Consider the following 129,434-nt stretch of genomic DNA (forward strand, 5'->3'; position numbering starts at 1 on the left):
CCAGCCTATGGCGCCGCGACGGCTGCCTGACTGACGCGTCTGCCCTCGCGCCGGCGTGTTGTGCCTGGAGGGGTGGGAGTCTGGAGGGGAGGATGTGGGAGGCGGGCCGGGCTCGTTGTTGTCCAATCGGCGGCTGCTGCCCGCCGTGCGGCCAATGGATTCTGGGCGCAGCGGCGCGGAGCGGCCAATGGGCGGGCGCGGCCGGGGCGCGCGGGCGGGGCGGGGCCGGGCCGGGGGCGCAGACGAGGCCGCCGCCGCTGCCGCCGCTGCCGCCGCCGCCGCCATCTTGGAGCCGGCCAGGGCCGCTTCCGCCGAGCAGCGAGCGAGCGGAGCCACCGCACCTGGCCTCAGAGCCCCGGGAGCCCTCCCCGGCCCCCCGGGAGCCCTTCCCGGCTCGCGCCGGTGTCACGAGAGCTCCTGGGCCTGTCGCGATAGGCGCCCACCCAGGCGCCGCCCCCTCTGCCCGCCCGCCCGCCACTGGGAGCCTGAGGCCGGGCCCCGGCCCAGGCCCGGCCTCCGGAGGCCGCGGAGGAGCCGCCGAGGAGCCAGGAGCCGCCGGGCCTGTGTGGTGAGAGCGCCGCCCTGCCCGGGCCGTGGGGTCTTGCCGTCCGGGGGGGCTGTGCCCCTGCCGCGGAGCCGGCCCCCCAGGGGGTCGTGGCCCCCAAGAGCATCATACCCCTGCTGCAGAGCCGGCCCCCAGGGGTCGTGCCCCTCCTCCCAACAGCATCATGCCCCTGCTGCAGAACCTCCTCTCTCCGGGTCGTGACCCCCCAAGAGCACCATGTCCGTGTCGTGGAGTTGACCCCCCCAAAGGGGTCGTGCCCCCAAGAGCCGGTCCCCCCTCCCCGGGTCGTGCCCCCCCCTTAAGAGCACCATGTTCCCCAAGAGCACCGTGCTCCTGCCGTAGAGTGGGTCTGCACTATGCTGCTGCTCCAGAGCCTCACCCCGGGGTCGTGCCCCCTCCCAAGAGCCCTTGGCCTGGAGGTGGCCTGATCCCTCCCCATCCCCGCTGGCCAGGCCTCACCGTAGAGCTGGTCTCCGGGGCTGCGGGTTTCCCCCACTCCGTGGGACCCAAGCTTCTGCGGCAGGACCCCTCTCCCCGCCAGGGTCATGCCCCTGCAGTAGAGCCCAGACTTCCATGGCCCACCCTGGCTCCCTGGTGTTTAGAGCCTTGCCTTTGTCCTGCAGTGCCCCAGAGGAAGGGTCTCCCCAGGTTCTTCTCCTAGAGCTCCCGCCTTCAGGGTGGGTGTGGTAGTCTGACCCCGACTTCATCTCTTGGCTTGATTCTTTATCCTCCCTGGGGTGGGGGGGCCCTGCAAGCTGGGGGGCAGGAGCAGGCTCCCTGTTCTTGGGAAGGGGCTGGCAGAGGGACGCTTTCCCCCATTAAAGGTGGCACATCCAGGCACCTTATGTCGGCCCCCCTTGGGGTCCGCTGTGGGCTCCCTGGGTAGGAGAGCCAGCCTTCTGTTCCAGAAGTGGCCAGGCTTCTGTCTGCCTGGTGTGCGAATGACAGAGACCTTGGAGCTGTCAGTAGTCACCCCACCAAGGAAGGCAGCTTGGAGCCACTCCCCTGTGGTAGATCTCAGCCTAGCTTCTCTCCCTTTGTGGCGTTCTTGGCCGATCCCCACGGGGCTGCTGCCCTTGAGCTACAGGGGGAGAGCCGCCTTCCTGCCATACTAGGGATGCCAGGAGAAGTTGGGGTGCAGGCAGGAGTCTCCTCATAACTGGTTCTTGAGCTGCAACCCTGATGGGAGGGGCCCAGGCTCCAAACCCTCACCTCTGTCCCTTCCGTTCCCTCTGCAGTATCTGACTCTGGGAGCATGAAGAGCAGGTGTCTCTAGGGCAGGAAAGATGGCAGATAAGCGAAAACTCCAAGGTATGGGGTCCCCCTCCTGTCCTCTTCTCCTTCCCACCCCCAAGCCCGACTCCACTGGCCCCATGACTCTCTCATCATCACCCCAGGTGAGATTGATCGCTGCCTCAAGAAGGTGTCCGAAGGAGTTGAGCAGTTTGAGGACATTTGGCAGAAGGTGACGAGGCTGGGTGGAAGGAGGCTGAGATCCCTGGGTCCCTGAGAGGGCAGAGGCCGGGAGGTTGGAAGGCTAGACTCCCGGGTCCCTGAGGGGAAACTGGCTCGCGTCGAGTTGAAGGGGTGTGGGTCCCCAGACAATTGAGGAGCAAGAACACTTTCCTCTTGAGTCTATGCTTTTCTTTCCATCTGGTTGCACTTTACCTGGCATGACCTTGAGGGATGGGGTAAAGAATTGGGGCTCCCACCGAGCCTTGATCTTTTTCCTTTATCAGCTTCACAATGCAGCGAATGCCAACCAGAAGGAGAAGTATGAGGCTGACCTGAAGAAGGAGATTAAGAAGCTACAGGTGTGTGTGTTTGTGGGGGAGGGAAGATGGCACATAGGCCTGCAGCCTATCTGGTTGCCTGCTAGGAGAGAGGGCAGCTCATTTAACAGAATTTGTTGGCTTGTCTGCTGTGTGTAGACAGCAAAGGTTGTAGTGGGTTTCCCATCCCTGCAGCTCTCCCAGCCAAGACTGCGTGCCCATTTGTGAGGGTGGGCTGTAGAGGGCTTAGTCTTGGGTAAAAATAGCCCCCAGATGCCTTCCTGCTTGGCCCTCTTTCTGAGGAGCCCGTGGTCCAGTACTGCACGTGCACGCTGTGAGGGGTGGCTAGTACATCGAGTGAGCTTCAACAGGGCAGGGTTTCTGGCAGGAGACGGGAGGACCCAGGGCTCTGGCTGTGGATGTGCTCACTCTGGTTTCTCTCGTTTCCAGAGGCTGAGGGACCAGATCAAGACATGGGTGGCTTCCAACGAAATCAAGGACAAACGGCAGCTCATCGACAACCGCAAGCTAATCGAGACGGTAGGAGGAGGAGGGTAATCTTAGGAGACTGGCCGGAGTCGGGTGCGGGAGGGCCAGCAACCCCCATAGCCTTCCTCTCTCTCGAACTGCAGCAAATGGAACGATTCAAGGTTGTGGAACGGGAAACAAAGACCAAAGCTTACAGCAAAGAGGGGCTTGGCCTGGCCCAGAAGGTGGACCCGGCCCAGAAGGAGAAGGAGGAGGTCGGCCAGTGGCTCACTGTGAGTGCGTGGGTCCTGGGCGAGGACAGGGAGCTTGGCTGGACAGTGGCCCTGAGCTCATCGATGCCTCGCTTCCCTCCTCCTCTGCTCAGAACACCATAGACACCCTCAACATGCAGGTGGACCAGTTTGAGAGTGAAGTGGAGTCGCTGTCTGTGCAGACGCGGAAGAAGAAGGGGGATAAGGATGTGAGTTGTGGGGAGCTTAGGACTAGAGCCAGGAGGCCGCTGGTGGGGGGGGCCCCAAAGTGGGCAGAGGGTGCTGTCTCTGTGGGCATTTGGGTCCTTAGGGGTATGGGCCTGAATGCATGCAATCCCAGGGATGCTGGCCCAGCATGAGTTTGTAGTCTGGGAGGCTGGATTGAAGGTGGCAGAATCTGAGGGGCTTGGCAGCTTGAGTCACCTACAGGAGAACAGAGGGCCTGCTCTCCATGGTGTTTGAGGGTCTTTGTGGAGCCTGTTGGTCTGCCTGCCAAGCTTTGTGTCCTGGTGGGGTTGCAGGAACTTGGAGCCTGGGCGCAGGGGTCTGTAGTGAAAAGCGTCCTGAATCCTAGGGTTTGTAGGCCAGGCAGAAGCCAGGGGCCTTCATGTCAGGAGGGATCTGGTGGCCCAGATTGGGGGGATGTTCTTTTCATAGGTGGCTGCACCCCGGGGGCTGTGGCAGCTAGCAGCCTCAATATGGGGTCTTTGCTTGTTAGACAGCTGGCAGCTGGGGGTCATCAGCTAGGTGCCATACTCTGTAGAGACTGGAAGGCTGAAAGCTGAGGGGTGGGGCTGGGGATCCAGATGCTGGTGTCTACAAGGACTGAGAGCCTTAGGGCTTAGATGCTAGAGTTTGGGAATATTGGTATCCTGAAAACTGGGTTCTGTAGATGCTAGGAGTCTGCTATGTGATGTCCAAGGATTGGGGACCCCTATGCTTTGGTCTGTAGAACTTCAAAGGCGAAGTCAAGTCTGGGGGCTAGAAGCCAAGATCCTAGGAACTTTGGATGCAGTGTCTGTTTCCTAGAACAGTACTAGAACAGTATATTGTAACCTATACCAGAACAAGAATCCCCACTCTGACGTTTCCAACAAATGATCATTTAATCATTGTCTCGAGACCTTAAATAAGGGGGAACTTTTATGCTTGGATATGTGAAGGCTGAGGGTCTGGATCTAGGAATGAGGATGCTAAGGTCTGGGTGGACCCTGAGGGCTTGGTTGGTGGGGACTTTGGACTCCCAGAGCCTGGCACAGTGTCTGGTATAGAGTGGGCACATAACGTGCCGGTTGACTAATCGGCTGATTTCTTCTGGGGCTGGAGGCTTGGTTGTAAGGCTCTTTGGGAGGTGGGAGCATGGATGCAAAGGTTTAAAAGGAGGGCAGCAAATTAGAGACTTGGAACAATCGTGTTAGCAATTGGAGACCACGCTTTTAGGGTGTGTTGGGTGAGGGCAGGGGGCTTGGAAGCTGATAACTATGGGTCTGAGTTGGGCTAGAAGCTAGGGTTATTAGTGCTAATGTCTCTGAGCAGCAGAGTCCCTGGTCTCTGGGTACTGGGACTTGGGGGCTGGTGGTTTGGATGATGGAGACTTAGGAGTTTGGAGGCCAGCTTGACCTGTGTCTCTGGATGGGCCACTGTAAGCCTGGGAGCTCTGGGCTTGTAAGAGCTGGGGGCCTAGATTCTAAAAGTGAGGAAGTTTGAGGAATTAGAGGCTAGGAGCTTGGATTCTGGGGTCCCCAAGGGCAAAGAGTCTGTATGTTTTGAAGTGTAAGAGAGTGTGTGTGTGCGCGTGCGCACTCAAATACATACAGTTCTTTGCCTGCCCCCTTTCCTGTGCTGCTGTCTCCTCTCTTGCTCTCGGAATAGTTCTGGCTCTAGCCTGGGGAGGTCTGTGGGTGCTGGACGCCAGGATACCAATGTCTGTCTGTCATTTAGCAACTGGGATCAGGTGCTAGGCTTTGTAGGTCCTGGCTCCTGTGGTCTCTTGGTACACCCTGGGCCCCTGGGGGTCTGCAGGGCCTGGGTCTTGGGGTTTGTAGGTCCTGGCTCCTGTGATCTCTTGGTACAGATTGGGCCCCTGGCGTTTGCAGGGCCTGGCTCCTGGGGTCTCTTGGTACAGATTGGGGTCCTGGGGTTTGTAGGGCCTGGCTCCTGGGGTTTCTTGGTACAGATTGGGCCCCTGGGGTCTGCAGGGCCTGGCTCCTGTGGTCTCTTGGTACAGATTGGGCGCCTGGGGTCTGCAGGGCCTGGGTCTTGGAGTTTGTAGGGCCTGGCTTCTGTGGTCTCTTGGTACAGATTGGGCTCCTAGGGTCTGCAGGGCCTGGGTCTTGGGGTTTGTAGGGCTTGGCTTCTGTGGTCTCTTGGTACAGATTGGGCTCCTGGGGTCTCCTGGTACAGATTGGGTCTTGGGGTGTATGAGGTGTGGATCCCGGCATCTATAGGGCCTGGGGGGTGCTGGGGGCTTGGGGTCCTGAACTGGCTCTCCCATGGCTGCCCACAGAAGCAGGATCGGATCGAGGGCTTGAAGCGCCACATTGAGAAGCACCGCTACCACGTGCGCATGCTGGAGACCATCCTGCGCATGCTGGACAACGACTCCATCCTGGTGGACTCGATTCGGAAGATCAAGGATGACGTGGAATATTATGTGGACTCCTCACAGGACCCCGACTTTGAGGAGAATGAGTTCCTTTATGATGACCTTGATCTCGAGGACATTCGTAAGGAGCCGCGGGGAGTGCAGGGAGGGCTCTGGGGGCCTGGCTCTGAGGCAGGGGCTCGGGAGCCTGGCCACATTCTCTTCCACCACAGCGCAGGCGCTGGTCGCCACTTCACCCCCAACCCACAGCCACATGGAGGATGAGATCTTTAATCAGTCCAGCAGCACACCCACCTCCACCACCTCCAGCTCTCCCATCCCGCCCAGCCCAGCCAACTGCACTACGGTGAGTTGAAGCCCAGCTCCTCAGAGGGCGGGGCCAGGGGCCAGGGCTGAACCTCTGGACTGCAAGGTCCCTAAGGGATGATGACGAGACCACACGGATGGCTTCCTGAGAGGATGGGGCCGAGATTGGGGCTGCAGTCGGGACCTGAGTTTCTTCAGACCCCCTAATTCTGTCTTCTGAATCCTAGGAAAACTCTGAAGATGACAAAAAGAGAGGACGGTCAACAGACAGTGAAGTGAGCCAGGTGGGGCCCCTCTTTCCCCTTTGTCTGAAGTTGGCTGGGCCCCAGGGTGCTGAAGGGAACACCGTTTCCTCCTCTGGGTCCTGATCGTTTCTCTTCTCTCGCCCTCAGTCTCCAGCCAAAAATGGCTCCAAGCCTGTCCACAGCAACCACCATCCACAGTCTCCTGCTGTGCCATCCAGCTACCCGGCTGGCCCTGCCCCTGCGCCCCCTGCACTGGGCAACGGGCCTGGCAGCAATGGGGCTCCTGTGGCACCTCCCAAAGCCAACCCTGCCCCAGGCCACAATGCCAGCACCCCTACCCCGTATGCCCAGGCTGTGGCCCCTCCTGCCCCGAGCACCGGCTCTGCTCAGCCCAGGCCACCCAGCGTCCAACCTGGCGGGAGCAGCAGCAAGCAGAACGGGGCTACCAGTGAGTGGAGGGCTGGAGCGGGGAAGAGGGGCATGTCGAGAAAGCGGCAGCCAAGAGAGCTTTTCCATCCAATGCTCTGTCCCTTGCCCCTTAGGCTATAGCTCCGTGGTGGCTGATAATTCATCAGAGCTGAGCCTGAGCAGCAGTGGGAGCAGCAGTAGCAGCAGCCAAGCCCTGGGTCCCCCTCCTGGTCCCCACAACCCACCACCCACCACCACGTGAGTCAGAGCCCCGGGCCAGGGGAGGCCAAGACAGGGACCTGTTTTGGTTTGGTTCTGAGAGGGCTTCTGGACACCCCGCTCCCTTTGGTCCCCACAGGCTTCCGCTAGGGTGCTTTATGGGTCCTAGCTGGCCCCATCTCCCGTGGGAGATGCCCCAGGGGGCCCCTGGCTTCCTGAGGAGGGGGACGCTTCCTCCTTTCTTGGGAGCACCCCAAAGGGTCCAGGCACCATCTTGCAGCCCATCCTAGCAACAGCCCTCATTTACTCATTAGCACTAGAACTGCTTCTTCTTATTCTGTGTCCTCATTTCTCATATTTGTGTGAGCCTTGACTTCCTTGTCTTGCCCTTTCTTCCACACCCAGGAAGGAGGCGGCTGGGGCGGCCCCAGCGGGGGCAGGGGGCGTGGGCGGGGGCTCAGGGAGTGGTGCTGGAGGACCCAGCCTCCTGGTGCCCCTGCCTGTGAACCCTCCCAGCTCCCCGACACCCAGCTTCAGTGAGCCCAAGGCAGCTGGGGCCCTGCTCAACGGCCCCCCCCAGTTCAGCACAGCCCCGGAAATCAAGGTGAGAGCCTCCCGTTGCATCTCTTGGCCTTTGGACCACTCCAAAGAGACTCTCCCATGGCACCTTCCCATCTTAGGCCGATCCCATCCCTTCCCGCAGCCTTAACTTCTTCATCTGCGAGCTGGGTGACCTCTTGCTGAGGTCCATGGGGAACTTCCCTAGTGCTCCCCAGCACCTGGGAGAGGAGTCAGAGGTTGTCTCTGTCCTGGCCTCCCCTTCCCTACCACCGGCAGAGGCAGTGCATGAAAGAACACCAGATGTGTGATAGAGTGATTTGGTTTCAAATCCTTCTCGTCTGCTTTCTGTCTATACGGTCTGGTCCGCTGTGCCTCACTCTGCCTCCAGGCTCCTGAGCCGCTGAGTTCCCTGAAGTCCATGGCAGAGCGGGCAGCCATCAGCTCCGGCATTGAGGATCCCGTACCTGCCCTGCACCTAGCCGAGCGCGGTGAGTGGGAGCCCTGGGGAAGCCGGGCCATGAGGGGAGCCCAGGTGGAGCGTCTCCTCCAGACATTCCCTGTCCTTCTCACCCAGACATGCTCCTGGGCAGCAGTTCAGCCCCTCCAGCCTCAGCCCAGCCACCCCTGCAACTGTCTGAGGTCAACATCCCCCTGTCGCTGGGCGTCTGCCCCCTGGGGCCTGTGGCCCTCACCAAGGAGCAGCTCTACCAGCAGGCCATGGAGGAGGCTGCCTGGCACCACATGCCCCACCCTTCGGATTCAGAACGCATCAGGTGAGTGAGTGCCCAGGGCCTGTGGCAGAAGCGACAAGGCAAGGTAGCCTATTCTAGTATCTGGGGTCTTTGGAAGAGTGCTACAGAGGAGATCCTGTACTTGTGGAGAAGGGGGTCACTGGGGACTGAGATTGTAGCTTGGGGGTCCTGATGGACTGGAGGGAGCTGGGCCTGGACCACCTTAGGAGGTAGGGCTCGAGTCCTTGGGACAGAACCTGGAAGCTAGGCTTCCGCTGGCTGCCTGAGGGGTGTGATGTATGGAGGAGGATGGGGGTCCTTGTGGGCAGAGTGGGAGGGGGTGAGAATCTTGGCAAGAGGGCGCAAGGGCAGTGCTGCCATGCGAGGACTTTGGAGATAGGCTGGATGCTGGGGGAGCCTGGACATGCCGGGTCACTGGAGCCCGAGGAGCCCCAAGGCCCAGGAACGGAGCTCGTCTTGACTGTCCTGCTTCCCTTGGCCTCAATAGGCAGTACCTGCCTCGGAACCCATGCCCAACCCCACTGTACCACCATCAGATGCCACCTCCTCACTCAGACACGGTGGAGTTCTACCAGCGCCTCTCAACGGAGACTCTGTTCTTCATCTTCTACTATCTGGAGGTAGGGCGGCAGAGGGAAGGGCTGGCCCCTCCCTAACCCCATGGCCCCACCTGGCCGTTCCCCTCTTCAGCCCTGTCCCAGGCATCCCTGGCAAAGGCCATCCTTGGGGAACCTTGACCCCCTGCCCTTTGACCCCTGCCAGGGCACGAAGGCTCAGTACCTCGCTGCCAAGGCCCTGAAAAAGCAGTCGTGGCGATTTCACACCAAATACATGATGTGGTTTCAGCGGCACGAGGAGCCCAAGACCATCACAGATGAGTTTGAGCAGGTAAGGGATCTCCAGCTCCGCCCCAAAGCCTTGGCTTCCTTGAATAGGCTCCTCCCACACCCAGGAAGGGGGCTGCGGAGGAGTGCCCCCAGCCCTGTGCCTTATGGTGCATTCTCAGGCTGCCTCCAAGTATTCTCAGCCTGGGGTCTGCCAACTTGGCTTAATTTCAGTATCATCGCCTTCCCTTGTTACCCCATGTATTTCATTATGCATTTAAAAACGTGATTCTGAGAAAGGGTCCGGGACACAAAAAAGGTGAAGCATTGGAGTGGGGGCGCCTTTAGCTTGGCATTGGTAAAACAGACAGAAGGTGGGGAGCGGAAATTCGTTGACTTCTGGTCACTGGCTTTATAACAAAGCTGCCAGATTCCAAGATCTTAAATCCTTTTATAAACTCGGATACCATGATACTCCAAAATGGTTTCTCACACTCTACTTCCTGGCACTCCTTCCTTTCACCACTGCCCTGGTGCTGGGGGGCATTATTCCCTGCCTCAAATTTTTCTTTAAAAAAATTCACATTCTATGGCGGGGTGGGGAACAAACCGCTGTGAGGCTAGGCATTGTCCAGCAGACCAGATTTCTGAATCAGCCATGTCTAAAGCCTACACATCTCAGTGTGCGCCCTGGGTGGTTTCTACCCTATATCCTGGGCCAAAAGAGAGTATCTCCTGCAGTTGTGAATGAAGGCCTCCACAGGGCTCCAACCCTGGCAGGCACCCCCCCGCTTCTGCCTCCAAAGTGGATGGAGGGGTCCCTAGAGATCACATGTTCAGCCCCTTCTTTGTTGAGATGAGGAAAACTGAGGCCCCGCCTGGAGGCTTTGGGCTGTGTGGTCTGACCCCCGCCTTTCTGTCTCCCCAGGGCACCTACATCTACTTTGACTACGAGAAGTGGGGCCAGCGAAAGAAAGAGGGCTTCACCTTTGAGTACCGCTACCTGGAGGACCGGGACCTGCAGTGACCCCTGCCCGCTGCCCCTCTCCCCCTCCTCCCCTGGCCCGCCTGACAGCCCCCCCCTTCCTGCCTGCCCCCAGCACTTGGGGCAAGGGACGGAGCTCAGGGCCAGGGACTCTCCTTCCCCCGCCCTCCCCAGCTGGGGAAGGACTTGTTTTTCGTAAACCTATTTTCATTTTTGAAGATATTTATGAATAAATAGTTTTATATGATGTCTGTGGTCCTAGCGCCGAGGGGGCCGGGCGAGCTGGGGGTGGAACTGAGAATTGTACTGCCTCTTGCGTTCGTCAGCCTCTTCCTCCTCTCCGGGCTGCTCTCCTCGAATGGTGGCCATCAAGGCCTCGGCCCGGGCCCGCTCGGCTGCTTCTCTCCTCAGACGCTCTGCCCGCAGCTGCTCCATCGAGGTTCTCCCAGGGCTGTGTGGGGACAAGGAAATGAGGGAGGGGCCCCAGACGCACCGGCTTCATTGGGGCTGTGAGTCATTTTGACTTAACCATCTGTGCCATGGGAGGGGGCATCCAAGCAGGTCCCTGCTCCTCAGGTTTCAGTTTCCCATGTGGAAAGTGGGGGAGGGGAAACTGGATGTGCTGATGGATTTCTTCCTAGACCCCATTTCTCCATCTGTTAAATGTGTGGACGGCTCACTGGCCCGAGCTCCTTACCTCTTGAGGCGCTGCTTCTCCAACTCCTTGTGACGGCAGCCCCCCTCGCTCCCCCTCTTCTTGCCCAACTGCCTCTTCAGCTCCCGCAGCGGGTCCAGGTGGCTCTTGGCTTTTTCATCGGGCACGGGGCCGCACTGCGTGCCCCTGGGCTCCGGAGGGAGCTGGTACCATGGAGGCTGAGTCTGTGCCTCGGCCGCACTCTGGCCCAGGTAGGTGAGGACACCCAGGGCCTTCTCCTGCTGTTCCTTTGGGATAGGGAGGAGGGAAGAGGAGGGGTCAGGGGAGGGGCTGGACCCTGCTCCCCCTGCCCCCAGGGGCCAGTCATTCTGGGTCAAGGGCTCTTGGGTAGGGTCGGGGAGGGCAGACCCCGCCCCCTCTTACCTGGGCCTGCCTCTTTTCTTCCTCGTACTCCCTGTTGCCCAGGGTCGCCCCCTTCCCCTCTTCCACCAGCTCCCGAAACAGGTCCACGGGGCGAGGGCCCTCCTGGGGCGCCTCCGTCCCCGCCGCAGGAAGGGGCGTCCGGTGGCGGGCTCTTTTCCGGAGGAGGTCGGTGCGGGCCTGGGAGATGATAACAAGAGTGTGTGCCCCGGGCCGCCCCGCACTCTGACCAGGGACACGGACGGGGCTGAGCGCCGAGTCTGCCGGTGGCACAAAGCGGGGAGGAGTGTGGTCACCAAGCCCTGTGGGGTGAAGGCGCAGCGGCTCCCCAGCGGAAGGCGGCCGCTGGTGGGTCTGGTCAAGTCTTGCTGGGGAAAAAGAGCAGGAGGCTTGGTGGACCCAGAGCAGCTGCTCAAGGATGAAATGGCAAAGGAGTGAGTGCAAACCAAGGCTGTGATGGAAGAAAGGGGCTCAGAGGCCGCGAGGTGCCTGCGTCCGTGAGAGCGCTGGGTTCCACCCATCCACGGACACTTATTCAATGCTCAGGCCGGGCCCTGAGCCGCTACGTGGGAGCCACGGCACTCAAGCCCACCCGGGATGCCCACTTGTGGGGGGCGCTGGTGCGGCAGGCCTCACAGGCTAGGGGGAGGCTCTGCTTTCCCTTCTCCCCAGCACCGCAGGGCGCCTGGGCCATCATTCTTGCTGCATCACCCTAGGTACGCGCTGAAGCTGCAACCCCAGTCTCCTCCACCCCCTAAAGAGGCAGAGAATGGACCCCACCTCCTCCGCGCACGCGCAATGGCTCCCGCCCCGCCTCGATCGCGCCTGCGCCCATGCCGCCGGGCCTCGTACCTCCTGTTGGGCCAGCAGCGCCCGCCGTTCCCGCTCCCGCTGCTCGTCCCGGGCCTGGGCTTCGTCCCGCCGTACACGGGCTACGTTGTCCTTATTTCGAACATGCCAACTCTTCTTCGGGAGGATATTCATGGTCCCGCGGGCGGCTTCTTCCTTCCGAGTTTTATTACCCCCGCCCTCGGCCCGCCCTCTTAACCGCGCTTCCTAGAGACTGCCGTGAGAACTCGCCCCGCCTCCCCACCCCAAGCGCTGATTGGTCGAAGAGACCCAGCCTCCCAGGAAGATGATGCGCAGTCGTGGCTCTTCCTGGGGGCCCCCGCCTCTGTCTGGGACTCGGGCAATTGATTGGCTAGTCTCTCTCCCGCCCCGCCCCGCCGCCTTTCCCCGATCGAGCCAAGCTCTGGGGGCGGAGCCGAGAGAAAGAGAAGAGCCGAGGGGATGAGGCTACGTTTATTGATAGGGCTTCGCTTGGGACGTGGACATCCAGGCGGCCCTTGCACCCCACGCCTCGTTGCCCCAGTCGGGCCGTCTAGCCAGGAGGCACTCTTTCCCAGAAGCCCCCGGGGCACCTCTGCCCCAAGGCCTTATGGGACTCGTGGTCTTCGTGCGTCCCAGTCCTGGCGGTGAGAGTTGGACGGAGCCTTCTTCCCCCTCCTCTCCTCTCTCATCCCGCGGCGGCGGCGGCGGCGGCTCCCGGCTGCGGATCAGAGGTCCCGCTCCTCCCTGCTGAGCTCCACAATCCTCTGGGCCAGCAGCACTTTACTTTCGCTCTCCTGAGGACAAGGGAGTCGAAGCGAATGAAAGGGCAAACGATGATGCCCGGCCAGCCCCATCCCGTCCCTTGGCGTCCTCTCACCATCTGTAAATGCCCTTTCAGCTTGGAGACCAGGCGGCCGTAGGAACTGGCCAGCGTCAGGGTGTAGACCATCAGAACGCTGGGGGGAGAGGAGGCATGAAGAGGGGCCCAAAGCTCTCCTCCCCTTTGGTGGCCCTCGCCCCGGGCGTCCCTGCCTCACCTGGACACCAGCATGAGGGGCACAGCGAAGCTTAGGGTCCCCAGGAAGAAAAGAAAGTCCCGAGCACCCTGGGACAGACCCTGGATGGCGTTAGGTATGGCAGCCCAAATGTTCGATTGGCCCCGGAAGGGGCCACATAGCTTGGACGGCGGGATCCTAGAAAGAGGAATCACTGGAGACAGGGGCCGAATCCAGCCTGGGGCCAGGGATGGGTCAGGGAGCACCGGATTCAGAGTGGCCGTCCTTGGCGGTGAAGCCTAGCGCTGTCCCGGCCCCATCGGTAGGAGGGGCAGGACCTCCGGCAGCCCCGTGCCGCCCCGTCCCCGCCCCGTCGGTAGGACGGGCAGGACCTCAGGCAGCCCCGTGCCGCCGCATCCCCGCCCCGTCGGTAAGAGGGGCAGGACCTCAGGCAGCCCCGTGACGCCTAGTCCCTCCGGCAGCCCGGTGCCGTCCCGTGCCCTCCCTGTCGGTAGGATGGGCAGGACCTCCTGCAGCCCCGTGCCGCTCCATCCCCGCCCCGTCGGTAGGACGGGCAGGACCACCGGCAGGCCGGTGCTATCTTTGTTCTGGTTCAGCCTCTGATTTGGTGCGTGGTTTGGGGAACTCTTCCTTTTCCCCTTTGTAAAATAAGAGCAGACACAAAAGATGCCGTGCCTGTTGGGCGCTCCCTAGGAGCCTGACTCCCACCTAGCAGGGCTCGGGGCGCACCTTTCTGAGGACTCTGCCCTTACAAAGCATCCACCTGACAACGACAAGCTTTCGTGGGAGGGGTCTGGGGGAGGGAGGACGCCCTCAGCACTCACACGAAAATGCCGTAGAGCACGGGGACAGCCGAGATGGCCAAGCCCAGGAGCAGGACCAGGGGGAAGAAGAAGTTGGCTGTGGAGGCCCGGAAGGTGCGAGAGGCCGGAGAGAAGAAGGTGAAGAGCGTAAGCTGTAGGGGAGGGGGGTGGTCAGGGGACCAGACGCGGCCACACTGCAGTCCCATCCCTCTCCTCCCTAAATTCGCGCCGGCTGCCACGCGCCCCCTCCCTCCACTCCATCCGAGTCCCGGGCGTCAAGGCACACCCCTCACCCTCTTTAGGTAGAAGGTAAGCAGTAGTTTGGCTGTGTTGAGCAGCGCCAGGAGGGGGCAGTAGAAGCCCCCTACCCACACCAGCGTCTGCCCGTATACCAGCCCCAGCACCTCCTCTGGGACCTGGAACTCCATGGTCCCCACCAGACGGCCCAGACGGCCTCCGCACATATCTCCCAGGAGTCTGGAAAAGAAACGAGAGGAGAATCCGGCTCAATTCATCCTTTGCTGTACTCCAGCGCCGGCTTTTCCGTTCAACTCCCCGGCTTGCCACGTCCCTGGTCTGGACACCCAGTGGGCATCCTCTAACTCCTCCGACTCTACGCACTAAAAGCACGACCCAAACGCCGGGGGAGAGGAGGCGGGGTCTAATGAAGGGGCGGATCCCATAGAACTGATGGAAACAACGGATTTCTGGAGAAGAGGACGGGGCTGGCCAGGAGAGGAAAAAAAATCTCCGTGAAGGGAAGGATGGAGAGGGCAGGGCCGCTTGGAAGGGCCGCGGAGAGGTGCGGGTGGCAGTGGGACTGGAGCGTACTTGCGCGGGAACTGGACCAGCAGAGGGATGGCCAGGCAGGTCAGCAGGTCAAACAGCAGCAGCTTGTACATCTCCTGTCCCACCCGAGTCTCCCAACACTGGGGATGGGGTTGGGGGTCGGTCAGGTAAAACCCAGGGTCTCCCCTTCTCCTTGCCCCCGCCCCCTCGGGGACCGTGCATCCCTGGCCCTTGTCCCCTAGAGGTTCCCGGTGTCCTATGCCCCTTGGGGCCACAGGGTTCCCCCCCAGGGTCAGCCCTTTCCCCCCTCCCCCGGAGGTCCAGGTATCCCCAGCCCTGTCCCCTTCTCTGTGATCCTGGCATCACCGGTAAGTTGCTGTAGTCATAGCCGCACGTGGCACAGGCCTCTGCCTCAGGGTTGCCTCCACAGGTGATCTGATTCCAGAGGGATATGAGCAGGACCACGAGTGAGGCCAGGCGGAGAAACACGGTCCTAGGTGGGGGGAAGGGAAGGTGGTATGTGAAGTGATAGTGGAGTCCAAACTGGGTGTGCAAGGTGCTAGGTCTGACCGCAGAGCCATTCCCTCTGACTGGGCCACCTGAAAAGGATGAATTGGACCTGGCGGCTCCGCGTGTAGCCCTCCAGACTGGTGATAAGGGTGAAGATGGGTGGCAGGATGAGGTTAGCCACGGATATGAAGATGGACGGTAGAAAGGCGACCAGCAGATTCAGTATCGGGGTCTCCTGGACCACAGGATCTTCCTGAGATGGGAGAAAGGGGCTGGGGAGCAGACCTGGCAGGATGCTCTATCCCTTGCCCTCAAGGGTCTCAGCTCCCCCCAGAATCCCGGCCCCTTTTCCCTGGCCACAGGGTCTCCTGCACCTTGTCCACTGGACCCATCCCTTCGGCATCTGGGCCACACCTGCAGATTATTGTAGGGATCCGTGGCCCAGTAGACCCCATAGAAGGCCGCCCCCAGCAGAGCCAGCACCAGCAGGTTGAGCACTATCCTAGACACCCACAGACTAGCCCATTGCGCCCGGGTCCGGGTCTCTGCGCGCTTCCTCACAGAGGCTTCCTCCAGCTCCACCTGTGGCAGAGACAGGGAGAACAGACCTCAGGCACTGGGCCTGGGGAAGGCTGGCAGCTGGCCCTTCCCTTGCACCTTCCCTCTCCATTCTAGGTTCCCCCTGAGTCATGATCTTGCTCAAGACTCCCAGTGCTCTCAGTTTGCCCCCTCTGCTGGGGCCCTCTCTGGCTTCCCAAGACCATGTCCCACCTCTTGAAGTTCTAAGCCCCGCTCCCTAGCCCAAGCCTAGGCTTCCAGGCCCTGTCTATGGTCCTTCTCTCTCAGCCACCCTGGAAGCACCTGCAGCTCATAGCGTATGGCTCGCCTTCGGAGCTCCACAGGGCCAGCGCCCTGCAGTCCGAAGTCCCAAGCGGAGAAGACACGGTGGCTGTAGCTGGTCAGAGCCCCAGACTCACTCAACAGGGTCTGCTTCAGTCCTGACACCGACCTGGGGGGAAGGCGGGGGGAGAGGAGAGTGGGGCTGAGGGTGCTGGAGATTTATGGGGAGGCGGGGAAGGAAGGCCTGGGCCCAGGGCCCTTGGAAAACCTACCTTCGGAGAATCAGGAGGAGGCAGAGGAAGCCAGAGACAAGTATGGACAGCAGGTAGGCAACTGGCAGCTGGAAGGTGCCACCTGCCAGTTCAACTGGGTAGAAACCATAGAAGAGGGGGGACCACTCCAGATGACCCTGTGAGTAAAACAAGAGGCAGACAATGACAAAAGTGGCTGGCGATGGGGCTGTACAGAAAGGGGAGAACTTAGGATGGGGAATCGGGACCAGAGCCCACTCTGCCTAATCGGTGACCACTGGGCATCCTTGTCCGCAGACAGCCTCAGTTTCTTCCTCTAAAATGGGACTGGATTCAGGCTGTTGTTCTGCTCTGAAGTTCTGTGGTCTAATTCTAGAGGACAGGTGCTGGGGCGGGGTGGGGCAGATATTCAGGGTGAGGGGATCCTTACCTCTCCAGAGAGCAGGTTGGTGAGGTGTGTGGCGTAGTCCACAAGGCCCTGGGGCACAGGGTCATAGGGTCCACAAGACTTATGGTCCCCAGGTGAGGGTGGCTCTGGGATGGGACCCAACAGGAGGAGAGGCAGCAAGATCAGAAGTCCTTGGAACAAGGCCCCCAGAATGTTCAAACCAAGCAGGAAGCGAAGGAGTCCAAAGTAGGACTCAGTACCTGCCCCATACTGGCCTGGAGGGAGAAGGGAGATGTCAAGGATCTCACAGTCCAGCCCCCACTGGGGGACCTGGGTGGCCCATCAGCCCCACTCACCCCCAATCTTCGTCAGTATGGTCCTCCAGGGTACCAGCATCTTTGGGGCTCCAGCCAAGCGAGCCCAAGCTCGGCCCAGGAGCAGGGCCCCCTTGGATCCCCGAATGCCTGACACTGCCTTTGTTTCCTGGCATGCGTGAAGCTTCCTGGGGAAAGGTGAGCAGAGACACAAGGACTTGAAAAACAATAGATGGAAGAGGAAAGAGGAAGAAAACATTGCCAGCTGGGGGGGGTGGAGGCGTGGAAAAGCCACCCCTCAGGATCAGAGCCAGAGCCAGAGGGAGAGGAAAGGGCAAGGCAGAAGCTAGGTTAGGGTCAGGCTCTCACCACAGAAGCCGTTTGGCCTCCATGGGCCAGGGCAGGTCTCGAAAGGCCTGGGATTCTGGGGGCTCCTCTGGGGATGTCCCGGGGGCAGTTTTCCTTTGTGACCAGCTCTCCTGATCGCTGTGCTCCAGAGGTGACTCTGGGTCTCCCCAGGGGCGAACACCCGGCCCTCTGTATCTCACTGTGGCCGAGCTAGGGAGCTCGCTCAGTAGGGTTGCCAGCGATGGGCCTGAGGTGTGTGGGAAAGAGAAAGGACAGGGAGGCTCTAGGGGGCCCCACCCTCCCCATCTTGAAGTATGCCCTTCCAGTGGAGGGAAGGGGGCATATGTACCCACTCTCCTAGCTCACGTCTCCATGGTCTGAGGCAAACCTTCCCCCAGGTGACCACGGGATCCTGTTATCCAGCCCCCTCCGGATCCCCGTGTCCCTTTGCCAGTCCTTTCCTTTGAGGATCTAAGCCTTCCCTCCCTGCTCCCCCTTCCCTTCATTCTGATACTTGTTTTTCCCACTGGGAGAGCCAGGCATCCCCTCCCCCAGTCCTCTCAGGATCCAAGCATCCCCAGGGGAACCAAGCCTTCCTCACTTTTTATAGTCTGTAACAATTCCTCTCCCAGCTTGTCAGGGAGTCCAGCATCCCCTCCCCCAGTCTAATCCCCTAAACCACCCAGAAGTTGTTTCCCTAGACCCCACCCTCTCTGGGGTCCATAGCATCCCCTCCCTCCCCCACTGGGACTTTGCCCTGGGGCTCTAGGGCACTTCCTTCTTCCTTTCAGAGGGCTTAGGGATAGAGTCTGAGGTTATGGCTCCCCTACTATCCTTTCGGGAGCTCCTCTTTCTCTCCCCCACCCCCACCAACCTGGGCCAGGCCCCCCAGGGATCCAATCCTCTCCAGGTCCTCCTCGGGCCTCCATTCTCGGTCTCTGTCCCTGGGGCTATTGCAGGGCTTGAAATCTGAGTGCCCAGGTAAGGCCAGGGCGGGGCTAGCCCCTCCCACTCCTGGAAATATGTTCTCCCAGCAGTGCTCTGGGCACTAGCCCTGTGGCCCTAGGGCGCCTGACGCGATGCCTGCCGGGGGCTGTAGTCCAGAGCCCACCTGCCTGGCAGAAGTAAGCCCTGCCCTTCCTTACTCTCAAAAAAAAAAAAGGAAACCTCAGGGCTGGGTAGGCCAGGGGCTCCCAGGATCTCAGAAACCACCAGCTTCCTTCTCAGACAAGTACCAAAACAACTTTTGTCCAAGGCTCTTTATTGAGAAAATTAAAATTCCACCCCCAAGAAGCCGGCCTGGGGGGAGGCTGGCATCAGGGTTCCCAGACGTATCAGCCCCCAGGAATAAGACTCATCAGGCCCAACTCTCTCAGGGACCCAGGGGGCCTGATCCTCCTGTCTCTTGTGGGATCCTGGCTTCCAGGTCTCCGGCCCCCTTAGCCTGCAGGTCCCCCAGGGATTCTGGTGTCCCTTTAAAGTTTGGGGGAGCTCAGTGCCTGGACCTGTCCTGCTCAGCCCCAGGGGTCACTCCTCCCGCAACTTGTCTGGGGGTGTGGGAGGCTTGTTTGGGGGAGTCTTGGCTTCAGCCCTGGCGCCCCCTCCCCTGCGGCCAGGGCCCCCTCCCCCCAGGGCCAGCCCCAGCCCCAGGCCTGCCAGGGCAAGAAGGTGGATGCAGAAATAGACAGAAGCCCAGTAGCGGAGAGTGTCCTGCAGCGAGAGCAGGACAAAGCCCATGCACATGTAGTCATAGGCCCGCATCTTCAGGAACCAGTGAGCCCAGTCCCAAGCCTGCTGGGCCCTGGGGCCGAGGTGACGTCGAAGGCCTGACTCCAGGCAGCCCTCAGCGGCCAGGCACAGGGGGATGGTCAGGAAACTCAGATAGTAGCCTGGGTGGATGCCATGCCAGTAGGCACTCAGCAGCATGGTCCAGGCGCTCCTGCAGGGGTGGGGGCAGGGCATCAGAGGTGCCTTCTCCTGCCATACCTTGCCCCCATGACCAGCACCAGGTGGCTCACCTCAGCACGTAGGAGCGCGCTGGAGCACTCTTGTAGATGTACTGAGCAAGCCACCACTGCACTGTCATGTTCCAGTACCGCATCCCATCTCGGACGCGCACACAAAAGTCGGTCCCATAGCAGTCGATGTTGCGAATGGTCTCGTAGTCATATTTGGTGGCTGCCCCAACTTCCAGGCTACAGGAAGAGCCCTGGGGTCAGGAGAGGCTCCTGACTCCCCTTCTGTGCCTTCTAAAGGGGCCTGGCTGGGGCCCTCTCACCACTAGTTTCTGTGTGGGTGTCATTGCCTGGCTATGGGAAGGTTTAGTTATCACGGGAGAATGGGCCCCTGACAATGCCACCCCCCAGTACCACCACAGCTGCCAAGAGTGACAGATTGCCCAAGGAATCCTGGAGCCCAAGCCTGTGCTAGGTCACTGAGGCAAAGGGTAGACCTGTCCCTTGGCAACAGGGCCTAGGAAGCCGACAGCCTTCACAGCTGCCAGAAGCAAGGCCATCCTGCAGGATGGGGCCCAGCTTACCTTGGGAGGGCTATGGGCAAGCTCCTCTGGACCTCCAGGCACCAGAGCTGAGGGGCTGCATTTTGCCTTATGATCACCAGGGAGAGCCCGGGGGCAAGGGTGTTGAAGACCACCTTCCCTTGGCCACAGGATGGCCCAAGATTTCCCATTGACCATGGTCACTAGGGAGGACAGTCCGCCAACAGGGTGGGAGGAGCTAGTCTGAGCCACCGTACTCCAAGGGGCCAGGGGTAGTAGGGAAGAGGCTGCCCTGATTACATCCTGGGGTTGGGTTCAGCCACAGAGGCCATGCCTGCAGGGAGAAGGGGTATCCCTTGGACCCAATGATCCTTTGTGGAATGCTGACCTGTCTGGGGCAGGGTAGGGCTGGGTGGGGCCACCCCCGGCCCTCGACTTGGCCCCCACGGGGTAGGCCCCGAATCCGGCGGCTATGCAGTCACACTCAGCTGCGATCCAGGCCACGTAGAAACGCATTCGGAAGGCAAAGAAGATGGGTACCATGTAGAAGAGGCGGAACGCCAAGGATCGGCTGTAGAAGGCATCCTCTCGTACAGCTTCCAGGGGGAAGAGCCAGGAGGACAGAAGGAAGAGCAGCCCAAAGAGAGGAGCAGGCCGGGCCCGCAGCAATAGTGGCTCCAGGCTGGGTACTGCCTCTGCCGCTGGTCCTTGGTGCAGCCAGTCATGGTAGGTGCGGTAGCGGTAGAAGGGGCCTGCCAGGGGAGAGGGGAGGTCAAGGCCAGCATGGACACCAGAGAGATGCAGACCCTCAACAGAGACACATGAGACAGGCAGAAGATGACAGAGAACACGCCGATGGCCCAAGGGGGTTCTCCCAAGAGAGCCTCACGAGGTCCCTCGAGGGAGAAATTACCAGCACTATTCCCATTCCCAAGAGAAGGAAACGGGGGTTATGGTCACACAGCCAAGACGCCCCAGAGGCAGGCACCCTAGCCACTGGGCCACACTGCCCTACCCAGAGCCCTGCGGGGTCCTTTGAGGCCAGCTGAGGCAAACAGAGGCGGAAAGCAGCAGATCTGGAGGCCCCTCGGGGAGAGGTGCCAGGGAGAAGCCAGGCCCAGGGATATTAAGTGACTTGCCTAGGACCCCTGGGCTGGTAAGTGTCACAGGTAGGATTTGAACCCGGCTCTTCCTGATTCCCCATCCAGCAGTCTAGTCACTAGAAGATGACAGGGAGGTCTGATGAGACAGTAGGTATTCTTAGTGGCCCACATGATCAACCTGGATCAGCAATGGGGTGTAGCAGCTAAAAGCTAATTCGACCTTGGGTGGTGTCGGGTTCAGTACTGGGGAGGGCACTGAGAAGCTGGAGAGGCCCAGAGGAGGGCCTGGAGAAGAGAAGGCCCAGAGAGGACATGGGAGCTCTCCTCCGGCATCTGAGGAAGTCACTGGGTCCTTGGCCTCCCTAAGAAGGAGGCCAGGCTGGTGCCTCCAGACATGCCACGTGTCCCCTAACTGGAGGTCTTTGGCTGGATGGCCATTTCTGGGGGGTGCCCTCCAGGTGACAGCCAGAGAGAAGAGAGCCAAGGACAAAGGGGGTAGACGTGAGATCACAGAGACAACATGCATGTCGCGGAGATGAACAGGCGGTCGGCTGCCAGGCAGGGGCTGCTCACCGGTCAGGAGGCCCACGTAGCAGTAGCTGTAGCTGAGCATCTGGGGCAGCGAGGGCACGGCAAGAAGCTGCCCCACAGGCGGGGGCTTTGGGGGGTCTTCCTTCTGCGCCCGCAGCTCCTGCACCTCGCTGGCAAGGCTCACCAGCTGGGAACGAGCACAGGATCAGGGCTGGGCCCAGCACTGGAGAACATTCTGGGACCCCAGCCCACCGGGCCCCACGTCCCTCAGAGAGCTGCAGGAAAGAGCCCTGACTTCAGGGTCGGAGGACCTAGGTTCCGATCCTTACTGCCTGGGTGGCCTTGGCCCAATCTCTTCACCTCATGAGGTCTCGGTTTCCTCACTTGTAATGAGGAGCTGAGCTGCAAGGGACCTTCCAGCTCTATTCTGGATCCACGAGTCCAGTGGATGAGACAACCCCAGCTCCCAGCGGCCCCCAGAAAATTCCTCTGGGAACTAAGAACTGTATAGCCTGTCACCTGGAGGAGGCTGCCGGCACTTTAATTCTGGACCCTGCTGGTCCTGGCTGTCGACAGGAGTCTGCGAGGGGGTCCCAAGGGTGCTGCGTGTAAAAGCCCTCACCTTGAGCGTGAGCAGCAGCTGCACGGCGTTGGTGAAGGCTGTGGGGGCCGGGAGCCCTAATACAGCGACCATTCGGAAGAACAGGAGGTAGAGGAAGGTCCAGGCCAGTGCCAGGGCGTGACAAGATCTGCCCAGAGAAAGGGGGGAGAGAGAAACAGAGGCAGCCAGAAATACACCAGCACGGCTGGCAAGCCTGGCTCTTCCCAAAGGGGAACAGAGAGACAAACTGGGGGGGATCCCCCAGGAATGGGCCGGCCCGCCAGTTACCTGGGCCAGGTCTCCATGATGATCCAGGTGCCAAGAATGGTGACCAGCGAGTGCACAACGTGGGGCCCACAGGTGAGCAGGGTCAGGGCCACACCCACCCCTGCCGATCCCCATTGCTTCAGCCCCGGACCTGGAGGGGAGCAGCGAGGGCAGTCAGCGGGGTGAGCCTTCCTCTGCCCCTCCTCGGGGAGCCCCCTCCCCTTGCCCCACCCCTTCCCCGGGAAGGGGAAGCGCCTCACCCGCTCTCTTAAAGAGGAAGCCGATGGGGATGGAGATAAGGAGGATCGCAAGGTACTTCCACTCCTCGGGCGTCATGTTTCTGGGGCAGGGGAGCGGGGCCTGAGTGACCCAGGCATCCCTCCTCCCCAGCACCTTAAGGGTCAAAGCCTAGCTCTCTCCGCAGCCCGAGAAGAATGCCTCCCGCCTCCCCCCTCCCCAGCCCCCGGTATGTCCCTCCCCCATTCCAGGGGCATGTTCCCCCCAGGTCCGGGCATGCCCCTTCCCCCTCCAGGAGGTCCAGGGCATCCCTCCCCCCCTCCCCAACAGGACCCGGGTATGACCCCTCCCCCCCGGCCTCCGGGCTCACCCCAGGCACGCCCCTCCCCCGCCCCAGGAGGTCCTGGGCCCCATGTCGGCCGCCCCGCGGTCTCCGGCCCCGCATCCCGGTACTCCACCCCACCTGCAGCCTAGCGGCCCGGCCCGGACCCAGGTCCGAGCAGCCGAAGCAGCCTCCCGGTCCTGCCCGTCCCACCCCTTCGGCTCCGGCCCGGCCCGCCCCCGTCGGCTGCCAGCCCTTCCGGATCCGGGGCGGAGCCCCAGGCGCCCAACTGAGGGCCCCGGCTCAGGAAGCCTGCGGCCTGGGCCTGGCAGGGCGGGGCTGGACGGCAGAGAGCAAGGAGGGGCGGGGCTTTGCGCCCAGCACTAGAAGGGAGCGGGGCCGAGTCTGAGGACCGGGCATTGGAAAGGGGCGGAGCTGAAGCCTGAGCTTTGGGAAGGGGGCGGGGCTGAGGGATGAGCTACTGACGGGGGCAGAGTCTGAGACAAGACATTCGGGAGTGGGCGGGGCGTTGGGAAAGGGGGCGGGCCTGCTGTGAGGGTTCTGATGGGGCGCTGCTGAGGCCCGAGCGCTCGAAAAGGAGCGGGGCTGGGAAGTGAGTTACTGAAAGGGGCGGAGTCTGAGGACGGGGCACTGGGAAGCGGGCGGACCTGAAGTCCGAGCGTTAAGGAGGGGGTCACGCTGAGTGCTGGGCTGCTGAAAGGGGCAGGGGACAAAGGCGGGTCGTTTGGGAAAGGGGCGGGGCTGGGGCCGGGCCGGCGGCTGCACCACAGTCGCTGGGCACAGCCACTGGGCACGTGGGCGCCCGCAGGCCCCGAGGAGCCCGGGTGTGCGCTATGCTGGTGGTGGAGGTGGAGGCCGGGCAGGCCCTGGTGTGGGGCGCCGAGGCGGCGCGGACGCTGCGAGAGCGGCTAGGCGTGGGCGGCCGGCCCGTGGGCAGCCTGGCTCGGGGACCCCGGCAGAACGCGCGCCTCGGCCTCCCGCTGCTGTTACTGCCAGAGGAGGCCCGGCTGCTGGCGGAGATCGGCGCCGCCACACTCGTCACTGCCCCGCGCCCGAACGCAGGCCAGCAGGCCCAGGTACCCGTGGGGAGCGCGGGGCCGGAGAGGCCGGGGGTGGAGGCGGGGGGCGGGGGGCGGCGCGGGGCCGGAGAGACCAAGACCCGGGGGAGGGGGCGGGGCCTGGGAAGTCCGGGATCCGGGGGGATGGGTGGTGGAGTCCCGGGCACCTGGATCCCTAGCCGCTGCAAGCTTCTCCTTTCTCCCCTTTCCCCAGGCTGTGGCTGCTTATCGTCAGGCGCAGGAATCGGGATTCCGGGAGCAGCGAGCCCTGGCGTCTGAGGCCCGGCGGAGGCGTCTAGAGGACCTGGCCCAGCACATTGCCGAGGGCCGGGCCAAGAAACAGCGGGCGCGACGGGAGGTGGAGCCAGGAGAGGAGGGAGGTGAGGCGAGGGCCCTTGGGGGGGGGGGGGCCGGAGGTCTCTGCCAACGCCCTAACTCTCCCTCTTTGGTCTTCCCCCCCAACCAGGGCCGCAGCCCTGTTTCCCAGAGACTGCAGTGTTAGTCCAGCTACCCACAGCCCGCCCCAGGGCGGCCTGGGCCAGGCCCCTGGACTGGCACCATCCATCCCCAGATTGGCCCCACCCCGGGAACCCAGCCCATGAGCTGAGGTACCGAGTCTACAAGGATCTGTGGGAAAGGGGCTACTTCCTCACCTCCGGGGGCAAGTTCGGGGGTGACTTTCTGGTCTATCCAGGTGAGCTGGTTCTCCCTCAGCCCTTTTTGCCTCGGTCCTTTCAGGTGTAGCCCATCTGTCTTGTATCTGGTTCTCACCTCTGTAATACGTATGGGAGGGAGACACACAAGTCCCTGTGGTCAGCCGGCCTGCCTTCTTCCTTTGCTTCTCTTTCTTCGAGTAGGTGTGCCAATTTTGTCCCAAGCAAGGCCCTGAACTACTCTGGGTTTCAGTTTTCCCCACTGTGAAATGTGTGTGGGGGGTGGTGGGGTTTGGGGGAGGAGTTGCAGAAAAGCAGACTTGGGATTGAGGTCACAAGAGTTTCTGCCAAGTGGAATGGGCCTCCTTTCATTGGGGGGTTCCAGGCAGGAGCTGGATGACTGCTGTCCAGGACAGTGGATTCTGGTCTCTGAGCTCATCCAGGTCACCCACTGCCTTACTGCCAGCTCTTACTCTGTCCCCTTGGACTTGTGGTGCTTGGTCTCTTGTTCCTCATGCCTCAGTTTGCTCAGCTGTCTGGAATGAAGCCAGGACTTCCAGCTCTGTGTAGTCAGTTGGGGTGGGTGGAAGGAGGGTTGAGAAAACAGATGGTGTTGGGGTGTGTCCTTCACTCACCTCATTCCTCTCTTCTCCCCAACCCCAGGTGACCCTCTTCGCTTCCACGCCCACTTTGTGGCCCAGTGCTGGGCCCCTGGGGACCCCCTCCCGCTTCCAGACCTTGTCTCTGCTGGCCGTCTTGGGACCAATGTGCGAAAGACCTTGCTCCTCTGCTCCCCTCAGCCCGATGGCTCTGTGGCCTACACCTCCCTGCAGTGGGCCGGCCTGCCGTGACCAGAGAAAGAAGGGGGAAAGAACCTTGGGCTGAGCCACTGGACCTGGGCTCCTGATTTCTTGTGTGTCCCTCGCCCTCATTAGTGTCCCAGATATTTTGGACTCAGGGGTATCCCCGTGCGTTTCACCTGGAGAACCCAAGCTCCTTGGGCTGGGGAAGGAGAGTGGAGGACCACCATTTACTGTTTTCAGTGGAATTAAAATCTTGGGATGAGCCAGAGGCTTTGTGGTGTGGCAATCCTCAGGGCCAGACCGTCCCAGGACTCTGAGTTAGCTCATTCGGGAGATGTCTCAGTCTTCCCTCTGGCCTCAACTTTAAATGGGAGCAGCAGTGAGGGGGTGATGGGAAACCCTCATTTTACCTAATTTCTCCTCCAGGTAACAAGTTGACTCGGTTCCTCCCAAGTCTCCTCTTCCCTGGTTCCTTTATGGTGGGAGAGACCTTGATCCTAGAGGCAGCTCAATGTTGCAGTGCCAAGAGGGGAGTGAGAGGGCCTGAGTTCTAACCCGTCCCCAGATACTCCCTAGCTGTGTGACCCTGGGCAAGTCACTTCACCGTGTTCCAACTCAGTTTATCTGTTAAACAGGGGTAATCCTAGCCCTACTTCCCAGGGTGGTTGTGAGGATCAGCTGAGATACTGTAAAGTGATGAGCACAGTGTGATCAAGATTCAGGGCCCTTCACCGTCCTGTTTGCCCTGCTGTGAATGCTGGGAGCACTCCAGCACACCAAGCCCTCTCTGAGCAGAGATGGCCTGATGAACGGGACCGCGTGCTTCTCTTGTTCAGGTCTGTCCGATCCTCCGTGACCCCACTTGGGAACATTTTGCCATTCCCTTCCCCAGTTCATTTTACAGGTGAGGAAGCTGAGGCAAACATTTAGGACCTGAAATGCCCAGGGTCCCACAGCTAGGGAGCGTCTGAAACTGGATTTGAACACTGCCCCAGAGCTGGTCATTTACCCCTCACTCTCGCTTCCTGCTCCAGTTGTAGATGCCAGGCCTCTTGAAGCTTCTCCCATCCTCCGTGATCTACTCTCTGGGTCCTCTCAGCTGCCAAGGTGGTCTTTCTAAAGCTTGGGCCCGTCCATGTCACACTTTTGTTCAGTCCCCCTTTTTGTTTCTAGGTTCCAAGATAAACTTCTTTGTCATCTGAAGCCCTTCCCTACCAGGCTCTAACCCCCAGGGGCCAGACTTACCACTTTTCACCCCCTTCTTTTGGTGCTACCTTAAAGCCTCCCACCCCTTCCCTCTGGTGCTGCCCTAAAACCTCCCGCCCCCTCCCTTTGGCATTGCCCTAAAACCTCCTGCTGCCTGGCATGGCATCCTCTTCACCCCTGCCTTTTGGAATGCATATTTTTTCCACACTCGGCTCAGGGGCTTTTCTCTATGTCAGCCCTTTCTCAGTCTTTTCAATGGCTAGTGCCCTCCCCTCCTACATCACTTTGTACTTACTTTTTATATAGACTATGTAGACATATGTATATTTATATGCAACTATGATACAGGTACATATGTGTCTCTATGTATATATATGTATATAAAATACGTATACATGAGATATGTGCATCTTTCCAGTAGAATGGAAGCTTTTTGAGAGCAGGGCCTATTTGGTTTTTATAGTTATATCCTTGATGCCTATAACTCACACCTGGAGACAACCACTGCTGCATCAACCCTTACAATATTATCCTTTCATGTTCCTATTGATGGGGATGCTTGGGTGCCTGTGCCTGGACGCAAGTTCCAAAATCACATCTCTCCCTAGCTTCAAAACACCGGCCCTAGCAGTTTCTCTCTAGCAAAGCAGGACAGCGTGCCCTTATCTCTCCTGATACCGCAGGCAGCTGTACCTACAGAATTTATTAGTTTGGATTCCCTGTGTACGTGCTAAACTGGCCACGTCCTGGGTCATAGTTACTACTCGTTGGCTTATGTGCATGCTAGACCCAGACATACATACATACATACATACATACATACATACATATATATATATATATATGCTCCCTTACATTCATCTTGTCTAACAAGACCTTGATGGAAGCAGAGCAGCCTGGGTATTCCCAGTCAGCCCGGACAGTGAAGTTTCAGGCCTAAAACTACACCTTGTGGTTTTGCCTTGGACTATTTCCCAGTGAACTCTGGGTAAGCTGCTTGGGCAGTAGATACAAAAAGTGCGTGTTCCTTCAAGAACCGACCACCCCTTAATCACTTGCTAATCCCACCCCAAAACAACTAATTAACATTTGGCAGGTTTCATCCCAAAATATCATATGTAAACATCACCTGCACCCCTCTAAGGTTGCAGGTTCCCTAAGAACGCTTGCCCGCCGAAAAGCATAATAAATCTTTGCCACCTTGACTTAAAGAATGCTTGGGTCCATGAATTCATTCCAGACGGCTCTGACCCTCTCTAGTACTCAGGTCCTTGAGGGGCACTTCCCCTCAACTACCCTGTCTGGGAACTCCAGTCTTGGGCTTCCTGGACTTCATCTCCCCAACCCTCAACGCTTGAGCCCTGACTTCAAGGCTGAACTCCAAAGGGGAAGCTAAAGAAGGGATTCCAAAGGATGGAATCGCTGATGAGTTCCATTTCTATTAGAGAATTTCCTTAGTGAATAGTATAAAAATACAGTTTTGAGAACTGTGTAACATGATACATAAACCTGAAGATTTTTTCAAATAATTCCAAGAAGGGACTGAAAGAAAAAATGAAACGAAAAGTATGACCAGGGCCAGGTACCCGGTAGGAACTTAATAAATGTTGATTAATTGCTGTGGGAGTCAAATGAGTTCATGGAGGGGAGGAAGTGGAAACTGCTGGATTTGGAGAGAACCTGAATTCAAATCTGTCTCTGCTACTTCCTACCCCAGTGACCCTGGGCAAAACCCTTTCCTTCTCTGGGCCTCAGTTTCCCCATCTGTGAGGGGCTTGGACTCCATGACCTCCAAGGTTCCCTCCAGTGCTAAATCCTTGGTAAAGCACAATGTGAATATTAGCTGTTAGATATTAATATCTTGGCCGAGATTTTTTTTTTAATCTTTCCTTCATAAATTAAAAAAAAACAAACCCCAAAACCCCTTTGCCCAGATATTGGTAATTTTTTTTTAATCTTTCCTTCATGACAGTTGGGCAGCTAAGTAGAGCAGTGGATAGAGCACTGGGCTTAGAGTCAGGAAGACTAGTCTTCCCAAGTTCGAATTTGGCCTCAGACACGATAGCTGTGTTACCCTGGGCCAGTCACTTGACCCTGTTTGCCTCAGTTTTCTCATCCATAAAATGAGCTGGAGAAGGAAATGACAAACCGCTCCATTATCCTTGCCAACAAAACTGCGAATGGGGTCACAGAAAGACCTGACCAAACAATTCACTAATAATGTATGAAAAGACTCATCACTGAAGGTGACCAAAAATCTTAGTTGAAAGCATTCCCTTTATTTTTGAGCAAATTATTTAGCAGATAAATTTGTTAATTTACTAATTTCTCTTGCTCTCTCCCTCCCTCTCTCTTCCTCCCTTCCTCTCTCCTCTCTCTCTCCCCTCTTTCTCTCTCTCTCACCCCCCAGTGATTGTATGCTCACACACACTTTACTGAGAAGTCCGAGGAATCATGATGTGATCTTTCCCAAGGGCAAGGTCCAGTGTTTTGGTTTTATTGTCCCAACATCATTATGTGCTCTGGTCAAGGAATTCCACCATGGAGCATATCCCTCCAGTCTAGTGAGAATAGTCCAGTTAAGCCAAGGCCCAATGGCCTGCGATCCCACAGGCAGCATGCTACCAATATCCACAAACGGCAGCTTTTCAGAGGAGTTGGGGAGGGGATGTGGAGACCAGCTCTAGGGAGACGGTTGAAGGTGCTAGGGGGAGATTTAACCTGGAGTAGTGAGACCTGATAGCTGTCTTCAGCTTGTGCTTTCTTGGAAAGGACCTTGACTTCAAAGGGAGGTGGTACCATGATATACAAATGAATTGGATTTGCCTGAGGGCGGCTGTGCAAAGTCACTAGCTCCTGAGCCACCTGGGTCCAGGTGGGACCCTGGCTCATTGGGACAACTGGAGTTGGCCCAGGATGTAGTGGGGGACCTTGAAGCTAAGTAAGGTCTTTTAACCTGTCCCAGTTTGACTGAGGCAGCGCCATTCAGCAATTAAGGCTTAAAAAGAAATGAGGCAGAGAATGACCTCTTTATCAAGTCAAAAAAAAAATCCACGTGAGAGGAGAAGACCCTCTGGGTTTCTGTACAAAACAGAAACAATTGCTATTTACGTTCATTCTGAGCCAATCAGGGCCCAAGCAAAGACCAAGTGGGGTGACCTAGGGGTGCTCTGCCCAAAGGAAATGTAGATTTTAATCTCTGAAACCTTCCCCCCCCTTTCTTAAGAATGAACCTTAGCCCTAAAGCACTCAGGCTGTCCTTGGTTAGCCAACAATAGGCCCCAGGCCAAGTCCTATTTGGTACTTGAAGGAGTAGGGGAGGAAGGAAAGGGGCTGACTGTGCAAAGCACAGGGGCACAGAAAGAGGCAGTGGCACCTGTCTTCAGGGAGCTCACCCTTGGGGTGGGGGCGATGGTTTCAGTGGCAGGTCAGATGGAGAGGGCCCCTGGTCCTTGGGGGACAGTGGCCAAGCAGGTGGTCGGCCGCCTGGTCCCTGTGGCGGACAGCCTCCCAGCGTAGGGCAAGCTCCCAGAGTTGGTGGCTGTGGCGCCTCGGGGAGCAGGGGCCTGGCAGAATCCCCAGGAGGAGCATCGAGAGATCACTTGGCCTGCCCTCTGGGGCCGGGATCACCAGGTGCAGGTGTTCCATGGAGTTCCTGCTCAGGGGCTCTGAGGGGAGGTGCCTTGGTCCTGGTTGGGGCTGTCCAAAATGCAGCCCGCTGGCTGCATTGCGATTTTATGTGGACTGCCTGTGGGTTTTAATTTTCACGAGGGAAAAAAAAAATTATTTGCATGGAATGCGAATTAGGTTTTTTAAATTCCATCACTAATAGATGACCTCGATGTTCATTTCCTTTGGTGTTTTTAAGCAGTACTAAGGACAGTACATATCACATGGAATTTTCAATCGATCTGGGGGATGCGTTTGGACCCTATGATGCAGACTAGTCAGTATGCACCTACCTTTATACTGCTGTGTTGTCGCTTTGTTGTTTTGTGTTTGCTTTCAGGCTTCCCGGCTTAGCCCGTGGTATTGATGAATCCTGTTCCCCTACTTTCTATCAGTGTACCTTATTTTTTATTCTGGGTGCAGCCCTCGAATAATTATTTTATTTTAATGAGGTCCCAAGATAACCTAATGTTGGACAGCGCTGGACCAGGTCACACACCTGGGAGGAGGGGCCAGGAGGGCCCCGCTTCAGCTTGGCTCTCCGGGACTCCGCTGTCGGCGGACCCCGCCAGAAGCTGGAGCAGTGGTCAGGGTGGTGCGGCTTCTCGGGGAGCTTGACCCTCATTGCAGGCCCCTCCCTGGCGGGTGGCAAGGGCCATTCCGAAAGCTCGCGGTGTCCGGGTCCTGATCTGTCTCCTCTGGGTCAGCAGTCTAGGACTCGGGGGCCCCTTTCATAGTGAGGGGGCGGGGCCATTCCGAAGGCTCACAGTTTCGGGGTTCTGGCTTGTGCCCCCTGGGTGGGGGGGTCGGGGGTGGCCGTCCGGTCCCATCGCTCCCGGATGACGGATGTGGGCCGGACTTGTACCCTTCGGCCTTGGGATTGCCGCACCGAGGTGGTGGGGGAGAGGTGCCAAGAGGCCAGCTGGGGTTGCAGGTGCGTAAGAAATTCCTAACCACAAACTTCCTGTCTCAGAGTGAAAGACAGTGAGCTGCCCATCCCAGACGGCCTTCCCGGTTAGGGGACTGCGGTGTAGACCGCTCCGACATTCAAACCCAGGCTTCAGGTCCGGCAAGCAGAGGGGGCTCAAACTCACGCCTTGGGGGCGGAGCGAAACTCGAACCCGCGGCCGGGACTGGACCCGGCTCGGAGCCCGGCCCCGCCTCGCCAGGCCGCTCGCCTCCGATTGGCCAGCGTCACGCTCGCGCGCTGACGTAACGAGCCCCGCCCCATCACTTTAAGGCCCGCACGCCTGCGCGTTCGGCCTTTTCTCAGCCGGTTGTGAAGCGTGGTGGAGGTGAGTGCGCGGCTCCCGGGCTCGGGGGAGGGAGGGCGGGAGAGGGTCGGGGCTCGGAGCTCCCCCGGTGGCGGCCCCCGGGTTCTATGCTCCCCGCGGAGCGCGCCTTCGGCCCTTCTTATCCGCTTGCGCTCGGCCTGATCTCCGGGCCGTTCCCCTGTCCCGGGCCGCGCGCAAGCGCCGCAGGGCCTTTGCCTAACCCGCGTGTCTCTCGTCCCCACGCGCAGGCGCGGCTCAGACCGTCCTGCTAGGCCAAGATGCCGGTCGCCCGGAGCTGGGTTTGTCGGAAGACGTACGTGACGCCGCGGCGGCCCTTCGAGAAGTCGCGCCTGGACCAGGAGTTGAAGTTGATCGGTGAGCGCCGGGCCGCGGAGGGGCGGGGGGCTACGGCAGCTGGGAGGGCGCGCCTTCACCCACGTGCTCCGCTCCCCTCCCCCCAGGCGAGTACGGGCTCCGCAACAAGCGCGAGGTGTGGCGGGTCAAGTTCACGCTGGCCAAGATCCGCAAGGCGGCGCGGGAGCTGCTCACGCTGGACGAGAAGGACCCGCGGCGGCTGTTCGAAGGTGGCCGGCGGGGCCCCGGGAGGGTGGCGGCGGGGAGGGCGAGGGCCCGCCCCTGCCCCCTAACGCCGCCCCTCCTCCAGGTAACGCTCTGCTGCGGCGGCTGGTGCGCATCGGCGTCCTGGACGAGGGCAAGATGAAGCTGGATTACATCCTGGGCCTGAAGATCGAGGACTTCCTGGAGCGGCGCCTGCAGACTCAGGTCTTCAAGCTGGGCCTGGCCAAGTCCATCCACCACGCGCGCGTGCTCATCCGCCAGAGGCACATCAGGTGCGGCCGAGCCCCGCCTCGCCCCTTCCCCCGCGGCCCCGCAGGTGCCGCCCCCGGCTGAGCCGGGCCCAAGCTGCCCCCGCAGGTGATGCCTCCGGCTGAGCTCTGCCAGGCCAGCCTGCCGCCGCCGAGTTAGTTTGGGGCGGGGCCGGCACCCCCTCCCCAAGCCCTGCGCAAGGTTCACTGCGGCTCTGCCGTACACCTTGTGAAGGTTGCGCTCAGGTTCGGGGCAGCCCAGGTGAGGGGACCTTCCCTGGAGGGAGGGGGGAGGGGAGGGCAGGGCAGGGCAGTCCACCCCGCCCAGGGAATGTGCACGAGCTCCTGCTGGGACTTCCCTCACTCTCTAGGTCTCCTTCCTTGCAGAGTCAGAAAGCAGGTGGTGAACATCCCCTCCTTCATCGTGCGCCTCGACTCCCAGAAGCACATCGATTTCTCCCTGCGCTCACCCTACGGTGGTGGCCGGGCTGGCAGGGTCAAGAGGAAGAATGCCAAGAAGGGCCAGGGAGGGGCAGGCACTGGTGATGACGAGGAGGAAGATTAAATGCACTATTCCCCCCCCCAAGTTTACCGCCTTGGGTGGAATAAAGCTCTTCAATAATTTGTGAAGTGTCTGTTGTCTAAGGCACGGGGCTGCAAGTCAAACCACAATCACAGGGTTCCATCTACCCCGAGAGCCCCAGGAAGTGTCCCCCGAGCTGTGGGCTCCGGTCCCTGCTGCCATCCTAGGGGGAGGAATCTGGAGAAAAGTACCAGGTGGGCAACAGCTACCCTGGGAGTGGCCTAAGCAGGTGATATGCCATTCCTGAGGCCATCCTGAGCAGAGAGGTTGGATAAACCATCTCTGCCACACGGACCCTCTACCCCAGATGCTGTGCTAAGGGTATTTCTTCCTGCTTCTGATAGCTGCCAGCAACGTGCAAACACCAAATAAAGAAAAAAGTCCCCCTAATGAAGAGGGGTGGGGATAGGCCCGAGAAGACCCAGAGCCTGAGTGTCTTCCTCAAGCAAGTTCCCAGGATTGCAGAGGGCTGGAAGGTGTGAGAAGACTGGGAAGATAGGATGGGGGCAGGACTAGGAAGGGCCTGGAATGCCAAGCACTATTTGATATTGGATTCCCTGAGGCACTGGGGAGCTATAGCAGGTTGTTGGGTACCAGCATGACATCTGATCTGCTTTGCCAAAGTCACTGGGGGATGGACTTTGAGGCAGTGAAACCCATCCAATGCCCTTAGCCGTCATTCCTACAAAACAATGCCCAAGACCCCAAAATTATTTTGCATCTACATGGCACCCACTATGGGATGTCTCTATTCGACAAGTGGGGAAACAGTGAGGGGTTAAGTGACTTGTCCAGGGTCACGTAGCCTGGTGTCTGAGCAAGACAGTTCCTGCCCCTCAAGTCCTTGGCACAGTAAGTGGTTCAACATCATAAATGACGTTTGAGGTGACTCAGCTGAAACCCTCCCTGCACGCTGTCTCTCCCCGCTAGGAATGGGAGATCTCACTTTTCTCTGCGTCTCCACTGCTTGGCAGACAGGAAGCGCTGAATTGATGCTTTTTTTAATTAAGCGCCTACATTGTGCTGACCCCTTGGTGTCTGCAGCCCGAGGTTGCCCAGGTGGGGTCATCTAAACTGTGTTTCAGGTGTCCAGGAAGAGGCTTGTCCACACCTGGCAGCTTCTCAGCCAGAGCCAAGGAAGGGCCTCTTCCTCCTGGGGTCTCCTGGGCTCAGGCCGAGCTCACTGCAGGGGAGCATAGAGGCTGGACTCCTCTGGCCCAGAGCGGGGAGGATCCTTGGCCCCAGCCTGGAGTCTGTAGAGGTTCAACTGGGCATAGGTCACTTCCTGAGGGTCTTCCCTTTTGGGAGCCTGGCAGGAGGAGATGGAGGGTTGGAGTGGGACATGGGGCAGGAGGGCTGAGGAGGGGAAGGACCCTGAACCCTCCCACCTGTGTGTCTCTGGGGAAGCCTCTCCCTCCCTGCTCCCTCCAGGAGAGGTCTGTGAGTGACTCACAGCAGTGTCCTCTGTCTGTCTGCCATCATTCACAGCAGCATCTGGAGATAAGAGGAGAAGGCATGATGGGCCAGGACCCTGGCTCTGCTCGGGATCAGGCTCTTGTCTCTGACACCCCAGGCGCCCCTGCCCCGGCCCCTCTCACTCACATGGTGTCTCCTCCAGGGGGGTCCCCTCTGGGTCAGAGCTGGGGAGCAAGAAGGCATAGAAAGTTGAGGGGGAAGGTCTGGGAAGGTGGGCAGGTGAGGTGGGGGAGAGTCTAGGGGGAATCAGGGCATGTCTGGAGCCCTACCTCCTGGTGGTCGTCTTGACCTCGGCTTCTCTGCCCCCATTCCCTGTAAGGAGAGACAGAGTCAGGCTTTAGTGGGGCTCAGCTCAGCCTCCATTGGGCCCTCAGCCTACATGACCCCAGCCCCAAGAACTCACTGAGTCTGGCCTGATGCTGACAGCGTCGCTGGCAGAGGAGGAGGAAGAGGAAGAGGAAGAAGAGGATGAGGAAGACTGAGATGCCCGTCAGGATGCCTGCTGTGAGACCTGGGGAAGCTAAGGATGAGACCAAGGGGAGAGTGGTCAGAGTTAACACTGTCCTGGTCCTTGGGGAGGCTGAAGGAGCATCTGGTGATTTAGTCCTACACACTTTGATTAAGCCCCCAGTTAAGGGCCTGGCCTTGTGCTGGGGTGGGCCCTGGGGATTCAGAGACAAAGCAAGAAGAAGCTCCTGCCCTCAGGGGGCTTGCTTATGTTCTCCTGGATGTAATCTTGTGATCAGGGACAAATGAATCAATGATTTCAGACAAATGACACAAGGCAGGATCATCAATGGGACAGGGAAGACAAGAAACAAGCATTTTTGAAGTGCTGGGGTAGAGGCAGGGGGTGGGGGTGGGGGGAGAGGTGGGACACGGTTTTCAAGTTAAGCCAGGAAAAAGGCCTTAGGGAAAGAAGGCCAGCCCCAGCCAGGGGCTCCACCAAATGGAGGAGGGCCCAGGAGGAGTCTGTTGGTTGGAGGCAGGAAGATCTGAGTTCCAATCTAGCCTCAGACCCTTTCTAGCTGTGTGACTCTGGGCAAGTCACTTAACCTCAGCCCCAACTTCCTCATCTGTAAAACTGGGATAACAGCAGCACCTATGTTACATGTCGAGGGGATAAAGACTGTGTAGCAGGTGAGCCCCGGGAGGACATTCCAGGGGTGGGACCCAGCTGGTGCAAAGGTCCAGAGGTGAGAGAAGAATAAAGATGAAGTCAGAGAAGAGGGAGACCTGGTCCCTGACTGGAAGTTCACTTCCTTGCTTTGGTCCATCTTGCAAGGATCCCTCAGTTACTCACTGAAGATCACATGCCCCGGGGAAACTTTGGGGAGGGTCTGGAAATCTGGGTGTGAGCCCCTGCCCTCTCGGGGCCTTTGCAGCCCACCTGAAAAATGGGAGCCTGAACAAGAGGTGGGAGGGGTGAGACGCCTCCTGCCTCCCTCCACGAGCTGAGTCTCTGGTTAAAGGGCCCGGGACTATGGTAAAGCCTGGGGCTTCCCAGTAAGGGGGAGAGAGAATGCCAGCAGCTGCTACCTGGGCTGCCCCCTGCCCTCCTCCAGGGCCTCCCCACCTCCCCCACCGTGCCCTGCAGACAGACACATCATTTGCACCAATGGGAGGGGAGCAGGGTGCGATTGATCAGAGAGCAGAATGGATCTAGAGGGGCCAGAGAGGAGAGTCCTCACTGTCTGCACTCTCTGAGCAGGACCCATTGCCCAGACTCTCCATCCCTTCCCTCTGAGCCTCCTGGCCCCTGCGGTCCCCTAGGCCAAGGGCCCTGAGCAGGTAGGGTGGTTCCCCAGGGCCAGTGATGGAGCTTAGGAGGGATGGGAGGAGTGGGGGGGCTGGGGCTCCCTCACCTGTGACCCTGAGCACCAGGGGGTCACTGGGGGCTGACCACTCATAAGGGTATGCACGGTGAAAGCTGTAGCATCGGTAAGTCCCTTCATGAGCAGTGGTCACAGCCTGCATGGAGAAGTTGGCCCGAGTCCCTGTTCCATGGGTCTGGGCCATGCCTTGGGTGATCCGTTCTTCATCCTTGTACAGGGCATACATGTCATGCCCTTGCTGTGACTGACACTGGAGGGTCACATTGTGTCCTGAGGCCACCTGGGAGCTGGGCAAGGCTGAGAGGGAGGGTGGGTCATAGTACCCTGGGGGAGGAGGAGGAGGAGAGCCTGGAGTTAGAACAGGGACATTTCTCCCCTCCTTGTGCCCAGGCTGGAGCTGGGGGAGGGACAGAGCAGCTGTCCCTCCATCCTCCTCTCCCTCTCCTGGCTTCAGGGGAGCCAGAGGCAGCAGGGCTTTGGGAATGCAGGGAAGCCAGAGCCAGCCCTGGCTGATGCCAGAGTCCAAGGCTGGGGCTGAGGGGTGGGGGTGGGGGGGTGTCCTCTTACCTATCACTGTCACCTCCAGGGGGTCACTGTCCTCTGACCAAGATGATTGGCTACTGTAGAGACATTGGTAACTCCCAGCTGTGTTTGCTGTCATGTGAGAGATGAGGAACTGGGCTGCCCTCCCAGCTGCAGACTTTTCCATGTACTGATAGCCTTCTTTCTTCAGATAGTACGTAACAGCCCCAGGGGGCCCTTCACACCAGAGGGACACAGGCTCCCCCTGGGGGATCATCAAGCCTGGCTCTGCCCTGAGGGAGGGTCTGGGCAATGTGCCTGGAAGAGAATCAGAGCTCAGAGGGTCCCCCTCAGCCCCTGCCCCGCCCAGGTTTCACCCTTAGACCCCCTCCCAGAATCAGCCCATATGCCCAGAGCCCCATATTCCCTTCCCCCTGCCTACTCCTGGCTGGGGATAGCTCTCAGTTCTGAGCAGGCAGCAGGGGCAGGAGGTATTTGGGGAAAGGACTTACCCTCTTGTGCCCAGATCCCCCAGCACAGACATAGCCCTGTAGGAGAGGTTCTGGGTTAGACTCGGCTCCCAGCCCCAGAACCCACCTCCTTGTCACCAACCCAGAGCCGCAGGCTGGTGGTTGGATGCAGAGGGGGCAGCCAGACAGCAGGAGACCTGGGCTACTGTTCTGGGTGTGCCCCTTCTCACCGGACCTTCCTTTCCTGCTCTGTAAAATGGGGGAGTAGGGGTTGATGAAGTGATTTTTCAGGTTCCTCCCAGCTTTGAGTCTCCCTCCTTAAGGCAGAGCCTCTGCCACTTCCTAGGACTTACCTAAGCAGAGCAGGGCAGAGAGTGTGGGGGCCATTGTGGCCCCAAGGGCTGGTGACAGGGTGGACAGATGGCCTGATTAGCAGAGAGTCATCAGCACAGGGTGTGGTCAGGGCTGGTCTGGCCTCAAGTTACCCAATCTCCTTCCCCTACTGGGGATAGGAGAAAACTCCTTCCTCTTTGTGGCTTACACTGCATCCATGGGAGTGGGTTGGGTTTCTGGGCAGGGGAGGCTGGCTGGCCCAGTTTGAGGTCTGGTCCACTCCCTGCCCTTCTGTGGGCAATGATTTCTCCCTCTGTACAATGGACAGGAAGTCAAAGCACCTTCCCTCTTCTAAGACTCTGATTTCCCCCCAAATCAACCAGCCAACACATATGTGTTGAGGTGTCCTGTGTTCCAAGCTCTAGGGATTGAAAGAAAGGCAAAAAAGAGAGTCCTTGCCCATGAGGAGGTGACTGTGTAATAGGGGGATGCTATACAAACCAGATGCATGAACAAGATTTAGACCAAATCAAATGGGGAGAATTTCAGAGGGGAGTCATTAACGTTAAAGGGAAGAGGAAAAGGCTTCCTGCAGGAGGGGAGATTGTGTTTCACTTCATTTTCAAATTTTATTAATTTTATTTTTAAATTTGTAAAGATTCAATTTTACTTTTGTTTTCAGTTTCAAATTCTCTCCAAGTGTATCATCATATTATCTGCGAAATCATTCCCTATTCTGATTCCTTCTATTTCTTTTTCTATTCTTAATGCCATAGCTAGGATATCCCATCCAATATTGAATAATATTTGTGAAGGTGGGCATCCTTGTTTTACAGCTGATCTTACTGAGAAAGTGTATAGGTTATCCTCATCACAAATAGTGCTTACTATTGGTTTTAGGTAAATTCTTCTTATCGATTTAAGGAAAAGTCTATTTATGCCTATGCTTTCAAGGTTTTTTTTTTTTTAAGTAGAAATGTACTTTATCAAATACTTTTTCTGCATCTGTTGATATTATCATATGTTTTCGTTACTTTTATTGTTGATGTGATCAATTATGTTAATAGTTTTGTCTATTTTAAACCATTACTGCATTCCTGGTATGAATCCCACTTGGCCATAATGTATAATATTTGTGATATGTTATTGTAATCTTTTAGCTAATATTTTACTTAGGATTTTTGCCTCCATATTCATTAATGAAATTGTTCTGTAATTTTCTTTTTGTGTTTTCACTCTTCCTGGTTTAGGTACCAGTATTATATTTGTTTCATGAAAGGAGTTAGGTAGAATCCCTTCTTTGCCTATTCTTCCAAATTATTTATTTAATATTGGAATTAGTTGGTGTTTAAGTGTTTGATAGAATTCACTTGTAAATCCATCTGGTTGTGCTGCTTTTTTTCTTAGGAAGCTCATTTATGGCCTGTTCAAGTTCTTTTTTCTAAAATAGATCTATTTAGATATTCTATTTCCCAGTCTGCTAATCTGGGCAGTTTGTATATTTGTAAGTATTTTTCCATCCCCCTTAAATTGTTAGACTTATTGGCATATAATTGGGCAAAATACTGTTTTGATTTTGTCTTCCTTACTGGTATATTTACCCTTTTCATTTTTGATACTAGTAATCTGGTTTTCTTCTCTCTTTTAAAAATCATATTTACCAATGGTTTATCTATTTTATTAGTTTTTCTGTAATAGCAACTCCTAGTTTTGTTTATTAATTCAATGGTTTTCTTACACTCAATTTTATTAATTTCACCTTTGATTTTTAAGATTTCCAAGTTAGTATTTACTTGGGGATTTTTAATTTGTTCTTTTTTCTAGTTTTCTAGTTTTTTTAATTGCCTACCTAGTTCACTGGTCTGCTCTTTCTCTTTTTTATTGATATAAGCACTTAGAGATATACATTTTCTTCTGATTTCTGCTTTTACTATATTCTATAGGTTTTGATATGTTGTTTCATCATTGTCATTTTATTTAAAATAAAATTATTGATTGTTTCTATTATTTGTTCTTTAACCCATTCATTCTTTAAGATTAGATTGTATATTCTCCAATACGTTTTTTCCTTTGTTTCCATGTTCCCTTATTAAATATAATTTTTATTGCATTGTTGTCTGTCAAGGAAGTATTTAATATTTCTGCTTTTCTGCTTTTAGCTATAAAATTTTTGTGCCCTGTTATCAGGTCAATCCTTGTAAAGTTACCATGTAGTGCTAGGAAAAGGTTTATTCTTTTCTATTTCCATTCAATTGTCTCCAGATATCTATCATATCTAGCTCATCTAAAATTCTGTTCACTTCTTTAACTTTTTTCTTCTTTCTTTTTTGGTTAGATTTGTTTGGTTCTGACAGGGGAAGATAAAAGTCCCCCACTATTAGGGTACTACTATCTATTTCCACTTGTAATTCAGTTAATTTTTCTTTTAAAAAGTTAAATGGCATGATATGTGGTATATCTAATTTTAGTATTGATATGGCTTCATTATCTATGGTGACTTTTATCATAATGTAGCTTCCCTGTTTATCTGTTTTAAATAAATCTATTTTACCTTTGACTTTGTCTGATATCATGATTGCTACCTCTGCTTTTTTTTTTTTTGCATTGGCTGAGACATAGTACATTCTACTCCAGCCTTTTATTTTACTTCTTTATGTATCTCTCATTTTTAAATGTATTTCCTGTAAGCAGCATGTTGTAGCATTCTGATTTGTAATCCATTCTGTCATCCTTTTGTGTTTTATGGGTGAATTCATCCCATTGATGTTCAAAGTTATAATTAGTATTATTGTATTTTCCTCCATCCTATTTTTCCTCACTATTGCCTTTCTCAGTTTCTCTTTTCACCCTGTCCCTCCTCTAGTTTACTTCTAACTGTTACCTCCATATTCCATACTTTTTTAAAGAATCTGTCCCTTATCCTCTCCCCTCACTCTGCCTTTCCTTGTTTTACAAACTCCTCTGAGGGCCTCTCCCTTTTCTTCTTCCCCCACTTTTCTAAATCTTAATCTACACACTCTTGTATATCTGCCTCCCCCATTCTGTTCCCTCACCCTTTTGTTTCTTTATAAATTTGGAAGACTTTTATACCCATCTAGATGTATATGTTCTTCAACCCAGATCTGATAAGAATAGGATTCTGACACTACCAGTCCTCTACCCCAACCTGATTCCTCTGTATCAGTTCTTCCTCTTGTACCTCCTTTGTATGAGATAATTACTCTTTTTACCTTTTCCTACAAAATTTTGCTTTTTAGAATCACTATATCATACTCAGCTCTTCTTCAATTTTTCTTTCAAACCATCCAATTACTAACGATAGTCTTAAGCATATGGTTTACACTTCCATGTATAAATAGTAAATAGCAAATGATTTATCCTTATTGAATCCCTTGTAATTGGTCTTTGAGGTTTACTTTATATTTCTCCTGGATCTTATATGTCAAATTTTCTATTAAGTTCTGGTCTTTCTGCAACAAAATCCTGAAAGTCTGTCAATTCATTGAATTTCCATTTTTTTCCTGTTCTAGATTAAACTTAACTTTCCTGGTTAAGTCATTTTTGGCTGCAAGCCCAGTTATTTTCCTCTTCCATACATAGTGTTGTAAGACCTGTGGTGTTTTAGTTTAGCTGCTGCTAAGTCTTGTGTGATTCTAATTGTGGCTGTGCAGTATTTGAATTGTTTCTTTCTTGTAGCTCATAATATTTTCTCCTTAACCTGGGAGTTTTGGAATTTGGCTATGATATTCCTGTAGATTTTCAGTGTGAGATCTGTTTCAGGTGATGACCAGTGGATTTTGTCTTTTTCTACTTCCCCCCCTTGTTTTAAACCTTCAGGGCAATCTTCTTTTTTTTTTTCTTTTCTTCTGTTTTTTTTTTTAATTAATTAATTTATTTTTAGTTTTCAACATTCACTTCCATAGGATTTTGAGTTTTAAATTTTCTTCACCTCCCCAAGACAGCATGCAATTTGATATAGGCTCTACATTTACTTTCATATTAAACATATTTTCACATTAGTCATATTGTAAAGAAGAATTGGAAATGATGGGAGGAATCTTGAGAAAGAAGAAACAAAACAAAACAACAAAAAAGAGAGAGCAAATATTATGCCTCCATCTCCATTCAGACTCCAAAGATCTTTCTCTGGATGTTGATGGCATTTTCCATCGTGCGTCTTTCAGAGCTGTCTTAGGTCCTTGCATTTCTGAGAAAAGCTAAGTCTGTCAAAGTCATCACACAATGTGACTGTTACTGTGTACTATGTTCTCCTGGTTCTGCTCACTTCACTCAACATCAGTTCATATAAGTCTTTCCAGGTTTTTCTGAAGTCCTCCTGTGTAAGGGGTTGGTGCCGACCCCGGGGCTGTTAGGACCCTAGCACTTGGCCTGTTTCCTGGGTAAACCAGGCAGGTTTAGAACGGCAGGCATCGGGAGGGGGGGTCTCCGCCTTTGAGAAGCCCCTGTAGTCTACCTACACATGCAGGCAGAGCCTGTCCACAAGGGACACACAAGCCCAGAAGGAGGGACCCAGCTGGCCATTACCTAATGCTCTCTAACCATTGCCTAATGCAGTGCTTTGTTACTTTACTCACCGGAACATCTTTGATACTTTACGGGGACATCCTGCCTCGTGTCTCACGTAGCTCATACAGCTCTGATACCATCTTGCAACATGCCCGAGCATTCCCATGCCCTTGTAGATACTGTAGTGCAACATCCCCCCCTCATTCCCATAGCCCTACAGACACCGCCTTGCAACAATCCTGATCTTTCCCATACCTGTGTAGATACCATAGTGCACCATACATTGCAACAATTCGGATCCTTCCCATACCTATACTGATACCCATACTGGAACAAAGTGCAACAATATACCCATACTGCAACGTTTCTATTCCTTCCCATGCTGTCATCCTCATACCCATTGGCCACTTGCTTATGCCCATGTAGTGCAAACCCTATAAAAATGGATGATTTCTCCCAATAAATCAGAGTGCCTTCCATCTTGACTCCCGCCTCATCATTGCGTACTGAGACAGGTCCTTGGTGGACAAGGACCCCCAGAGAAGAAGAAACCCCAAACACTCCTGCTCATCATTTCTTATGGCACAGTAGTATTCTATTACATTCATATACCACAAATTGTCTGCCCATTCCCCAATTGATGGGCATCTCCTCAATTTCTAACTCTTGGCTACCACAAAAAGAGCTGCTTTAAATATTTTTGTACATGTGGGTGTTTCCCCTATTTTTATGATCTCTTTGGGATAGAGCCCTAGAGGTGGTATTGCTGGTTCAAAATTTATCCATAGTTTTATAGCCCTTTGGGCATAGTTCCAACTTGCTCTCCAGAATGGTTGGATCAGTTCACAACTGCACCACATCTTCTCCAGCATTTATCATTTTCCTATTTGTCATGTTAGCCAATCTGACAGGAGAGATGTAGTACCTAAGAGTTGTTTTGATTTACATTTCTCTAATCAATGGTGATTTAAAGCATTTTTTTGATAAGACTATGGAGAGCTTTAATTTCTTCATCTGTTCATACCCTTTGACCATTTATCAATTGAGGAATGGCTTGTATTCTTATAAATTTGACTCAGTTCTCTCTATATTTTAGAAATGAGATCTTTATCAGAGACACTGGGAGTAAAAATTGTTTCCCAGCTTTCTGCTTCCCTTCTAATCTTGGTTGCATTGGCTTTGTTTGTTCCAAAACTTTTCAATTCAATATAATCAAAATCATGTATTTTGCATTTATAATATTCTCTGTCTCTTGTTTGGTCAAAAATTCTTCCCTTCTCCATTAATCTGACAGGTAAACCATTCCTTGCTCTCCTCGTTTGCTTATAGCATCAGACTTCATATCTGAATCATGTACTCATTTTGACTTTATCTTAATATATAGTGTAAGGTGTTAGTCTATGCCTAGTTTCTGCCATGCTATTCTCAGGTTTCCCAGCAGTTTTTGTGAAATAGTGAGTTCTTATCCCAGAAGCTGGAGTCTTTGGGTTTATCAAACAGTAGATTACTATAGTCATTGACTACTGTGTCTTGTGTACCTAACCCATTCTACTGATCCACCACTATTTCTTAGCCAGTACCAAGTAGTTTTGATGATTGCTCCTTTATAATACAATTTAAAATCTGATTATGGCTAGATCACGTTCCCTTGCATTTCTTTTCATTAATTCCCTTGACATTCTGGACCTTTTGTTATTCCAGATGAATTTTGTTATTTTTTCTAGCTCTACAAAATATTTTTTGCTAGCTTGATTGGTATGGCATGGAATAAGTCAATTAATTTAGGTAGAATTGTAATTTTTATTATATTAGTTCAGCCTACCCATGAGTAACTGATATTTTTCCAGTTATTTATGACTTTATGTGTATGAAACATGTTTTGTAATTGTGTTCATCTAGTTCCTGGTTTTGTTTTGGTAGGCAGACTCCCAAATATTTTATAATATCTACAGTCCCTTTAAATGGAATTTCTCTTTTTATCTCTTGCTGTTGGGCTTTGCTTATGTGGGTTAATTATATATCCTGAAACCTCGCTAAAGTTTATTATTATTTTAAGTAGTTTTTTAACTTGATTCTCTAAGATTCTTTAAGTATACTACCATATCATCTGCAAAGAGGTATAACTTTGTTTCTTCTTTGCCTATTCTAATTTCTTCAATTTATTTATGTTTTTATTGCTAAAGCTAACATGTCTAGTACCATACTGAACAGCAGTGGTGATAATGGACATCCTTTTTTCATCCTGACCTTATTGGAAATGCTTCTAGCTTATCCCCATTACATGTAATACTTGCTAATGGTTTTCAATAGATGCTATTTATCATTTTAAGGAAGGCTCCACTTATTCCTATGCTCTGCAGTGTTTTTAATAGGAATGGGAGTTGTATTTTGTCAAAAGCTTTTTCTGCCTCTATTGAGATAGTCATATGATTAGTTTTGTTGTTGATAGGGTCAACTATGCTGATAATTTTCCTAATACTGAACCAGTCTTGCATTCCTAGTATAAATCCTACCTGGTCATAGTGTATTATCCTTGAGATAATTTGCTGTAATCTCTTTGCTAATGCATTATTTAAAATTTTTGCATGTATATTTATTAGAGAAATTGGCCTATAATTTCCTTTCTCTGTTTTGGCTCTTCCCAGTTTAGGTATCAGCACCATATTTGTATCATAAAAACATTTTTTGCCTATTTTCCCAACAGTTTATATATAAGTGGAATTAATTGTTCTTTAAATGTTTGGTAGAATTGACTTGTGAATGTATCTGGCCTTGGAGGTTTTTTCTTATGGAGTTCATTGATGGCTCATTCAATTTCTTTTTCTGAAATGGGGTTAAGTATTTTATTTCCTGTTTGGTTAATCTGGGCAATTTATATTTTTGTAAATGTCCATCCATTTCACTAAGATTGTCAAACTTATTGGCATACAGTTTGACAAAATATCTCCTAATTATTATTTTAATTTTCTCTTCATTGGTGGTGAATTCTCCCTTTTCTTTTTTGATACTGGTAATCTGATTTTCTTCTTTCTTTTAAAAATCAAATTAACCAAAGTTTCATCTATTTTGTGGGCTTTATCATAAAAACCAGGTCTCAGTTTTATTTATTAGTTCAATAGTTTTCTTAATTTCAAATTTATCAATCTTTTCTTTGGTTTTCAGTATTTCTAATTATTCTAATTATTATTTAATTGGAGATTTTTAATTCGTTCTTTTTCTTGCTTTTTTAGTTCATGCCCAATTCCTTGATCTCCTCTTTGTCTATTTTATTCATGTAAGCATTGAGAGATATAAAACTTTCCCTAAGAACTGCTTTCACTGCATCCCATAAATTTTGGTATGTTGTCTCATTATTGTCATTCTCTTGAGTAAAGTTCTTGATGGTTTCTATGATTTATTGTTTGACCCACTCACTCTTCAGGATTAGATTATTTAGTTTCTGATTAATTTCCATGGCTGTTTATTACATGTAATTTTTATTACATCATGATCTGAAAAGGATGCATTTAATATTTCTGCCTTTCTGCATTAGATTGTGAGGTTTTTTTTTTCGAAGAGGGAAGGCAGGGCAATTGGGGTTAAATGACTTGCCCAAGGTCACACAGCTAGTTAAGTATGTCAAGTGTCTGAGGTCAGATTTGAACTCAGGTCCTCCTGACTCCAGAGGCAGTGCTCTACTCACTGAGCCACAGTAGCTGCCCCAAGATTGTGAGGTTTTTAATGTCCCAAAACATGGTCAATTTTTGTGTAGGTGCCGTGTCCCACCAAGAAAAGATATATTCCTTCCTATCCCCATTCAATTTTCTCCATAGATCTATCAAATTTAGCTTTTCTAAAATTCTATTCACCTCCTTAACTTCTTTCTTATTTATTTTGTGGTTAGATTTATCTAGTTCAGAGAGGGAGAGGTTGAGGTCCCCCACTAGTATAGTTTTGTTGTCTATATCTTCTGGTAACTCTCTTAACTTCTAAAAATTTGAATGCTATACCATTTGGTGCATATGTTTAGTAATGATATTACTTCATTGTCTATGGTACCTTTAGCAGGATGTAGTTTCCTTCCTTATCTCTTTCAAGTAGATCTATTTTTGCTTTTGCTTTGTCTGAGATCAGAATTGCTACCCCTGGTTTTTTTTACTTCAGTTGAAGCATATTCTACTCCGGCCTTTCACCTTTACTATAAAGGTATCTCTCTGCTTCAAATGTGTTTGTTGTAAACAACATACTGTAGGATTATGTTTTTTAATCCATTCTGCTGTCTACTTCTGTTTTATGGGAGAGTTCATCCCATTCACATTCAGAGTTATGATTACTATCTGTGCCTTTCTCTCCATCCTATTTCCTCCCTTTTTCATGCTTTTCTCTCTCCTTTCTCTCTTTCCCTCCTCACTAGAATTTTGCTTTTGACCATCGACTTCTTCAATCTGCCCTTCCTTTTCTTTCCCTTTTCCCTTATTACTTCTTTCCTTCTTTCTATCCATCCTCTCCCTTCTCTTTCCCCTTTCCCCTCCTACTTCCTATAGGGTAAGTTAGATTTGTATATGTGTGTGTGTTATTCCCTCTTTGAGCCAAATTTGATGAGAGTAAGGTTCAAACAATGCTCGTCTTCCTCCCTTCTTTCCCTCTACTGTAACTGGTCTTTTTTTTTTAGGGGGGAAGGCAGGGCAATTGAGGTTAAGTGACTTGCCCAAGGTCACAGAACTAGTAAGTGTGTCAAGTGTGTGAGGTCAGATTTGAACTCAGGTACACCTGACTCCTGGGCTGGTTCTCTACTCACTGCACCACCTAGGTTTCCCTATAATTGGTCTTTGTGACTCTTCATGTGATGTAATTTATCCTTTTCTGCCTCCTCCTTTCCTCTTCTCCCAGTACAATTCCTTGTCATCACTTAATTAGATTTTTTATCATCACATCAAAGCCAGCTTATACCCATGCCCTCTGTCTATGTATACCCCTTCTAAATGTTGTAATAATGATACAGTTCTTAAGAATTACAAGTATCATATTCCCTTGTAGGGATGTAAACAATTCATCCTTATTGAATAACACGTTTTTTCCCCTCCCTTTCCTGTTTACCTTTTTATGCCTTTCTTGAGTCTTGTATTTGAAGATCAAATTTTCCATTGAGCTCTGGTCTTTTCATCAGGAAGGTTTGGAAGTCATCTATTTCATTGACCGTCCATCTCCTCCCCTGAAGGATTATGCTCAATTTCAATGGGTATTTGATCTTTCTTTGTAATCCAAGCTCCTCTGCTTTACAGCATATCATATTCCAAGGCCTCCAGCCTTCTAATGGAAACTACAAAGTCCTGCATAATCCTTACTGTGGTTCTATGATATTTAAATTCTTTCTTTTTGGCTGTTTGCAGTATTTTCTCCTTGACCTGATAATTCTGGAATTTGGCTACCGTATTGCTTGGCATTTTCATTTTGGGATCTCTTTCAGGAAGTGGCTGGTGGATTCCTTCCATGACTATTTTATGCTCTGGTTCTAGGATGTCAGGGAAATTGTCCTTGATGATTTCTTGAAAGATGGTGTCCAGGCTCCTTTTTTGATCGTGGGTTTCAGGTAGACCAATAATGCTTAAATTATCTCTCCTGGATCTATTTTCCAGGTCAGTTGTTTTTCCAATGAGGTACTTTATGTTTTCTTCTATTTTTTCATTCTTTTGATTTTGTTTGACTGATTCTTCGTGTCTCATAGAGTCATTAACTTCCACTTCTAATTTTTAAGGAAGTGCTTTCTTGAATTAGCTTTTGTTCCTCCAGATTGGGGAGAGGGAGAAAGAAGAGGAGGAGGGAAGGGCAGGCCAGGCCCCTTCCTCTCTTTGGGGGTGGCAGCACCCCTCCCTCAGAGCCTCCTTGCAGCCCCATCCAGCACTTAGTCCAGCACCTGGGACACAGGAGGCACCTAAGAGACGTTCCTTGATGGATACATTGACTGACTCGGGCATCCACGGGGCCCCCAGCACCGGGCTGGGACTGCAGATCCCTCCCCCTCCCTGCCCCTCCGCTCCCTTCTCCCTCCCCAGAAGGAAACGTTCTCCCCTGGCCATCTCCCCTCTAGGTCTGGTCAGCCCAGTTAGAGTATAAGCTCCTGGAGGCCAGGAGCCCTGGAATGCTCTCTCTCTCATTTCTCTGTCTCTGTGTCTTTTAATAATTGCATCTTTGTGTTCAACACAATAACAGGTCTGTGGTCTCCACTCACTACATCAGCAAAAAGTGGATTCATTCACTCACTCATTCATTCATTCACTCATTCATTCACCCACTCACTCACTCACTCATCCAGTCATTCATTCATTCATCCACTCATGCATTCATTCACCCATTCCCTCTGCCCAGCAGTCACGTGTGGCCAGGATGCTCAGGCCAGGGCTCCCTGGGCTGCTTCTCACTGCCCCTGGAGGCTGCACCAGGTCTCAGTCAGCAGGACTCCCAGAATGATGAGGACCAGCCCAGCCAAGATGAGGCGAATCAGATTGCCCACAGTGTAATCCAGGAGAGCATCTGGGGGATGAGTTTGTCACTGACACATGGGCCTTATTCCCAGGCTTCCCAGCCCCTGACTGTGAGCAGGGATATTGTCCCCCATTAGTGCTGAGACCCTGATCCCATCCTAGCTCTTCCTCCCTGAGCTGAGGAGCTTCCGGTTTCTCCCCTCCTGGGAGTCTGGTTCTATGCAGGAGGAAGGGGAAGAGGCCTGAGGGTGTGGGGCAGCCTCTGATCTCCTCCACCCCCTCAGCTGGCCTTCTTCTTCCCCAACCTCAATGCTGAGACTTCCTCTCCTGGCTCACTGCTCCACCCTCCTCACTGGACTGAAAGTGCCCCCCCCCGCCCCCCCAAAGTGATGAGTGATGTGTTCACTGTCAACACCAATGGTCCCAGGCCTCACCCACACCTGACACTGAGGATCACACCCTCCTCTTGGGGACTCTTCTCCCTCTGGATTGCAATGACACTACTTTTTCCTGGTCCTTTTCCTCAGTCCTCCTAGCCCCCTATGTGTGGGGGGCACACAGCGTGTCCTGAGGGAGCCCCCAGTTTGAGGAGGGGGACACAGCCTCTCCTGAGGGAATTCCCAGTGTGAGTGGGGGCATAACCTGTCCTGAGGGGGTGACGTAGGCTTTTCTGAGGGGGGATACAACCTATCCTGAGGGCCCTGAGTTTCCCTCAGCGCTAGACTCTGCTGTGTAAGTGGGAGACAGTGCTGGGCAGGGGAGGGTTGAGGGGTGAGGGAGTTACTGTGGTGCTTCCAGCTTAGAGGGACAGGGGTGGGTGTATCTGGGGGGCCCCTCATTCATCACTGGGGCAGCCAGAGATGGAGGAAACAGAGTCCCCCTCTACCATAGTTCAAGCTATGGCTGTGTGGGTGAGGGAAGGCAGGCTGAGGGGGCTGCTGGGGAAGGAGAGAGAAGGCAGAGGGCTGGGGGCTGCCCTGGCCATCTCTCCTCCCCACCTCCCCAGCCCCTTCCTGACCAGCTGTGTTCTTCTTTCTTCCCCAGGCCAGTGTTTCTCCTGCTCCTGTCCCTTCCCCCCGGCCTCCTCATACCTTGATTCTTTCTGAGAAAGGCCGACTCAGTTCTGGCCTAGACAGGGGGTGGAGAATAATAGGGGAGAGAAGCCCTCACCCTGTCCTGAGAGTAACTGGTTACTCACTCACTGGTTGTGGAGGATTTCAGAGCCTGGGGATTGCCAGGGCTTTGGGGCAGGTGAGGATCCTTTGAGGTGCCTGGAAAAGGGTGAGGGGCTTGGGGGTATTTAACTTCCCCTTTCCTCACTGTCTACACCCAGGCCTGCTCTGGCCTCCTCTTAGATCCTCCTCTTAGATCCTCCTCTGATCTCCTCAACCCCCTTTCCTGGAACCTAGTAGACATGTTGTCTGTCTGTGGGACTAACATAACTGGACAGGTGTCCGATGGTGAGGGTGTCTACAGGGGCCAGGAAGGAGAGTCCTCACTGTCTGCACTCTCTGAGCAGGATCCATTGCCCAGACTCTCCATCCCTTCCCTCTGAGCCTCCTGGCCCCTGCGGTCCCCTAGGCCAAGGGCCCTGAGCAGGTAGGGTGGTTCCCCAGGGCCAGTGATGGAGCTTAGGAGGGATGGGAGGAGTGGGGGGGCTGGGGCTCCCTCACCTGTGACCCTGAGCACCAGGGGGTCACTGGGGGCTGACCACTCATAAGGGTATGCACGGTGAAAGCTGTAGCATCGGTAAGTCCCTTCATGAGCAGTGGTCACAGCCTGCATGGAGAAGTTGGCCCGAGTCCCTGTTCCATGGGTCTGGGCCATGCCTTGGGTGATCCGTTCTTCATCCTTGTACAGGGCATACATGTATACCCTTTCTGTGACTGACACTGGAGGGTCACATTGTATCCTGAGGCCACCTGGGAGCTGGGCAAGGCTGAGAGGGAGGGTGGGTCATAGTACCCTGGGGGAGGAGGAGGAGGAGAGCCTGGAGTTAGAACAGGGACATTTCTCCCCTCCCTGTGCCCAGGCTGGAGCTGGGGGAGGGACAGAGCAGCTGTCCCTCCATCCTCCTCTCCCTCTCCTGGCTTCAGGGGAGCCAGAGGCAGCAGGGCTTTGGGAATGCAGGGAAGCCAGAGCCAGCCCTGGCTGATGCCAGAGTCCAAGGCTGGGGCTGAGGGGTGGGGGTGGGGGGGTGTCCTCTTACCTATCACTGTCACCTCCAGGGGGTCACTGTCCTCTGACCAAGATGATTGGCTACTGTAGAGACATTGATAACTCCCGGCTGTGTTTGCTGTCATGTGAGAGATGAGGAACTGGGCTGCCCTCCCAGCTGCAGACTTTTCCATGTACTGATAGCCTTCTTTCTTCAGATAGTACCTAACAGCCCCAGGGGGCCCTTCACACCAGAGGGACACAGGCTCCCCCTGGGGGATCATCAAGCCTGGCTCTGCCCTGAGGGAGGGTCTGGGCAATGTGCCTGGAAGAGAATCAGAGCTCAGAGGGTCCCCCTCAGCCCCTGCCCCGCCCAGGTTTCACCCTTAGACCCCCTCCCAGAATCAGCCCATATGCCCAGAGCCCCATATTCCCTTCCCCCTGCCTACTCCTGGCTGGGGATAGCTCTCAGTTCTGAGCAGGCAGCAGGGGCAGGAGGTATTTGGGGAAAGGACTTACCCTCTTGTGCCCAGATCCCCCAGCACAGACATAGCCCTGTAGGAGAGGTTCTGGGTTAGACTTGGCTCCCAGCCCCAGAACCCACCTCCTTGTCACCAACCCAGAGCCGCAGGCTGGTGGTTGGATGCAGAGGGGGCAGCCAGACAGCAGGAGACCTGGGCTACTGTCCTGGGTGTGCCCCTTCTCACCTGGACCTTCCTTTCCTGCTCTGTAAAATGGGGGAGTAGGGGTTGATGAAGTGATTTTTCAGGTTCCTCCCAGCTTTGAGTCTCCCTCCTTAAGGCAGAGCCTCTGCCACTTCCTAGGACTTACCTAAGCAGAGCAGGGCAGAGAGTGTGGGGGCCATTGTGGCCCCAAGGGCTGGTGACAGGATGGACAGATGGCCTGATTAGCAGAGAGTCATCAGCACAGGGTGTGGTCAGGGCTGGTCTGGCCTCAAGTTACCCAATCTCCTTCCCCTACTGGGGATAGGAGAAAACTCCTTCCTCTTTGTGGCTTACACTGCATCCATGGGAGTGGGTTGGGTTTCTGGGCAGGGGAGGCTGGGCTGGCCCAGTTTGAGGTCTGGTCCACTCCCTGCCCTTCTGTGGGCAATGATTTCTCCCTCTGTACAATGGACAGGAAGTCAAAGCACCTTCCCTCTTCTAAGACTCTGATTTCCCCCCAAATCAACCAGCCAACACATATGTGTTGAGGTGTCCTGTGTTCCAAGCTCTAGGGATTGAAAGAAAGGTAAAAAAGAGAGTCCTTGCCCATGAGGAGGTGACTGTGTAATAGGGGGATGCTATACAAACCAGATGCATGAACAAGATTTAGACCAAATCAAATGGGGAGAATTTCAGAGAGGAGTCATTAACGTTAAAGGGAAGAGGAAAAGGCTTCCTGCAGGAGGGGAGATTGTGTTTCACTTCATTTTCAAATTTTATTAATTTTATTTTTAAATGTGTAAAGATTCAACTTTACTTTTGTTTTCAGTTTCAAATTCTCTCCAAGTGTATCATCATATTATCTGCGAAATCATTCCCTATTCTGGTTCCTTCTATTTCTTTTTCTATTCTTAATGCCATAGCTAGGATATCCCATCCAATATTGAATAATATTTGTGAAGGTGGGCATCCTTGTTTTACAGCTGATCTTACTGAGAAAGTGTATAGGTTATCCTCATCACAAATAGTGCTTACTATTGGTTTTAGGTAAATTCTTCTTATCGATTTAAGGAAAAGTCTATTTATGCCTATGCTTTCAAGGTTTTTTTTTTTTTTAAGTAGAAATGTACTTTATCAAATACTTTTTTTTGCATCTGTTGATATTATCATATGTTTTCGTTACTTTTATTGTTGATGTGATCAATTATGTTAATAGTTTTGTCTATTTTAAACCATTACTGCATTCCTGGTATGAATCCCACTTGGCCATAATGTATAATATTTGTGATATGTTATTGTAATCTTTTAGCTAATATTTTACTTAGGATTTTTGCCTCCATATTCATTAATGAAATTGTTCTGTAATTTTCTTTTTGTGTTTTCACTCTTCCTGGTTTAGGTACCAGTATTATATTTGTTTCATGAAAGGAGTTAGGTAGAATCCCTTCTTTGCCTATTCTTTCAAATTATTTATTTAATATTGGAATTAGTTGGTGTTTAAGTGTTTGATAGAATTCACTTGTAAATCCATCTGGTTGTGCTGCTTTTTTTCTTAGGAAGCTCATTTATGGCCTGTTCAAGTTCTTTTTTCTAAAATAGATCTATTTAGATATTCTATTTCCCAGTCTGCTAATCTGGGCAGTTTGTATATTTGTAAGTATTTTTCCATCCCCCTTAAATTGTTAGACTTATTGGCATATAATTGGGCAAAATACTGTTTTGATTTTGTCTTCCTTACTGGTATATTTACCCTTTTCATTTTTGATACTAGTAATCTGGTTTTCTTCTCTCTTTTAAAAATCATATTTACCAATGGTTTATCTATTTTATTAGTTTTTCTGTAATAGCAACTCCTAGTTTTGTTTATTAATTCAATGGTTTTCTTACACTCAATTTTATTAATTTCACCTTTGATTTTTAAGATTTCCAAGTTAGTATTTACTTGGGGATTTTTAATTTGTTCTTTTTTCTAGTTTTCTAGTTTTTTTAATTGCCTACCTAGTTCACTGGTCTGCTCTTTCTCTTTTTTATTGATATAAGCACTTAGAGATATACATTTTCTTCTGATTTCTGCTTTTACTATATTCTATAGGTTTTGATATGTTGTTTCATTATTGTCATTTTATTTAAAATAAAATTATTGATTGTTTCTATTATTTGTTCTTTAACTCATTCATTCTTTAAGATTAGATTGTATATTCTCCAATAAGTTTTTTCCTTTGTTTCCATGTTCCCTTATTAAATATAATTTTTATTGCATTGTTGTCTGTCAAGGAAGTATTTAATATTTCTGCTTTTCTGCTTTTAGCTATAAAATTTTTTTTGCCCTGTTATCAGGTCAATCCTTGTAAAGTTACCATGTAGTGCTAGGAAAAGGTTTATTCTTTTCTATTTCCATTCAATTGTCTCCAGATATCTATCATATCTAGCTCATCTAAAATTCTGTTCACTTCTTTAACTTTTTTCTTCTTTCTTTTTTGGTTAGATTTGTTTGGTTCTGACAGGGGAAGATAAAAGTCCCCCACTATTAGGGTACTACTATCTATTTCCACTTGTAATTCCATTAACTTTTCTTTTAAAAATTTAAGTAGTATGATGTGGTGCATTTAAGTTTAGTATTGCTATTGCTTTATTATCTATGGTGCCTTTCTTCATAATGTAGTTTCCCTGTTTATCTCTTTTAAATAAATCTATTTTACCTTTGACTTTGTCTGATATCATGATTACTACCTCTGCTTTTTTAGCATTGGCTGAGGCATAGTACATTCTGCTCCAGCATTTTATTTATTTTTTTTTTCATATGTTGGCATTTATTATTTAAGTTCAAAAACAGGTTGTGAAAGGGGTGGGTGTGGGAGGGCCTAGAGGAGAGGGAGGGAAGAGACAGGGAGATCAGAGTCTCTCCTCTGTGTCTGCTCTAGACGGGGTTGATCCTGATTTTTGAGCCTTGGTCCAGGGCACACAACGAAGCACTCGATTAAGATGAGGTTGGGCGGTACAAGTTTAGGAAAACACGGCGGGGGTGGGGGTGGCCAGAGTTACACATCCAACCAGAGGTGGGGGCTGGGATTCTCCTTGGATCAGCAGCACGGCTTCCTTTTAGGAATTGAAGCATAGTGATAAGTTCCATCCCACTTATTTCAGCTCTTATAAAATATTCTTGTATTTAAAAGTCTGTGCTAAAGAATTCTTTCATCGCCTCTCTAACTTCTTGTACTTTGCTTCTAGTTTCTTTGAATATGCATCCAATTTGTAAGCTGCCTGCTCAAGAGCTGCTACTTGCTCCTCAATTAGAGTGATCTGATCCAGATAAGGCTGAAGTGCTGCATATTTCTGGTTTAAGTCCTTTAGGTTTCTACTTATGTTTACTGCAATATCTTTCATTTCTAGATACTTCAAGCTAGTCAGTTTGTTCATATTTTCCAGAAGTTTATAGTCTTCACTGGTAGCTGTGAGCTCGCCCGTCAGGTACGTGGCCATTTTGGAGAACATGTCCTGGCACAGCCCCGTGATGTCCGCCTCGGCGGGCTCCGTGGCCTCCTCCGCTGTCTCCACCACGGCATCGTCTAGGCCGGGGAAGGGAGGTAGGAGAAAGGATGGAGGGAAGAATGGGATGGCGAAGAAAGGGGAAAAGAAGAGAGGGGGAGGGAGGGGAAGGGAGGGAGGGGGAGGGAGGGGAAAGGAGGGAGGGGGAGGGAGGGGGAGGGAGGGGAAGGGAGGGAGGGGGAGGGATGGAGGGAAGGATGGGATGGCGAAGAAAGGGGAAAGGAAGGGGGGAAGGGAGGGGAAGGGAGGGGAAGGGAGGGAGGGGGAGGGAGGGGAAGGGAGAGGGGCAAGAGTGGAAGGAAAGGGAGAAAAGGGGAAGAATGAATAGTCTGAGGAGAAGATACAAAGGGTCCCAGCATTTTATTTTAATTCTTTGTGTATCTCTTATTTTTAAATGTGTTTCCGGTAAGCAGCATGTTATAGGATTCTGATTTATAATCCATTCTGTTATCCCTTTCTGTTTTATGGGTGAATTCATCCCTTTCGTGTTCAAAGTTATAATTAGTATTAGTGTATTTTCCTCCATCCTATTTTTCTGTACCATTGCCTTTCTCAGCTTCTCTTTTCACCCTGTCCCTCCTCTAGTTTACTTCTAACCATTACCTCCATATTCCATACCTTTTTAAAGAATCTGTCCCTTATCCTCTCCCCTTACTCTGCCTTTCCTTGTTTTACCCACTCCTCTGAGGGTCCCTCCCTTTTCTTCTTCCCCCACTTTCCTAAATCTTAATCTACACACTCTTTTATATCCCCCTCCCCCATTCTTTTTCCTCACCCTTTTATTTCTTTATAAATGTGGAAGATTGTCATGCCTATTTAGATATATATGTTATTCCCCCTTTAACCCAGATCTGATAAGTATAGGATTCTGGCACTACCAGTCCTCTACCCCAACCTGATTCCTCTGTATCAGTTCTTCCTCTTGTCCCTCCTTTGTATGAGATAATTTCTCTTTTTACCTTTTCCTACAAAATTTTGCTTTTTAGAATCACTATATCATACTCAGTTCTTCCTCAATTTTTCTTTCAAACCATCCAATTACTAATGACAATCTTAAGCATATGATTTACGTTTCCATGTATAAATAGGAGATAGTAAATGATTTATCTTTATTGAATCCCTTGTAATTGGTCTTTGACATTTACTTTATATTTCTCCTGGATCTTATGTGTCAAATTTTCTATTAAGTTCTGGTCTTTCTGCAACAAAATCCTGAAAGTCTGTCAATTCATTAAATGTTCATTTTTTCCCCTGTTCCAGATTAAACTTAACTTTTCTGGCTAAGTCATTTTTGGCTGCAAGCCGTGATTTTCCTCTTTCATACATAGCGTTGTAAGATCTGTGGTGTTTTAGTTTAGCTGCTGCTAAGTCTTGTATGATTCCAATTGTGGCTGTGCAGTATTTGAATTGTTTCTTTCTTGTTGCTCATAACATTTTCTCCTTAACCTGGGAGTTTTGGAATTTGGCTATGATATTCCTGTAGATTTTCAGTGTGAGATCTGTTTCAGGTGGTGAGCAGTGGATTTTTTCTTTTTTTACTTTCCCCTCTTGTTCTAAAACTTCAATTTTCTTTCTCTTTTCTTCTGTTTTTTTTTTAAATTAATTTATTTTTAGTTTTCAACATTCACTTCCATAGGATTTTGAGTTTTAAATTTTCTTCCCCTCCTCAAGACAGCATGTAATTTGATATAGCCTCTACATTTACATTCATATTAAACATATTTTCACGTTAGTCATGTTGTAAAGAAGAATTAGAAACGATAGGACGAATCTTGAGAAAGAAGAAACAAAACAAAACAACAAAAAAAGGTGGAGTAAATATATGCTTCCATCTCCATTCAGACTCCAAAGTTCTTTCTTTGGATGTGGATGGCATTTTCCATGATGTGTCTTTTGGAGCTGTCTTAGGTCCTTGTATTGCTGAGAAGAGCTAAGTCTGTCAAAGTCAGTCATCGTACAGTGTGGCTGTTACTGTGTACAATGGTCTCCTGGTTCTGCTCACTTCACTCAACATCAGTTCATATAAGTCTTTCCAGGTTTTTCTGAGGCCCACCTGCTCATCATTTCTTATAGCACAGTAGTATTCTATTACATTCATATACCACAATTTCTTTGGCCATTCCCCAGTTGATGGGCATTCCCTTAATTTCTAATTCTTGGCCACCACAAAAAGAGCTGCTTTAAATAGTTTTGTTCATGCTGGTCTTTCCCCCATTTTTATGATCTCTTTGGGATAGAGCCCTAGAAGTGGTATTTCAGGGTCAAAGTTTATCCACAGTTTTATAGCCCTTTGGGCATAGTTCCAACTTGCTCTCCAGAATGGTTGGATCAGTTCACAGCTCTACCACATCTTCTCCAGCACTAATCATTTTCTTGTTTTGTCATGTTAGCCAATGTGACAGGAGAGATGTAGTACCTAAGAGTTATTTTGATTTGCATTTCTCTAATCAATGGTGATTTAAAGCATTTTTTATAAGACTATGGAGAGCTTTAATTTCTTCATCTGAAAAGTGCCTGTTCATATCCTTTGATCATTTATCAATTGGGGAATGACTTGTATCCTTACAAATTTGACTCAGTTCTCTCTAAATTTTAGAAACGAGGACTTTATCGGAGACACTGGGAGTAAAAATTGGTTCCCAGCCTTCTGCTTCCCTTCTAATCTTGGTTACACTGGCTTTGTTTGTGCAAAACCTTTTCAATTTAATATAATCAAAATCATGCATTTTCCTTTTCATAATATTTTCTATCTCTTGTTTGGTCATAAATTCTTCCCTTCTCCATAAATCTGACAGGTAAATCATTCCTTGCTCTCCTCGTTTGCTTATAGCATCAGACTTTATATCTAAATTGTGTACCCATTTTGATTTTATCTTAATAGAGAGTGTAAAATGTTGGTCTCTGCCTAGTTTGTGCCATACTATTTTTCAGGTTTCCCAGCAGTTTTTGTCAAATAGTGAATTCTTATCCCAGAAGCTGGAGTCTTTGGGTTTATCATATAGTAGATTACTGTAGTCATTGACTACTGTGTCTTGTGTACCTAACCCATTCCACTGATCCACCACTATTGGTTAGCCAGTACCAAGTAGTTTTGATGATTGCTCCTTTATAATACAATTTAAGATCTGATATGGCCCTTGCATTTCTTTTCATTAATTCCCTTGATATTCTGGACCTTTTGTTATTCCAGATGAATTTTGTTATTTTTTCTAGCTCTACAAAATACTTTTGGTAGTTTGATTGGTATGGCATGGAGTAAGTAAATTTATTTGGGTAGAATTGTCATTTTTATTATATTAGCTCAGCCTACCCATGAGTAACTGATATTTTCCCAGTTATTTAGATCTGACTTTTTGTGTATGAAACAGGTTTTGTAATTGTGTTCATCTAGTTCCTAGTTTGGGTCATCTAGTTTTGTTTGGGCAGGTAGACTCCCAAATATTTTATAATATCTGCAGTACCTTTAAATGGAATTTCTCTTTTTATCTCTTGCTGTTGGGCTTTGCTAAAAGTATGTAGAAATACTTATGATTTATGTGGGTTAATTATATATCCTGAAACCTCGCTAAAGTTTATTATTATTTTAAGTAGTTTTTTAACTTGATTCTTTAAGTATACTACCATATCATCTGCAAAGACTTATAGCTTTGTTTCTTCTTTGCCTATTCTAATTCCTTCAATTTCTTTTTATTTTTTTTATTGCTAAAGCTAACATGTCTAGTACCATATTGAACAACAGTGGTGATAATGGACATCCTTTTTTCATCCTGACCTTATTAGAAATGCTTCTAGCTTATCCCCATTACATGTAATGCTTGCTAATGGTTTTCAATAAATGCTATATATCATTTTAAGGAAGGCTCCATTTATTCCTATGCTCTGCAGTGTTTTTAATAGGAATGGGTGTTGTATTTTGTCAAAAGCTTTTTCTGCCTCTATTGAGATTATCATATGATTAGTTTTGTTGTTGATATGGTCAATTATGCTGATAGTTTTCCTAATATTGAACCAGCCCTGCATTCCTAGTATAAATCCTACCTGGTCATAGTGTATTATCCTTGAGATAATTTGGTGTAATCTCTTTGCTAACATTTTATTTAAAAATTCACATGTATATTTATTAGGGAACTTGGTCTATAATTTCCTTTCTCTGTTTTGGCTCTTCCCAGTTTAGGTATCAGCACCATATTTGTATCATAAAAAAAATTTGGTAGGACTCTTTTTTTGCCCATTTCCCCAAAAGTTTATATTGTATTGGAGTTAATTGTTCTTTAAATGTTTGGTAGAATTGACTTGTGAATCTATCTGGCCTTGGAGATTTTTTCTTATAGAGGTCATTAATGGCTTATTCAATTTCTTTTTCTGAAATGGGGTTAAGTATTTTATTTCCTCTTTGGTTAATCTGGGCAATTTATATTTTTGTAAATGTTCATCCATTTCACTAAGATTGTCAAATTTATCGGCATACAGTTTGACAAAATATCTCCTAATTATTATTTTAATTTTCTCTTCATTGGTGGTGAATTCACCCTTTTCCTTTTTCATAGTGGTAATCTGATTTTCTTTTTTCTTTTTAAGATCAAATTAACCAAAGTTTTATCTATTTTATGGGATTTATCATAAAAACCAGCTCTTAGTTTTATTTATTAGTTCAATAGTTTTCTTAATTTCAATTTTATTAATCTCTTCTTTGGTTTTCAGTATTTCTAATTTGGTATTTAATTGGAGATTTTTAATTTGTTCTTTTTGTTTCTTTTTTAGTTGCATGCCCAATTCATTAATCTCCTCTTTCTCTATTTTATTCATCTAAGCATGGAGAGATATAAAACTTTCCCTAAGAACTGCTTTCACTGTATCTTATAAGATTTGGTATGTTGTCTCATTATTGTCATTCTCTTGGATGAAGTTCTTGATGCTTTCTATGATTTGTTGTTTGACTCACTCACTCTTCCCTTCTTCCCTCTTTGATTATTTAGTTTCCAATTAATTTCCATGGCTGTTTATTGCATGTAATTTTTATTGCATCATGATCTGATAAGGATACATTTAATATTTCTGTCTTTCTGCATTGGATTGTGAGGTTTTTAATGGCTCAATACATAGCCAACTTTTGTGTAGGTGCCATGTCCCCCCAAGAAAAAGATATATTCCTTCCTATCCCCATTCAATTTTCTCCATAGATCTATCAAATTTAGCTTTTTCTAAAATTCTATTCACCTCCTTAACTTCTTTCTTGTTTATTTTGTGGTGAGATTTATCTAGTTCAGAGAGGGAGAGGTTGAGGTGTCCCACTAGTATAGTTTTGTTGCCTATATCTTCCTGTAACTCTCTTAACTTCTCCTCTAAGAATTTGAACGTTATGCCATTTGGTGCATATGTTTAGTAATGATATTACTTCGTTGTCTATGGTACCTTTAGCAGGATGTAGTTTCCTTTCTTTTCTCTTTTAATTAGATCTATTTTTGCTTTTGCTTTGTCTGAGATCAGAATTGCTACCCCTGATTTTTTTACTTCAGCTGAAGCATAATATATTCTAATCTGGCCTTTCACCTTTACTATAAAGGTATCTCTCTGCTTCAAATGTGTTTGTTGTAAACAACATATTGTAGGATTATGTTTTTTAATCCACTCTGCTGTGTACTTCTGTTTTATGGGAAAGTTCACCCCATTCACATTCAGAGTTATGATTACTATCTGTGCCTTTCTCTCCATCCTATTTCCTTCCCTGTTTCTGCTTTTCTCTCTCCTTTCTCTCTTTCCCTCCTCACTAGAGTTTTGCTTTTGACCACCACCTTCCTCAATCTGCCCTCCCTTTTCTTTCCCTTTTCCTTTATTACTTCTTTCCTCCCTTCTATCCATCCTCTCGTTTCTCTTTCCCCTTTCCCCTCCTACTTCCTATAGGGTAAGTTAGATTTGTATATGTGTGTGTGTTATTCCCACTTTGAGCCAAATTTGATGAGAGTAAGGTTCAAAAAATGCTCATCTCCCTTCTTTCCCTTTACTGTAATTGGTCTTTTTTTTAGGGGGGAAGGCAGTGCAATTGGGGTTAAGTGACTTGCCCAAGGTCACACAGCTAGTAAGTGTGTCAAGTGTCTGAGGCCAGATTTGAACTCAGGTCTACCTGACTCCAGGGCTGGTGCTCTACCCACTATGCCACCTAGCTGCCCCTATAATTGGTCTTTGTGACTCTTCATGTGTAATTTATCCTTTTCTGCATTGTCCTTTCCTCTTCTCCCAGTACAACTCCTTTTCACTGCTTAATTAGATTTTTTGTCATCAAATAAAAGCCAACTTATACCCGCGCCCTCTGTCTATATATACCCCTTCTAAATGTTGTAATAAACATACAGTTCTTAAGAGTTACAAGTATCATATTCCCTTGTAGAGATGTAAACAGTGTTTCCTTATTGAATAACATGTTTTTTTCTCCCTTTCCTGTTTACCTTTTTATGCCTCTCTTGAGTCTTGTATTTGAAGATCAAATTTTCCATTGAGCTCTGGTCTTTTCATCAGGAAGGTTTGGAAGTCATCTATTTCATTGAATGTCCATCTCCCCCACCCTGAAAGATTATGCTCAATTTCATTAGGTATTTGATCTTTCTTTGTAATCCAAGCTCCTCTGCTTTACAGCATATCATATTCCAAGGCCTCCAGCCTTCTAATGGAAACTACAAAGTCCTGCATAATCCTTACTGTGGTTCTATGATATTTAAAGTGTTTCTTTCTGGCTGCTTGCAGTATTTTCTCCTTGACCTGATAATTCTGGAATTTGGCTACCATATTGCTTGGCATTTTCATTTTGGGATCTCTTTCAGGAAGTGGCTGGTGGATTCCTTCCATGGTATTTTATGCTCTGGTTCTAGGATGTCAGGGAAATTGTCCTTGATGATTTCTTGAAAGATGGTGTCCAGGCTCTTTTTTTTTGATTGTGGGTTTCAGGTAGACCAATAATGCTTAAATTATCTCTCCTGGATCTATTTTCCAGGTCAGTTGTTTTTCCAATGAGGTACTTTATGTTTTCTTCTATTTTTTCATTCTTTTGATTTTGTTTGACTGATTCTTCATGTCTCATAGAGTCATTAACTTCCACTTCTAATTTTTAAGGAAGTGCTTTCTTGAATTAGCTTTTGTTCCTCCTTTTCCATTTGGCCAATTCTACTTTTTAAGGATTTGTTTTCTTCAGTGTACTTTTTTCCCATTTGGCCAACAGAATTTTTTAAGGGCTTGTTTTGTACAGTCAATTTTTGTCCTTCCTTTTCCTGGCTATTGAGTCTCTCTTGCATAAGTCTATTTCTTTTCCCAATTTTTCTTCTACTTCTCTTATTTGTCTTTTAAAATCCTTCTTGAGTTCTTCTAAGGAGGCTTTTTGGGCTTGAGATCAGTTCATATTCCCCTTTAAGGTTTTGGATATGGGTATATTAACAATCTTGTCCTCTTCTGAATTTGTGTTTTGATCTTCCCTGTCCCCAAGAATTTATGGTCATTGTCTGTCTCTGCTTCTTGATCATGGTATTTGCCTATTTCCTGGCTTTTAAAGTTGAGCTCTCCTGCTGGAGCACAGGGGGCACTGTCCGAAGGTTCTTGTGCTGGGGACCAAGGACCTGGTCACTGGCTTTTTGTGCTGGGACCTGCAGTGCTGACAGCTGGAGGCTGTAGGGGTCTGGCACCTTACCTGATGCTAAGCTGGGGTCAGCAACACTGAAGCTCTCAGGGTGGAGGGGAGTCTGGCCCTGGAGGATGGCGGCTCTGAAGCACCAGAAGGTTTGTCTTCTAGAGAATGCCTGGCTTCCTGGAGTTGTGCTTCCTGGAATTGTGCTGAAGCACAGGGAAGTTTGGGAGCTGGAGTCTACTGTTTCCCCTGCCTGTGCCAAGGTACTTGGGGGGTCCTGGTATTGGCACTTGCCTCCTCCATCTCCCTTTGGTTTGCTGAGGTGGGGCTTACTGGGACTCCTCCCATCCTGTGCTTCTCCTCTTCTCCCAGAGCAAGAGGGACCTTTCCCATCAATCCTCCAAGCTTCCTGGGCTAAAAGACTGCTGTACGGCATCTTTCTGCTGGCTCAGCTGTTCCAGGGTTTTTCCTGGGGTGATATTTTCTGGTTTTTTTGAGGTCAATAAGGGGGAGTGAGAGTGACTTACTTCGTACTCCACCATCTTGGGTCCCAGAAGTCCTATGGTTGGCAGTTTTCTTTAATTATTTCTTGCATTATTGTATCAAGATTCTCCTTTTGATCATTGCTTTCAGGTAGTCTGACTATTCTTCTCTATTCTCTTCATCTGTTTTCCAGATCAGTTGTTTTTCTTATGAGATGTTTCACAGTCTTCTTTTTTTCATTTTTTTCATTTTGCTTTGTTATTTCTTTGATTGAACATCATTTGCTTCTCCTTGCTTAATTCTAGTTTTCAAGGAGTTGTTTTCTTCAAGATTCTGGGTCTCCTTTTCCAATTGGCTGATTTTCTTTTCATAATTTTCTTGGTTTCCTTGGATTGTTCTTATTTTTTTCTTCTAATTTTTCCTTGATCTCTTTCATTTGATTTTTTAAAAGTCCTTTTTAACTTCTTCTAAGGACTCTTTTTGGGTGGGTAGGCATTTGAAGTTACTCTTTGGGGTTGGAGAAGCATGTTTTGCATCAGTATTCTCCTCTGAAAATGAATCCTGGTCTTCTCTAATACCATAGTAGTTGTCTATGGTTGGATTCTTTCTCCTTTGCTTACTCATTTTATTTATTTATTTAATATTTTTAGGTCATTATTATAATGACCTCTAATCCTGGGGTCTGGGGGATGGTGCCTCTGGCCTCTTGGTATTATTTTTTGAGCTTTGTCCAGGGCTCAATCTCAGTACTCCTTTGCTACTCCAAGTCACAGCTAGGGCCCCCAGCCACACTATGCTGGAAATGCCTTTGCTCCCTGAGGATCCTCTAGGGGCTGTAACCTTTAGTTCTCCCCTCTGGCTTGAAACTCTAACCAAGAGTTCAGCTCTCCCATAAGTGCCCACTTCTTCTGCATTCACTGGTCACATGCTGGTTCCTTCTCACCTGGGACCCAGTCTTGGTAGCACAGAGGGATATAATGGCAAGCAAAGTGGGATTTTTGCTGAATTGAATGTGTGTCGAGTTTTAGCTAATCCTAGACTTGTATGTGCATTGAGTTCTAGCCAATGAGATATGCATGAATTCAGCCAATCAGAGACCTGAGTTCTAGCCAATCAGATACTGGATAGAACTGTATGTAAGGAGAGCCCAGCATGTAAGAGAAGTGGACATCCAAAGGGCATGGAAGAGAAGACATTGAGAGAGCTGCCAGCATTGAGAAGAGAAGAATGAAGAGAAGAGAAGAATAAGCTTTGAGCTAAGAGCTGAGAAGAAACCTAAAAGAGCTGGGAAGAGCCTCTGAGAGTGCAGAGGAGACGTTTGATGGCAGAGGCTTGCTGAAGGAGCCTCCAAACTTTGAAGGCAAGTGGAGCCATAGGGCAGAGAGCTGCCCACGGGAAGGAGGCTTAGCTTAAGCCCCTTTTGAGAGCTGTGAACATGAACTGAGCTGTGTAAGGCAATAAACACAACATCAATGATAATTGTGAATTGTGGGGAGCCAGCTGTATCCTGTTTAGGCCTCTTAGACCTCTGCAAGGCAGGGTGAATTGAAAATGGGCCTGTACACAGCAAGGCCAGTTTTAGGATAAGAAGACTTGGCAAAGAAGACCTGCCTTTGTAGCTGATTGACCATATGGGTGATGACAGAAATGTTTCAGTCTGGTTGTCTATATGCGAGAGAACATAAATGTTTCAATTTGGTTAGCCTTCAGTAAAAATAGTGTCTCACTCCTAGGAACAAGGAGATAAAAAAGTTAATCAGTGCTTTATTGTACTTTTCTTTGAAGTCAGGATGACTCAGTAATTAACCTGTATAAAATACTGTCAGTAACTCCATTAAAATCAGTCTATAGCTTGACTATAAGACTCGCCTAGCCCCATGTCTTTGTCTTTTTGTGTCAATCACTTCATTATATATTCATGCCACTGCGGGCACAGTGAATATACCTGTGTAGTTCTGTATCACAAAGGATGAGAGACTCTCCATATAGAAGGTAGAAGAAGTAAAACATTTATTCAGACATCAGATGACCATATCTCATAACCAAATGTTCAGCTCCCACAACCAGTTAGCTCACTTTATCATAACAGCAAGGAACTTAAAACACAATATCACAACATGGAACCATGCCATCCCAAAACCTCTCTGACCTCCTGCTGGGGATTTCCCCAAAACAAACTCCACAGTACAGCTATCACAGTCTGCTCAGCTATTATATGTCAACTTTCTTTACCTCAGCTCTAATTATCATGACAGCCATTAACAGCTATAACAGCAATCTCTCTCTCAACATTTCCTGTGATATAACTTCCTTTTCCTCTCTGTAAGCTCCTCCCACCACATGTGACTTAGGATTCCTGTGATGTAAGCATGTCACATGGCCTATTAATGGGTGGGAAAGATCTTCAAATCCAAATTACTATTACAAGCTGTTAGCACAGAACTTCTGGATATTGGAGGTGAATTGAGATGGTGGTATTGGTGGTGTGTGTTGCTGCCCTGTTAAGCTTTGTTTTCCCAGAAACAGAAGCTGTGGGCAGGAAACCCTGGAACCTGCTGTTGGCAGGAGCTTGGAGTGGTGCTGTCCCCATGAGCTGGGGCCTGGTGCAGGAGCAGAGAGCTACCGATGTGTCAATGCAGGTGAGAATCTGGGAGTGGTCAGCCCACAGAGGAGGAGCTATGGGACATGGAGGTCAACCTCAGGTCAAGATGAAAGAGGACTTTGCTTGGATGCTTGGTAATGATTAAGGAGATTGTTCTTACTGTGACCTAGGGGTGGATGGTGTGGTATTTTCTGCTACCCCTTAAGGGTGTGCTATGCTAAGGAAGACCTTAGCCTGAGACCCCCTGCAGTGTGGATAAGTGATATGGGGATGCACTGATATATACAACGGAGTGTGATATTCTGTAACCTAGGTGTGAGTATGAGATCAATTATATACTTTGCTTAAGGATGTTGCCATGAACGTTATGCTATGCTTTAGTGAACAATACTTTGGTTTATTGCTGAATAAATAGAGAATTCACTATACTGTGTGATTGGACCTCTGAAATTGATCACAGCAGTGGTCCTTGGATGTGCCGGCATGATTTGCATTATGCTGGGACTTGTGTCCCTTGGCAGCTGAGGGTCCTTCAATCGTTCTCTTCACAGATGTGTGAACCCCCCACACTGTCTGTGAAGTGAGCTCCCAACCCAGCAGCCCCAAGGGCTTGTTGGTTGTTATACCAGGGCTGAAGGTAGATCCTGGGGTCTTTGCTCTGCTCTTCTCTGGTTGTTCGAGGAGGAACGGTGCTCTGCCCAGGCTTTTCTTTGTCTTTGCAGCTCTGCATTCACCCTGAGGCACTCTTTTGAATTGTTTGTGGAGGAAGTCAGGAGAGCTTGGAATTTTCTAACCTATTCCACTATTTTCCCAGAATCCCCTAGGCTGCCTCTCATTCTGTACAGAATGTTTTCCTTTCCCCAGCCCTGGGAAGTAGGAGGGCCAATAGTAGCACCCCCACTTTCCAAGAGAGAAGCTGAGCCCCTGAGAGATTTCGGTGATCTGCCCAGGGCCCCTCTGCAAAGGCAGTGTGGTTTGATATTACTCTCCCAGGCGCCTCCTTCTGGTGCCTGCATGTCAGCCACAAGACCAGATGGCTGGAAGCTGCCCCTCTGCCAGCCCCGGCCCCTACACCTTCCTTCTGGTGGGTTCTGGGGCTCAGCACCGAGCTTGACTCAGGCATTCTTGCCCCCCAGGTCCTCTTCCCAGACAGGCCTCCCTGCTTCTCAGGAGGACCTTCCCCTAGCCAGAGCTCTGCCCCATGCACAGCCATGGTGACAGTAATCCAGAGAGCCGGGGCTGGGGGGGTGGGGGTGGAATAAGGTACTGCCCTGAATTCTGAGCTTCTTTCCTTCGTTGGGATTTCCTTGCATACCCTCTTTGGGGGACATTTTGACCTTTGCTTGAACTGATGGGAAAGGTTGTCCAGGATCATCCCCCCTGGGGGGCCAGATTGGGGAGGGGGAGAAAGAAGAGGAGGAGGGAAGGGCAGGCCAGGCCCCTTCCTCTCTTTGGGGGTGGCAGCACCCCTCCCTCAGAGCCTCCTTGCAGCCCCATCCAGCACTTAGTCCAGCACCTGGGACACAGGAGGCACCTAAGAGACGTTCCTTGATGGATACATTGACTGACTCGGGCATCCAAGGGGCCCCCAGCACCGGGCTGGGACTGCAGATCCCTCCCCCTCCCTGCCCCTCTGCTCCCTTCTCCCTCCCCAGAAGGAAACATTCTCCCCTGGCCATCTCCCCTCTAGGTCTGGTCAGCCCAGTTAGAGTATAAGCTCCTGGAGGCCAGGAGCCCTGGAATGCTCTCTCTCTCATTTCTCTGTCTCTGTGTCTTTTAATAATTGCATCTTTGTGCTCAACACAATAACAGGTCTGTGGTCTCCACTCACTACATCAGCAAAAAGTGGATTCATTCACTCATTCATTCATTCACTCACTCACTCACTCATTCATTCATTCATTCATCCACTCATTCATTCATTCATTCATCCACTCATTCATTCATTCACCCATTCCCTCTGCCTGGCAGTCATGTGTGGCCAGGATGTTCAGGCCAGGGCTCCCTGGGCTACTTCTCACTGCCCCTGGAGGCTGCACCAGGTCTCAGTCAGCAGGACTCCCAGAATGATGAGGACCAGCCCAGCCAAGATGAGGCGAATCAGATTGCCCACAGTGTAATCCAGGAGAGCATCTGGGGAATGAGTTTGTCACTGACACATGGGCCTTATCCCCAGGCCTCCCAGCCCCTGACTGTGAGCAGGGATATTGTCCCCCATTTGTGCTGAGACCCTGGTCCCATCCTAGCTCTTCCTCCCTGAGCTGAGGAGCTTCCTGTTTCTCCCCTCCTGGGAGCCTGGTTCTATGCAAGAGGAAGGGGGAGAGGCCTGAGGGTCTGGGGCAGCCTCTGATCTCCACCCCCTCAGCTGGCCCTCTCCTTCCCCAACCTCAATGCTGAGACTTCCTCTCCTGGCTCACTGCTCCACCCCCCTCACTGGACTGAAAGTGCCCCCCAAAGTGATGAGCGATGTGTTCACTGTCAACACCAATGGTCCCAGGCCTCACCCACACCTGACACTGAGGACCACACCCTCCTCTTGAAGACTCTCCTCCCTCTGGATTGCAATGACACTACTTTCTCCTGGTCCCTTTCCTCAGTCCTCCTAGCCCCCTGTGTGTGTGTGGGCACACAGCCTGTCCTGAGGGAGCCCCCAGTTTGAGGAGGGGGACACAGCCTGTCCTGAGGGAGCCCCCAGTTTGAGGAGGGGGACACAGCCTGTCCTGAGGGCACCCCCAATTTGAGGAGGGGGATACAACCTGTCCTGAGGGAGCCCCCAGTGTGAGGGGGGGCATAGCCTGTCCTGAGGTGGTGACTTAGTCTGTTCTTACGCAACCCCCAGTGTTAGGGGGGATACAACCTATCCTGAGGGCCCTGAGGTTCCCTCGACCCTAGACTCTGCTGTGTAAGTGGGAGACAGTGGTGGGCAGGGGAGGGGTGAGGGGTGAGGGGGTCACTGTGCTGCTTCCAGCTTAGACATTCAGCGGTGAGGGTATCTGGGGGGCCCCTCATTCATCACTGGGGTAGCCAGAGATGGAGGAAACAGAGTCCCCCTCTACCATAGTTCAAGCTATGGCTGTGTGGGTGAGGGAAGGCAGGCTGAGGGGGCTCCTGGGGAAGGGGAGAGAAGGTTGGGGGCTGCCCTGGCCATCTCTCCTCCCTATTTCCCCAGCCCCCTTCCTTACCAGCTGTGTTCTTCCTTCTTCCCCAGGCTAGTGTTTCTCCTGCTCCTGTCCCTTCCCCCCAGTCTCCTCAAGCCTTGATTCTTTCTGAGAAAGGCCGACTCAGCCATGGCCTAGACAGGGGGTGAACAGTAATAGGGGAAACCCCTACCCTGTCCTGAGTGTAACTGGTTACTCACTCACTGGTTGTGGAGGATTTCAGAGCCTGGGGATTGCCAGGGCTTTGGGGCAGGTGAGGATCCTTTGAGGTGCCTGGAACAGGGTGAGGGGCTTGGGGGTATTTAACTTCCCCCCTCCTCACTGTCTACACCCAGGCCTGCTCTGGCCTCCTCTTAGATCCTCCTCTGATCTCCTCAACCCCCTTTCCTGGAACCTAGTAGACACATTGTCTGTCTGTGGGACCAACATAACTGGACAGGTGTCAGATGGTGAGGGTGTCTAGAGGGGCCAGAGAGGAGAGTCCTCACTGTTTGCACTCTCTGAGCAGGACCCATTGCCCAGACTCTCCATCCCCTCCCTCTGAGCCTCCTGGCCCCTGGAGTCCCCTGGGCCAGGGCCCTGAGCAGGTGGGGTGGTTCCCCAGGGCCAGTGATGGGGCTTAGGAGGGATGGGAGGAGTGGGGGGGCTGGGGCTCCCTCACCTGTGACCCTGAGCACCAGGGCATCACTGGGGGCTGACCACTCATAAGGGCATACATGGTGAAAGCTGTAGCATCGGTAAGTCCCTTCATGGGTAGAGTTCACAGCTGTGATGAGGAAATTGGTCTGGGAACCCCTTCCATGGGCCTGGGCCATGCCTTGGGTGATCCGTTCTCCATCCTTGTACAGGGCATACTGTCATACCACACCTCTGACTGACACTGGAGGGTAAGATTGTGTCCTGAGGCCACCTGGGAGCTGGGCAAGGCTGAGAGGGAGGGTGGGTCATAGGGCCCTCAGGGAGGAGAAGGAGGAGAGCCTGGAGTTAGAACAGGGACATTTCTCCCATCTCTGTGCCCAGGCTGGAGGTGGCAGAGGGATAGAACAGCCATCCCTCCATCCTCCTCTCCCTCTCCTGGCTTCAGGGGAACCAGAGGCTACACTGCTTTGGGGACTCAGGGAAGCCAGAGCCAGCCCTGGCTGGGGCTAGAGTGTGATGTTGGGGCTGAGGGGTAGGAGGGGTCTCCTCTCCCTTGTCACTGTCAGCTCCAGGGGATCACTGTCCTCTGACCAAGATGATTGGCTGTTGTAGAGACATTGGTAACTCCCGGCTGTGTTTGCTGTCATGTGAGAGATGAGGAACTGGGCTGCCCTCCCAGCTGCAGACTTTTCCATGTACTGATAGTCTCCCTTCTTCTTCAGATAGTACCTAACAGCCCCAGGGGGCCCTTCACACCAGAGGGACACAGGCTCCCCCTGGGGGATCACCAAGCCTGGCTCAGCCCTGAGAGAGGGTCTGGGCAATGTGCCTGGAAGAGAATCAGAGCTCAGAGGGTCCCCCTCAGCCCCTGCCCCGCCCAGGTTTCACCCTTAGACCCCCTCCCAGAATCAGCCCATATGCCCAGAGCCCCATATTCCCTTCCCCCTGCCTACTCCTGGCTGGGGATAGCTCTCAGTTCTGAGCAGGCAGCAGGGGCAGGAGGTATTTGGGGAAAGGACTTACCCTCTTGTGCCCAGATCCCCCAGCACAGACATAGCCCTGTAGGAGAGGTTCTGGGTTAGACTCGGCTCCCAGCCCCAGAACCCACCTCCTTGTCACCAACCCAGAGCCGCAGGCTGGTGGTTGGATGCAGAGGGGGCAGCCAGACAGCAGGAGACCTGGGCTACTGTCCTAGGTGTGCCCCTTCTCACTGGACCTTCCTTTCCTGCTCTGTAAAATGAGGGAGTAAGGATCAATGCAGTGATTTTCAGGTTCTTCCCAGCTTTGAGTCTCCCTCCTTAAGGCGGAGCCTCTCCCACTTCCTAGAACTTACCTAAGCAGAGCACGGCAGAAAGTGTGGGGGCCATTGTGGCCCCAAGGGATGGTGACAGGATGGACAGATGGCCTGATTAGCAGAGAGTCATCAGCACAGGGTGTGGTCAGGGCTGGTCTTGCTCCAAGTTACCCAATCCCCTTCCCCAGTGGGGAAGGGGGGTCTCCTTCCTCTTTGTGGCTTACACTGCATCTGTGGGAGTGGGTTGGGTTTCTGGGCCGGGGAGGCTGGGTGGCCCAGTTTGAGGTCTGGTCCACTCCCTGCCCTTCTATGGGCAATGATTTCTCCCTCTGTACAATGGACAGGAAGTCAAAGCACCTTCCCTCTTCTAAGACTCTGATTTCCCCCCAAATCAACCAGCCAACAAATATGCATTGAGCTCTCCTATGTTCCAAGTTCTGGGGATTAAATGAAAGGTAAAAAAGAGAGTCCCTGCCCATGAGGAGGTGACTGTGTAATGGGGCGGGGGGATGCCATACAAACCAGATGCATGAACAAGATTTAGACCAAATCAAATGGGGAGAATCTCAGAGAGGCGTCACTAACTTTAAAGGGAAGAGGAAAATGCTTCCTGCAGGAGGAGAGGTTGTGTTTCTCTTTCTTCTCATTTTTATTTTCAGTTCCCAATTCTCTCCTGTCCACTCCCCCCTCTACCCTCTGAGAAGGAAATAAATGATACCTGTTATACATGTAACATCATGGAAAATATTTCTGCATTAGCCATGTCCCGCCTTGCCCCCAAATGAAAAGTGAGAAAGAAAAGACATAGAAAAAGTCTGCTTCAATGTGTGCTCAGAGACCAGCAGTCCTCTCTCTTGAGGCGGAAGCATTTTTCTTCATGAGTCTTCTGGGGTTGTGCCAGGTTGTCACATTGATCGGAGTAGCTGAGTCTTTCACAGGTGGTGGTGACAATATTGCTATGGAAATTATTCCCTTTTTCTGAAATCATCCCGGAAGGTGGGATTTTAGCTGGGACTTTAAGGAAGCCTGAGAAAAGTCAGCACGGAGATGGTGATTGAATGAATGGGAGCTGATGAGGTCACCAATAAAAATAGTAGACAGGGAGAAGAGAAGAGGGTCCAGGACAGAGTCTTGGGAGACCCCCTCCAGGGGTGGACATGACCTATTTGTAAATCCAGGGCAGGAGACTGAGGAAGAGTGGCCAGATAGGAAGGAGGAGACCCAGCAGAGGGTGATGTCTAGAAAACCCAGAGAGAAGAGCATGTTGGATAGTGTCAAAGGTTGAGAAGAATGAGGATTGAACACAAGTAACTGGGTTTGGCAATGAAGATCATTGGTAACTTTGGGAGAGCGATCTTGGTGGAATGATGAGGTGGGAAGCCAGACTGTAAGGGGCTTAGAAGAAAGGGAGAGGAGAGAAAGCAGAGGCACCTATTGTAGATGTCCTCCTCATGGGGGTAAGCCAGGAAAGGGTTGGGGAGCAGGGGAGCGCGGGTGTGTTTGTAGACAATACACAAGCAGCAGCAGACAGGGAGAGATTGGGGATAAGTGAGAGAATGGGCATCATAGAGAGGACCTAGGGTAGATCAGGTCAGGTTTGCAGTGGAAACATCAGTCCAGCACAGGACTGTTTGCGCACAGTTCCTGAGACAGGAATAGGACACTCAAGGTTCTAGTTTCAGAGTTGTAAATCCTGAGGAAAGGGGTTGTCTTCCCTGATATTCTGCTTACCAGGTTTCTCTGAGTTTCTCTACCATTTTCCCATAGACATTGAGAGCATTGGTGAGACAGTATGATTCTGACTTGTGTCTGGCTTGTGTATTATTTCTTATTTTTATCTTTGCCTTAGGCTACAAGTGCCTGTCATTCTTATTTCTTTTACCTTATTGCTAAGAAAATCATTATGTTTGAGATCTAAATGTGTCATCATTGTGGGTGGCTGAGTTTGTGTAAATGAAAGTACACAGATGGGGGCTCACAACCTAACGCACCCAGCACCTTTATTGTCTATTCTTTCATTAGTATCATTCTTTCCCCTTTCACACAAAGTAAAAGGAATCCTTGTTGAATGATTAACCTTAGCAGCATTTTCAGAGAATTGGGAAACAGGTGAATCCTGGAAGGAAAGAGAGACCTTCCACAAAGAGGTGACTAAGTTAGTGACTTCCTTTCCCAGAATCACAAACAGTTTGGCTTCCTTTACCCTAGTATTCTTTAGCTAAGGAGAAGGAAAGATGACCTAGAAAGTATCATATCCCTAGATATATTAGGATACATTTTTGAGTCAACTAGAATGGAGCAAAGGTAGTCCTTTATCAGGGTATATATTGTTCCTTTCTGTAAATCTCCTTCCCTCTAACTTACCCTTAGGTGCAGATTTTACAGGGTGAGGGACTCCTCTCAGCCACCACCATTGCCCAGCTCTTTCTCTCCATCTGTATATTATAAGGCCAAGAGGGCTGCTGACCAGGGCTCCTTCCACCATCTTTGTGGGCAATGATGTACAAGTGTCTGAATCTTCTTGTCTATCTGGCAATGAATCTATCTGACTAGTGGCTATCTGAGTAGGATATGAGGAGGGTCTTCATATTTTTCTCATCTCCCCCGCCCTCAAAATGCCTTTTATTTAAGTCTCAGTGTACATACTGCCCTGCCCAGTTGGAAGTAAGCTCCTGGGGCTGTGGGTGTGTGTGTAGGTGGCACGGGGCGGGGGAGGGGAGGATGCTATTTCTTACTTATGGCCTACTGTGAGTCCTCTGTGTTTTCTACCCTTTTGATGAGAGAGAACAAAGTCTGTTCTGCCCCAGGATGCATAGGAAGCTACTGGGGTAGGGGGACTCAGGTAGGTGGGTGCTGCTGGTACTGGAGGACAGATGAGTGTTGGTGTCTGCCCTGGGTTCTGACATGGAGATCCCATGGGGGTGCTCATTCTGGGCCTCAGAGACAGGAGCCAGGGTCTGCCTCTCATTCTTTCCACAGCCCTGGGAAGTAGGAGGGCCAATAGTAGCACCCCCACTTTCCAAGAGAGAAGCTGAGCCTCTGAGAGATTTCAGTGATCTTCCCAGGGCCCCTCTGCAAGGGCAGTGTGGCTCAATATTGCTCTCCCATGCTCTCTTCTCCAAGGCCCCTCCTTCTGGTACCTGTTTGTCTGCCACAAGACCAGAAGGCTGGAAGCTGCCCCTCTGCCAGCCCAAGCCCCTACACCTTCCTCCTGGTGGGTTCTTGCCTCCCAGGTCCTCTCCCCAGACAGGCCTTCCTGCTTCCCAGGAGAACCTTCCCCTGGCCAGAGCTCAGCCCTGTGCCCGCAGTGGCGTGAATATATAATGAAGTAATTGACACAACAAGACAAAGACATGGGGCTACGAGAGTCATGTAGTCATGCTATAGACTGACTTTAATGGAGTTACTGACAGTATTTTATACAGGTTAATTGCTGAGTCATCCAGACTTCAAAGAAGAGTACAATTAAGCATTGATTAAGTTTTTTTATCTCCTTGTTCCTAGGAGTGAGACACTATTTTTACTCAAGGCTAACCAAATTGAAACATTTATGTTCTCTCACATATAGATAACCAGACTGCAACTTTTCTGTCATCACCCATGTGGGCAGTCAGCTACAAAGGCAGGTTTGTCTTGCCAAGTCTTCTTATCCTAAAACTGGCCTTGCCATGCACAGGCCCATTTTCGATTGACCCTGCCTTGCAGAGGTCTCAGAGGCCTAAACAGGATATAGCTGGCTCCCCACACCTCCCCCCTTTTTATTCTGTAATTTTAAGTGGCTTAAACATAGCGTTCATTATCCTAAGGACACAAGGTAGACAAAAAATCAGTATGATCAAAAAAAGAATATAAGGTAGTGTATGGAAAATAGTCAAAAATATGTTATTAAATGGGTTAAATTTTTTGAAAATATTGATAATTGTTTTTGCTACCCCCTCTGGATCAATACCAGGAAGAGAGACGTTTCACTATTTCAGCATTCCAGTCAATCCCACCCTTTCTCTTTTGTAGACACTTTACCGTTATAGATACATGTGAATTCTTCCCCTTAACCATCACCGCATTTAAGTAAATATGGGAAGGATTGATTGACACATTGACAAATCAAAGGGGGCAGTCTCCTTTATGAATATAGATACATAGACTCAAAAAGAAATAAAAAATGTAATTGTCTCTTTAAGATTCAAAAAGTCTTTTCTTATGCAGCTGTGTGGCAGGGATCATTGTCAATGGTCCTTGGTATCTGTTCCATCATCTCCAGCACAGCATCTTCTTCTACTTGTCTTCTTATAGGAATCAGCTTTCTGTCCATTCTCCTACAAGAGTGATCTTAGCACAATTTTAAATTACCATTTTTAATCTTTATAATCCTGATCATATTTATAAACTCAAAATCTGAACCACGGCCAATTGTCATTTTTAAGAAATTCACATCAGAAGCCAGTGTCTTATACTTTACATACACCCATTATTAATTTCCTCACTAGGAGGATGAGATGTCACTTAAGGAATTAATAACAGGCTTCAGTACATACATAAATACATTAAATTGTCAATTTTTAACATAATGCATATAGAATCTTAACCTTTTAGTCATGCCATGTTTCTTTGATGGCATTTACAAAAGAAACCACAAACCCCCCTTTTTTTTTTTTTAGCATCATTAGTTGTAACAAAACTTTAGACAAGCATGATATTAATCAAATAAAATAACATTCTCACATTGCTTAAGGAACATTTACAAAGCAAGCCCTAAGTGGCTCACATGCATTTCTACCCTTGCTCATAAAACTTTACCAAGTTGGTGAAAAAGTCCTTAAGTAACACTAATTCCAAAGTATTGTAACAAAGTTTCTAGTTATTACAAACTTCTTAGATATCACAAAGTTTCTTAGTCGAAGAGGTGTTGTAACAGAATCTCACATTGTTAGCAGTAAGAGACTGATCACAGGAAAAATACTACTACTCTTAGAATCCTTTTTATCTATTGTACAGAAACTTGCAATTTCTCAGCAAGCCAAGTTCATTGTTTAGAATTTACATAAATCAAACAAGTTCTTTTCCAGGGCTGATGAACTAGCCCACAGGGGTCTTGACAATTTTACAAAATAAGGAGAAGTAACATGGATCTCAGGAAGGGGTTAATAGAAAAACCTTGGGCCTGTCTGCTATCTTTTGCCTTTTCTCTGAGCACACTTATTCAAGGTCGAGGCTTTCTAAAAATCATGCAAAGGATTTTATAAAACTTTTCTTCATAAGAATATATCCCTTTCTCAGAAACAGCTTACAATTTATGCTGATATTATTATTAATTTCTAAGTATTAAAGAATTCTTAAATTTGATCACCAAACCTTTTCCACATAATCGAAGAGAAAAAAAAGAGAAAACTAAATATAGTTTTGTAAATTTTAGACTTAAGCTTAATTAACAATCTCAAATTTCCTAAACGACAGCAAAACAATTAAAGATAAAATTTGGTAATTTATGATTTCTTAAATTACAACACTACAAAATATTATAAGACATGGTCAATTAGAATAATTTAAAAGTTTTCTAACTCAGTACAATTCTTAGCCTAACAACATTTAGATTATAAAAGAAACTGCTTTTCTGACAATACAGTCTCAAATTTTACATATATATTACTAGTATTTACATTAATAATAACGGTGATGGTCTCAATTAGTAAGTTGCAATAGTTCTGTCACAACCAGTAGATCTCAATAGGTATGTCTAAGTCAGTAAGTCTCAGTAGGTATGTAACAACCAGTAAGTCTTAATAGTTACCCAATATCACCACAATTAATCAGCACCAATGGAGGAATTATCTACATCTGTATCACACAGCTGGAGAGACCCAGGTCAGCCTCCAGAGCCCTGACAGGAAGGTCCTGGGCTGTGCGTAGGTCCCATGGATAAGATTCCCAAATTGCCTTATACAGAGTCATTCATCTCATCACCATTAACACAAACCTCACGTTGAAGAAAATCCACATAAAATTAATGAATATGAAGAATTATATTTAATTTAAAACAGTCTATGTTCAAATAGCATTTATTTTATGCCAAGCATTGTGCTAAGCACCTTTATAATCATGCGATCTTTGTAATATCCCTGGGAATGAATTCTACCACCATCCCCTTATTGAACAATAAACTACAGTAAATAGGATTTTCTTGGGGCTATATAGTTAATAAATTTCTCAATGCCAAATAACAATATGCACCCCTTTTTTAATTATTCAAATATACATTTCTAAGTTCCATTCACATTTTTCTTGGGAAAGTTTTACAAACAGTTTGGAATCACCTATTATAATCACGTTGGTTTAAAATGTGCTGGGCCAGTATTCTAACTACTTCTTTTGGCCCAGGTAAAAAGGAAGCCTAAGGAATCACTGCTAAAAAGGTATAGTCAGTTTCCCTCTAGGCAGAGGAGTTTGATAATTAATTGAATAGTAATAATAATAACTCACAATAACCAACATCTTTACCCTAATCAACATCCATATGAGATTTAACAGAACCCACCCACGAATCTAGCCTGAAAGGTGGGAGGACATAATTCCTTCTCTCTCTCTAGAACTTTATTGGTTTTTAACATTAAAACAGTAATCCCAACAAACCTAGTTAACGATCTTACAAGTTTCCTAAGTGCTGGCCAAATTGTTTGAGCTGTGACCTTCTATTAACTACAGGTAAAGGTTTTCTAAATGGCAATTATAAAACATAAGACAGGGTTAGCAAGGCTGAGAAAGTAACTGAACCAGTTTTACACAATTGTTTTCATTTTTTAGTTTCAACAAAATTCAGATTAAAAATTGCTTTGTCTAACACTAATTTTAGCTCACAACATTCACTCAAGTTTTACAGTATAAGAGAATTTTACTACAATTTAGAAGTACGATAATAATACAAACAGAAAATTTTCAGATGACATTAACTGCATTCCCAAATCATTACATATATTGGGCTTACCAAGCAGAGAGGCTTTTCTTCTCTCCCCACAGGTGCACAGCTTGGCTGTGGACTGGGGGTGGTCGAGCCAGGGATTTGGGAAAGGGGAGCGGGACTAAGGACCAGGGAGTGCTGGGAAGCTGTAGAGTCCAGCACCTGAATTAAAGGTCTGAGGAGTCATTAAGGAGGGTCCCTGAGGAACCTTTGCGTCCTAATGGGGGTTGCTGGGCTTCGGGAAACTTGGAGCAAAAATTCCAGGTTCCGGTGGTGTGGGAGCAAGGACCTGGGGGCTTGAGACAAGAGGTTCTTCTGCTTGCCTAGAAGAGTGGGCGTCAGGACGCCCAGGGATCCAGGGCTGTTGTCAGTGGGATGTGAGAGGGCAACAAAATAGCAAAGTAGAGAACAGGGAGTAGAGCTTTTGTTGCAACATGTATTTTAATTTTTGCAGTTTCAATGTTATTATAATTTAATTTACATTGAAACTTTAGGTGAAAAAACATCAAAATAAAGGGCCTAAATAAGAAAAAGCACCTAGTAAGTGGGGCAATTATTTTGAAAAGGAGCCAGCTCTCTATTGTATATTCACAGCTAAATCACTCTTTAAACTTTCCAAGTAGCAAACTTAGGATGACCACAGCAAGCTAGAAATATATATATAGAGATAATTCCTATTCTAAGAAGTATTTTTGTTTCTCAGGAATATAGTAAGTAACAATCTTTTGGGTAAAGTATGTTCAGATTGGCTCTCATTCTCTGCTTTTATTTCTCTGTTTTGGAGACTTTAAGCCACTTGTTTCAAACTCAAATAGGAATCACGGTCACTAAATTGCACATAAGGATCTCTGTAGTCATATATAAAAAAACTACTTATTAATTCTATTGATTTATTTAATACCTTTATGTTAGTAAATATTTTCCAATTCTGTTTATAGGATCATTACTAAAGTTCTTAATTCTACAAATTGGGAAAGCACATTCTAGATTTTTTAAAGTCTTTTTTCCAGTTTTTTATTTATACCAGTCTCATGGTGATTCTTATTAACCACACAAGAAATAAAACATCTTTGTATATACTTCTGACATTGAGCTGCAATTCTCAACCCCCCAAGGAGTCTATAGATTGGAGGGGGATATAGAAATATATATCTTTTGTCATTTAAACTGAATTTTCTTCACATTCATAAGTGTACTATTGTTTTGAAAAAGGTTTCATATGCTTCACCAGATTATCTATGGTTAACAGAATCTGCTAAAGAATTTTTAGCTGCTCTAACATTTATTGCAGCCGTGGATCAGTCCGAGATGGGTGAAAAGATCTTACTGGTTCTAATTTTAACTGGAATAAATTTCACTTCTGTGTTCACTCCTTAAAAATTTTTTTGAAAGTGAGAACCTTGAATCCTCCAGCCAAGGTGAGTGGGACTCTGGAAAAGATCCAGTGGTGCCTTGTCCCTACTCCCCCACTCTGGGAAACTCATAGTGTCTCTTTTTCAGATCTATGCATTTTCCAAATTTGCCTTAATGCCAAATAGTATAATAAATTCTGACTTTATCTTAAACATCAAATTTAGGAGTAACACATTTCACTTAACTTTAAGGGGAAAAGATCCCTGTTTTCTTTCTTGTCTCTCTTCACATTCCAAATTTGGCCAGAATTGGAATGAAGGGAGAAAGAAAGAGCATTTTCTTATTTCAACAACTTTAACAACAAAGAGTCAGATAACATACTCTCTTCACACAGAGACACAAAACAGATACAGGCAGAAAACGACAGGATGCACAAAAAGGATTTCTAGAAATCCGGCATTTTTCTTTTCCCTTCCTACTTTGGTAACTCCCAATTAGCTAGTCTATCCCCTAGTGGGTTATTGTCATCCATCCCTGGGCTGAGGCTCACAAGATCTCACCCCAACCCCAATATCATGCTTAACTGATCTTTGTACCATAGGAACTTTTCCTTCTGGAGTATGACATATTTTTAAAATGTCCCATATGGAAAAGGCTGATATTGGGAAGTGTTCTGGTCCATCTTCCCTTAGCCTTTTACTCATTTGTTTTTCAATAATCTCCCATCTTTCTGAATCAATTGTACCTCCTTGTTTTTGCTCTTCTGTTATACAAAACACTCTTTCTGTTACAATTTTCCTTAATACCTGCAGGTACAGATCCTTATCCTTAAACTGTATCTATCCGGCAGTTAAATTTTCTAAATCTACTTTTCTAACTCTCTAAATCTCTAAAATTTCTACAACCCCCCAGTAAGCCTAGGGATAATTAATCCTCTTACCCCTTGTGAATCGGCTCTGGAGCCTTTATCGGTAAGATGTTACTCCATCCCGACTTCAGGTCCCTGTTCCAAGTGCCAACTGTGCCAACAGTGGCATGAATATACAATGAAGTAATGGACACAAAAAGACAAAGACATGAGGCTAGGTGAGTCATATAGTCATGCTATAGACTGACTTTAATGGAGTTACTGACAGTATTTTATACAGGTTAATTGCTGAGTCATCCGGACTTCAAAGAAGAGTACAATAAAGCATTGGTTAAGTTTTTTATCTCCTTGTTCCTAGGAGTGAGACACTATTTTTACTCAAGGCTAACCAAATTGAAACATTTGTGTTCTCTCACATATAGATAACCAGACTGAAACATTTCTGTCATCTCCCATGTGGGTAATCAGCTACAAAGGCAGGTTTTCTTTGCCAAGTCTTCTTATCCTAAAACTGGCCTTGCCATGCATAGGCTCATTTTAATTGACCCTGCCTTGCAGAGGTCTGAGAGGCCTAAACAGGATATAGCTGGCTCCCCACACAGCCCCATGCACAGCCATGGTGACAGTAATCCAGAGAGCCTGGGGAGGGGTGGTAAGGTACTGCCCCCAGTTCTGAGCTCTCTCCCTTCCTTGGAGTTTCCTTGCACAACCTCTTTGGGGGACATTCTGACCTTCTTTGATTGAACTGATGGGAAAGGTTGTCCAGGATCATCCTGTTTTAACAATCTGGGTAGCAGCTTCTGTGGGGGTATAACATTCACCCACAGCCAGCACCCAGAAAGCTGCCAACAGCACAGGTTCTTCTGATCTGCTTAAGCAAGGCAAGCAAGGTGAAGGGGTTGACAAGCTTACTTTTAATTCAGCATTCAAATATCATTCAGTTAGTTCAGGGGGAAAAGCCAGCACCCTGAACTTCAAAACAAAATGCAAACAAATTACAAACATCAACAGACTTTGTCTGATTCAAATCCCAACACATAGTTACCAGAGTTCAACAAAGTCTCAACATCTGGGTTTACGAGCTGGAGGGCTCCTTAGCTACAGCTGCCCGGAGTCTCCTCATCAACACCGTCTCCAGAGCCCCGCACAAATGGCTCTGCCCTCCCTTCTTATGGGGCTTCAGACATCATCAAATGTCATCTGAATCACCACAGCTCAGGCTCTGGTGATTGGTTCTTGAGTTGGCCCCTCCCCTTAGGACCCTGGGAGCTTCACATCCACATGGATTACGTTAACACCTAATGGGGTTTGGGCCCGGGGCTTAGCACCTAGTAAAGCTCACTGAGATAAATTGAGTCACTCAAAGAAAACAAAGGCCATTCTGGTTACACATCCCCACTAGGGGGCCGGATGTGGGAGGGGGAGAAAGGAGAGGAGGAGAGCAGGCCAGGCCTCTTTCTTTCTTTGGGGGTGGCAGCACCCCTCCCTCAGAGCCTCCTTGCAGCCCCATCCAGCACTTAGTCCAGCACCTGGGACACAGGAGGCATCTAAGAGACGTTCCTTGATGGATAGATTGATGACTCAGCATCCACAGGCCCCTCAGCACCTGGCTGGGACTGCAGATCCCTCCCCCTCCCTGCCCCTCTGTCCCCTTGCCCCTCCCCAGAAGGAAATGCTCTCCCCTGGCCATCTCTCCTCTAGGTCTGGTCAGCCCTGTTAGAGTGTAAGCTCCTGGAGGCCAGGAGCCCTGGCATGCTCTTTCTCTCATTTCTCTGTCTCTGTGTCTTTTAATATTTACATCTTTGTGCTTAACACAATAACAGGTCTGTAGTCTCCACTCACTACATCTGCAAAAAGTGGGTTCATTCATTCACTCATTCACTCACTCGCTCACTCTTTTATTCACTCATTCATTCATTCACTCACTCACTCATTCAGTCATTCATTCATTCATCCACTCATGCATTCATTCACCCATTCCCTCTGCCCGGCAGTCACATATGGCCAGGACGTTCAGGCCAGGGCTCCCTGGACTGCTTCTCAATGCCCTTGGAGGCTGCACCAGGTCTCAGTAAGCAGGACTCCCAGAATGATGAGGACCAGCCCAGCCAAGGTGAGGCGGATCAGATTGCCCACAGTGTAATCCAGGAGAACATCTGGGGGATGAGTTTGTCACTGACACATGGGCCTTATTCCCAGGCCTCCCAGCCCCTGACTGTGAGCAGGGATATTGTCCTCCATTAGTGCTGAGACCCTGGTCCCAGCCTAGCTCTTCCTCCCTGAGCTGAGGAGCTTCATGTTTCTCCCCTCCGGGGAGCCTGGCTCTGTGCAAGAGGAAGGGGGAGAGGCCTGAGGGTCTGGGGCAGCCTCTGATCTCCACCCCCTCAGCTGGCCCTCTCCTTCCCCAACCTCAATGCTGAGACTTCCTCTCCTGGCTCACTGCTCCACCCTCCTCACTGGACTGAAAGTACCCCCCCCCACTCCCCCCCCCAAAGTGATGAGTGATGGTCCCAGGGCTCACCCACACCTGACACTGAGGACCACACCCTCATCTTGGGGACTCTCCTCCCTCTGGATTGCCATGACACTCATTTCTCCTAGTCCCTTTCCTCAGTCCTCCTAGCCCCCTGTGTGTGTGTGGGGACACAGCCTGTTCTGAGGGAGCCCCCAGTGTGAGAGGGGGATGCAGCCTGTTTTGAGGGCCCTGAAGTTCCCTCGGCCTTAGGCTGTGCTGTGTAAGGGGGAGACAGTGCTGGGCAGGGGAGGGGTGAGGGGTGAGGGGTGAGGGCGTCACTGTGGTGCTTCCAGCTTAGAGGGACGGGGGCGAGGGTATCTGGAGGGCCCCTCCCTCATCACTGGGACAGCCAGGAATGGGATGGGGGAAGCAGAGTCCCCCTTCACCAGTTCCAGCTTTGGCTGTGTGGTGAGGGAAGGCAGGCTGAGGGGCCTCCTGGGGAAGGGAAGAGAAGGCAGAGGGCTGGGTGTTGCCCTGCCCATCACTCCTCCCCACCTCCCCAGCCCCCTTCCTGACCAGCTGTGTTCTTTCTTGTTCCCCAGGCTGATGTTTCCCCTGCTCCTGTCCCTTCCCTTCAGCCTCCTCATGCCTTGGTTCTTTCTGAGAAAGGGAGACTTATCCCTGACCTAGACAGGAGGTGGAGAGTAACAGGGGAGAGAGACCTCCACCATGTCCTGAGTAACTGGTTACTCACTGGTTGTGGAGAATGTCAGAGCCTGGGGATTGCCAGGGCTTTGGGGCAGGTGAGGATCCTTTGGGGTGCCTGGAATAGGGTGAGGGGCTTGGGGGTATTTAACCTCCCCCCCCCTCTCCGCCACTGTCTACACCCAGGCCTGCTGTGGCCTCCTCTTGGCTCCACCTCTGATCTCCTCAACCCACTAACCCTAGTAGATACATTGTCTGTCTGTGGGACATACCTGGGCATGTGGCAGGTGGTGAGGGAGTCTAGAGGGGCCAGGAGGAGAGTCCTCACTGTCTGTACTCTCTGAGCAGGACCCATTACCCAGATTCTCCATCCCCTCCCTCTGAGCCTCCTGGCCCCCATGGTCGCCTGGGGGAGTGCCCTGAGCAAGTAGAGTGGTGCCCCAGGGCCAGTGATGGGGCTTAGGAGGGATGGGAGGAGTGGGCGGGGCTGGGGCTTCCTCCCCTGTGACCCTGAGTACCAGGGGGCCACTGGGGGCTGACCACTCATAAGGGAAGTTGCTGTGAAAGCTGTAGCATTGGTAAGTCCCTTTGTGAGCTGCAGTCACAGCCGGCATGGAGAAGTTGGCCAGAGCCCCTGTTCCATGGGCCTGCGCCATGACTTGGGTGAACCGTTCTCCATCCTTGTACAGGGCATACATATCATACCCTCTCTGTGACTGACACTGGAGGGTCACATTGTGTCCTGATGCTACCTGGGAGCTGGGCAAGGCTGAGAGGGAGGATAGGGAGAGAGAGACAGAAAGAAGCAGAGCAGGGGAGAGAGAGAATAAGGAGGCTGCTATCTCTCCTTCATTCTCCAAGAGGACCATGACATCAGGAGGTGATGCCATGACGTCAATGAACAGGATTTAAGTGAGGGAGCTCTGTCCAAAGTCAGCATCCTCACTCTCTCCTCCAGAACCATCTGTGTCCAGTGGAAAGATATAGATCAGGAAGAGTGGGGTTGGCTCCCCCCAGGAGAGAGACAAAGAAAGAATGAAGAGATGGTAGGAGAAAGGGTGAGAGAGACAGAAAGAAAAAGAGAAGGTGAGATAGAGAAGAAAGGAAGGAGAGAGAAAGACAGCAGGAATTGAGACAGAGAGAGAGGGGAAAAGGATGGAAGGAGAGACAAAGAGAGAGGAGAGAGGGAGGGAGGGAGGTAGAGAGACAGAGAGAAAGAAGAAGGGAGAGAGAAGAGACAAACAGATAAGAGGAGACAGAAAAGGAAGGAGTGTGTGTGTGTGTGTGTGTGTGTGTTGTGTGTCTGTGAGAGACAGACAGACAGAGAGACAGACAGAGACACACACACACACACACACAGAGAAAGAGAGAGAGACAGACAGACAGACAGACAGAGAGAGGGAGAGAGACAGAGAGAGAGAGAAGGAGGGATGGAGAGAGAGACAGGAGAGAGCTGGGGGAGACAGAAAAAGAGAGAGAAGGGAGGGGTGAGAAGGAGATAGAAGAGACAGGGAGGGGGTTAAGGGGAGAGAGAAAAGGAAGGGGTGAGGGAGAGAGACAGAGAGAGGAGAGAGAGCGCAGGTGAGGGAGAGACAGAGATAGACACAGAGGGAAGAGAGAGACAAATGGGGCTAGCGTTTGTGGGGAGGGAGATGTGGACAGGGAGGTTTTCTCCCTGGTAGTGGGCTGGGAACCCCAGTTCCTGATCCTTTGTCATAGATTCTCTCTGTATGGGGGTGGGGAGCATATTTAGGAGGCAGTTTGGGGGTAGTTATTAGCACCCCCAAGAAGAGCCTGGCTCTCATCCTGAACTGGTCCCTGGGGTAGGTTTGAGAAGGACAGTAAGAGGCTTGTTTTGTGACTCCTGGTTCATTTCCATCATCCCTCCTAAACCTTCCTGTACAGAAAATCCCTGGGGATACACAGAGGAGACACTCCCTCCCCTCCCTGTGCCTAAGCCTGAGCTGGGGGAGGGGGCAGAGCAGCAGCAGGGCCACCCTGTAGGCTCTCTCCTGGCTTGGGATGGTCAGGGCTGGGAGTGGGAGATGCCACATCAACCCTGTGCCCTCTCCCCAGCTTTATCTGGTGTCCTGAGACCCAAAGTGAGCCTCCTGCCTGCTCTCTGTCCCCAAGACGGGATCTGACTGTGGTGGTGCAGTGGACAGAGCCTTGGGCCTATGGTCAGGAAGACCTGAGTTCAAATGCAGTCTTTGACACTTCTCAGCTATGTGATCCTGTGCAAGGCACTTCCTGCCTGTTTGCCTCAGTTTCCTCAATTGTAAATTTTGGATCATAAGAGTATCACTCAAGCATTGCCCCACTCCCTTTCCCTTAGTCAAGAGAGTATCTGAAACAGCAAGCAGTCCCATGTTTTCCTGTTGACCCCTCTCATGCTGGATTGGATTGGGGCAGGGTGGTGGTGGAGAGTTGTGGGGAGCTTGTGTCACCCTCCCCTACCTGGGGAGGGGTGGGCCCCCTCCCCCTGCCCAGGCTACAGCTGGGGGCCAGCTGGCTGGCCCAGTGCCCCTGAGCACCCTATAGCCTGACCTTCTGGGTGGGGCCGGGGAGTGTCACCTGGGGTTCTACCCTCCTGCCCATCCCAACCAGCCTTGGGAGCATCTGCAGCTGTGGGGAAGGGGAGGGGAGGTACCATTGTTCCCTGGACCCTGCTGGAGGGAGATCACTACTGGGAAGGCCTTGTCATTGGCTGCCATGGCCCCTAGGAAATGCCCAGCTGGCAGTTTGAGGTAAGAAGCCAGCCAGCCTCTGCCCTTGGTAAGCCCACCCTTCTAATAATTTTTATATGTGATAATTTAGAAATGCAATCAATGTCATCTGAAGTTTATCGTTTGCTTACTGTACTTCTAAATTGTACTATAAAATTCTCTTATATTGCAACAATCTATAAAGCGGTTTAAAGTTTCACCATGTTTTTGAGGAGATGAATGGTTTTCTGTACAAAGTAGTTGGGAAGTGCTGGTTCAAGCATTCAACAAGACTGAACTCACCTGATTGGTCATGGGTTTGTTTTAAGTTTCAAATACATAATATTGTTTCAACTTGCTAAACATTTGCCTTAGTTCCAGAAAGTGCATATCAGTCCAGAGGAAAATATCATGGGGTGGACAGGCCGATCAGCCTCCTGGTCCCTGCGATTCCCCATGTTCTGTAAACTGGCCAGATCCTTCTACTAAGGTGTGAGGTTAAAGTCAGGAACCTCTTTTGTTTTTCTTTTAAGGAACAGGATTTGAGTACAGTTGTGTTAGTGAAGAGAAGTAACTTATGAGCTATCTTGTGTTATCTTAATGGGAAATCTGATCTTAACTATGTTTGTTACATCAAGTTGTGATGGCTCTCTTACTGTTACCAATGGGAGATTAGTCAATACTTATTATGTAAGATATGTGATCCTTGGGAGCTGAACTCACCTAAAGGTCTGATTATTGGAACTTGCTATTTAAGACCTCATGGGACTGTTATCTGATATTATTCTGAGTCTGACTCCAGGTACGATCAGCAGGGAATGCTACTTGTGCCAATGGTCTGTGGTGCCAGAAACCCCATGGGGGTTTACATCTATGACTGCAGGGGTTAATCTCACGGGAAAGGTTGGGGGGATGACTATTTGCATGAGCTGAGATAGGATTTTCTGACTCATTTTTAAGAAGAAAGGTTGACAATGAAAATTATGTAGCTTGATTTAAAAGTTAGTAGACAAAGGTATAGAAAAATAGGAGGAATCAAGATGGAGGATGCCAGGGGTTTCAAGTCCCTCTTGTTCAGTTATAAAGGGGGAGTCTGTGCTCTTGTTAACACAACATGCTCTGTTTATACCAATAACTCAGAGCAGGATGAAACCAAGTGCAAACATTCTGGGAAAGGCCCAATGGATGCTGTTCCGCTCTGGATCATGGAGCTAGACATCCTGGCTTTTAACTTTTTAACTCTCCTGTTGTCACTCCCTCCCCTTTACTCATTGTCTTGTTTCTTTGGATGTTCAGGCCTTGCCTGTCGAACCTTCTAACCAAGTTTGGGGCCTCCAGGATAACCTCAACCAAAGTTCAGATGACCCTTGTCTGAAGGATTCTAGTCCATAAACAGCCATCATCCCCTGGACATGGCCTATGCTTGCTTCCAGTCAACCTCCCCCTGGGACTCCATGAGGCAGTGACAGCCCTGTACCCCTTGTCACCCTGTAGGAGTTCCTGAAGATGAGACCTCCGCCAATGTTCCCAAACCAATTTGGGTCCCCACTGTTTGGGGAGGGATCGATGAGGAATGCATGACCCTTACCTTTTTCTCAAATGAATTTGGGGGGAGATGTTGAGATTCAAATAGACTGGTCAATGAAATACAGGAACCAACTGGGACCCCTCCATCCCTCCACCCGGGGCTGAACAATGGAATAATGATAATGCTGAAAACTCTGAAAGACTGTCCCTGGTTACCCAGTCTTCTCACCCCTGTGCCTACTTCTCTCTGGTCTCCTAATCTCCCTGCCCACCACAAGTGTTACTCTATAAGAATCCCTAGCCTCTCCTGGCTAGGGGCCATCTTCCTTAATTGGAGGGTGTCCCTCTTAAGGACCTTTCTCCCTTAAACTGAGATGTCCCTTAAGGGGTGGAGAAGCTTGTTTGTTATGTTGTATTACTCTCAATAAATGCCTTTGCTTGATTTGGAGACAGCCTGAGCAAATTCATTAGAGATGATCTGGCACCCCAACATTTTGGGCTGACCCTGAACCCCTTCAGTGGTGATGGGCTAAGGAAATTTTAGAATCTGAGAGAAAGAACCTCAGGTTATCACAATGGCCAGTTATAGGTGTCTATGTAGGTATGTGTTCTCTAGCAAGCAACTCAATTTATTGCAACAAACAATTCATTTCTATTCCCAAAGGAAGGTTGACTCTGGTAGCCTCAGGAACCCTAAGAAGCAAACAAGTTCTTTTTAAAAAGCAGGGTCCACAACATCAGGGACAAGACATGAGGAAAACCTAGTAGCAGACAATGTAGGTTGGCACTGCCATCTTAGAGAAGCTTATCCTGGGATATGGGGAGTCTGATTTGAGAGAGGACCTGGGGGAAAAGAAAGCACAGGGCCTGGTGCAGGTAAGGGTGGGCTTCTGGGCCCTGAGAACCTGATGGCAAAGACCTACAGAGGGAGGCCCAGGGGGATTGTTCCTGCCATTGTCTCTACATACACACAGAGAGACGCAAAATTGATACACGAACACACATGCACATACTACACACACAACAATGACCATTGATGGAGGAAATCACAAAGCCTACAGGTTTCTGACTCCTGAGGTGCTTTAGTATTCTAGGGGAATACTTGTTCCTCTTTCATTATTGAGATGTTATCAATGATCATCCGAGCTGGGAGGGAGGGAAGGGACTGAAGTGGGGAGGAGAGAGTGAGTGTGTGGGGTCAGAACAGGAGCAGTGGGGAAGAGGGGGAGGCCTGGGGGGAAGGCCTTGGCATGATCAGCTTGGGCCTTGGGGGAGGACTGGGCACCATCAACTTGTGACTGGGGGGAAGGCTGGGCACCATCAGCTTGGGCCTGGGGGAGGGGGACATTATGATCTTGGGCCTGGGGTAAGGCTGGCCATTATCAGCTTGGGCCAGGGGTAGGTTGCAGAGAAGGCTGGGCCCTTCACTCTGTCTGGAGCTGCGCAGAAGGCCAAGCCTCAATGAATCTTTGGGATAAACACATTTAGTGAATCCTTGCTCTGTTTTCCCATCTGTCAGGGATTCCTGGAGCTGCTGTTCAGTGGTCCCCTCTGGCTGTGCCAGGCTTCAGCCAACAGGACCCCAAGGAGGAGGAGAACTAGCCCGGCCAGGCTGAGGCGGATAAGGTTGCCCACAGTGTAATCCTGGGGGGCAGGATCTGGGAGGGGAAAAGAATGTCATTGGGAGAGGCACAAGACTCCCTATCCCCATCAAGGGAGGCCCAGATTCCTCTGCTCCCCCTCCCAGGCTCCTCAGCCCCAGCCCAGCCCCTGCCACTCCTCACTTACTGGCTGGAAGCCTGGGGGTAGGGTGAGGGCTGTGGCCTAGGGAGAGAAGCCAGCCTCCCCCTGCCCCTGCCCCAGTGTTTCCTCTGCAGGGCCCTGAGGCAGCCTCAGGCCCTTTCCTGGCACCTTCACTTTGCCCTCACTTCCTCTCCTCCTCCATCTCCTGCAGTTTTGGCACCAGCTTGGGGGAGGGGATGGAGCAGGAAACTTGTGGTGGGGATGAGCTGAGTTCAGATCCCACCTCAGACCTGTCCTCTCTGGGTGACCCTGGTCAGGTCCCCTGCACTCTCTCAGCCTCAGTTTTCTCATCTGGAAAATGGGGCTAATGAGAGCACCTGCCTCCCAGGCTGTTGTGAAGATCCTCTGAGATAAGATCTCTAAAGCATTTAAAGGCTTTATATAACCCGGTTACTACTAATATTGGTGTTGTAGACCTCCCTCCAAACCATTCTGAGCCTCTAAGACCTGAGAAAGCTCTAAAGCTCTAAAACCTGGATTGGCCAATCAGGAGAGGTATTGTGGCCCACTCTGAGCTTCATCTACCATAATGCTTTGCAGTGCTCTGGCACTACAGACATGCCTCGCTCTCTGAGTGAGCTCAAAATGCCCCTTCCTGTGTCACCACTACAAGGCCAGGGGAAACTGACCAGAGCATTCTTCTTTGAATGGCTACCAAGGACAAGGTGCCTCGACCAGACACTACCTTGAAGAGTGGGACTTTTCTTTTCTTAATATTTTATAGACATATACTACGTTATGTCATGCTAACGGTAAAGAAAACATAGATATCTTGGGTTGTGATTTCAACCGATACCTCATCAAATCTCTTATCTTATTGTACTTACAACCTATTTATTTAAGAACATTCTTTTCTCATACTATGCTTAAACACCTATAAATTTGAGTGACACAGACATGCTGAGTTGGGATTGTTCTAAAGGGTATTTAAGGCTTCTTATTCTTTTATCAGACAGTCAGAATCTAAGTTTTGGCTCCGTGTACATGTATCTACTAACTTTAAGGGAATAAAACAATATAAATTTATATATCACCTAGCCTGATTGTCTCTTTAACCAAACTTTCAGGTGGACAGCATCAACAAGCATTTACTGCTTACTTTTAATAACGGTCCCTGCCCTCAGCGAGCTCCCATTGTAACTGGGAGAAGACCTGCAAATGGCCAGGTGGGACAAGGTATCTAGAGAGCAGGTAGCAGGTAGTGTTTGAGGGCAGGCCATGAGAGGAGGGAAGGAGGGCACCAGGGAAAGGAAAATCTCCCAGAAGGGGAGAGAGCGCAGAGTATTGGAGGGAAGGGAGAAATTAAGGGGTGGAGAATTGCAGGCAGGGGGCACAGCCTGTACAAAGGCCTGGAGATGGGAGATGATATGAGTGTGTAAGGAAGTATGAACAGGGAGCCCCCACTGTGAGGGGGGAGGGGACACAGCCTGTCTTGAGGGAGCCCGAAGTCTTATTCAGTAATTCAGATCTATAGTCTCTTATTAAGCACTCCCTGTGGCCCAGGCCCTGTGCTGGGTCATACCTATAGGAAATGGGACAAAACAGTAGCTCCTGCCCTCCAGAATTCTCCTGGAATGCTCTGGTACCATGTACACAAATAAATCAGTGGGGTGTCATCTGAGGAGTGGGGTCACTAAGAACTGGGGTGGGGGATAGGAAAGGCTTCTTTAGGAGGAGGCTCCTAAGCTCAGCCTGGGAGGGATCTGTGCACTGTAAGAGGAGGAGGTGAGGAGGAAGAGTGAGCCAGGCAGGGGGGACAGCCTGGGTAAAGGCCCAGTGGTGGGAAAAGGAGAATAAGAAGGTCCTGCCAGAGGAGTGGCAGGAAAAGAGGGTACCCTGGATGGGTGGGCAGACCCTGACTGGATATTCAGCCCCTGCCTCCCTCTTCTCTCTGCTGGGAATCCTCCAGTTACTCACCAAACTGCATGTTCCCAGATTCAGGACTTGGAGAGAAGGTCCCAGGGGATGAGGAAGGGGTCAGAGTTAGTGGCTGGGCAGAGAAGCCCAGAGAGGGTCTGAAGAGAGCCCTGGGTGTGAGCCCCAGCTCTGCCCAGACTTGTTGGGTGTGGGATACTGGGCAAGTTCCTCCCCCCACCCCTTTTTCTGGGCCTCACTTTTCCATCTGTTAAATTGGCATATGTACTCAATGACTTCTGTCCACTTGTGAGATTTGATGATTCCATGATTCTTCTGACCCCAGTTCTAGCTCCTGTCTGGGTTTTGGGGGCAGGGGGTGGGATGCAGGGAGAAGGGGGGAGGAGCTGGGTGTGGTACTAATATGATCAGAGATCTTCTCCACCCATTCAATAGGCCTCAGGTGGAGCTAGTTAAGGGAAACTTAATTAGGACATACTTGTTTCTAGGAAAACTCATATGCTACTAGGTGCTAAGCTCCAGGTCTACAAAGGGTATAAATACCTTGTGAGCTGCAGAGACCAGAGAGCTTCGAGGAGAAGAAGAAGAAGACACAGAATAGAGAGAGCTTCCAGAGACAGAGAACTGGAAGAGATGCAGAGATGGAGAAACAGAGAGAGAGAACTGCAAGGGCTTCTAGAACTGCAGGAGGAGAGGATGCTGGCAAGCAGACAGGATTTGTGAGTGTTTACAGGAAGGCCCTAGCAGAAGGGAAGGTCACAGGGTGGCTTGGTTACTTACTTCGATACTGTGTTTGAATCTACTTGCTGTCACATTGAGATGGACTTACTGGTTTGGGGATACAGTTGCTGCCATGTCAAATTGGGGTTGTTGGTTTTGGGATTCGATGCTCTAGTGTCTGAATAAATGTTTTACTTCTGCTTTCTATATAGAGAGTTTCTTATACTTTGCAATTCTGAACTATACAGGCATATTCATGGTCACCACCTGTATCATGAATCTTGCCTTGCTGATACACTGGGGTAGGTCCCTCTGACTCCTTGGGTCCCCCTGTCCTGGCTGTCCCCGGGGCCCCAAGGTTCCCCTGTCTGCTCAAGGCAGTGTTGGACAGAGAGGGGTGAGGGGTGAGGGGGTCATTGTGGTGCTTCCAGCTTAGAGGGATCAGGGTGAGAGTATCTGGGGGGCCCCACCCTCATCACTGGGGCAGTCAGGGATGGGGGAAGCAGAGTCCCCCTGCTCCACAGTCTCAGCTATGGCTGTGTGGGTGAGGGACTGGAGGCCTGTGGGGGGCGCTTCTGGGGAAGGGGAGACAAGGCAGAGGGCCTGGGGCTGCCCTGCCCATCTCTGCTCCCTGCTGCTCCAGCCCTCTTCCTGATCAGCCCTGTTCTTCCTTCTTTCCCAGGCTGGAGTTTCCCCTGCTCCTGTCCCTTCCCTCCAGCCTCCTCATTCCTGGATTCTTTCTGAGAAAGGGGGGGACTCAGCTGTGCCCTAGACAGGACGTGGAAAGTGATGATCATTAATATCATTTTTGTAACTTTCCATAAGGGCTGGAGCTTGAACTGCTTAAGCAGCTGAACCTAAGCTTCTTTGTTCCCTGAGTAAACTTAGAAAATATTTCTTCCTATGCCAACAAGGCCAGATGAGGCTGACTTAAGAGCATTCTTTCCTCTGCCTGTGGCTGTTAAGGATGAGACCTTAACCCCAGACACTATCCTGAATAATGTGACTTTTTCTTATCTTAATATTTTATGGGCATACACTATGTTATGGAATGTTAATGGTAAATTAAGCACAGAGAGCCTGGGTTGTAATTTCAATTGACACTTTGTCAACTCTCTTATCTTATTGTATTTACAACCTATTCCATTAAGGAAAATGCTTTTCTTGTATCATGGTTTAACATACAAGGGGATCATAAAAGTGAAGTTCACAGCCTTGCTGAGTTGGGACTAAAATAATATATTTAAGCCTTCTCATTTCTTTGTTCAGGCAGTCAGACATTGTCTGGCCCCATACATGTATGTATCCACTACAGCTTTAAGGGAATAAACAGTATGAATTTACATATCAACTCCCAGGTTAACAAGGGTAATAGGGGAGAGAGACCCCCATACTGTCCTAAGAATAACTGGTTACTCACTGGGTGGGCAAGATGTCAGAGCCCAGGGATTGCCAGGGCTTTGGGGCAGGTAAGGATTCTTGGAGGTGCCTGGAATAGTGAGAGGAGAAAAGTGAGGGACTTGCGGGTATTTAACCTCCCCAATGTCTGTACCCAGGCCTGCTCTGGACTCCTCTTGGCTCTCCCTCTCACCTCCTCAACACCCTGTCCTGGGACCTAGTAATAACATATAGTCTGTGTGTGTGGAAAAACATAACTGGACAGGTGGCAGATGGTGAAGGAGTCTAGAGGGGCCAGGGAGGAGAGTCCTCACTGTCTGTGCTCTCTGAGTGTGACCCATTGCTCAGACTCTCCAACCCCTCCCTCTGAGCCTCCAGCCCCTGGGGTCCCCTGCGGGAGGACCCTGAGCAGGTAGGGTGATGCCTCAGTGAGGAGCTTAGGAGGGATGGGAGGCATGTGTGGGGCTGGGGCTCCCTCACCTGTGACCCTGAGCACCAGGACATCACTGGGGGCTGACCACACATAAGGGTAGTAGCTGTGAAAACTGTAGCATTGGTAAGTTCCTTCGTGAGTAGTGGTCACAGCTGGCATAGAGAAGTTGGCCCAAGACCCCCTTACATGCTGCTGTGCCAGGCTGGAACTGATCTGTTCTCCATCCTTGTACAGGGCAAATGTGTCATACCAGCGCTGTGACTGACACTGGAGTGTCACATTGTGTCCTGAGGCCACCACGGAGCTGGGCAAGGCTGAGAGGGAGGGTGGTTCATAGGGCCCTGGGGGAGGAAGCAAGTCTGCAATTAGGGCTGTGACTCCGCTTTTTAGGGGAGGTGGCAAATTTGGCTGGTGGGAGGACTGGCCTAGGTCTGCCTAGACAGCTGCCTGGGTGTGGAGGTTTAGCTCATCTCTGGAGGAAAGGACATATCACTGCTTTTTGCGTAGAGGAAGGACAGCTCTGGGTGAAAACAGGAAAGTGAGTTGGTGAAAGGGGAGAGATGGAGAGAATGAAAAAGAGGGAGAAGAGTGAGGCTAGGAGCCACAATCCTTGGTCCTTTGTTACAGAATTTCTCTCCACAGCGGGGATGGGGGGAGGGGAGGAGTGGGGGAGTATTTAAGACCCATCTCTGCAGTTCTGGCCAGTTATTACATCTTCCAAGCAGAGTCTGGCTCTCATCCTGGCCCCTGGGCTGGTCCCTGGGGCAGGTATGGGAAGGAGAGTAAGAGGCTTGGTTGTGACTCCTGGTCTACTTCCATCCTGGCCTCCTAAACATTCCTGTACAAAGATGCCTGGGGATACCCAGAGGAGACCACCCCCTCCCCTCCCTGTGCCTAGGCCTGAGCTGGGGGAGGGTCAGAGCATCAGCAGTGCCATCCTGCACTCCCTCTCCTGGCTGGGAGGGGAAGATGCCCCACCAGCCCTGTGTCCCCTCCCCAGGAACCACCAGCTTTGTCTGGTGTCCTGAGACCCAGGCTGAGCCTCCTGCCTCCTCTCTGGCCCCAAGATGGGATCTAACTGTGGTGGTACAGTGGACAGAGCCCTGGGCCTGGGGTCAGGAAGACCTGAGTTCAAATCTGGCTTTAAACACTCTTAGCTGTGTGATCCTGGGCAAGTCACTTCCTGTCTGTTTGCCTCAGTTTGCTCAGCTGTAAGATGGGGATCATAACAGCCCCTACCTCACAGGGATAATAACTATAAAGTGGTTGGCACATAGTAGATGCTGTAAAAATGCTGATTCCCCTCACCCCACCTCTAGCCCCAGAGGGGGAGCAGAGACAGAGACAGGGGAGAGGACAGGAAGGGCAGAAGCAGAGGGATGCTTGGGGCCAGGCTGGGCTGCGGAGGAACTTAGTTGTTGCTGGGACCTGGAGCCAGCACTGCCTGAGGGGCCCAGGGCACAGGGAGGGTCCTCACCTGTCACCACCAGCTCCAGGGGGTCACTGGACCCTGACCAGTTAGATGAGTGTCTGTAGAGGCAGTAGTAGGTCCCTGCACAGTTTGCTGTCACTGATGGGATGTGAAATTTGCCCTCTATTCCAGATGGTTTCACAGCCATGATGGGTATCCTTCTAGACCCTTGGTCTTTCTCTAGACGGTAGTCATCAGCCTGCACTGACCCCTGACACGTGAGGGTCACATTTCTCCCTAGGGGCACTAAAGAGCCATTCTCTGCCCTGAGGGAGGGTTTGGGGAATGTTTCTGGATAAGAATGAGAGTTGTCAGTTCCAGGGAATCAGCTTTCTACGTCTGCCTCCCCCCTCTTTCCCTCTTTAAACTCTTATCAGTTCAGCCCAGACCTCCCCTCTCCCTCTCCTGGGGGCAGCTGTCTGCTCTGGGCAGGGGGAGTGAGTGGGGAAGGACTCACCTGCCTCCTCCCTCATCCTCTGGCCCAGACACAGCCCTGGCAGAGAGGACCCTGGTTACTCCCAGTTCCCCACATCCTCCCCACCCAGCATGCCCAGAGGAAGGAGACAGAGGATCAGAGTCTGGGCTTAGGGCTGGTGTGAGTGTAATGGGCTGGATGCCAGAAGACCCCTCTAAGAACTCCAGCTTCTCCCACCTCCCTCCACACCTTTCTGGGTGACCTCAAACTGCCCCCTCCTCTCTGGGCCAAAAGTGTATGTACTTGGTGTGTATCTGGCATCAGTGGTATGTAAAATCCCTTTGAGTTTGGGGGTGCCCCCACCCCAGGACTCACCAAGGCTCAGCAGGGCAGAGAAGATGGGGGTCATGATGGTACTTGTTGATAGTGGGCTGGTAGACCAATGGTAGACCAGGCACAGTCTGAGGCTGAGGGTGTGACCAGGGTCTGCTTGGGTTCCAGTCTTACTGAGAAGGTTTCCCAGCTCCTTGCTCACTGTGGTTTCCTGTTGATTGCCCCATGGAGGGGGTGGTTTGGGTGCCTTGAGTGTAGAATCAGGTGTCAGTGTCAGGGAGGAAGGTCAGAGCAGAATTGGGGAAGTGACTTTTGGTGACAGGTCCCACCCCACAGGACTTTGTCTGGGAGAGACCCCAGATAAGGCTCAGCCTTCCTTGACTTTCCAGGCATGCACAGCGGATGATAGTTGGTCTCAGGGAAATCACAGCTAGCATTTACATGGTGTTGTAAGGTTTGCCAAAGTCTTTACAAAGAAGATCTCATTGTAACATTGTAGCCAATGCTGAGAGAGGCAGGTGTTGTTAACACCTTTAGTAATAGCTCATCCTGGGGTGGGGAGGATTTTCCACAAGGAATTCATGAATACCAATACCTAGATGAATGAAGTTAGAGGTAAAAGGTGAATTGCAGTCACTGGAGTGAAACTTTGGAAAGAGAATATATAAATAAGAAGACAAAGTGATGATCTTATCTCATTAACACACTCTGAAAACTGGCACAGGCCAAACAAATCAATGACTCCATGAGGCAGCCAGAAGTATCAGAACCAAACCAAAAGACAAAAAAGAAAAGAGAATGTCAGACATCTATCAAAATCAGCTAATTTGGAAAAGAGGCCAAGGAGAGAGATTTTAAAAGTCAGAGAACTTGGGAAGATGTCCTAGTAGGTCAGAAATTTCCAGGCTTTCCAGATTTCCTCCATAAACTGACAGAAAATCACCATGAAATGAATACAGAGCAACAAAAATACAGGAGTAATGCAGTTGTCCTCCTAAGACAACTTGAGAGGACCTTGGAAAAGATGGGGCCTACAGGGGGCTGAGGTTTGGCCTGAAGGAAGTGTAGACACCTCTAGCCAGACTCCACTGAATCACCAAAAAGCAGGTTGAGTGGGGGAAGATTGAAGGACTTCCCATTGTTTCCAGAAGCCTGGCCTAGCAATGTCAATGGGAAGTTATCCTGTGTTGTAGCTAAGTGGAGAGGGAGTGAGCACATGCCTGGTGAGTGTGGTATTGCAGGGAGTAAGATCATTTTTGGCACAGTGTGGCTGGGGGTCCTGACGTGGTTCAAGGGAAGAGAGGAATCCCTGAGGCTGAGCCCCCCCCCCCCAACAGAAATCAGAAAATAACAGTAAGGAGAACCTGAGGCCTAGGGTAACATTACTCACAACTCAGGATTAAAACTTTGTTATGATAATAAGCTGCTAAAAATGAAATAAAACAAAATAACACGTAAAATGAGAACACAAAGGAGAAAGAACCCAACCACAGATAGCTACTTTGATGTAAAAGAAGATCTGGGTTCTTATTTGGAGGAAGATAGTGAAGTAAAAACAGTCACTTCTACCCCAAAGAGTAATGTCAAATAGTCAGAAGCCCCAAAAGGGTTCTTGGAAGAACTTACAAAGCAATTCAAAAATCCAGTGAGGGAGATCAAGGAAAAATTAGGAAAAAAATTCAAAGCAATCCAAGAAAATTATGAAAAGAATGTTAATAAATTAGAAAAAGTGGTACAAAATCTTAAGGAAGAAAAGTCCTTGAAAACTAGAATTGAGCAAGAGGAGTCAAATAACATTCTAAAACACCAAGAAATAATAAAACTAGATAAAATAGAAGAGAATCTGAAACATCTCATTAGAAAAACAAGCGTTCTTGTTTACATTCCTACATGGAAAGAGGACATGGATGATTCATGAGACCTCAGTATTAGGGTAGCTGAAGGGAATATGCATATATATATATATATGTAATACAAGGAAAATTAGGAACCCCTGAGTAACCCCTAGCTACTGACAAGCCCCCCCAGAAAGAATGGATTCAGATATCTTTGGTATTTAGCAAACCCCCCTGGGACTCCATGGCTCCTTCCTGAAATGTCAATAGATAGGACCATCCCACTGAGAGATAACCTGGCAGATCCTGTCTAGCAGATATCCCTGAGACTCCTTGGTTCCTTCCTGGAATGTCAATAGATAGGACCATCCCACTGAGAGATAACTTGATAGACCCTTCCTGGGAGATATCCCTGGGACTCTGTGACTCCACCAAGGAATGTAAATGAGATTATCCCACTAGTACGATAACCTGACTGAATCTTTTGATCAGCCAGGACCTTTGTTCCTCTTCCCCCCTACTCTGTACCCCCATATCCTATATAAGCCAAGCCATCACCCCAACACATTTGCCATTGATTTGTGGTGCCGTACCCCGATGGCCGCCGGCTAATAAATTCTCCACTTAAAACTTATACTTATACTCTGTGGTGTGTCTCGCTCGCTTCTGGTACAACATATATATATATATATATATATGTTTATGTATATATATAAGTGAATGTGTATGTATGTATATATCTATGTGTATATATATGTGTGACACAGGGTGAGTTGAAGATGAAGGGAAGATATCTAAAAGAAATAAAATGAAATTAAGGGATGAGAGAGCATCAGACTGAGAGAGGGAGATAGGGAGAGATAGAATGGGGTGGATTGTCTCACATAAAGGTGGCAAGAGGAAGCAGTTCTGTGGGAGGAGGGGAGAGGGCAGGTGAGGGGGGAATGAGTGAACCTTGCGCTCATCAGATTTGGCCTGAGGAGGGAATACCATACATACTCAGTTGTGTATCTTACCCCACAGGAAAGAAGAGGGAGGAAGAAAAAAAAAATAAAAGGGGGGGGATGATGGAGGGGAGGGCAGATGGGGGTGAAGGTAATCAAAAACAAACACTTTGGAAAGGGGACAGGGTCAAGGGAGAAAATTCAATAAAGCGGGATGGGTTGGGAAGGAGCAAAATGTAGTTAGTCTTTCACAACATGAGTATTATGGAAGGGTTATACATAATGATACACATGTGGCCTAGGTTGAATTGCTTAACTTCTTAGGGAGGGTGGGTGGGAAGGGAAGAGGGGAGAGAATTTGGAACTCAAAGTTTTAAAATCAGATGTTCAAAAACAAACAAAAAAAGTTTTTGCATGCAATTAAAAAATAAGATACACAGGCAATGGGGCGTAGAAATTTATCTTGCCCTACAAGAAAGGAAGGGAAAAGGAGATGAGAGGGGAGGGGGGTGATAGAAGGGAGGGCTGACTGGGGAACAGGGCAACCAGAATATACGCCATCTTGGAGTGGGGGGGAGGGTAGAAATGGGGAGAAAATTTGTAATTCAAACTATTGTGAAAATCAATGCTGAAAACTAAATATGTCAAATAAAAAAAAAAAGAAAAACAAGCGTTCTGCAGAAGAAATCAAAGAGAGACAATATAAGAATTGTCAGACTACATGAAAGTTGTGATAAAATAAGAATTTAGATATAAAGTTACAAGAAATTATTAAGGAAAATTGCCCTGAAGTTCAAGAACAAGAGGGTAAAGTATCTGAAAGTCAAATTTTCTATTCAGCTCTGGTCTTTTAAACAGGAGTGCTTGGAAGTCCTCTATTTCATTGAAATTCCATTTCCCCCTCCTCAAGTATTATACTCAGTTTTGCTGTGTAGGTGATTCTTGATTTTAATTTTATCTCCTTTGACCTCTGAAATATCACATTCCAAGCCCTCCAGTCCCTGAATGTAGAAGCTGCTACATCTTGTGTTACCCTGATTGTGTTTCCATAATACTTGAATTGTTTCTTTCTGGCTGCTTGTAATCTTTTCTCCTTGACCTGGGAATTCTGGAATTTGTCTACAATATTTCTAGAGTTTTCCTTTTGGAATCTCTGTCAGGAGGTGATTGGTGGATTCTTTCAATTACTATTTTAGCCTCTGGTTCTAGAATATCAGGGCAGTTTTCCTTGATAATTTCTTGAAAGATGGTGTCTAGGCTCTTAAGAGGGTAAAGTAAAAATAGAAAAACAAATCTCCCTGAAAGAGATCTCAGGAAGAAAACTTATAGAAATATCATAGTCCACTTTCAAAACCCCCAGGTTAAAGAGAAAATATTGCAAGTAACAAGAAAAAAATCAATTTAAATATCTTGGAAATCGGATTTCACAAGAACTAGCAGCTTCTAATCTAAAAGACCATAGGTCTTGGAACATTATATTTCAAAGAGCAAAAGAGCTGGGGGTGTGTCCAAGAATAGCTTACCCAGAAAAGTTGAGTATAATTCTGAATGGAAAAAAATGGATAATTGATGAATTAAGAATTTCAAATATTTGTAACAAAAAGAACAGAACTCAGTGGAAAATTCGATATAGAAGAGCCAGAAGAAATATAAGGAATGAGGATAGGAATAAATGGAGCTTTCCTTAAAATGATAAGTACGATCTATCTAAAGCCATCAGCAAGCATTATCTGTAATGAGGATATAAGTGAGAAGAGTTCCCAACAAGATCAGGGGGAAACAAGGAAAGTATTATTTAATATTGAACTAAAAGCATCAGCAATAAGAGAATAAAAAGAAATGGAAGGAATTAGAATAGGAAATGAGGAAACAAAACTATCAGTCTTTGCAGATGATATGATGGTATACTTAGAGAATCCTAGAGAATCAGCTAAAAAAACTCATTGAAATAATGAACAACCTTAGCAAAGTTGCAGGATATAAAATAAACTCACATAAATCATAAACATTTCTACATATTACCAATAATACCCAACAACAAGAGATAGAAAGAGAAGTTCCTCTTAAAATAACTGTAGACAATATAAAATACTCAAGTCCTCTTGCCAAGACAAACCCAGGAACCATATGAACACAATTACAAACACTTTTCATACAAATAAAGTCAGAGCTAAATAATTGGAAAAGTATCAATTGCTCATGGGTAGGTTGAGCTAAATTAATCTAATTATTCAAAGCCACCCCAATTAGTTACCAAAAATTATTTTGTTGAGAAAAAAATAATAACACAATTTAGTTGGAAGAGAAATGATCAAGAATATCAGAGGACTTAATAGAAACAAATGTAAAAGAAGGAAGTTTAGCAATATCCAATCTTGAATGATATTATAAGGCAGTAATTATCAAACTTATCTGGTACTGGCTATGAAATAGAAAGGGGCATCAGTGGAACAGAGTAGACATACAATACACAACAGTAAATGATTATAGTAACCTGGTCTTTGAATGCAAAGATTTAACCTTTTGGGATAAGAATACACTATTTAGTAAAAAAAATTGTTGAAAAAACTGGAAAGCAATCTGGCAGAAATTATCTTACAGCATTTACCAAGAAAAGGTTGAAATGGACATATGACCTAGATATAAAGGGAGCTATATCACAAGAAAATTAGAAGACCTTGGAACACATTGCCTATCAGACTTATGGATAGCAGAAGAGTTTATGAATAAACAAGAAATAAAGAACATTGTCAGATATAAAATGAATCATTTTGATTCCATTAAATTAAAAAGTGTTCATACAAACAAAACCAATGTGTCCAAGATGAGAAGGAAAGCAGAAAATTAGGGGTGAATATTTATAGACAGTTTCTCAGATAAAGGTCATATGTAGAGAACTCTATCAAATTTGTAACAATATGCATTATTCCCCAATTGACAAATGATCAAAGGATATGAACAGGCATTTTTGTTTGGAAGAAGAAATCAAAACTACATATGATCATATTTTAAAAATGCTCTAAATCATTATTGTTTAGAGAAATGCAAATTAAAACATTTTTGAGGTATCATTTTGTACCTATCAGATTGGCTAAAATGAGAGAAAGGAAAAGTGATTGTTGGAGGGTATGTGGAAAAATTGGGACACTAAGGCATTGATGAAGGAGTTGTGAATTGATCCAACCATTTTGGAGAGGAATCTTGAATTATGCCCCAGAAGTTATCAAAAGGTACAAACTCTTTGTCCCAGCAATGCTACTCTTAGGTCTGTTTCCCAAGGTGATCAGGGAAAAAGGAAAAGACACAATATGTTCTAAAATATTTATAGCGGCTCTCTTTGTGGTGGCAAAGAACTGGAAATTGAAGGGATGCCTATATGTTGAGGAATGGCTAAATAAGTTGTGGTATATGATTGTGGTGGAACACTCATGCTATGAGAAATAATGAATTTGTTGTTTTAGGAAAACATGGAAAGACCTGCATGAAGTAATGAAGATTAAAATGAGCAGAACAGAGAGACCATGCTGTACATAGGAACAGTGATATTGTTTGAAGGACAATTGTAAATGACTAAGGTATTCTGAATGGTATACTTGTTTAGAGTACAGAGGACCAAGGAAGGAAGATGCTATCCACCCTCTGAGAAAGAAATGATAAATAGCATGATTTTACATATCTATATATCTACATATGTGTCAAATGGTGGCCTTCTCTAGTGTGGGGTGGGGAGGGAGGGAGGAGACAGTTTGGAACTTAAAAGGTAACAAAAAAAAGTAGAATTAAATTTAAAAAGGGAAGCAGTTTAATGAACAAGAAAGTACAGTAAAAAAAAAGTATGGTTAAAAAAAAGAAACCACGGTTAAAATCCCAGATCTGACAGTTTGTATGATAAATGAGAAAAAATCCTGGAATGTGATATCTTAAAGGCTTACTAGCAAAAATAACATTTTCCTGCAAAGCTGAGTATAATCTGACAAAGAAAATCCTCCATGGATTTTTAAAAAAATTTTTATTTATTTAAATTTAAATACAAAACAAGAAAAGAAACAAAATTTCCAGCAGAACATAAGAGAAGATTCAATATTAAACAAAAAATTTCCATTTCATGAAAACCTATGTAATAAATCCTGCACACTATTTGAAAAACAGGACAGGTTTTCTGTGCTTCCTTCTAGGTTTTCTTTTGTTCTTTCCTGTGTACTTTTTCTTTTTTTCACTTCTCCTTCCCCACCCCTGGCCTAGAGAAGGCTTCAATTAAACATGAACATATATATCTGTATCTATATCTATATATATGTACACACACATACATACACACAATATACATGCATATATGTAAGACCATACTATGTATATTTCTCTTTGTCAGTTCTTTCTCTGGAAGTGGATAGTATCTTCCTTCCTAGGTCCAAGTCCTTCCATGTTTTTCTAAATCAATCTGTGGCTCATAGGGAGGCAAAACACACACCTTTGGCACCTCCTCCCTCCTACCTCCTTTTTCCAAGGGTGACTTTGGCTCCTTCCAGGAGGGGAAGAAGGAGTTTGAGGCCAGAGGCTACTCTGGTCTCCTCAGAGAGATGGGAAAGTGGGCTAGAATTATATCTTGCCCTTCCATTAAACACTCTTAGTCTAGAGGAAATGACTTTGTTTCAGGCACTCCTGGTCTCTGTCCCTCAGTGGGGAAGAAAGGCCCTAAGCCTTCTACCTGAGGCTTGGCTCCCTTCCCACCAGATGCCAATTCCACAATGAACAGACACAGCCAATAGCAAAGAAACCCATTTACCCAGGGGTATAGAAAACAGCACTCAGAGGAGGGATCTATAGGAAAATATATGGCAGAAACAGAGTGAAGAAGTTCTTTCTCCCCTTGAGAATGAGGAACCTCAGCTCCACCAGAAGAAAGAGTCTTAAGTCTGACCGAAGGAGAAATTCCCCAAAGCCTCCAGGGCAGTAAGCTTGGGATAGGGACATGATGGAGATGTCCAGATCTTCTCCTGTTGGCTTCTTCTCTGAGTCTTTCTCTTCTTTCGGGAACATGAACAGAGGTTGGAATGGTGCACCTTTTCTCTAGAAGCTGGATGCCAGAAGAGTGGATGTCTCTTCTCTCCCCATCTCACTAATGCACACCTCACATAGGCAAGAGGCACAGAGCAAAATATTGAGCTTTGTGGAGAGATTCTGTATGATTGGCCCTTGGAGTCCAGGGTACCCCTCTAGGGGCAGTGTGGTGGTGATGGCCTAGGGGGACTTTCAGTGTCTGAGAGATGGAACCCCAAGTTATGCTGATGACCAGGTATATACAGGTGTCTATGCAGGTGAGTGTTCTCTAGCAAGCAACATTGATTCATTTACATTCCCAAAGGAAGGTTGACTCTGGTAGCCTCAGGAGCTCTGTGGAGCAAACATGCTCTTGTGTACCTTAGGAAGCAGGGACTAGACATGAGAAAAGCCTGGTATCATATAGTGTTTGTAGGCCCTGACATCTCAGGGGAAAGTGGTCCTAGGATGAGGGGAGTCTGATTTGGGAGAGGACCTGGGGGAGAAGAAAGCAGGGGGCCTGGTGTAGGTAAGAGTATGCTTCCAGGCCTGAGAACCTGATGGCCAAAGGTCTGCAGAGGGAGGCCCAGGGAGACAATTTCTGCCATCTTTTCTACGTACAGACACACAGAGAGATACACACAAATGCACACACAAACTCACATGCACACACACATAAATATATACATATACAGATACACTAACACACATTTACACACCCACACAGAGACACAAACATACACATACAGTAATGACCACTGAGGGAGAAAACCACAAAGCCTACAGGTGTCTGACTCCTGAGGTGCTTTAGTATTCTGGGGGCTATTTTTTCCTTTTTTCTTATTGTGAGATAATGTCAAAGATCATCCCTCCTGGGAGGTAGAGAAGAGACTGAAGGGGGGAGGAGAGAGTCAGTGTGTGGGGTCAGAGCAGGAGCAGTAGGGAATAGGGGGAGGCCTGGGGGAAAGGCTGGGGATCATCAGGTTGGGCCTGGGGGGAGGGCTGGGCATGATCAGCTTGGGCCAGGGGTAGGTTGCAGGGATGGTAGGGCCCTTCCCTCTGTCTGGAGCTGAGCAGAAGTCCAGGCCTCAATGAGTCTTTGGGATGCACACATTCAGTGAACCCCACTCTGTCTTCCCATCTGTCAGGGATTCCTGGAGCTCCTGCTCAGTGGTCCCCTCTGGCTGTGCCAGGCTTCAGCCAGCAGGACCCCAAGGAGGAAGAGAACCAGCCCAGCCAGGCTGAGGCGGATGAGGTTGCCCACAGTGTAATCCTGGGGGGCAGGATCTGGGAGGGGAAAAGAATGTCACCGGGAGAGGGACAAGACTCCCTATCTCAGGCCCCATCAAGGGAGCCCCAGATTCCTCTGCTCTCCCTCACAGTCTCCTCAGCCCCTGCCCCTGGTCACACACTGGCTGGGAGCTGGGGGTAGAGGTAAGGGCTGGGTCCTGGAGCCTGGGACCTGGGGAGAGAAGCCAGCCTCTTCTTGACCCTGCCCCCAGTGCTTCCTCTGCAGGGCCCTGAGGCAGCCCCAGGCCCTTTCCTGATACACTTTCACTTTGCCCTCACTTCTTCTCCTCCTCCATCTCCTGCAGTTTTGGCTCCAGCTTGGGGGAGGGGATGGAGCAGGAAGCTTGTGGTGAGGACAAGCCGAGTTCAGATCTCACCTCAGACCTGTCCTCTCTGGGTGACCCTGGTCAGGTCCCCTGCACTCTCTCAGCCTCAGTTTTCTCATCTGGAAAATGGGGTTAAAAACAGCACCTGCCTCCCAGGGCTCTTGCGAGGATCCTCTGAGATAAGGAGTGTAAAGCATTGAAAGGCTTTAAATAACCTGGTTACTACTAATATTGCTATCAACAAGCATTTACCTACATTTGATTACTTATAATTTTGGTCCTGCCCTCAGGGAGCTGCCATTCTAACTGGGAGAAGACCTGAAAATGGCCAGCTGGGACAAAGTACCCAGAGATCAGGTGGCAGGTAAGGTCTGAGGGAGGCCCTGGGAGGAGTGAAGGAGGGCACCAGGGAAAGGAGAATCTCCTCCCAGAAGGGGAGAGAGAGGGGAGTATTGGAGGGAGGTGAGAAATCAAGGGGTGGAGAATCGTAGGCAGGGGGCACAGCCTGTGCAAAGGCCTAGAGGTGGGGGATGATGTGAGTGTTTGAGGAAGTAAGAACAGAGAGCCCTCAGTGTGAGGAGGGAGATACAGCTTATCCTGAGGGAGCTCCCAGTGTGAAAGGGGGACCAAGTTTGTGCTGAGGGAACCGCCAGTGTGAGGGGGGACACAACCTGTCCTGAGGGAGCCCTGAGTCTTATTCAGTAATTCTGGTCTACACTCCCTTATTAAGCACTCCTCCTGGCCCAGGCCCTGTGCTAGGTCATTCCCACAGGAAACAGGACAAAACAAAGCTACCTCCTGCCCTCCAGGGGCTGACATTCTCCTGGAATGCTCTGGTACCATATATACAAATAAATCAAAGGGGTCTCATCTGAGGAGTGGCATTACTAACAACTGGGGTGGGGACAGGAAAGGCTTCTTTAGGAGGAGGCTCCTAAGCTCAGCATGGGAGGGATCTTTTCAATACAAAAGGAGGAGGTGAGGAGGGAGAGCATGCCAGGTAGGGGGACAGCCTGGGCAAAGGCCAGGAGTTGGGAAATGGAGAATAACAAGGTGCTGCAGGAGGAGTGGTGGGAATAGAGGGGACCCTGGATGGGGCTGTGTATCCAGCCCCTGCCTCCCTCCTGTCTCTGCTGGGAATCCTCCAGTGACTCACCAAACTGTGTTTTCCCAGATTCAGGGCTTGGAGAGAAGGTCCCTGGGGATGAGGAAGGGGGCAGTGTTAGGGGCTGGGGAGGGGAACCCAGAGAGGCCTGGGGGGATGCAGGGAGCCCTGGGTGTGAGCCCCAGCACTGCCCAGACTTGAAGGGTGTGGGATGTTGGGGAAGTCCCTCCCTTCTCTGGGCCTCACTTTTCCATCTGTTAAATGGACATGTGACCTCTCCTGGCCTGTCCACTTGTGAGATTTGGTGATTTCATGATTCTTCTGATCTCTCTTCTAGCCCCTGTCTGGGTGTTATTGGCAGTGGAGAGACACAGGGAGAAGGAGGGAGGAGTTGGTGTGGGAAGGAGGGTCCCTCTGAATCCTCAGGGCCCCCTGTCTTGGCTGTCCCCAGGGCCCTGAGGTTCCTTCTCTGCCCAAGGCAAAGTTGAACAGAGGAGGGGTGAGGGGTAAGGGGGTCACTGTGGTGCTTCTGGGTTAGAGGCATCAGGGTGAAGGTATCTGGGAAGCCCCTCCCTCATCACTGGGACAGCCAGGGATGGGGGAAGCAGAGTCCCCCTCCACCATAGTCCCAGCTAGGGCTGTATGGGTGAGGGGTGGGAAGCCATGGCAGTTCCTGGGGAAGGATAGAGAAGGCAGAGGGCTGGGGGCTGCCCTGCCCTTCTCTGCTCCCCACCTCCCCAGCCCCCTTCCTGACCAGCCCTGTTCTTCCTTCTTCCCCAGGCTGGAGTTTCCCCTGCTCCTGTCCTTTCCCTCTAGCCTCTTCATGCCTTGTTTCTTTCTGAGAAAGGGGGACTCAGCCCTGGCCTAGACAGGAGGTGGAGAGTAATAGGGGAGAGAGACTCTCACCCTGTCCTGAGAGTAAGTGGTTACTCACTGGGTGGGGAGGATGTCAGAGCCTGGGGATTGCCAGGGCTTTGGGGCAGGTGAGGATCTTTTGAGGTGTCTGGAACAGGGTGAGGGGCTTGGAGGTATTTAACCTCCCCCCTCCCCACTGTCTACACCCAGGCCTGCTCTGGCCTCCTCTTGGCTCCCCCTTTGATCTCAACCCTAGTAGACACATTGTCTGTCTGTCAGACCCACAGAACTGGACAGGTGGCAGATGGTGAGGTAGTCTGGAGGTGCCAGGGAGGATTGTCCTCGCTGTCTGCACTCTCTGAGCAGGTCCCATTGCCCAGACTCTCCATCCCCTCCCTCTGAGCCTCCAGACTCTGGGGTCTCCTGGGTCAGGGCCCTGAGCTGGTAGGGTGGTACCCCAGGGCCCTTGATGGAGCTTAGGAGGGATGGGAGGCATGTGTGGGGCTGGGGCTCCCTTACCTGTGACCCTGAGCACCAAGGCATTGCTGGGGGATGACCACTCATGAGGGATGTGACTTTGAAAACTGTAGCATTGGTAAGTTCCTTTGTGGGTAGAGGTCCGAGCAGAGACATGAAAGGTAGCCTGTGACCCCATTCCATGGATCTGGGCCATGCCGCGGGTGATCTCTTCTCCATCCTTGTACAGGACATACATGTTATACCATTCCTCTGACTGACAATGGAGTGTCACATCATCTCCTGGGGACACCACAGAGCTGGGCAGGGCTAAGAGGGAGGGTGGATCATACAGGCCTGGGGGAAGAGGAGGAGGAGGAGGAGAGCCTGGAGTTAGATCTGTGACCCTCCTTCTTCAGGGGAGGGGGTAGACTTGGCTGGTGGGAGGAGTGGCCTAGGCCTGTGTAGACCTCTGCCTAGAGGTGCAGGTTTAGCTCATCTCCAGTAGAAAGGACATGTCACGGCTTTTGGGGGAAAGGAAGGATGTTGGGCATCTGTGGGGGGAGGGAAAGGGAAGAGGGGACGGGAGAGAGAGAATGAGAGAGACAAAGAAGAGAAAGTGAGGCTGGGAAGGGGGAGGGGAGCCCCAATCCCTGGTCCTTTGTAATAGGATCTCTCTCCACAGGAGGTGGGAGTGGGGGTGTATTTAAGACCCATCTCAGCAGTTCTGGCCAGTTATTAGCTCCCCAAAGCAGAGCCTGGCTCTCATCTTGGCTGCTGGGCTGGTCCCTGGAGCAGGTGTGGGATGGACAGTAAAAGGCTTGGTTGTGACTCCTGGTTCACTTCCATCCTGGCCTCCTAAACCTTCCTGTACAAAGATCCCTTCGGATACCCAGAGGAGACCCCCTTCCCTCCCTGTGCCTAGGCCTGAGCTGGGGGAGGGTCAGAGCAGCAGCAAGGCCACCCTGTATTCCCTCTCCTGGCTGGGAGGGGAAGATGCCTCACCAGCCCTATGCCCCCTCCTCAGGAGCCACCAGCTCTGTCTGGTATCCTGAGACCCAGGCTGAGCCTCCTGCCTCCTCTCTGGCCCCAAGATGGAATCTGACTGTGGTGGTGCAGTGGATAGAGCCCTGGGCTTGGGGTCAGGAAGACCTGAATTCAAATCCAGCCTTAGACACTTGTCAGCTATGTGATCCTGGGTGAGGTACTTCCTGTCTGTTTGCCTCAGTTTCCTCAGTTGTAAGATGGGGATCATAACAGCACTTACAGAGGTAATAACTGTAAAGTGCTTGGCACATTGTAGGGGCTGTATAAATGCTGATTCCCCATCCCCCAACTCGAGAGGCCTGAGAGGGAGAGCAGAGGCAGAGACAGGCGAGAGGACAGGAAGGGCAGAGGCAGAGGGATGGTTGGGGCCAGGCTGGGCTGGTGAGGAGCTTATTGCTGGGAGCTAGAGCCGGCTCTGCCTGAGCTGTCTGGGACTGGGGACGATTCCTCACCTGTCACCACCAGTTCCAGGGCATCACTGGGCTCTGACCAGAAGGATGAGTGTCTGTAGCGGCAGTAGTAGGTCCCTGCGTGTTGCACTGTCACTACTGGCATGTGAAACTTGCCCTCTGTTCCAGAGGGTTTCGCATCCAGTATCCATATCCTTCTAGACCCTTGGTGTTTCTCCAGACGGTAGTTAAAAGCCTCTAAAGACCCCCTGCACCTGAGCCTCACACTTCTCCCTTGGGGCACCACAGAGCTATTCTCTGCCCTGAGGGAGGGTCTGGGGAGCATGTCTGGAAGGGAATGAGAGCTGTCAGTTCCAGGGCATCCCCTTTGTCTGTGCCCCAAATCCTCTGTCCCCTCCCTTTAAACCTGTCTGTCCTGCTCAGACCTCCCCCCTCCCTCTCCTGGGGCAGCTGTCTGCTCTGGGGAGGGGGAGTGAGGAGGGAAGGACTCACCTGCCTGTGCCCTCATCCTCTGGCTCTGACACAGCCCTAGGCAGAGAGGACCCTGGTTACTCCCAGCTCCCTATATGCTACCACCCAATACTCCCAGCGGAAGGAGACAGAGGGATCAGAGCCTGGGCTTAGGCCTGGTGTGACTGAAAGGGGCTGGACATCAGAAGACCCTCTAAGAGCTCTAGCTTCTCCCCCCCCCCCCACTGTCACCTCCCCACCTTGCTGGGTGACCTGAGACTGGCCCCTCCTTCTGGGAGAGAATTTCTTCCTCAACAAGATGGCAGTGGGATGTGGTGGGAGTTGATGGTGTGTACGCGGGGCTTCTTAGGACTTACCGAGGCACAGCAGGATAGAGAGGGGGTGGGTCATGGTGGTCCCAGCAGCTGGTGGGAGAGGGGACTGCCCACTGCCCGAGATACCGTCTGAGGCATAGAGTGGGCCAAGGGCAGGCTCTGCTCTGAGTTTGCCAAACCCTGAGAAGGTTCACTTCTCTTTCCTCTTTGTGGTTGTTACTTCATTGATGATCCCATGCTGTGTGTGTGTGCGTGTGTGTGTGTGCGTGTGTGTGTGTGTGTGTGGTGTTTGGGGAGTTCTCTAGTATCAGAATGATGGAACAATTCTTGCTTTTTTGGTGATAATTCAGGGCCCACAGCCCTGGGAAAATCTCCAGGTAGGACTTAGGTGTCAGCCTCACAGCTCCCCTCCCCCACTTTTGGAGGTGTTAGTCTCACTAGGGGCCCATGAATCTGGTCTTGGTCCTGATGGGGTGCTTGGGTGCTTGTACTTGGATCCTAATTCTAACATTTCTCCTTAGCCTATGCTTGAGTGCCTGTGCCTGGACCCCAATTCCAAAACCACATCCAGTTCCAAAAATCACATCTCTCCCTAGTTTCAAAGCATTAGCCCTAGCAGTTTCTCTCCAGGTCAAGGTCAGCATGCCTTAGCCAAATACTTATCTCTCTTCCTGATACTGTGGCCAGCTGCACTTATAGAATTTATTGGACTCCCTGTGTACATGCTAATTGGCTGTGCACTGGGCTATAACAATATTTACTACTTACTGACTTTCCTGATATGTATCCTAAACATAGTCAAATGTATACTCCCTTACATTTATCTTATCTAACAAGACATTTAATGAGAGCCACCTGGATATTCCCAGTCATCCCTGTCCATTAGTTGACTTAGTGATGTTTCACTGTCAAAACCACACCCCCAGGTAGCCCCACCTTGGGCTATTTCCCAGTGAACTCTGGGTAAGATACCTGCTCAGTAGATACAAAAGTGCATGTTCCTTTAAGAACTGACCACCCCTTAACCACTCCCTAATCCCACCCCAAAACACCTAATTTTCATCTTTTACCCCCCCAAGTCTCATATAAAAACTTTCCCTGTAGCCCTGGAAGGTTGCAGCTTCCCCAAGAACTCTTGCCCACTGTAGAGCACAATAAATCTTTACCACCTTGACTTAAAGAATGCTTGAGACTATGAATTCATTCCAGATGGCCCCAATCCTCTCTAGTACTTGGGTCCTTGAGGAGCACACCCCCTTAATGACCCTGTCTGGGAACTCCAGTCTTGGAGTTCCTGGACTTCCTTTCCCTCAACCCTCAACAGTCCTCAAACCAGATCCTGCCCTCAGCCTGAAACCTGCCCCCAGTCCTACCCCTTTTAAATAGGTCTCAATCCGTCACCAAGCAGACAGGGATTCTTGTGTCCTGGTAATGAAGGAGTTAAAGCCACCACACAGAAGAAGGGGCCTTTTGGGTGGGCTGCTGGGGAGCTGCTGCCCAAGGGCTCAGGGTGGTCTCTTCTGGAGTTTTCCAAGTCACCTTGCTAGCCTCAGGCCATCATCAGCACTGCCAAGGCCTCTGCCTTCTGTAGACTGAAGACCCTGGGAATCACCCCACAACTTATACTCAGGTTGGCAGGTCAGGTCCCCAGGACAGGGTTACTATTCCTCTAATGAGGTGTTTGGGGTGTTGAGGGAGGACCAGCACCTCTGGTGTGTGGGCTGCTCATCTACCTTAGGTTGACACCTGTCAGCCAGCTCTCACCTGTGGCTCCAAGAAGCTGTAGCACGTACAGTGGCCACACCCAGTACAAGCATCCCTGCAGATGGGCTAAGCCAGGTCTAGGGTAATCAACAGGCCTCCAACCCAGTGGTGAGTAAGGGGGCTTTCCAGCATGTTACAAGCACATGAAGAGTTTCTGATGTGGTTGAGGGGCATCCCAAAATACCGGGGTGCAGCTTGTCAGAAAAGAATTCATTCAGGCTGTGTCCAAATCAAGTACTGGCATTTATTGGGGGTAACACACAATACAACATGACATAACACACCAAGCAGGCTCCACTGCCCCTTAAGGGAGATGAAGCTTAAAAGGGGGGTGGCAGCTCCACTAGGGAGAGGGGGCTTAAGGAAGAAGATCCTCAATGGAGGCAACTGTCAAGGAAGAGGGGGTGCCCTCTGCTTAAGGAGGACACCCCTGTCCAGGAGAGGCTAGAGATTCTTATAGAGTAAAACCTGCCACGGTGGGGAGATGAGGTGAGCAGAGAGAAGTAAGCAAGGGGTTGGGGAGATGAGGTAATTAGGGACAGTAATTTCAGAGTTTGGGGCATTATCTATTCCATTGTTCAACCAAGGGTTGAGGGAAAGACCAGCCCAGTTAATTTTGTTTTTTCATCCACTAGCCAATTTAAATCTCAGTGTCTCCTAAAGTAGCGTTTAGTGGCATTTGAGATAATGGGCTTCTCATTTTCTACTCTAATTGAATCTCAGCATCTCTCCCCAAATTCATTTGGGAAAAAGGCAAGAGTCATGTATTCTTCGTCAATCCTCCCTCAAATCTGGAGACCCAAATTCATTTGGGAAAAATGCTACTGCGTCTGTGCAAGACCAACAAGAAGAGCACACAAAAGGGCTGCCAGCCCAGATTCTTTGGTCTGCTTTTCTAAGGAAAGCAACTTTGAGGGGTTAACAATCTTACTTTAATTAAACACACACACACACACACACACACACAATTACATATATATGTTGTATTCACTTAGTTCAGGGGAAAAGCCAGCACCCTGAACTTCAGAGCAAATGCAAACAGAAATTACAGAGGCAACATAAACAGATCAACATTTCTGCCTAACCAAATCATAATACATGGTTACCTCATCAATCCCCCCTCAAATTTGGGAACCCAAATTCATTTGGGGAGGTGGGCAGAGGTCTCATCTTCTGGAAGTACTTCAGGCTGACCTGGGGCACAGAGCTGTCCCTACCTCATTGGTTGCAGGGTGGGAGGTTGACTGGAAGCAACCATAGGCCATGTCCACGTATAGGCTAGATTCCTTCAGACCAGGGTCATCTGAAATTTGATTGAGGTTAGCCTGGAGGACACAAATTTGGTTTGAAGGTTCAACAGGCAAGGTCTGAACATAAAAAGCAAGAAGATGATGAGGAAAAAGGACAGGGGCTGTGGGGGTGTGGGTGGGGGGGGGGGTGAGGAGTGGTGACAGGAGAGGTAAAAATTATCTCCATGATCCAGAGGGGAACAGCATCCATTGGCCCTTTCCCAGGATGTTCACAACTCAGTCTCATCCTGCTTTGAATGATTGGTATAAACACAGCATGCTGTGTTAACAAGAGCACAGACTCCCCCTTCATAACTGAACAAGGGGGGCTTGAAACCCCTGGTGTCCTCCATCTTGATGCCTCCTAGCTTTCTATACCTTTGTCTATTAACTTTCAAATCAAGCTACATTATTTTCATTGTCAACCTTTCTTCTTAGAATAAACTTCCTCACACCCTCTGGACGTGCTTAAACCACCTGAAACACAAGGGTAGCCGGAACAACTATCCGGGGACAGGAGGGCCTTGGATATCCCCCATTTGTTCCCAAACTTTCTTATCTATTTTCCATATTTTCCATTAAACCTTTATTTCTCTTTCTGATTCTTTCCAACCCACTACTCAGACTACCCAACATTACATTTCAACCATGTTCCAGACTGCCCCTACTGTTGTTAAACCCTACTTTCCCAAGCTATGGGGTTAATTTCAATCCAGGGGATGCTCTGTCTATTCCTAGTCCCAATATAGGAAGAAGTTTGTGAAAAAATACCAGAGCACGCCCAGCCTCAGGGGATCCAGACAAATGTATCTGTCTCCATCCAAGATTGAGTAGAATGTGGTGGCTTCCCTCCTTTAGATTACATTATTTGCAAGCTTGGGTGGAGGCTATCCAGGGTAAGGAGCTAAGCCAAATAACTCAAGTCTTGTACTTGCGTCTTATTACAGAAACTCAGAGATGTTCCAGTGTCAGTCTATTACTTAAGAGATTTAATATTCCACTGACAAAACTTATTGACCATAGAAATTTGGTATAAAAAATACATTCCCTAACTTCATGTCAATTCTAGGCATTGTGTAGATGGCCAATTACATTGGTCCAGGTTTAAAGTCAAGCAGGTGGGATATTCATATTGGGGAAATGAGTCATGAAAATCCTACCTCAGCTCATGCAAATAATCATCCTCCCAGCCTTTCCCATGAGAATACCCCCTTCACTGGCACAAATAGCAAGTTCCAATAAACAGAGCTTTAGGTGAGTTCAGCTCTCATAGATCTTAGATAATAAGTAGTGGCTATAATCTCCCATTGGTAACAGTAAGAGAGCCAGCACAACTTGATATAACAAACATAAGTAAAATCAGATTTCCCATTAAGATAATGCAAGATAGCTCATAAATTACTACTCTTCACTAACACAACTGTACGTAAATCCTATTCTTTAAAACAAAAACAAAAGAGGTTCCTGACTTTAACCTCACAACTTAATAGGAGAATGTGGCAAGTTTATAAAACCTGGGGAATCACAGGGACTAAGGGGCTGATTGGCCTGTCCACCCCAGGATATTTTCCTCTGGACTGATGTAAACCACATACTTTCTGGAACTAAGACAAATGTTTGCCAAGTTGAAACAATATTATGTATTTGAAACTTTAAACAAACCCATGACCAATTAGGTGACTTCAGTCTTGTTTAGTGCATGAACCAGCATTTCCAAATTGCTTTGTGAAGTAAACCATTCATCTTATCATTAGCATGTTGAAACTAACAGTTTTCAAATCATCTATTTTTTTTTATCACATCCTTTTAAAAGCTCAATTCAGATGCAAGAAGATTCAGCAGAAAAATTACTTTGTCTAACACAATTTCTGGCTCACAGTGGTCACTCAAATTTTATAATAAAGGAGAATTTTGCAGTATGATTTAGAAATGTAATAATAACACAAACAATAAATCTCAGATGACATCAACTGCATTTCCAAATCATCACCCATGAAGATCATTAATAGAAGGGTGGGCTTACCAAATGCAGAGCCTGGCTGGCTTCTGTAAGGTTAATGAGATATCTGATCTTCCCTGCCCATTATTAAGCCTCACATAGAGCCCTAATCCAGAGCCAATCAGGCTCTGGGGTATGGAGATTTTCCAATTAAGTACCGATTTTCAAGCTTCTCAGCACCAATGAAGTGCTGAGTCTTTGATTGGAAACAGTATATATTGTATTGCTTGGAGGGAGAGTTGTGGTCAGAGAGAGAAGTGAAAGGAAGGAGCAACTTACCTAGAGGAACTTAAAGAATGTTTGAGATGTAGGCACTCCCTGGATTGGTGATGAGTGCCTTGCTAAATCTTACCTTCTGGTATCCTAATAGTAACATTTCAAATACCTATTTTGGTTTTATCTGGGAGGAAGAGAGTTTTTTGGTATTTTGTGAACTGACCCAGCAGCTGCTATGGGTATTGTATTGACATTACAGCTTCTTACCTTGTACTGCCAGCTGGGTATTGCCTAGGGGCTAGGGTGTCTGATGCTAGGCCCAGTTGTGAATTCCTGGTGGCAGGGCCCAGGGTGGAGGGCAACCCAAGCCCACCACAACTCTATAGCACCACTGTCTCCCAATCCAATCCTGGGTGGGAGGGGTCAACAAGAAAACATGAGTCTGGTTGCAGTCCCCATAGTGAGATACCCTCTTGACTCAGGGGAAGGGAGTGGGTCAATGCTTGAGTGATCAAGATTGCGAGAAAATGTTTCAGAAGTAGGTGAACTCCCAAAATTACCCAAAGTCTCAGGAGTTTTCTCCTGAAGTTTTAAAAATGGTCAATTTCCGGACTCCTTAGTGATTAGTCTCAAAACCTCCAGAATCTGTTAAGACATTTTCTGCTCTTCTAACTTTTTGCTGTAGCCTCAGCCTGGCCAGAGCTGGGAGCACAGGGAGAAGAATCTTAAGAATTTTTTTAACTTTAACTCAAATAAACTTCAATTCTACATGTACCCCTTAAAAACTTAGAGTGGGACATTCTATGGGGGAGTCTTGTGGCGTGGAAGGAAAGTGCCCTATTGTTCCTGTAACAACAATGTTGCTTGCTGCTACTGCGTCTGTGCAAGACCAACAAGAAGAGCACACAAAAGGGCTGCCAGCCCAGATTCTTTGGTCTGCTTTTCTAAGGAAAGCAACTTTAAGGGGTTAACAATCTTACTTTAATTAAACACACACACACACACACACACACATATAATTACATATATATGTAGTATTCACTTAGTTCAGGGGAAAAGCCAGCACCCTGAACTTCAGAGCAAATGCAAACAGAAATTACAGAGGCAACATAAACAGATCAACATTTCTGCCTAACCAAATCACAATACATGGTTACCAGAGAAGCACCAACATCTGGGTTTCAAAGCTGGGAGTGGGGGGGCGGCGCTGCTTTGGCTACCCAGAGTCCCATCTGGCCAAATCACCAACACTCTTCCAATGAATGTGCCCTCAAAGGGAAACACCAACTTCAGATGTCATATACATGTCTCAGGGTCAAAGGGTGTCACAGCCATGGGACTCAAACTCATGTGAACTAGGCCTTCCCTTGCAGAAGTAGGTCATCAAAGACTCCTGATTCAATCAAAGATTCCTTAGTGCTGAGAAGAGCTCCCAAACAAAAAGTTCACTTTGATGGTCATTACATTTGAAAGGCAAGGTGCTTGATGACCTCAGCATTCCAAAAGAGAAAACAGAAAGATAGTCCCACCCTGATTACCATTACATCTTCAACCCTTTCCAGGATCCTTGGCCTTACAATCTAAATGGCCATGGATTCTGGAACAAATAGAGGCATTATAAATTGTGATCCCATCAGGGAACTAAAGCATAACATTCACAACAACATAACAAAACATATCATTCAGTATCATTCCCCAAAACACTTGTTTACAATACAAACACCATCCATCCCTAGGTTACAGCAGGTTACAATGTCTTTAGTTAATACAGAGTCTCCAAGTGAAGTCCTTCTTGAGGGTGTGTCCTTTTCCCCATACTGCCATTGCAGGCTTCCTCCTGGCACCCTCAGGTATCATCATGCTTTAATTAGCAAAGTCCCAACGCAAACAAAGAGTCCAAATGAAGTTCTCTTGGGGCTGTGTCCTTCTCCCCACATTGCTCCAGCTCCCTGCTTCCAAGTGCTGGCGGGCAGCTGGGCAACAAAGGCAACAGTGTGGGGTCCTTGGGGGTCCACAGCACTTCCCCCCATCCACCATAGGCAGCTTCACCCTCCCCCGGGTCACAACCTGTCCCAGGAGAAGGCTGCTAAAAAGCACACTCAGAAACCTGCTGCAAAGTTTTTATCTTGTCTCAGGGCTGAACTCAGAGCTCCCGGGTTCCTTGTTGTCCAGCAGGAGCCTGACACTCCTGGCCTCTGCCCAGATCCCAATGCAGGCAGCTCTCTGCCTTTGCTCTCATCTCACCAAAGGAGGCTCTAAGGCAGTTCTCCTCTCTTGCTGGGTTGGTATGTGGGCAGCTTACCTCTCTTTGTCTTACTGCACCAACTTCTCTTGTCCAGTCTGTGTGAAGGCAGTTTTCTGCTCCTGTTTCAAGGCTTCACATACATACAATTACACAATCTCAGGACATTCACCCTTCCAGCACAGCCCAGAGTTGGGCTAATCCACTCAATTCCTGGCTCTGGCCATCCCTGCCTCCCTCAAGCCTCTGCTTGTTTTCCTCCCACAGCCTCTGTTCTGGCCCGTCTCCTCGGGAGTTCTAGTGAGGTAGGGAGGGGGAAGGAGAGGTTATCTCCCAGGGGCCTTGCTCTGGGCACCCAGGAAACCACTCCCCTTACTGTTACTTGTCTGTTTTCCCTCAGGCTGCTGCTTCTCCTGGAGCTCCACAGAACCATAGCCAGCACAACTTAGAAACAATGAACAAGTATTCCAGGCCCCATGCTTTCCTTTTTAGTCCTCAGATCCTGCATGACTATGCCACCCTGATTACTATTACAGTGCTTCAAGTCAAAAACAAGTCACTTGCCCTTTTAGCCACTCCAGCTCCCACTATGTTCCATGGAAGGGGAAAAACCCACAGGGTTCTCCAGAAGGGCATCCATCACTTAGAGAGAACCTGCAAATGGAGTGCAGAGTCCTATCACAGTGGGCAGAGGCCCTAAAACTGGACACAGAGACCCCAAAACTGAGTGCAGGGGCCCCCCTAACTGCCTCTGCCAGTATCCTATGGGGAAGAAAAAATACAGCATTCTCAAGTTGGGCATTCCCTCTTAGAGAGAACTGGTAAATGGGGTACAGAGACCCCAAACTATCCCCGGTCTGGCTGGGGTGCCAGCAGCAAAGGGAATGGGCTTACCTTGATCTGTAGAGGGGCTGAGACTGAGACAAGCCCTTTGGGTGCCAGAAATGATGAGGTTCAGGGGTATCCCAAAATGTTGGGGTGCAAAGTTATCTCAGAAGAACTCTGTCAGACCATCTCCAAATCAAGTATAGGCGTTTATTGGGGGTAACACACAGCAGTTTCCATGGCAGAATGGGCAGATGACAACACTTTTTTCCAAGGGGCATGAAGGTGGCTGGAGCAGGCTCTGTGGGGTGCTTAGACCTGAGTCAGACATGGAGATGTCAAGGTCATCCACTGCATCCCAGCCCATCACCAGTTCTCCTGACTTTTGTCTGGTCAGCGGACTTCGACTCAGGAAGAGAGAGGGAGGCTGAGGCTGTGGGCAGCTGTAATGTTAATGGAATAGGAAGATCTTCCCCATTCATTAATAGGATTATGTGCCCAGCTGCGGTACATCCTGAGTCACAGAGCCCATTGGGGGAGGGACTTGACTAAGGAGGAGCTTGCTTAGGGGGAGGCTTGCTTGTAGGAAGGCTTTCACACTTTTTGTTATCTGGTCTTCATGATAATTTCTCTGCTTGTATTTTCTTTGCTGTTCAAGAGGCTGACATTTCCCCTGAACTAGTGAATGTTCTTAAAGAAGATTGTTGATCACTTTGAAGTTGCTTTCCTTTAAAAGCAGATCACAAAACCTGCTAGCAGGCCATCCTGCCAGTGTGGTTGCTGTTGAAGCAGCTTTGCCTGGCTAAAACCAATCAGGACAAGTTATTGCTCATTGGTCCTCTTTGAAAGGGAAGCACCAACAACTACTTATTTCTGTTATTTATGAGCCGCCACCTAGTGTGGGCCCACAATATCATTCAGCCAATAGCTGTCTCCCCAGTGCCAATTGTCAAAGTGAAAATAGATTTTAGTTTTGCTTTGAAGACTTAGTCAGTCTCCTCACCCTGGTAACCTCACCCTTCACCCACATTGCAGAGAAACTGAAGTTCAAGCCTTTGTTTTGTGATTGACTGCACCTTTTACTCAGGCAGTTTCAGGCCCTTTGAGTCTCAGGTCTATTATTTTAGTTTGTATCTCCACTCTTGGCTGCTAGGTGGCACCGCGGTGCACAGAGTATGGAGCCAGGAGTCAGAAGACTCATCTCTCTGAATTCACATCTGGCCTCAGACACTTAACTTACTACCCTTAAAAGACTGGACCCCCCACAGGTTCCCAAGGACCTGTGCCCCTCTCTTTCCCCTCTCTCTCCCTGGGCCCTCACTGCTGCCTGATTAAGTCTATTTTTCACAAGAGTGAGCTGGGGAGTGAAGCTTGGACCCTTCCTTTCCTCCCCCAAATCTTTCCCTGCCCATCCCCCCAGCTACGTACCCCTGCAATGCCCTCTGTCCTCTCCTCCCCAGGGCCCTCAGCTCTGTCATCACCTTCCATGGGAGGCTTTTCCTGACCATTATAAGCAGCTGGCAGTGAAGTGGATAGTCAGGAAGGCCTGGCTGTGTGCCCCTGGGCAAATCACTGCCCTTTTGTTTGCCTGTTTGCTCAATTGTAAAATGAGGTTCATAATAACATCTACTGATGTGGTTTGGGATGTTGGGAACCCCAAAGTGTCAGGGTAGAGGGCAAGGCTGCCTGGGAAGAATCGAAGCACTCAGTCTTCTTTCAGTCAAAAGAGCAAGGTTTATTGTAACACCAACAGAGCAGGCTAGATTCCTAATGATTCTGTGCCGTGACCGGGTAATATTGGTACTGACATACAAAGACAGACTGTGAGAAGATCTGGATGGGATTCAGAAATGGTAAATAGCCTGGGCTGGACCAGGTGGGCCAGGGAAAAGAGTTAAGTGGTTTAGGGTGGGCTGAGAGCCACCTTGTAAGGACTGCTGAGGATCTAGGTGGGCTGGGCTGGCCCAGACGCCTCTGGGTGAGACACCAGTGATCTCGCTGCTGAAATGTATGGGAAAATTTAGGGTCCAGGTCCCATTACCCCATCACCACCATCCAGGGCTGTTGTGAAGCTCAAATGAGAGAGAAATGTAGATGCTTAATGAAGCCCCTTTCCCTCAGTAACCCCCCTCCCCCCAAGCCATTAGTGGCTTCTACCCTGTGCTTCCATTTTATTGCCATGTATGGGCGGGCTGGGAGCGGGGCACACTATCAAGGTCTCTCTTAGAACATTTGGCATGTGGTGTTTGCAGCGGTTGCCTCCGTAGCTCTCCAGCGCTGGGGCCGCTCTGGCTCTCCCAGCCCAAGCCGAAAGAGAATGTGGTGTATAAGGAGAGGTTTCGCAAGAGTGCGCCCTCTGCTGGGCGATTGAAGAACACTCATCCCTCTATACCGGGGACCTTGGCTCTTGGTGAAATCAGACGTTATCAGAAGTCTACTGAACTTCTGATTTGCAAACTTCCCTTCCAGAGTCTGGTGCGTGCAGTTGCTCGGGACTTCCAAGCAGATCTACGCTTCCAGAGTGCAGCAGTTGGTGCTTTGCAGGAGGCAAGTGAAGCCTGTCTGGTTGGCCTGTTTGAAGACACCAGCCTATGTGCTAGCCACGGCCGATGGATCACAATAGTACCCAAAGATATTCGCGTACTCGGAGGACTGCTTTGGCTCTGCTGTGATGGGAAACATTCTTCTTTCTCAAACCAGAAAAAAAAAATCTCTTCTTCCTGTTATTGGTAGTTCTGAATATTAGATCTTTTTTTCCCCTCGAGGTTGAAAGGTACCGAAGTATATGATTGCTAATTGAAAAATAGGGGACCGAATCAGGTATTGGCAAGTTGTTTTTTTCCATTTTCATTTGTGTGTGAATTTTGAATATAAATGTGAGGGCATAAAGCATTTGTGTGGTCCAAAATGTTCCTATGAACAAGTTTCAACCATTCAGCTTTATGACAATTACAAATAAACCTGTTAAATTTTTCTGTCCAATGCCAGCATTTGGATTTTTTAAAAAGTAAATTTCCTATTGACAGCCACTAAAGGTGTTTGTAGTATTTGCATCATACAGTAGATTCCATCCATTCACTATGCTTTTCTAACTGAGTTGTCTTACATGCAAGTACATGTTTTTTAATGTCTGTCTTTTGTGCTGTTCCTCTAAGTTTGCTATTAAAATATATTAAACTCCGGGCACCTAGGTGGCAAACTGGGCCTGGAGTCAGGAGGACCTGAGTTGAAATCTGGCCTCAGACACTTGACACATGCACTAGCTGTGTGACCTCGGGCAAGTCACTTAACCTCAATTGCCCTGCCAAAAACAAAAGAAGAGAAAATGAAAGTCAAACTAGACTTCTCCCCCCTCAAGGAATAAGTTTCTTACAGAGATTTATATACAGGTACATGAAGAGGGAGGGAGGGGGAATCAGCATTTAAATAGTCCCTACTGTGTGCCAGGCACTGTGCTAAGTGCTTTTTACAAATATTGTGTCATTTGATCCTCAAAACAAATTAGGGAGATAGGTGCTATTATCTATCAAGAAACATTTATTAAGCACCTTCTATGTGCCAGGCATTGTGCCTAGCATTCATGATCAAAAAAAAGAAAAAGAAGTAAAGGCAATTATTGCCCACAAGGAGCTTACAATCTAATGAGGGAAAGGACATGCAAACCAAATGATACCAAACAGGCCATATCTAGCATTAATGGGAAATAATCAACAGAGGGAAGGCACTAGAATTAAGAGGGGTTAGAGAAGATTTCCTGTCAACGATGGAATTTTAATTGGGACTCAAAGGAAACCAGGGAGCAGTAGGCAGAGAGGAGAAAGGAGAGCATTCTGGGTGTAGGAGATCTGCCAGAGAAAGTGAAGAAAGATGGAGGGCCTTGTTTGTGGAACAACCAGGAGGTCAGTGTCACTGGGTGAAAGAGTCTGGGGGTGGGGAGAAGGTGTAAGAAGACTATAGAGAAAGGAGGGACTAGGTTAGCAAGGGCTTTGAATGCCAGAGGATTTTGTGTTTGATCCTGGAGGCAATAGGGAACCACTGGAGATAATTGAGTAGGAGGGTGTCATGATCAGATCTGTACTTCTGGAAAATCCCTTTGGTGGTGAAGTGGAAGATGGGTTGGAGGGGGCAGAGACTTGATTCAGGAAGACTCCCCAGTGGGCTATTTCACCCTTTGTCCCCATTTTTCATTTGAGGTGAAGGAGGCAGGCAGAAGTAAAGTGACTTTCCCAGGGTCAGAGAGGTAATAAGTGTCTGAGGCTGGATTTGAGCTCAAGTTTTCTTGACTCCAGGCCCAGTGGTCTAACCCCTGCACCACCTGGCTGGCACAGATGTGCTATTGCTATCAGTTTAGGAGATGAATTTATAGCTTTGAGATGAATGAAAAGCCCAAGAGACAGGGTTTCTGGGCAAATGATAATCAATTTATTAATTATGCCTAGCAAATAATTAATAAATTGAAGTCAGTGGTTCCATTAGAAACCAAAGATGAATCATTGAGATTATCCAATGCTTAAGTACCCTTGGAAGAGTGGGTGTGCTTGACAAGCAGAAGTCAACTCTGATTGGTCAACAATTAATGAAAGAATCAATATTGTAATGGAGTTGGGCTTATTCTAATGTGGGACTGGGAGATGGGACTCTGAGCCTGTCACTCTTGGACAAAGAAACTCATTTCAAACCAGACGGCATCCACCTCAGCAATCTCGACACAAGGATCTATCTCCACCTAGAGCACTTAGGTTGAACATAATGGGCCAGAATTCACCTAGATTAGATATTTTTACCCTTTAATCAGAAATAAGCTCTCCTAGTTGGGAGGAGTCTCCTCCAAGATTGAGGAGAATGTCTTATTTTCAGTCGTGTCCTTCGCAAGCACTGTACTTTGAAAAAGAAAATAGAAAGGGAAAAAACCTGGATTGCCCCACTATTAATAAGTGGTTATTAATAATAATTTCTCTCACCTTGTAGAAAAAAACCAAGCCCAGGGTGTCTATCATCAGAGGAAAGGAACATTAAAGAAAGTACAGTTATACTGACTTCCTTGAATTATGTTCTATTCTGGTTCTGAGCAAGTTGTAGCATTGTTAGGGCAAAGAACTTCTTGAAAGATACACACACATACATATATATACATACAGATACACACAGATGCATATACATAAATACATACACATATAGGCACATACATACATATTTCTAGACACACACACATACATTGATTGTTTTTCCATGAAGCTTTCTGCTACCTTTCCAATGTATAAATTTTCTTGCATAATCCAGAATTTGAGGTCCTGAGTTCCAGAGATGTGAGTTCCCTTGACTCTGTGTCCTGTACACATATGACTCAGTACCATTGTGTCCTAAGCTTATTTCTACTCTTCCACTCCCCCAAGACCCCTCTCAACTCCCCATGGACTCTGTGTGTATTTGTGAGAGAGTGAGTCCCTACCTGTTTTTGAGAAATATTCCATAAAGACTGTTCATGCTCTGCATTTGAGTAAATGCCTCTCCTAAAAAGCCAGAATAGTCTGTTGTCTCATTATGAAGGGAAAGCACACTGGTGGGGACTCTTAAGCTCTAATGATGTGGGGATAGCTTCCCTCAGGGTCATCCATTTAACCAGAGGTAACAGTCTTCCCTCTGGGGAACTAACCAGCCAGTTCTAGTGTGAGATGGGAGAGTAAGGCAAGAGATACAGGTATATACTTATACAATGGGGGGACTTTGGTTTCATGACCAGAACTCAGTTGACATAGTTGCCAAATATGATACCAGATAATAAAATATCAATAGGTTTTTGACAAATCTATTTTGTTTTTTAAATTTTGAACTTAAAGACCAAAGGGAAGAGCATCTGCATATTCCCAGAAGAACCAAAAAAGAGGATCCTTTGTGAAACTGTGAATCTCCATTTTATTGTTTTCTTTGAAAAAAATGCAATCAGTTCCACACATTGTTTTCAAAGCTGACCTGCCTGCCTAGCTTACTTCAGATCTGCTCTCTCTGTTTTTCTGTACATTTTGAATAATGGGCTCTTTTTTTGTAGTGTCTCTATTGCAGTAATGATGTGCTCCTCCCCCACCCACTCCTTCTTTCCAAAGCCCCTCCCAAATAGAAAAGACAGAGAAAGAAAAAAGCAACAATTTTGTATCAAGTGTGGTACTGGAAAAATCAGTTATCGCTAAGGAAACCCCTGAGAAACCCCAGTTTGCATAATAAAGAATGGACTCAGACCTTTTGGCATTTAGCAAATGTTCCTGGGGCTCCGTGACTCCACCAAGGAATGTCAATAAGATTATCCCAGTTAAGGATAACCTGTCAGAATCCTTGATCTGTCCCTGTGCCACCCCGCACCCTGTGACCTGGCCTGTAAGTTCCAAGAGATAATTAACCTCTATACCCTGTATTTTCTATTTAAGCTACCTTAACCCCAACCTAAGGTTATTTTGATTTGGGTAGCAAACCCCAAATGGTCGCCGGCTAATAAATTCTCCATTTAAAACTTATACTCTGTGGCGTGTCTCACTCGCTTTTGGTACAACATTTTGGAGGCCCCAGCGAGATAAAGCGGTATTTTGTGTTACCGCCCCGGAGACACACACAGGATTTCGGACCTCAGCAGAGAGTCTCTGCCCCCGATCCACCTTCTCTCACTTCAGAGGGCCGGCTCCTGGGGATTTCTTTTCCTTGGACTCTGATGTGGGGTGACGGTCTTGGAGAATGGGCTCTTTGCTGACTTGTCCCTTTTCGGCCTATGGAGAATTCTGGTTTTCAGACCTCTAGAGGTAAGGTTTCTGTTCTGGGCTAGCCATCTGGTCTCTGTTAACACGATCATACTGATGAGGGGTGTGCAGAGTTGGGGGGAGAGCGCGGGACACTGACTTCTCCCTGTTGGGGTGTGGGAAGATTGGAGGTCGTTATCCTTAAGGAGGAAACCTGGTTTACTTTCTTTCCTCTGAGGGGAATTTGTTTAGGCTTCAATTAACCCAAGCTATTGGTTTTCTGTTTTGTGTTTAGGGTGTGAGAGGGATTGGCGGCCTTATCCCTGAGGAGGAAACTTGGTTTATTTTTCTTTTCTCTGAGGGGACTCGTTTAGCCTTCGATTTCACCCACACTGTTTGGTTCTCTGTTCTGTATTGGGGTTTGAGAGGGATTGGAGGCCTTATCTCTGAGGAGGAAATCTTTCCTCTGAGGGGACTTGTTTAGCCTTCGATTTCACCCACACTGTTTGGTTCTCTGTTCTGTATTGGGGTGTGAGAGGGATTGGAGGCCTTATCTCTGAGGAGGAAATCTTTCCTCTGAGGGGACTCATTTAGCCTTCAATTTCACCCACATTGTTTGTTTTCTGTTTTATGTTCTGTACGTTTTGAGTTTGTCTATTCCGTGTGTCTGTGTCCAAAAAAATGTGAAATGTCTATATTTTGGTAAAAAAAAAAAAAAAAAAGGAAAAAATCTGAAACTCAGGCAGCCAGAGATTTCAGGCTGCAACTAGAGAAACAGACTCCTTTCCTTGTGATTCCTTGTCTGGCCAAACTTGGAATTACAACGGAAATAGGGTTAAAATCTTGGCAAATTCCGGGTTTTAATTGTTAAAAAGTTTGGAAATTGGTTAGTCAGATTTTGGGAGAAAGAACTGAAATTGTAAAGTTATTCCAGGAGCTCACTCTTGCTGAAACACCTCCTCCCAATGAATGCCTCCTGGCTAAAAACCTCTGTTTATCCGTAAATACGGAATCTGGTAAAAGGTTTTGGGTCAGACTCTCCCATTTGTCTTTGTCCTCAAAGTTAGGAGGGAATCTTATCCCTTAGATTTAAGTGTAAAAAGGTTTTTTAGGAGTGAGCAAAAGGTGAAGTTTGCTTGAATTACAATCATTGAGATCTTTTCACTATTGTTGCCCTGTCTCTGACTGAGCCAGGGCTGCAGTAAAAGTTAGAGCAGTTAAAACAAACTCCTCTCCTCCCAGATCAGATTAGAAGAGAATGCAGGAGAACTGTAGGGAAAACTTACATCATCCTCCCCACTGGGCAAAAGGAGGAGAAGGACAGAAATTCAGACTGACAGTCAGTCCTGTGCCCCTGGGTACCTTTGTAGCCCATCCTTTTGGAAAAGTTTTTAAAAAAAGAAGTAAAATTTGGGAAAGAGAGAGATAGAAACTTGTATAAAGGAATTTAGGGGGGCTATAGAATAGCAACTTGAGACCACCTGGCTAGCCAGGAGTCCATGTGCTGCTCTTAGCTGCCAGGTGCTCCTGGCCACACCCTTCCCCCATCCTCCACATTGAAAGACTATGGGAGCTGAAGCTAAAAGAAACTTGTAAAGAAATAGGGCTGGTTAGTTAGTGCTTGGAAAGGTAGGCTCCTTTGCCCTCAAGGAGCTGCCAGACCCCACCTAGGGAGAAGCCCTTAGAAAACTGAAATGGATTTTTCCCTTTATCTGAGACAGCAGGCTGAAGGGGAAACTGAGAAATATTTAGCTTAATATAAAGAATGAGTGGGGGAGTTGCAAAACCCATGTGCTCTTAAGGAACACTCCCTCTTATCTTCCTTAAGAGTCCAAAAGTTTTTTGGAAGAGAAGTGCCCGCATCCTTTCCCCCTTCAAAAAAATCCTTTTGGGCATTTTGTTAATTACCAGTATGTATAAGACAAAGCTTGGAGAAAGTGGGGTGCAAATAAAGTTTCTTTTTCTTTTATAAGTTCATTCATGGCCAGGCAAATATTCCTAATACTTGGGCCAGAGGTAGTGGGTGCTGAAGAATATACAGCTAAAAATAAAGTGTATTAAAGATATTAATGTATTGATATATGTTATGCATGTATTTATATATTAATGTATTAATATAGGAATACCAGAAGTAATAGGATCAACAATTCCTATATGTGATAATCTGGAAATGCAATTGATGTCATCTGAAATTTATTGTTTCTGTATTGTATTTCTAAAATTCTCTTAGATTGTGTAATTTGAGAAGACCATTATGTGATTTTAATCTGGCTTTGATATATTTGAATTGGGTGCTTTTAAAGGATGTGATGAAAATTTGGTAATTTTAAACTGTCATATTTGGTTTAGAAATGTATTTACCTAGACTGAAATGAGTAGTTCAAATAATCTCTGTCAATTCAGGATACATTGTGAACTGTTAAAATGTGGTTTTATAGGTAATAATCCTTTACAATGCTAAGTATTGGGCCTTAGAAATTAAAATGTTACCACTAGTGGTTATGAATCAGATTTGATTTGCTTATCCAACTCAGTTATGATCACTAGATTGGAAATTAATTAGATTCTTTTTCAAGTTTTAAATACATGATAATTACTTGTGGTATACTTATTTCTAACTTTGTTATATCATGCAAATTGGTTAACATCACATTACCTATGCTGTTAGAAAATAATTTCTCTTATGATCTGGATGTTGTTAGACAAAGATATGTACTTAATTAAGAAATTGAGGTTGTTAACCATCTAGTCATGAATTCTTATCAATCTTGTGTAAAGCTTTCTGTGTAGAGGAATTCTATGAAAAGTTTTTAAAGTCCTTGTAAACTTTGTTATTGTGATAAGGTAAATTTAATTGGGTATGTAATTATAGAAATTAAACGTCCCCTACATTACAACACCTTTCAACTAGGGAACTTTGTAATATCTAGGAATTCTGTGCAATATTTGAGAATGGGGACATTTTCCACCAACTTCGTTAATGAGTTACAGTTTTTAAGGGCTAATTTGCTTTAAGGAAAGAGAAGGAGATGCCTATCATTCTAAAACCTTCTAAATAATTCTCGTCAGAAAGGTTTAGTGAGTATTCCTTTTAAGATCAGGATAAAATTTTAAACTGTTTTAAAGAAGGGAAAATACTTTTGAAAAAATGTTCTGTAAAAGCTTGTAAGGAGGTTCGAAACGGCAGCCTGCATTCCAAACTCCTCCCTGCCCTTAGTTTAGGTAAGAAGAAAGAATTTCACCTTATCCCACCTGTCAGAAAGGAAGGAAGGGGGAGGGGCAGCAATTACTGGGATTTGAGTTTTACTGAAAATAAGAAAATGGTAGGGGTCACAAGCCTCCAAACCTGGCTTCTTAAAGTCAACAGAACTGATAAGATTAGACTAAGACTTGAGATGGGTTTGGTTTGGTAGTTTTATTAGTGAAGTCTGCCATCTGATGGAGAAGAACCCACCCTCGGGGGGAGATGAGATGGCAGATCTCTTTAATAAGTGTCCCTTTTCCTCCAGAATGAGTTAACATGGAACACAAATCCATCAACGTGTTGAGGTCAGTCATTAACCTCTTTGGTTTGTTTAAGAAGCTGGAATGGGATTCCAGGATACACAGTTATGACAGTAAAAAGTACTAACTTATGAGTTGTTTTGTCTTATGGTTGCAATGTAAAGGAAGACTGAGTAATGGGTTTTGAAAGATTTGGAAAGGTAAATTAAGGTTTGAGGGAAAATAGGAAAGGCAGATAAGAAAGTTTGGGGACAAATGGGAGTCAGCTAAGCCTCTCCTGTCCCAAGAATGATAGTTTCAGAAGGTTTAAGTAAGTTGGGAATGAGTGTGAGGAAGTATTTAGAAGATGGAAAAGTTATGTAGCTTGATTTGATAATTATTAGCTCAATGAAATTTGGACAGTCTCATCTGAAGGATATTTATTTGCTATTTAAGATTTTATGGGACTACAATTTAATATTGTTTTAAGCTCTGATTACAGGAATAGGTCACATGAAGCCAGTAGTAAAATGGCAGGCATTACAGGCTGAGAACTTTAAAGGTGTCTGTGCCTGGGAAAAAGTGTTGAAGATGACCTTGGACACAACCTAGGTAGGATCTTCCTGACTCTATTTCCCAATTCTGCTATTTCCTTTCTGAAAAGGAAGTCCCCACCAGGTTACACCTAAGCCCTGCTTTCAGCACTTGGTGACTATAAGATTGGCTATCAGATATGACTCTTGCCTGGAATCAAACAGAGCTAAGGAAGTTCTTTCCTTCTGTTAAGATATATGACATTGTCCCTCTTTTCTTTCATAGCAAATTTATATTATCAGGAAGTTTTGTAAGCACAATGCTAAATCTGTTAGGTGATAGATGAATATTGGAATATCTCTGAGTTATTCTAATAGGATGCAGGAATGAATAGCTTACAATTATAACCTGTGTTCATGGCCAAATAAAAACATTGAAATAATATAGAGATAACATCCTCCAAAAGGAGGAAATGATTAGACAAAGCAATAAGGCAAAGATGTAATGTGATCAATGTCCGATAACAGGAAAGGGAATAGAGAATTTTGAAAAAGGCAATAGGATCAGATTGATTCCCCTAAGAATTACATACAGATGTGTATGATTGGCTCCAAAATTTATCAATTCTGGAAATTCGGGCTGATAAGTGTGTTTTGGTAATAAGATCTTAAATTTGGATGC

General features: G+C 48.8%; 9 protein-coding genes across 10 annotated transcripts; 3 read left to right on the forward strand and 6 right to left on the reverse strand.

Moving 5' to 3' along the window:
- Nucleotides 1-289: 289 nt before the first annotated feature.
- Nucleotides 290-10,229, forward strand: CNOT3 (CCR4-NOT transcription complex subunit 3). 2 transcript variants are annotated; one of them, XM_036743404.1, is made up of 18 exons: nucleotides 290-568; nucleotides 1,804-1,876; nucleotides 1,963-2,030; nucleotides 2,305-2,379; nucleotides 2,788-2,877; nucleotides 2,970-3,098; nucleotides 3,191-3,286; nucleotides 5,584-5,803; nucleotides 5,895-6,028; nucleotides 6,216-6,272; nucleotides 6,381-6,681; nucleotides 6,776-6,899; nucleotides 7,266-7,464; nucleotides 7,810-7,909; nucleotides 7,996-8,194; nucleotides 8,661-8,793; nucleotides 8,936-9,061; nucleotides 9,926-10,024. In XM_036743404.1, the coding sequence occupies exons 2-18, from the start codon at nucleotides 1,852-1,854 to the stop codon at nucleotides 10,022-10,024; spliced, it is 2,175 nt and encodes a 724-aa protein (XP_036599299.1). In that variant the 5' UTR covers nucleotides 290-568; nucleotides 1,804-1,851. The 2 variants fall into 2 exon arrangements, with proteins under 2 accessions (XP_036599299.1, XP_036599300.1); XM_036743405.1 differs by lacking the exon at nucleotides 290-568 and having other exon boundaries at nucleotides 1,852-1,876; nucleotides 9,926-10,229.
- LENG1 (leukocyte receptor cluster member 1) lies at nucleotides 10,187-12,127 on the reverse strand. Its single transcript, XM_036743408.1, has 4 exons — nucleotides 11,910-12,127; nucleotides 11,061-11,237; nucleotides 10,680-10,924; nucleotides 10,187-10,433 (listed from the first exon to the last, which is right to left on the reverse strand). Exons 1-4 carry the CDS (start codon nucleotides 12,039-12,041, stop codon nucleotides 10,241-10,243), a joined length of 747 nt encoding a protein of 248 aa, XP_036599303.1. The 5' UTR covers nucleotides 12,042-12,127; the 3' UTR covers nucleotides 10,187-10,240.
- Nucleotides 12,128-12,234: 107 nt separating this feature from the next.
- Nucleotides 12,235-18,160, reverse strand: TMC4 (transmembrane channel like 4). Its single transcript, XM_036743406.1, has 15 exons — nucleotides 18,022-18,160; nucleotides 17,169-17,394; nucleotides 16,842-16,987; nucleotides 16,528-16,760; nucleotides 16,119-16,255; nucleotides 15,868-16,015; nucleotides 15,421-15,588; nucleotides 15,096-15,259; nucleotides 14,863-14,989; nucleotides 14,539-14,636; nucleotides 14,001-14,184; nucleotides 13,729-13,859; nucleotides 12,926-13,081; nucleotides 12,766-12,844; nucleotides 12,235-12,682 (listed from the first exon to the last, which is right to left on the reverse strand). Exons 1-15 carry the CDS (start codon nucleotides 18,074-18,076, stop codon nucleotides 12,614-12,616), a joined length of 2,121 nt encoding a protein of 706 aa, XP_036599301.1. The 5' UTR covers nucleotides 18,077-18,160; the 3' UTR covers nucleotides 12,235-12,613.
- Nucleotides 18,161-18,391: 231 nt separating this feature from the next.
- Nucleotides 18,392-22,966, reverse strand: MBOAT7 (membrane bound O-acyltransferase domain containing 7). Its single transcript, XM_036743407.1, has 8 exons — nucleotides 22,847-22,966; nucleotides 22,407-22,486; nucleotides 22,168-22,297; nucleotides 21,901-22,027; nucleotides 21,321-21,465; nucleotides 20,033-20,396; nucleotides 19,166-19,342; nucleotides 18,392-19,086 (listed from the first exon to the last, which is right to left on the reverse strand). Exons 2-8 carry the CDS (start codon nucleotides 22,480-22,482, stop codon nucleotides 18,675-18,677), a joined length of 1,431 nt encoding a protein of 476 aa, XP_036599302.1. The 5' UTR covers nucleotides 22,483-22,486; nucleotides 22,847-22,966; the 3' UTR covers nucleotides 18,392-18,674.
- A 544-nt stretch (nucleotides 22,967-23,510) lies between these two features.
- Nucleotides 23,511-27,638, forward strand: TSEN34 (tRNA splicing endonuclease subunit 34). Its single transcript, XM_036747957.1, is given in 4 exon segments — nucleotides 23,511-23,802; nucleotides 23,999-24,265; nucleotides 24,268-24,478; nucleotides 25,101-27,638. Coding segments are annotated over 4 exon segments (909 nt in total). The 5' UTR covers nucleotides 23,511-23,559; the 3' UTR covers nucleotides 25,289-27,638.
- Nucleotides 27,639-31,297: 3,659 nt separating this feature from the next.
- RPS9 (ribosomal protein S9) lies at nucleotides 31,298-32,841 on the forward strand. The gene is made up of 5 exons (XM_036745418.1): nucleotides 31,298-31,410; nucleotides 31,638-31,764; nucleotides 31,851-31,973; nucleotides 32,054-32,240; nucleotides 32,604-32,841. Exons 2-5 carry the CDS (start codon nucleotides 31,668-31,670, stop codon nucleotides 32,779-32,781), a joined length of 585 nt encoding a protein of 194 aa, XP_036601313.1. The 5' UTR covers nucleotides 31,298-31,410; nucleotides 31,638-31,667; the 3' UTR covers nucleotides 32,782-32,841.
- A 681-nt stretch (nucleotides 32,842-33,522) lies between these two features.
- Nucleotides 33,523-70,053, reverse strand: LOC118836289 (leukocyte immunoglobulin-like receptor subfamily B member 3). The gene is given in 21 exon segments (XM_036743621.1): nucleotides 33,523-34,293; nucleotides 34,402-34,439; nucleotides 34,545-34,587; nucleotides 34,679-34,795; nucleotides 36,141-36,434; nucleotides 36,678-36,950; nucleotides 37,145-37,180; nucleotides 37,456-37,527; nucleotides 47,856-48,031; nucleotides 48,361-48,472; nucleotides 50,097-50,294; nucleotides 50,297-50,389; nucleotides 50,633-50,905; nucleotides 51,100-51,135; nucleotides 51,412-51,483; nucleotides 54,689-54,811; nucleotides 62,464-62,537; nucleotides 67,507-67,618; nucleotides 69,263-69,499; nucleotides 69,502-69,599; nucleotides 69,838-70,053. Coding segments are annotated over 21 exon segments (2,931 nt in total). The 5' UTR covers nucleotides 69,978-70,053; the 3' UTR covers nucleotides 33,523-33,979.
- Nucleotides 70,054-82,558: 12,505 nt separating this feature from the next.
- On the reverse strand, nucleotides 82,559-95,665 carry LOC118836290 (leukocyte immunoglobulin-like receptor subfamily A member 5). The gene is made up of 7 exons (XM_036743622.1): nucleotides 95,632-95,665; nucleotides 94,848-95,132; nucleotides 93,421-93,711; nucleotides 90,862-90,906; nucleotides 88,677-88,799; nucleotides 83,182-83,678; nucleotides 82,559-82,699 (listed from the first exon to the last, which is right to left on the reverse strand). Exons 1-7 carry the CDS (start codon nucleotides 95,663-95,665, stop codon nucleotides 82,559-82,561), a joined length of 1,416 nt encoding a protein of 471 aa, XP_036599517.1.
- An 8,884-nt stretch (nucleotides 95,666-104,549) lies between these two features.
- On the reverse strand, nucleotides 104,550-109,755 carry LOC118836292 (leukocyte immunoglobulin-like receptor subfamily A member 5). The gene is made up of 5 exons (XM_036743623.1): nucleotides 109,722-109,755; nucleotides 109,387-109,422; nucleotides 108,937-109,221; nucleotides 107,501-107,794; nucleotides 104,550-104,692 (listed from the first exon to the last, which is right to left on the reverse strand). Exons 1-5 carry the CDS (start codon nucleotides 109,753-109,755, stop codon nucleotides 104,550-104,552), a joined length of 792 nt encoding a protein of 263 aa, XP_036599518.1.
- Between the last annotated feature and the right edge of the window lie 19,679 nt (nucleotides 109,756-129,434).

This window comes from Trichosurus vulpecula, chromosome 2 (assembly GCF_011100635.1).
Source record: "Trichosurus vulpecula isolate mTriVul1 chromosome 2, mTriVul1.pri, whole genome shotgun sequence".
NCBI classification, from domain to species: Eukaryota; Metazoa; Chordata; class Mammalia; order Diprotodontia; family Phalangeridae; genus Trichosurus; species Trichosurus vulpecula.

Coding starts and splice junctions, on each gene's coding strand:
- CNOT3 (XM_036743404.1), top strand. CDS start 1,852: ATGGCAGATAAGCGAAAACTCCAAG. Junction 6,029..6,215: donor GCCCAGCCAACTGCACTACG/GTGAGTTGAAGC, acceptor TCTGAATCCTAG/GAAAACTCTGAAGATGACAA. Junction 8,195..8,660: donor TCGGATTCAGAACGCATCAG/GTGAGTGAGTGC, acceptor TGGCCTCAATAG/GCAGTACCTGCCTCGGAACC.
- LENG1 (XM_036743408.1), bottom strand. CDS start 12,041: ATGAATATCCTCCCGAAGAAGAGTTGGCATGTTCGAAATAAGGACAAC. Junction 10,925..11,060: donor AAGAAAAGAGGCAGGCCCAG/GTAAGAGGGGGC, acceptor CCTATCCCAAAG/GAACAGCAGGAGAAGGCCCT. Junction 10,434..10,679: donor GAGAAGCAGCGCCTCAAGAG/GTAAGGAGCTCG, acceptor GTCCCCACACAG/CCCTGGGAGAACCTCGATGG.
- TMC4 (XM_036743406.1), bottom strand. CDS start 18,076: ATGGAGGCCCGAGGAGGACCTGGAGAGGATTGGATCCCTGGGGGGCCT. Junction 13,860..14,000: donor TTACCTTCTACCTAAAGAGG/GTGAGGGGTGTG, acceptor CCTCCCCTACAG/CTTACGCTCTTCACCTTCTT. Junction 12,845..12,925: donor CCCCTCATGCTGGTGTCCAG/GTGAGGCAGGGA, acceptor CTCTCCCCCCAG/CGTTCTGATGGTCTACACCC.
- MBOAT7 (XM_036743407.1), bottom strand. CDS start 22,482: ATGACGCCCGAGGAGTGGAAGTACCTTGCGATCCTCCTTATCTCCATC. Junction 21,466..21,900: donor AGCTGCTGCTCACGCTCAAG/GTGAGGGCTTTT, acceptor GCTCGTTCCCAG/CTGGTGAGCCTTGCCAGCGA. Junction 20,397..21,320: donor CTACGTGGGCCTCCTGACCG/GTGAGCAGCCCC, acceptor CTCCCCTGGCAG/GCCCCTTCTACCGCTACCGC.
- RPS9 (XM_036745418.1), top strand. CDS start 31,668: ATGCCGGTCGCCCGGAGCTGGGTTTGTCGGAAGACGTACGTGACGCCG. Junction 31,765..31,850: donor CCAGGAGTTGAAGTTGATCG/GTGAGCGCCGGG, acceptor CCCTCCCCCCAG/GCGAGTACGGGCTCCGCAAC. Junction 32,241..32,603: donor ATCCGCCAGAGGCACATCAG/GTGCGGCCGAGC, acceptor CCTTCCTTGCAG/AGTCAGAAAGCAGGTGGTGA.
- LOC118836290 (XM_036743622.1), bottom strand. CDS start 95,665: ATGACCCCCATCTTCTCTGCCCTGCTGAGCCTTG. Junction 95,133..95,631: donor CTCTGCCCTGCTGAGCCTTG/GTGAGTCCTGGG, acceptor ATTCTTATCCAG/AAACATTCCCCAAACCCTCC. Junction 83,679..88,676: donor CCAGAGGGGACCACTGAACA/GCAGCTCCAGGA, acceptor CCTCCCTCTCAG/CCTTGCCCAGCTCCCAGGTA.
- LOC118836292 (XM_036743623.1), bottom strand. CDS start 109,755: ATGACCCACCCCCTCTCTATCCTGCTGTGCCTCG. Junction 109,423..109,721: donor CTCTATCCTGCTGTGCCTCG/GTAAGTCCTAAG, acceptor CTCTCTGCCTAG/GGCTGTGTCAGAGCCAGAGG. Junction 104,693..107,500: donor CTTGGTGCTCAGGGTCACAG/GTAAGGGAGCCC, acceptor TTCCCCTCCCAG/ATCCTGCCCCCCAGGATTAC.